The sequence below is a fragment of the Aquila chrysaetos genome, chromosome 17, assembly GCF_900496995.4.
Source record: "Aquila chrysaetos chrysaetos chromosome 17, bAquChr1.4, whole genome shotgun sequence".
Classification (NCBI taxonomy): domain Eukaryota; kingdom Metazoa; phylum Chordata; class Aves; order Accipitriformes; family Accipitridae; genus Aquila; species Aquila chrysaetos.
This window is the reverse complement of record NC_044020.1, coordinates 9,540,225-9,669,296: the sequence shown is the minus strand read 5'-3', so window position 1 is coordinate 9,669,296 and position 129,072 is coordinate 9,540,225. Positions and strand designations below refer to the sequence as shown.

Genomic DNA, 129,072 nt, shown 5'->3' with positions numbered 1-129,072 from the left:
GTAAGCAGCAATATCCCTCGAAGACTAAGTTTCAGGGGTTATGAGACCCCTGTTTATCTTTAGGACTATCTGAAATGGGATGCCAAAATAAATGGAGGTGGATTCTGAATCCTTTTTCTCTTCTGAAGTCACAGCATAGAAATTTTTTAAAATAATGAGATTAGGTGATTACTACAGTCTTGCAGCTGAAACATTTTTTAGATGGCACTATTTATTTTAGAAATAAAACAACAGTTCAGGCAGAGACTCAGATAATCCAAAGCATGTACTGAACCTTCTTTGAAACTTAATCCATTTGCAAGCTTCTCATTTTACACTAAATGAGGGAATGTTCAAAAGAAATGTATTTTTAACAGTGTGCTAGATTCACTAAACAGTAAGAAAGCATGAGGGATGCCATTCCAGAATGCCATCTTTGTGTTTTTAGGTACACCACCTCTCCATATTCCTGGGAGCTTTCCTCAGCTATGGCATGCTTAGTAGACAATGAAGAAGAGAACATATTGAAAACAAATCATCATATAATTATGATTCAAATCTTCTTATAACCTTTTTCTTTCATCTCTGGGGGAAGTTGCATGGGTACATCTTTGCTCACCCTTTGGCATGGTCCTATAAAATCTCAGTGAAAAGAGAGTGAAATTGGGCAGAATAATCTGTTTCCTGTGCCGAAATCATCACTGATACTGGTGAGATTCAGCATTAGTGTTCTCTTGCAGCCAGCTATAACCCTATTGAGCAGTGAGGAGGTCTGATACTAATTTGCCTCTGTCAGCTATTTATCTGCCTTTATCATGGCAATTTGCTACTCTTTATTAAGCATAACTAGTGCACATCCATATAAACAAGAATCTACACATTTTTTTCTATCTTCTCTCTAGAACTAAGACTGCTACTTAGCAAATCTTCAAGGGAGAAAGCTGGCACTGAAGCCCAGGGCCTGCGTGCCCTTCAGTATGGGGAAAAGAACCAGAGAGTGAGTTCAGATTCTTTTCTCAAAATCCTGTCATTTGAGCTCAGATAACAAGGTACAGACTCTTTCAGTGCTGGAATGAAAAAAACATATTTGAGTCAAGCAAAGCCATTTGTCTAAAGTTTCTTAAAAATTATATCTGGGGAAGAAGAAAGCCAAAGTTTTAGATTGAATAATTGAAATATTTTCATGAAAATGTCAAAAGAAAGCAATATTTTTGAAAAATCGCCTAAATTGTATTTTAGTAAGTGGAAAATTTAAGGAAAGGAATGCAAAAACAAGCTTTGTTTCATTTAAATAGATTTTGACAGGTTGTCTAGTGAGAAATAATTTTGTTTGATCTAATATTTTTTATTATTATCATTCACAGTAACTTATGAGACAGAAAAAGTTATTGCAAAACTTTACCTAGAAAGGATCAATATGACCACCTAGTCTGACCTTCTGCATAAGACAGACCATGGGATACCATCAAGTGATTCCTACAGCAAGTTCAGAAATTCCACTTGAATTAAAACTTATTTTATAGAAAAACTTTCTGCTGAATCTTGAGACAGTTTTAAAATAATCCTGGTTTAATGACAGCAGTTGCTGGCAGATATAATCCATTTCTCTAAAAGGTGCTTCAGTGATTGATTATCCTTATCTTAAACATTTGCCATTGATTTCTGTTCTGAATTTGAGTAGCTTCAGCTCCCAGCCACGAGAGCCTTTTTGCAGTTTTTTATGCCTTCAGAAGGTTAAAATGTTGTCTCCTAGTAAATCTGCTCTTCTTATAGGCACTTATCTACTGTGAACAGGCACCATTTACCTTTAAAGATAAACTAAAAAGACTGAATGTCATGAGTTTTTGTAGTAAAGAAGATTTTCCAGGACTCCAGTATTTCCTGTAGGTCTTTTCTAGACATTTCAGTTTGCCAATATGCTTTTTAAAATATGAAATAGAGCTGATTGCGAGTACTGTTTTATTTGAAACACCTTTTCTCAATGAAAGCCAAAGCTTTCCATGGAAACATATTGATTTACAGGAGATTTCTGAACTGCCTCAGAATTAGACCAACGATGAAAATATTTTCCAGGGATGTGGCTGACACATGTTCAAGTCATCCCAATTCAAAGCAGGGATCTTGAATCTTTAACTCCTGTAATCCAAGGGATTGACCTAATCACTAAGACAGCAGTGCTCTACGTTGATTGTCTCCAGTTGGAGTTATTGCAGTTTTTGTAACTCACTGAAGCTCACTGAACCCAAACTGAGAAAACAGTAGTTCATAATGTGTTGTGAAAGACGTCTCCTGGCACCACTCCTGGCATGAAAATCCTGGGTTCAAATCTCTGATCCAAACCCAGCAAAGCAGACACCCGCAAAGCTTGAGCCATGACCTGGTGGGAGGTACCACCATCCTGGGTGTCCTTCTGAGGGACTGTCCAAAAAGGCAAACGTGCCCGGGCCCTGGTGCAGCACTCCCGCGGGATGGGAGCTCTGCAGTGGCAGGGAAAGGAGGCGGCTCCGGCTTGGGACCATCAAGGAGGCTCAAATGCACCAGGTGCCAAGGTGTACCCAGGCTTCAAGGCACCCCATGGGGCACTCAGTCCAGCCACTTGAATTTAAGTTCACGGTGGCCCAGGGGAGCAGTACCGCTACTTGTCACAGGCTAGTTTGATTTCCTTTGGGTTCTCCAGCTTTCACACAACAAAAATTAAAAAAAATTCGGTTTGCAGGGATAGAAACAATGAATATGCCTTGAAACACCCTGCAGAACAGAATTCCTGCTTTGCAGAGAATCTTGGTTTAAATATAAAAGCTGTATACAGTCTCGCTACATATGGTGGTAACAGCACCTCTGCTTCTGATTGATCTTTGTTTACCCAATCAAGGACTGCAGAGACTCTTGTCTTGCTAGTACATCATCCGTAGAGCTCATGTTGCAATGATTATCTACTCTGATCCTTCAGTCCTTTATCTCAATCATGCTTTCTAAAATACAGCCTTCATCTTATATAAATATGGCCTACAATTTTCATTCCTAGATGAATAACCTTGCATTTAGCTGTATTAAAAAAAGATGTTTGTTGTTCAGCTGAGCCCCCTATGCTGTCATCAACATACAGTTTTGGAAAGCTTCCATCCATCTCATCCTTCCAGCTGGAGACAAGATCTCCACAGCAGATGTGACTGAGGGAACTGAGCAAAGGGAAAGGGATCAGGACAAAGAGGATGAAAACAGGAAAGCTAGGGATATTTGCGCTTACTTGCATATAGAAAGGCAACTCTGAAAATTGCAGTGAAAAGATTTCTAGTTCTTAATCACCTACCACCAATCTTTCCCATCCAGGAGAACCAGGCCTCTGGGAAAAGCAGAGCATCCCGCACCTTCTAGAGTCCTCTCTCACTCTGCAAATTGGCATTAATACCATTCATCCCTCCTGCGGCTTCAGTCCTTCATACAGGCAATCAGTTCTGAAAGCTAGTCATGCCCTTCTCCCTCTCTCTGTGACAAGAAACAAAAAGCAGCCCAGACGGGAGATTTTATATGTCTGTGTGTGGGTCTGTCTGTGTTTTCCCAAAATACAGATATAATTACTGGGCCTCAGGCAAAAAGAAAGAGAGACAGAGAAAGAATATGTGCCTAAAGGCACCCAGCTTCACAACTTAACGAGGTTCTGCACAACTCTTCCAGGTAAAGGTACTGTTCAGCTGAGTTGTTGCATACCCAAGAACACATGGGAGCCAGGCTCTTATTTGTCTGAAGGACATGGTGGCATTTAATGTTTGGTGTGGAAGGTTTTTTAATGACTATCCAACTTGTGCTGTGTATTTTAGTACTTGTTCCAGCCTCCTAATACAGAGCAACTTTCCCAGAAGAATGGTAGGAACTACTGAAGTGACTGTCTCTGTCCCAGGCAACATGGGTATACAAAGAAATCTTTTCTGTTTGGCCTGTAATTTATGAAACTCTATTCCCAACTCCCTATACATCAAGTGTAGCTTTTCAAAGATGTGCATGAGCACTCTTGCAGGACTACGCCTTATATATGCGAGTTTGCCTGTGGAATTTTTCTTTTCAATATACTCACATATAGTAGATTAATAGTAGTTCATCAGTTTGAATGGACTCTTCTCATCAGTACCTGTTTTTCCTATTTATCTCTGTATGAATACAAGGGATTTATTCACCCCAGCTTTTTTCCCAAGCACAACTAACTCCATCTTCTCAAAACAGCGATCCCTGAAGCCTTTAGTGTCTCCTTGAGGGTCCCAAATTATCCCTCCATTTCAGAAGACAATAACTTTCTGTCTTTTTGTGATTTGTAGACACCCAAAGAGTTTTTCTTGGAAATGTAGCCTCCTATAAAGCTCATTTTTGCCAACTAGCAATAAGCTTTCTTTTCTCCTCTACCTTTCATTCACCTCCCCAAAGCCAACGGACTTCCAGGGCCCACAGAGCACAGCCTGAAGGATCAGGGTACATATATCCCTGCGTAGAAAAGCATAGTGTGGCTAAACAAGACAATGTGTTCAATATATACAAGTGTTGTGACTACAGGTTAATCCAGGCTCTCCCAGTCTCTACTGGTAAAACAGTTCCACTTCTCTATGAAATACGTTCCTGGTTAGTTATGCAGTCCAAATTTCAAAGTTATGATCTTTGGGAAATTTTTTAAAAATCCCACACTTAAAAAATTTCTCTCCAAAACTGCCCAACATTCTTACCCTTTAACCATAATGAAAGCCCAATCTGTTGGGTTTTAAAGTTTCTAAATACAAACCAATAAAATTCCCAGGGGAAACAAACAGCTTTTATGAAAGCGATGTTTAAGGGAGAGAGCTAACATACATACCCATAAAATTATATTTCAACAGGAAGATTCTCATTAACTGTACTTGCACATTTTAAAAGTTGTAATACGTTCTTTGTCTCACAAACCACTGCGTGTGCAAAAAGAAAACACAGAGAGCTGTACCATCCCTGAGGCGGTGGTCAAAGGGAGGGCCTTTAACACGATGCCTGTGAAAGGCACTTTGACAGCCTATGTCAAAGAGTAGCTCTCTATCACCCATTTCCCAAACCCGCCCCTGAGCCTCCAGGCCCAGCAGTGAGGTGGCACGGGCTGCGGCTGCTGTTGCACAGCTACACAGGCACAACATCATTTCACACTAGGAAAACAATCAGTGTCAGAGCAGATTAACATAAACCCCTTTTCTTTTCCAGAGTAGGGAATTTCTTGATTACCATAAGCTGCAACCTCATTAAAATATCACAAGGAAAAGCATCTTTCTGACATTTCCAGTGCTTTTCGGTTTTTAATTCACTCATCCTCACCAGGAGCAGTTATCAAGAGTGTGGGAGGATAACTCCTGTTAACGAGAAGCAGCCTTCAAGGGCAAACAGCTCTGATCCAGACTCTTGAGGAAGGGGGAGTAACAATCCCCAAACGAAGTAAATCTTCAAAGGGTAGCATGAAGACTATTCTGGGTGAAAGCAAAGTGTGTCCCCCCCTCAAGTTTAACATCCGTTTCTTCCTCGATTTTCAGCTTCTAAACCAGATAAGAATATAAACTGAGATTTTTTTTCTTTTTTGCTGATGTACTGATTTTGCACTCCATTTGGCAACACTTTACAAACAAACCCCAAAACTGGTATTGATGATGCTGCAGAAAATGAACAGTATATGAGTTACAGTGCATACAAAATATAGGTAAAATACTGGCAACCCTGTAGAAGGTGAGACGGAAACAGAACAGTGGAAACAGTCACACAGAACTACTAGCTTACCGGTCTGCAGTTGTTATGATGTCTGCGGAGAAGGGCACTGGAAGAGCATTTGATTAATCTCCAACTGAGATGAACCAAAGAATTCCTGTTTACTTCAGACAGCTTGTTTCAAGCTTTCACAGAAAACAGGTGGTGGCTTAGGGAGAAATGTGATGGATTTTTAGGAGGAATATGAGTACAGGTCTCCCTCCATTTAAAGCAAATCTTGGCTGTTATTTCTAAGCATTATATAAATTATTGGGCAGACTGAGCTAAGGAGGGGGGTGGAATCCAGCCTGGCAGTAGTTCATTTCCTCCAGCAATGCTCTTCTGATCACTAGAATATGTGGGACTAGATTAATATCAAACAGGAATTGCATTTTGAGAAAATACCTGAAGCTTTACCGCTTGTTTTCCTTCTGCACTGGATTAAAGGCCAGACCTCTTTGAGATATTCGGTAAAATCAGACAGATTGTGCTCAAAGATCAGTGCAGGATGGAGACTGCCCAAGTTCAGATCCCTGCTGCTCTGGAATTTGCTTTGTCCCAAGCACAAGCCCCGCACAGCAAGTATAATGTCAGTCTCCATGGGGTTATCCATTTGGCAATGCTGCACATTCCCTGCACATGCAACAAATAAGTTTTGAGTAAAAGAGAACATGAACCAGACAGGTTCTGTTGCTCTCACATGTTGACATTAGCTGAGAATCAAGAGAGTTCAAGCAACTCACCCCAAGCAACAATAGGGATTAAAAGGATTTTTTGTTTGAAACTGCAATGCAATGACTAAATAAGTAAATAGTATTTCATACATATCCTGTCACACAGAGATGTAAAGGGTATGCAGCCAACAATTACACTTGCAAAGGAAAATGAAAAGTGCATATGATACGAAGGACTATAAAAATCAAATGTAAAGATTATTTCAAAAGAAATTAACTTAGTAAGGCAGGAAATCTTATCCAAGTACCTAAATTCATTAGCTAAACTCACAGTGGTATTTTTAAAGTATCAATAGATGAGAACCTCTACATGAGCACAGGATTAATAGAAGGAGACCACCTTCTCCATGATGGTCTTTCTTTCATTATAAATATTGACATAACATTAGCTCATTATATACCTTATATAAGGTGGTCAAATATTACCATACTGCTTTATCTTAACCTAAGTAAGTTATCAAATAAGTTTATCAGATGCTTTGTGATCAGACCAAGATCTTCTGACCTGTGTCTCTAAAGTTTCCCAGTTATCTAACTTTGTAATATACTAACTTCAGTTAAACTGGCATGAGCTGCCTCTATTGATACTCATTTATGCAAAATTACTATCCTCATTTTTATCTTGTTCCATCCCTAATGGTTTCCATATACTATTTCTTACACTGTCTTATGCAAAATCTTACACTTAGACCTACTGAAAGACTTAGGATTTAATGATTGCCCTACTAATGCACATGTGCCCTTTGACCAGAAGTCCATTCAGTCTGATGTGCCATCTTGGCAAATCTGCAGTATCCTAACACACACACACAAAAAAAAAAAAAAAAAAAAAGTTGTCTTTGTTATGGAAGGAATATCTTGAATAACATTTATTCCTAGAAATTTGCAAATGATTAAAATAATGTTCTCTATTCTGCTCTAATGAGGCTTTGAATTTTTAAGTAAAAGAAAAACACAGAAAGAAATAGCACAAACTTTTTAAAACAAATTACTAACTTAATGAATGCTTCTAATCCAGCAGCTAGGACATTTCACTTCAAATTAGTTAGCACAAAAGATCCAAGACATGTTGCCTCTAGGATCCCTCAGGGCTTTTATTGTCCTAAGTACACAACCAAAGAACAAGACTGGGTGCCTTCAAGTCATCTAAAAATCATTTCAGGGACAACCTGTGATTTTGCTCTTCATGCAGAGTGCACCGTTGCATTAATTGTGAATGGAAATTTATGCATATTCGAATCTCAAATAGCCGACAGGCGTTGGCTGGCTTTTCTTAGGTCCCTTCCATTAAGCAATGATGAAAATTTTAGAAGCTCAGTTTTGCATAAGAAGTCAGCTTTTTATTGATTAATGAAGTGATAGTGAATTGCCAAGGTACATATGTTACCCCTCTGAAGAGAACATGCCCTTACATCATCATGGGTAGATCCCCAGTTAATTCAGTGCAAGGCCAGAGAAGGGTCCAACTTCCAGTTTCCTCCAGCACACAGGACAAGGACTCATTTCCCTCAAAAAAGGAGATGCTCATCTCTGTTTTACGCTCAGCTTGCACTTAAGTCTATATTAGGTAGATGTACTTCTGCCATGTCTAAACAGGGTCCTTTTTGCATCCCTTTTGAACTGCTGTAAAAAATGATGCTTCAAGACAAAAACATTAAGCCCAAAGAGACAGATTTTACTGGCATGGGAGCACGGGACTATTAATCGCAGGGTCTTGGGCCGTGCCCCACATTGGGCACCAAAAAGGACTGTTGTGTGTTAATCCTGGTTGGCAGCTCAGCCCCACGCAGCCGCTCGCTCACTCCCCCACGGTGGGATGGAGGAGAAAATCAGAAGGGTAAAAGTGAGAAAACTCGTGGGTTGAGATAAAGAGAGTTTAATAGGTAAAGCAAAAGTTGCACGTGCAAGCAGAGCAAAATAAGGAATTCATTCACTACTTCCCATCGGCTCTCAGATGTTTAGTCACTTCCAGGAAAGCAGGGCTCCATCACACATACCAGTTATTGGGGAAAACAAACACCGTAACTCCGAATGTCCCTCTTCCTTCTTCTTCCGCCAGCTTTTATCACTGAGCACAACATCATATGGTATGGAATGTCCCTTTGGTCCATTGGGGTCAGCTGTCCCAGCTGTGTCCCCTCCCAACTTCTTGTGCCCCCCCCTTTGCTCACTGGCAGGGCAGCATGACAAGCAGAAAAGGCCTTGATGCTGTCCCTCTGTTCTCAGCACTGTTTTCATCACAAATCCAAAACTTAGTGTGGTACAAGCTACGGTGAAGAAAATTAACTACCTCTATATATTTTCAAGCCTACTAACTTAATTGGAACATAGAGGAATAGAAACTTGGATTCAAAGGTTCAATTTTATGTTCTGGGTCCCAGGCATGGTGCCTGATTCTGCCTTGCCGTGTGTTTTCCCTGTACACTTGTGAGAAGGAGATTGAGAAACTGAGATTATAAACATGAGCTATTTTCCATTGGAAACACACACATGACTTAGGAAAGCCTTCTGAGCTGATGGCTTTCTGAAGCCAAGCACCATGCAGGTATGAGCTGCCTAAACCACCCTCTGCAATTCCCCCCCAATCTCAGCCCTCTCCATTTTCAGCTTCCCCAGTACAAGCCAGAGACCTCTGGAGGGGCTGGGCTGGCTGCTTACGCTTCAACTCATCTACTCTGTCAACACGGAGGCTGATGTAATTGATAATTCCTTTGAAGGTTTTAACGAGGAAGATTGAAACCACCACCACCACCTCCTCCTCCCTACCTTTCTTTTTTCCCTTACCAGTGATATCAGGGAGAAATTGAATATTGTATTGAGAGTCACTAATTAAATGCAGTCACCTCCCTCTACGTAGGCCCACAGTTGTCTAATACTTTTACAAGGTGTCATGCAAAACAAATATTAGCCCTAGGCAACAGAAGAGAGCAAAATAAAGTTTAGCAAAATAAATGCACTTACACCTACGCGTCTCAAAGGATTGGTCATAGCTTATTACAGGATCCAGCAAAATCTAATGAAACTTCACGAGGATTTTAGAAAACAATCACCATTCTGTTACTCTGTGGATAGTCTCAAAAGTATGGGGCTAACAGAGAAGGCACTTGGAAAGAAAATAAAAGATCTCTTTTAAATTGAGTGCGCTACATGTCACAAAGCTAGTAGGAGTATTTTATTCCCATCGAATGCAGGAAAGATGGGAAAGAGGTTTTTCCTGATAAACAACCCTGGTCCTCAAGCAAGTGAGATAATTACAGCTACACTTGTCTTGTGAATGGCACGTGCCACAGGGGAAAAGAAAGGGATCCAAAAGTCCCAGCTCATTCCCACCTCTCTTTTACTTCCCTTAAGCCCTTCCTCACTTTCCCTCTCTTTTGAGGGAATTGCCAAGTCCATATCATGCAATAACCCCCTTTTTAATCCTCTGTCAAGGTTAATAAGTTGCCCCTAATACTGACATGATAAATGTGTGAGGCTAACGCTTGGCTAATTGTTCTTCCCTGTGTGGACATTAAGTTCTGAAGGTGAGAAAGGAATAAGCTTTTGTACATTTATGGTTACAGTGGAACAGAAAAATCTTTGCTTCATCTCACATGCACTTGGGGGTATGTGCATGTGTGCCAATATATATTGTATAAGTATGCATGTATGTGGACACAGGCTGATGTCTGTGTAAGTGTGTGCATGTGCATCTCTTTTTGTGGCTTACTTTTCCAGCGGAATATCTGGTGGCATTTGACAGTTTATGTATGTTTATTTGTTGTGCACTAAAACTTCCAGTCATACATAGTCCTTCAAAGGCTGCCATGGCCCTGCCTGGGGTTTTTTTGCAGGCAAACATTTGCTGCCCATAGGAATGCTGCAAGGGAAAGGGAGAGCTTGTTTCCAGTGTCAGTTTATCTGCAATAAAACCGCTTTCACTGCCTCACCAGAGAAATAAATCTGGAACTTGTAGCTATTCTACAGGTTATTCTGAAATAGGTCAGTGACACGTTGACAAATGAACTGTATTCATTCTTGCTTACTGCTAGAGCTGCAGGGAACTTCAACTTCCTTGAGAGACGCAGGAAATAATAAGGTGGAATTATTTGAATATTATCAGGTAAAAACATACAATGTGCCCAAAATTCACTTTCACGATCTCCTTGCATCACCTCTGAATCATGCCAACTCCCTGTCAATTTAGCGAAGAATTTTCTCAGTGCGGAAACTAGAGATCAGCAGGTACCACTGAATCAGGATACAATGAGGATGACATTTGAGAACCACCTTTGACTTGCTACGATCTTTCACAATCCAGGGTTGCAGTACAGCTGTTTCAGAAAGTAGACTTCGAAAGATAGAGACAGACAGATGTCTTTTTTGTGACACATCCCTCAGTAACTCTGTTAAGTGCACTTTCAGTGTAATGATATGCCACAATGCCTTGTAAAAGATCACAACTGGTGAGTACAATTGTGCCAAGACTAGAGTATTTATGAAATCAGAAATTTGAAGTCAATGCAGAGTTTAATTTAAACTAGGAGAGTCCTAAAAAAACCTAGACTGATATAGAAGACAGAGAGTTAGTTTTTGTTCTCTTTCTTACAGTTTCTTGCTCTTTCTTTCTCCTTCTGTGCCTTAGTTAAAGTCTAGTTCAAATCACTGAAAAAGAAGTTTGTTCAACAGAATCCTCAAAATATTCTCTTAAATTTCTTGGTAATTTGAATTCTTCACCTTTTGTGGGGAGGAAAAATTTGTAGGTGGGTGAGGAAAAGAAGTGAATATATGTGGCCACTAATTTACTGATGCAACGCATCAGAGATGGAAATATTCACAGTGAATTTTTGCTTTTCTCCACAATATTGAAAATTTTAAAAACAAACAAAACACAAACCCAGCAATAATTTCTAGCAAAAGCAAATTTTCCAGCTCCCTGAGAAAGGCCATCTGGGGAGGCAAAAATAATATAATGTGAATATGTGTCCTGGTTTCTTTTGACTAAAGGAGACATTACATAAAACAGCATCATCATTGGTTTAGTCATAGCATTTTTCACTTTGAGATTTCAGAACATTGCCAGTATTTATTTTTCCACTGGGCTCATCCTCAAGCTCTTTCTGAATATGTATAAATAAATTCCTGACATATATACTCACTTTTAACAGCAACAGTTTAATTGCTTTGGTCATAAGAACCTATAAATTAACATTAACAAAGAAGTTATGCTCTCATTGTGATCATTCCTTAAACAAAAATACTCCAAGCATTCAAGAGAACTGGCCTAGGCAAAACTTCGGGGTATAGGAAAGAACAGAAGGATTTCATGGATCCATCTGAGCTCTCAAATATGAAATCCCAAATTTTAGACCATCCTGGATGCACTTTGCAGTAATTTAAAAGCAAGAAACTTCTCTGCAGTCTACATAAGCATTCATGTATCAGCAAAAGGGCTGTGTGCCTCTTTGCTCACAGCCAGAGCAGGGAAAAGCTGGTTGCAGGGTAATGGCTCTTCTCCTCAAACTGCAGCAGGTGAGGGAGGAGGACCCATACTATGGATTTTGCACCATTTCAGTTTGTTGCTGATGTCAGGAAGAGAATTTGAAGCTACTTAACACTGCATTTTCCTTCCTAGCCCTTGGTCTGCTTGGAGCCTAGCCCTCACTTCCCTCAACAGTTGCTTTACTGGAGAACAGAGGAACAAAGCACTTCGCCAAAGCTGAAACAGCAGCAAAAGTATTCCTTCATCCTTTAAATAAGATGTGTGTGCTGCTGTTGTCTGTGCCTGTGATTTGCTCAGATGGGAGCTGCCAAGGCTTCCAGCACGGTGAGCGTCAAGAGGCATCCATCACCCAATACACCTAACAGGCTGGGATAGCCCTTGCCTACAGCTTTCTGGCTCTCTCATCCACTCTTCTGGCTTGCAGCTTAAACAGCTGCATGAAGAACTGAAGACAAATGTTTTCCCACTTTTTCCCCACAAATGGTAATTATCATTTCTTTTTAGTGCACGGTTACTGAGAAAAAAAATTTGAGTTAAAACAAAGCCAGTAATCAATGAAAAATTCTTGAACAAAAGTAAGTGATTGATTCTTCAGTAAGAAGTGCCTCACAGATACACTCATAAATGATCCCAGGGTACCACTGTGACAGTCTAGTCTGACCAACAGCACAACACAGGTCATGCGACTTTCAGGAGTGAATTATTTCTGTTTGGACAAGTGTGTCCTCTATGGAAGAATGACCATTTTTATTATCACAGTTTTCAAGAATGGAGAATCCATCACAATTCAGTAGAAATTCTTCTAGGCTTAACTACATCCATGGTTTAAAATGTGCTTGACATTTTAAGGAATTGTCTCTTGGGAATGTCATTTGAAATGTCCAGGTTACTCGATGGCTTCAAGTTCAGAAAAAATCCAAATCAGCTTTCTGCAGGACAGAACATATTGCTTTCCTAGAATACTTTTTAATTTTTACTTTGTTTTTTAAATGTTTGAAAAATATAACTCTCAAACTGTCACATCTGCCTGACCCTCAGTCTATCTATTTGAAGTGTGCTGTAGAAGCATATAGGGCCTTTGCTTTTCCTTTAGTCTTTGTACCACTTGGAACTGATAACAGCATATGTATGCTGGCTAACACTCCCCTGAAGGAACCTGGAGTGATGGGAATGTTTACTTCACTGGACAGGCTTCCTGTAAAAGCTTATTCTTCTTGCAATAAGGCACCTACCCTTGTTTGACCCTGCATTTGATGTCAAGATAATATGTTGCTAAGGATGTCACAAGCTCAGCATAATTTTCCTTCACTAGAAGCTCAAACGCAGTCAAAGGAGGAGATGGGTTCAGAGAAGGCAAGATCCAATTTAATTGCAAATATCTGTAACATTAGTGAGAGATAAATTGGTTTATGTCCTAAGATTTCAATTTCTAGTGTGGCCCTTGATCCTACTGTCTGGCACAGACATACACTTTTGCACTCCTTATGTATGTGATAAGTTAATGTAACAACACAACACCAGCCCTATCCATCTATTTTAGAAGGAACTAGCATATTTACATATCTTACGTTCACATACTCTCATACTAAATTTAATCAATGGCAATACTTCTATTGAATTTTCTATTCACTGAAAAATGTGAATCAACAACTACTACACTTATTATGTATTTCAGATATTTTTTTTTTTTAAAGTCTATTCTTTTCATATATTACTTTCCAAACCAAGGAGAAAATCCCCCATTTTTTTCCATTGCAAGTTGTTTTGCTTCCAGTTTAAAGCTTATGTCTTCAAAAGTCCCTTGAATGGGAAGTTTTGGCACATTTCTTCAACAACTACAAAAAATCTTTTTTTTTTTCAACATGAAAAAAATGTGGAAAATAAAGCTTTTGTAAATATTTTAAATATAAAAGAAATAGCTTCAGCTGTGGCAATGCTAAATAACTTTAGCTTTTGCAAGACAAGTGCACTAAATAGACTTATCTTTGCCAGCACCTTCTAATTCTAAAAGATTGACCTATGCCAGTGATCCAAAACCCAGGGTATTGACACCATATAATTTCAATGAGGTAAGAGAACTAACTGGTTGTTGCTGAGCTCTGGTTCAGCAGAGGATCCTGTGAGAAAGTGTCTCCAACTTAAGTGTAACTGAGTGCTGAGATTTTTGCCTGGGGAGGGCGGGAGGCCAGTGTCATGCAGGATGTACAGCAATTCATTTCCTTTGAGCAAAATGGCAACTGATGCTTCTCTAAAACTTTGCCCCTGTCAGCACAAGGCCAGCAGACAAGATGCAGTCACTGTGCTCTTCTTTACAGAAGAGGAAAAATGGTTATCTCCAATGAACAGTACTAGTAATTCCTGGAAACCCTTCAGACAGGAGATAGGACTTTTTTGCAAGTAGAGTGAAGTTAGTGTAAATCAAACTGATGCTTTTCCTCTGCCACCTCCCACCGTCATTGACAGTTGTTATTAATGACAGTGAAATCATCCATCACTGATGCTGTAGTGCTTTAAACCCTCAGAGCTAAAATGCTACACCATGTACTTACAACATTTTTACATCACTGCCATCATTTATATCACTCGTAATGGCACAGCGTAGGGCATTTCTCCACATGCCCACAAGTCAGACAGGAATTTCACAGGTGTATTTGCCCACTGTCAGCTTTTATGTAAAGTGAGTGTAAAATGTTAGCAAATAGTAGAGTGGTGACTACAAATGACTACGAATAGCCTTAGATCAGACCAAAACGTATGCACTAGAAGGCTTCACCACGGATCATGTTAAAGGCATGATTCTAAGAGAAAATACAGCATACTCTCAAGATAGTTTCCAAATGGACCTAATTAACATCTTAGGATGTTAACGGTGCTGAAGCCCGTTGTTGCCCAAATAATGCCTCATTTTCTGAACCATCCTCTTATACTCTTCCATAGTCTTTAGGTAACCTGTCAAAGCTCCTCGTACAGTTGAATGCCATCAGAAGATTACCCTTACATAAAGGAATCCTCCAAAGGATAAAGTAGTCACAGTGGAACTCAAGACTGGACTAAAGTTTTATTTCACCTCCTAAGAGACTGCTTCTTTCATTGTTTTTTCTCAGTAAATATAACTGGCTCTTTTTCTTCCCTAAATCAGATATTTTTCTTTGCATCATGTCTCTTGCTTATGTGAAAGTTAATGTCTGTCCTTCTTTCCTGCCTTCCTTCATTCATTTCTTCAAATCATAGGACAATACAGAACAAGGATATGACTTTGAAGGTATGAAAGGTTTATCACTATCCTCTGTGTGCCATAAAATGCTAAAAGGGCACAAATGCCTAAGACTGCAACAGTTTACACGGCATACAAGGCAATTCATAATAAATTACAGCCTGTTTCTAAGGATGAACTCATTTAGCTCAGCTGGCTGTGAGTTTAAAAACAATTATAAATAAAAAATAAACGGACATGCTGTACAGCCAAAACAGAAATTGAGTAGGGAACAAAATATGACCACATTGCCTGCAATTCCAGCAACTTTCTGAATTGCCTTAAGCTTACTCTTTTCAAACGGACACCAATTCACTTTTTTTTTTCCTTTTGGAAGTGAAATCAGTTCTCTTTGACTGAAGTTTCTTGTCTTCCCTCCTTGCTTTTCCCTAATCTTGCAACAGCATGGAAATGCATTGCTACTAGACAGCCATGCAAAAACTGTGCTGAAGAGCGTGTGCTGAGAGGCATGCCCTGTATTGGGAGTGCTGTGCCGGAGCCAGGTATGCAGACAGGAGGAGTGAGCACTGCTAACCGATGAGGTGAATGGGCATGAGCTGGGACACACAGACAGCACTTTTGGAAACATAGGAATGTGGCTGGAAGATCTCGGACTCTCTGGCAAGAAAAGTGGACCACCCTATGGGCCTGCACCAGCTCTGGCTCCAGCTCTGTTTCTCCCACGTCATATTCTTTTTCATTGCAAAGGATTTATCCTCCCTTCTAAATAGACTAAATCAAACCCGGAAAGAGAGGAATTATCTTAAAGATAGTGAACCCTGCTATGTTCCCTAAAAGCAAGACTTAGTAAAACCAACAAGAGTTATAAAACCAAACCAAGCCACTACACAAAATTCTGTAAGGTTGTATTAATAAATTATATTTATATTGATTTAGCCAAAGTCTACATTAGTAGCTATAAATTGTTAAAAGCAGCTTCATAAATTTTCTGTTGACTTGGGTTTGGCAAGCTTGCCAATCAGTTCTGATGTGTTTGCTCTTTGGAGGTATAAGCATAAAGCATCTGTTATCTATAGGTGAAAGGGACACGCACCTTTGCTGCACTAAAGCTCTAATCAGCCCATGGAAGCCGGGTAGAAGGGCATACAGTATTTATTTGATTAGTGTTGGAAAGCAAAGGACTTCTTAGAGTATTCCAGTATGCCAGAGGGTTTTTCAGGGTTGCCACACCTCTAGGAATGAAATGCCCAGTGACAAATCAAATTACTCAGAGTCTGTTTTATCACTTCACTTGAACAACAAGAAGGTATTTCTCTTAAAGCATGGCTGTAATAAAATGGAAACGTTAACAAATATGAAACAACAAAGCAATCTATTGCATTGCTACTTTGCAATATATATGCTCCTTCAGCATCTCAGTTAGCTTTCACCTCAGTTTCTCCCTTTCTCCTCTGCTAAACTAGAATATCTCCATCTGTTAAAATGAAGTCTCTCTTGGGTTTATGGTCTTTGCTGCCTCCTCTCTTGCCCTCAGAAGAAGAGGAGAGCACAGAGCTCCTTCTTCATTAATACCAAGTTCACAGTATTCCTGCTAGAGTCATCCCTCCTTTTTTTTTCTGTAACTATCACATAAAGGCTAACGTCAAAAAGGTAAAATTGGGAAAGAAGACTCCAATCCACATCTATACTGTTAACTTCTGAGTGGTTACTCTCCCAGGCATGACCATTTCCTAACAGACAGTTCTTATATTTTTCCTAAGCTTCAATTAATTGGACTTTCTTAATCTCATGCACATGTAAAAAGAGGTTCTGACATCTTTACTGTACAAGTAACTCCATCACTGACACTGGCTCCTCTCAGAGTAAGTTATCTGTTAGTGCGAGTAAGAGTATCACAGGTGTAATTTATTGCTGGTAGAAATGATAAAATATAGATCTTTGGATAAGAATTTTTTTGAATGAAGGGGGAGTGACAGAGAGACCAGTCTGGAAAGAGGGGAGACAGCATTTTGCGCATGCAAAGATTGGCTTAAGAAAGGTGTGCCATTGCAGGACTCCTGCAAGCAGCAGAGAGACACAAGGAGGGTGAGCCCCCAGGTTTCCCCTCTGGAGGAGTATCTCCTTCCCTACTGTTGTCTTCAGAGATGGCACTCCTCAGGCAAAAGTTGGTCTGGAATATTTCCTTGAACCTTCCAGTTTGACCCTTCAAAGTCATGTTCAGGTGGGGATTACTTTCCTGTTCCAGCTGGATAAGACACCACAGTCATCAGACCAGCAGTTCAGATTTCAGAGATTTCAAGTCACCATGAAGAAGAACATGCAACGAACCTCATTAAAGCCTTAGTGTCTCCTTCTGAAATGCTGATACCTCAGGGATCAAGGTCCTCACCAGGATATGGCCTCATGGTTGCAAAACAATAGGATTTCCAGTTTGGAAAGCCCCTATTTGTCCACACAGTACCTCAGCATGTATTTAGTCTGCCCCAGCAGTGATGCAAGCCTTTCTGTGTTTGCCAAGCCTCTAACATCAACGACGGCTTCCATTAGATATGGAAAGGTTGCTGTCACTAATCCTACTAATAACAGCAACTGGCCAGGCCTCAGTTGCTTAGTGGACTCACAAAATGCATACAGCTAGTGATTTCCTTCATTTGCTGTCAAAGCTGAAGTCAAAAATATTTTCAAGGGACCCCAAACTTGGCCTTTTCAAAATTTTATGCTTGTCAAATTTTGGTGCAGAAGTTGAATTATCAATGCAAGCACTGGGAGAGCAATAGTTTGATGTGTGCAGTGCCTCAGATTGATTCAGATATACGGGCGTTTGTGTGTCAGCAGACTCCGAAACAGGATGATCCGTCAGTGGTGCTCACAATGGACGCATCTAGCTCCCATCCAGAACAGACCCATTACTATTAGCATATCCCTGAATTCATTCTTCACTTTCTATGTGCAGGAGCAATGAGGCAAACAGTAAAGTAATGCCATCCACATTGCCTCCCACTCCTCCACAATTAGCTTTCCTTTTAAAAGCCTGCTACAGGCTATATTCACTGTGGGAAAGAATTGCGAATTGTGCAGGAAACCTATTTCCCCTCAGGGAAGGAGTGGGCCATGATTTTATTCCTTAACATTATAAATAATGCTTTTCTGTGCTTTAAAGTTTAGAAAATGCAGTGAAGATTAATAACAACACTGTTATTAATTATGACCCACCAAAATACAAGTTTCCACAATAAGGAGGGAGTATTCTCAGTGGGAGCCTATTCTGCTGGTGAAGAGAAATGACTTAGGAAATAGTTATGCCTGAGTCAACTGACAGAAAGTAATTAGAGCTTCTCTCCAGCACTTAGGAAACAGGCAATATTATAATTGACTTATTGTACTTTTTGAAATAAACCAGCCAGACAATGCACAGAAAACATAACCATGATACCTTGTGTCAAACTGGAGTCACAAATCCTACAGAACAAAATGGTAGCAAAGAAATGTAGCAAGACTGAGGGCAGTAAGAAGACCTTGACATCAGTAGCAGATTAGATAGCTAGACTGGCAGACCACTTGCAAATAATGATGCAACTGTACTTAACACGGCATATGAAAATATTTCACTTTATGAACTTACCCTCAGGTGTTACATATTCTTTTTACTCTGTGTATGTACATGCATGAGGGAAGGGACAAAGATAATTCATGAACAGGCTGCACACACAGTCCATGGGATACAAGCAACACACCTGCAGTGATAGAGACAGAATATCATTTCCAAAAAGAGTTAGATGCTGGATCGAAAAAGAAGCTTAGGTCCTAGAGCACTGAGCACTCAGCATCATAGATACCTACAGGGAGAGGCTGTCAGGAGCTGAGGATCTTTGTACAGTTCACAGACAGTTTGGAACCCACAAGGCATATTTTGAGTGTATATTCATAGATCTAGCCAAATAGGGAATGCAAATTAAGGGGTTATGCCATCAGTTTTTGTTGGCAAGCCAGTAGCATCTGCCCTGGAAAGTCAGAAGGTGAGTACAGGCTTTACTCTGGAAAATGTGGTGGTCAAACCAGAATCCCTTTCCTTACTACAACCACTTTCTGCCCATGCTCAACCAGAAAGAAAAAAAAAAATTAAAAAAAATTTATGACTCAGTTTACAGCCACTGCAGCATCATCTCAGTGTATTCTTTGTGGTTTGTGGCATTTAATTATATTCTAGGGCTTTGATGGTCATTTTTTTCAACAATAATACAATTACATCAAATTTTATAGTTCTAGTGACTGATCTGTGCTTCTTGTATTTTAGGTTTCCTGCAAAGTTTTCAGGTTAAAAGAAAAATGCATTTTTTGACACTAGTTGAAATAAGTGACATTAAATACTATCTGGAACTAGAGACCAGTGATTTTCAATTAACATTAAATACAAAACTATTTAATATCAATTGTTATTAAAGGGGCATGTTAACATTAAATTAATGCTAAATAGCATAGACAAATTTTCCATTAAGCAAGCCAATATTAAGTGTATTCAATCTTTTACAGTATGCACTATTCAGTCTCAGGCTTCCTCAGCTGAAAGATGCTTCTTGATAAATGGGCATATATGCCATTTGTGCCCCTTTAGCTACCAGCTCCATCTGATCTCCATTATAAATATTCCCTGGATAAGACATTCTTGTAAATTTTGCAGTGCATTAATGCTATGGCTCCTGCCAACTAATTGTCCTTTTCTTTGAACCTTTTCTTTCAGCTTCATCTCACACATACCGTTAACTATTTTTTGCTCTTCCACAGTATGAATTCATAGTGTTTGATGCTTCTCCAATTTAAATGAGGACCAACTGCTGATATCAATAAAACAGTACTGCATAGGGAAGAAAAAAATGCAGAAAAAGGCTTGATATTGTTAAAAAGACAACAAGTCCTATAACATACTCCTCAATTATAGGAGCTGGCAGCTTCTAAGATTCAGGAATCATTTTTAAAAATGAGCACTGTGTGAATCAAAAAATGGTCGTATCAGGATATTTGTTCACTGGAAAACCTTGCTACTGTCTGAATGATAAATACATGCTGAGTTGCATGGGGAGGAGGGTACATGCCATGAGTTTTACTCAAACAGAAAACCTAAGGGCACTGTATGTGTTGGACCATATCTGAAACCTACATGTCTTGATAGTCTTGATGAGAGATTACCAGACTACTCTGTACGTCTGAGATTCTGAAGCTCCTCTGAAACCTTGTTTGCTGGGTATGTTAGGATACAGCTTGAAATCTGAGTTATTCATAATCAAAGAAGCCTTGGGTATTTTAGTCACCAGATGGGCCTTAAGCCATAGAGTGGACAAGACCTCTTGGATCTGTGAGTCCCATCTCCTGTTCTCACAGACATCATGTTCTTAAACTCCTCGAACAAATTTATCAAACTAACTTATAAGTTAGCATGGGAGTCTCTCAAAAGAGGCAGCTATGTCTGGCATCTCTAGTTTGGAACTGAAATATCTTCCCAGAAGGGAACCAAAGACATAGGTAGTGTATTAATGAAATCACAGTATAAATATATTTTAAAAGGAACATTTCATTTTTTCTCATCTAAAGATGGGGAATTCAATAGCTTAAAATGTATTTTTCAGTGAGTTTGTGAGAGCCTCAGCCTGCATGTTCTCATATAGATGAGCTGTTTTAGTCAGAATAAGAAGCAATTCTTGAGATCTGCAAACTTTTAGTCTTACTGAATTGTCTTCAGAGAGAAAACAAAATAGCATTATACAGGAATTTTGTGCAAAACAGCTTGTCCTGTGTTTGTGAAGTGGCAGCATGTTAGAAAACCGGTGCGACAGTTTGATGGGTTTCCATGGAAACTGCTAGACTTGAATGCATGGGTGCACAAGCAAGCTTGCCAGGTGCCCGTTATTGCTTTGGAGGAAGGAAAAATTACATTTCCATGACAGCTATAGATTAGCTGAGCAAGTCTCTTCCCAAAGTGATGTACTTGCAAAAATAGATAAGCACCGACCAGACTAAAATTTGTTTGCACTTTCTGCAGCAAGCTGCGTAATTTGATCTCCCCTTGAAAATGTCCAGATTGCAGTTTCTGCCCATTGACTGTTTCACCCAAGATACTATGGTCTTCTGCTGCAAAGTAATTTTCTGGAAAAAACTCATAACACAGCAGGTAGGATGAAGGAACCAAAATTGAAATGGGAGAGTTATTCCCTCAAAGAGAACCACACAAGCATTTTGGACAGCAGTGAAATATGTAATAGAATGAACCACAAATAGGGCTTATTTGATAATCCTTTACATTCACTACACTTGTCTGCTGGGTTATTTTAAAAAATCCAAACATAACCAGGCCCTCAGCTAGTGTAAATCACGATTGCTTTGATGAAATCAGTATAATACTGAAAGCTTCTCTAAACTGGAGATTTAACACAGTATTCTTGAATGGCCACATATAGATTAGGAACAAGCTGAATTGTACCAGGTGCCTCATGTATGCTTTCTCATTGTGAGTCTGTTGTCTTCTTCATTAACTCTTTGAGCACTACTGACATTTGAATAAGCAATGCAAATGCCAGAATGTCATGGTCACACCAAGTGAAAAAGGGAGTGAACAGTTCAGGAGGTAATGATGAAGAATTTTAAACCTCTGACAAACTGCATAGGAATATGATTAGGGTAACTGCCCCTGACTGCAGATTGATTTACTTTGGGATCCAACAAAATAAGAAGTCTTTCCAGAGGCCACTTTAAAAATGCTAGGGCTATGTGAACAAAATCTCACAGAAGTAAATTCACCAGTTTCAGCTGACAAGGAATTTGGTTTTATACAGGGAGGAGAAAAATGGGCTGTACAGAAAACGTGCATAGAAGGAATTGTAGAGATCCTGAAGCATCTGGCCTAAGTCCAAAGAACATGGTGCAAGGGGAGAAACTCAGATGTTTCGTTGTTTTGTCTAGGTCCATGAGTCTCTCACACAGTTGGAAGTGAAAACTTTGGCAGTATATAAGAATCTTCTAATACTCAGAGTTTCTGGGAAAACCAACTTTTAAACAGACTGCCTACAGGTATTTTGCTCTGGGAAACAACAAACCACTTATGAACCTTATGTGTGCACATCCATGAGGGATGTAATGGCATCCCAGGAGCTGGCTCCTCTGAAGGGAGTCTACACCCAGGGCATTTACAAGAGATGTCAAAGAAGAGAACACTGTAATTTACCCAGACCAAAGAAACCTTATAAGTACTTAGGCTTATTCTTATACAAGTCAAAACAGCCTAAAGAGATCCATTAAGGAGTCACTGAACAAAAGCTGAGGACTTTCATGAATGGACCCTCTGAGCTCTGCCATTGCCCAAAAGGGCTACTCTTGCACAACTGTTAGCCCAGATGGTGAGCTCAGATTTTTGGATCACTATAACTATTAATTAAAGCCTCACCCATAACAAGTCCAACAATTCAGGAATTATCCTATGGTATCTATCCCCGCTTTCATTTACGTGCACAAGATTCTCTTGCATCCTGTGTCATATTTGCCAGTGCAAAGATGATACTTCAGGTACATTAAAGGAATTTCTGTTGGTTAGATATTTACATACAGACAGCTAAATAAAACACTGATTCTCCTTTGAGTAAAATGGGTACTTATGCGCGCAGCCTGCATGGAGATACTGGTTTCAGATTCCTAATGTAGGTGTCTACAGTCTGGAGCTGAATCTCATCATCACTTCCAGCCTCTCTTTCTAAAACATGGATACTTGCTTATGGGTCTTTATGCTTAGCCACACACCATCTCTTGCATCACGTATTCATGTCTATAATAAGTAATTGTTTAAAAAAAGCTGTATTTCACATAGCAGTCTCCTAATTATATATGCAAATGGCTTTATATTAATACAATGATTCCCTTTTAAAAGACCAGCAGCTCCACAGAGATTAACAGCAATACTCAATGGAAGCCTAGGCCCAAACATTTTTTTAAAATACTTACTTGCTGTTTCCTAAATGATTCCTTTTCAAAACACATGTTGTGTCTCTCTTAAAGAACTGGGTTACTGCATCTGCTTTAAATGTTGATCTAAACATTTCTGAAGGGTCCAGCCATGAGTCCTTCTGAGGGGTAACTACAGAGACACACAACTGTTGCAGATGTTATTTCTTTTCATACTACTTCTGTCGCAGATGGGCCACTTGCGTTAGAACAGCAGAGGAGGCGGGAATGAGCGTTATCACTGCACAGAGGGCAGCTGGCAGAGGTACAAAACTGTCTCTGAGCCCCATACATTGTCCAGTGGGCTGAAAACAGGACAATGTAATAGCTTCAGAAAAGGCACAAATGAGTGCTTTGTACACACGTCCATTATGGCATGTGGTACTTTTCCATTCTTTCGTTTGACTAAATCACAGCTTCAGGATAAAATGATGAGACAAAAAGAACCTTGTACAAATGTATTTAGTATAATGGCTGAATGAGCTGACTCTGGAGAATCTTGCATGTTCGAGCAATTTTTTCTTTCTGGTTTTTCTTGACACTAATTCTGTCTCTGGCTTCCTATAATACATAATTGATATGGAAATTAAAGCATGAGTGAAGATCAAACAAAAAGTCACAGTACTTGAACTTTGTTATTCTTCCTTTCCTGGATGAAGTAATTCGTATTACAGTAACACAAACTCAGTTACACTAAGCAAATATCAATTTCTGAAACCAAAGACACAATACTGGACAACAAGATGCTGGCTGAAGGCTTTGCAGATTTTGGGGTTAATAAAACATATAACTTCACATATTTCTGAAGCCAAAGTTCAAATCAGGAAGCTTTTTAACCTCAAAGTACTGTATTTTTGAAAGGAGACAAAAGACAAGAGCTGTCAGCAGGACCCCGTAACTTCCCTTTGTGTTCCATGCATATAATGTTTATTATAGTTCTTATCTCTCTACTGATAAAAAGCCTTTACCAAATGGAGATTCACTAACTTACCTGTTCTTAGCTGCAAATGACATCTTGCAACCTTTTCAAGCCTATCAGAAAGCATTGGTCACATAATGGGGCTTGAACATAACAAAGGGTTGTTCTACACTAGGTATAACCACTATGTCTATGGAATAAGAGTACCAGAAGGGTACGTGAAAAAAAATTATGAAAACAAGAAGAGAAACAATTCTGAAAAGGTACATTGAACTTCCCTGCAGGCATCTGAGTTTTAAGAGGTTTAAACTCACATAGCCATACACTCTTTACAGATATGTGTATCATCCAAATGCTGCAGTCAAATGAGAATGTCTCAACATATAATGCCCTCCTCCTGAGCTTTGTACAGGGTTACTCAAAAAAGAGCCTTAGCAAAAGTTTCCACAGGCCTGAAACACACTTTGAATTCAGGCTGTACAGTTTTCACTCATACTGACACGAGATACTGTGAAAAAATATCTTTGGCTGTGTGACAGCAAATTAATCAGTTCTATAAATAATGAGTCAACCAGGGTGATAACATTCTTGTCTTTAGTGCAACAAGGCAAGAATCTGATGAAGCACTATAGAATGTCATGGACTTTGTGCAAATTCTACTTTATTTTTAAAAATGCCCCTCAGCAGTTTTGCATGGATTTTGCAAGGGACGACAAACACTCTTGCTGAAATAGTTACTGCTTCTGCAGATGTTGAGGGGGTTTCCTTCTGGGAAGGACTGCACTCATGAGTACATGGGAGCAACTTGTGTTTTCATGGAAGTTTCACTTGGAAGACAGTTATGCTATTTTGTGAACCGGTAACCCGAATACGGGACACAGATGTGCACAATGTAAAATGTACATTCAGTTTCTCTGACTTAATTTTTCAGAGTTAGCCACAGCTGAGGTACCTGAGGAATAGAACAACCAAGAGGAGCCAGCTAAGGACTTGCAAATGCTTTGATTCATCAAAGAATTATGCACATACTTTTGGACTTTAACCAAACAACAGAGAGATGCAAAGGCTTAAAACAAAGTCCATACTTAAACATTGGCATGTACTACAAGTCTTCCAGAACTGGGGCATGAGCCAGTAAGAAAAGTTGCCCTATGTTAAACTCATCTGGGAGTCATGTACTCTTTTGCAGCTTTATAACACGTGAAGCACGATTTGGGAGAATATTTTCCCCATTGTACATGAAGGTACAGTTCACTTCTCAGTAACACTGCGTAACTATAGGCTGTTTGACTGCGACAGGATTCTTTTAGACTGGCTTACTGCATCCCTCAAATTCATACAATCATTGGAGTGCTGGCTGGAAGGGGTCTCCGGATGCCTCTGGTCCTGCCTCCCATGAGAAGCAGGGTTGTTGCCAACACTAGATCAGGTCAGCTGTTGCTTTGCCTAACTGAGTCCTGAGAATTTCTAAGGACAGAGAGTCCCTGACCTCTCTGGGTAACCTGTTCCAGTGCTGCACCACCCCCCCAGCGAAGAAGTTTTTCCTAATATCTAACCTGAACCTCCAAAGCTGCAACATGTGAACATTGTTCCTTGTTAAACTATCTGCCACTGTTGAGAAGATTTTGTCTCGGGCATCTCTGTAGTTCCCAATCAAGTAGCTGTATGCTGCTGTTAGTTTGACCGATAGTCTCTTCACCAGGCTAGGCTAGCCAAGCTCCCCAACATCCCCCTGTAGGTTTGTGCTCCAGGCCCCTGATCATCCTATTAGTCCTGTACTGGCCCCTCTCTCTTGTCTCTCCCCTTCCCTCTTGGGCTGCAGAGTCTGTGAACTTGAAACTATTTAAAATACAGCTTTATCAAATGACCACCTCCTGTTGGACCGCTGACCACACTGCCCCTAACATTGCCTGCTATGTAGTTTGTGGTGTTTGCCATGAGAGCGCATTGCTAGCTCACAGCTCGGCATCCACCGTAACTCCCAGGCCCTTTTCAGCCAGGCTGTTCCCAGCCTATGCTGATGCCTGGTGTTATTCCTCCCCAGGTGCAGAGCTTTGCACTCCCCTTCCTGCACTTCATGAAGTTCCTTTTGGCCCAATACTGAAGTTCCTTTGGATTGTAACTCTGCTGTTCAGCATGTTAAGCATTCCCGCAACTCAGCATCATCTGCAAATTTGCTAAGGGTATGTTCTGTCCCCAAAGTTGAGTAATTAATGTTAATACAAGCTACAGGAATTAGTACTGATTAGATGTTATTCTGTGGTGCTCCCAAAGCTCATGTGAGAAAAATGAAACATCCCAGTCAGGATTTCTAGTTGTCAAGAAACAACCAAGTATGGAATGCCAGAGTCCGCAAAGCAGAAACATCTGCTGAATAGTTCTTGCTTGTTGCAGCACAGTGTACTCAGGATGAGTGCAAAATGAAGAGAGAAAAAGACATGCTCAAAAAGAATTAATGAGAGCAGAACAGATAAATTGGCTAATAAAATGCGGATGAGAACTGGCAGGGTGGACAGTATTTGCCATTTTTGTCTATAGCATTTGTATTCTAGCTGAGTTCTTCACTGTGGATTTACCCTCCCCAAACAACACCATACCTTTGAGGTACCTCACAATTAGAAACTGAAAACAAAACTTTGCAGTCTCTACCGTTTTAGCCATAGGTTCCTCCATACATGTAAGGAATCAGTTTTTCTCTACCAGGAGGTTATTTCTCCAGGTGAGTGAGAGCTGATGTTATCATATGGGAGAAAGTGTAGTTTTCTAGGAACCAGGCTCAATCTGCACACAGAAGAAAAAGAAAGCAAACCACCTCTTGTGCAGCTCACTGACTAATGTTTTCTTAGAGCAGCTTTCCTGATTCACTCTTTTTCTCCAGAAAAGGTATCAAGCAGTCTATTTTCACTTAGCACAAGGTGTTGCATTTCAATAGATTAGAAGAGATCTCCATTTCGCTTGACCCTCCCTTTCACATCTCATCTTTCCTCAGGACAAGAAAGCCTCAGTGTTCAGTATCACATCATATCTTTGTTGCAGATTGGTCATGGCAAGGGAAAGGAATATTTGAGACCCACGGGAGGGCAGTTTCTTTTGATGAAATTGAGAACTTACATGTCTCCAAAAACAAACTCATGCATTTTAACTCCAGAAAGAGGGAAAAAAACATTACGAAACAGGACCCTCAAGCCTGAATGAAAACTAGGTGAGTGACCAGTTTTTTCAGGGAACATGTTGATCCTGACTCCATTTTAGACACAGCAAGCTTATTCTGTGCCAGAGTAACTCCATCAGAAGTTACACTTACACGGTTTTACCATCAAGAGGCTCCCATGCATCCCTTAACAACTCCTACGACTTGAAAATCAGTTTGCTTCACACTACATGTTAGCCCGCAACTCTGAAGGACAACTGAGGAAGAACTGTCTGTTCCTCTGGTGACACGACACTGCACATTTTCCTACGTTTTACTGTTTGCATGGGCCCACCAACATCCACACTGCACTTGCATGCTCAAAGCAGTGGCATAGTCAGCCCTCCTTGCTCTAATAAACAGTTAATCCACAAAAGTAGAACAGCTACAGCCAGTTTTCTTGAGACTGTTTCTCTATTCAAATGATCTGATGCATGCAGAAAAACAGTTCAATCCCTGCTCTCAATCAAGCTGATTTAGGCTCACACATACTAGTGTAACAAATTGCCTGGCAATGATTTCCAGGGAAAAGAACCTTTTTTCCTTAAAACTGTTTTTGGTTGATGACCAGAGACAAACCTGAGACACATTTTGTGAAGCAACTCTATTCAGACTATGCTAAAAGACCCAATGAGCACCTGGAGAGACAAGAAGCATGAAGTGATCAAGTTTGCTTTTCATTTGAAGCTAATGCAGACTGAGGCATGACAGTAACAGCCTTTTGTGGTAAAATTTGGCCTTCAATACAAAGCAGTGACTAGCCTAGAGCCTTACACATCCTCCATCAGAAACAGAACTGCAAAAGCACTTTAGTACAAAGAGCAACCCCAGCAAGAAGTAGCTCGTCTCAAGATGATGTTTTGCCCTGAAATGCTGAGTCAAGGAGAATCTGAGAAACTCTTCTTTGGCCCCAGGAATACACTGTCACTTGCTTTCCGCACATATGGTATCTTCCATCATTTTTCTTCATCTCCTCCCTCAACCTGGTGCTGAACTGTTCAATCCTTCCTCGCAGCAATGAACGTTTACTCAGATGGGAATCGTACATGCAAGGGAGAACTCACTACCAAAAGCAGGTGTTGCAAAGGGTTGGCTTATGTTTGTTTTGGATCTAGGCTCAGCTGGAAGAGCAGGGCACCTTGTGGACTCTGACTGAAGTGCATGGGGAAGTCACCTACCTCCTCTAGGCCTGTTCCTCACTAGCTGCTGTCATAGCAGGCTTCTTTCGTTTGATTTGGCTTTTAACATCAATTTGTACAAATTATTCCTGAGCTAAGTCTATACAATACATGAACTCACAGGTTCATTTCCTTGCAGGTGTGTACTCAGCAGAGGTTGGTTTATAAAAGCTGCCATCAGCTATTGTCAAATAAGAAATGAGAAATGTTATTAGTGAGAACTGTGACTCTTTTTTCCACTAGCTATGAATCAGTGCTCTACTGCTTGTTTATTGAGTTACAGAATATTGGCAAAATGATGCCATTATGCCCAAGGAATGTTCTTTCAAATTTTTTATAATGACACTGCACCCACTATAATTGTGTAACTGCACTTCCTCTGGTTCGAGACAACCTGCACTGTGGGACGTCTCACAATTTAAGAACTGAAGTGATGGGAGTGTCTCAATCGAAGACAATGGCCAGGCAGAAGGGAGCAAGAAGACATAAACTGCCTAGAGCTATTTGCTCTAGTTGCTCTTCCTTGGTGTTCCCATCCTCGCGGTATTATATGCCCGGCCCCAAATGCCTCCTCAAAGCACCAGCTGCTCTCCCTGCCCTTGCAGTTGCTCCTGGCAGGCTCCTTTTAGCCACAGCTCCCACCGAGCCCTGGCCCCTTCCCTGAAGAGCAGCAGCCCTGGTCAGCCAGGCTCAGCTCCCTCTGCCTCCGCTCAGTGCTCCCCCAGGCAGGTACCAGGAGCAGGGAGCCCCTTTGCTGCAGCTCAGCATGAGGCAGCGGTTAGGGCAGTATCTTCCCTGAGCGCAGGCTTACACTTCTCCAGACCTATGAGGTTAACACCGGAGGTTATGATTATGATCTTGAATAAAGATTAACGAGGACTATACGAAATGCAGGGCTAGCACTGAAGAATATACTATAGACGTAATATATTCAATCCCTTGAAAGACAAACCGGTGTCTAGACTAGAAGAGAGACTGACTTTCTCTCACCTAATTGCAACTGTCTACAACGTGGACATCTGGAGATGAGCTAGGTACGCCAGGCTCACTCTGCAGCCAATAGAGAACACATAGGCACTTCCAGAGTAGCAGTCCTCTGAACCTTTTCAGTGCCTCCTTTTGGATGAGGTACAGTGTACTCAAAGCCTCCCGCTGCTCCTCGCAGTCTGCAAAGGGGGCCCAGGGTGATGCTGCTGCAGATCACTATATGACAAGCTGTTCTTTCAGCTCAGAGCTCTGTTATTCAAAGGTGAAGAGTTCAAATGGAAAGAGAGGAAAGGCTTTCTGAAGAGCCTGAAACTGTGACCTTTCTGGCATATTCAGCTTGCAGGAGCTGGATGGCTGCCAGGAGATGTGTCCCTTCCTCTGGGAAGCTGATGGAAGAAGTGCTTCTTCCACAAGTCCTGCCCTGCCACCAGCAGCTCCAGAAGCTCTGAGCTTCTGGCAAATGAAAACCAGAGCTCAGGACCTGGGGACAAGCATACTGAATGTAAAAGAAAGCAAAGGTGGTGTCCGTCTGGGAAGCCAAACCTGGAGGAGAAGAAACTGTAGCTGACAAAGAGTCATAGCCAATGCCTCTGATGGCTGCTCATCCAGTGCCATAAAGGTTGGGTACATGTTTGTCAGAAAAACTGCAAAGGACCTCTGCACCAAGAGGTTCCTGAGTGAATTCCTGCCTCCTGAAAGACAGTGAATCTGGTATAACTTAGGAGAAAGAGGACCTCCTACAGCAGCTTCTGATTAAGAAATAGGGCTTGACGACTACTGAAGAGAAACTTGGCTCCTATCTGCCATCTGGAAAGGTAACAACGGAGAAAAAAGACAAGGAGAGAGATATTTTCCCAGCTGCAAACTCAATTGCTGTTCCAGATGGTGGCAGAAGAAAGTCACAATATAATCACAGAGTATTTGCATCCCTGTGTATTCTGATGATCAAATGCTACTTACAACTTGCTTCCTTCTGCAAAAACAAAAGGTGTCACAATCAGAGGCAAATAAGCTGAAACTTGCTGTTACAAAAGCAGATTGCTTTCTGCAGATCTCACTTTTCATCATGTCTCTGCTCCCCACCCTGCTCGTGTAACCCATAAAATACTCTTTCTTCCTAAATATGCCAACAGTTAGAATTGCACCTGGGAGGGAACTAGAGACCTGCACAAGAAAGTAACAGATCAGGAATGCCTCTCCAAATCTCTCCACCGAGAACTGTCTAAATGATATGAAAGGGTAAAGTAAGAAGGCAGCACCGTTCTGGTCTAGTGCCGTCATCATACAGTGAAAGTCAGAATGACACCACAGGTGTGATGAGGTCCAGATCTGCAGCTGAACACTGACTGACCTACCAAACTTTCCAGCTACCAGGGTTTTGCATATTGCATGGCAGAAGAGAGAAGCTCCTTTCACTTCACTAACTCTGCAATGCAAGTTTTTAGACTAAAACCAATATTTTTGTCTTAGGGTTATAGCAGTCTCTTCCACTGCCTGTTTACCAGGCAGATCCAGGCAGACGATGCAGAGAAGCAGGCCAACTGGAGCCATGGTATTAATAGCTGTGAAGAAAAGAACATTATCATGTCTAATACAGTTATGGACAGATGGCCTGCTTGTAGCACAGTAATCCTTCAATCCAGTTTCAGTCTGTAAAATAAGTCCTCTGCCTCAAAATAAAACATACCAAATAATGACTCAGTACCCTCTGCTTCCTTTCCAGGGGCAAGTCTCATTACAGAAATAAGTTTCCGCTTTTCCTGGCTAATTCAGCAGCTTTTCCTACATTGAAACAGAAGATTTATCATCATATTTTTCTATTCCTACATCCGTTGCTTTCCTGTTGAATGTGACTCCCTCTGCTCCATTTAACTGCCTGCCCTCCTTCAATTGCAAGGTGTCTGTGAGAGCCCCTGCAGAATGCAGTAGCTTGCAGCAGAGCCCTTACAGGAGCAATTCCCCTGTTCCCTCCCACCACCATTCCCCCAGCGTCTGTGAAATCTCAGCAGCTAGGACTTGTCAGGCTGCACTAGAGCTTTTCATAGCTCAGTTTGAAAGAAGCCAGACAAGGTGAAAAGGAGAGGAATTTTTTCCAGCTCCTCTCTTTTTTGACAAGTTGACGGTTTTATATGGGAAAAGATGAGAACACGATGATTGGGAAAAAAAAGAAGTAATAATTAGAGAGAATGAATGAGAGGGGGGGTAATCACGTGGTAGCTGAGAGGCATGTGTCATGACAGAATCTTTGGGCTGCGCTAAAACATCTTGCATTAAAACACCCTGCGTACCCCCCCACCCCGAGTTGCCTGGTGATGTACTGGGCACACTGGCCATTCCGAGGCAGGGCTGAGGGCAGCTTGAATGTTTTTAGACTGCCTTAGATCTCATTGGCTTCCCAGCAAGTGCGTGCATCCACTAGAGTTTTAAATATGACCTTGGAAGGGCAAAGCGTAAGGCACACTGTGACAGGGTGCCCTCCCAGACTGTCACAGCTCCAAGTTCCTCCACGCACTCAAACCTAACAAGCCAGATCCCAAATTCCCTGTCTTCCCTGCTCCGTCTCTACGATGATTAATAATAGCAGAAGATTCTGTGCTGTGTTCTCTTTTTTCACTCCTACAGTCTTGTATTTAGATTGTTGCTAATAGCTGTGACTTCTATTTCGCCATCATCTTAGAAATCTTTGCAGTATCCAAAACTCACATTGTCCTTTCTATTCCTACTGCCAAATCCCTTTATTGCTGCTTTCGTTGGCTGATACTGCACTGTGATTTAGTCATCTACCATTTAGTGCGTGCCTACACTGGTATGGACTATAACATATCTCAGATGACCTCTAAACCACCTAGCCCAGGTACTGGCAGCAGTCTAGCTATTATAAACTGAGACACACAGTAAATTAATCCATGCAGCAGTGTAGCTGAAGAACTGTGTGATTCTGTGGCCAGTCCATGAGATACCATGATTAAAATTGCCTCAGGTATCCATATGATAGTGCAAAGGGAATATAACCATAGTTTACTGAGGACCACCACACACACACACACATATTCACGCCTTTCTACGCACCTTACTTTGAAATAAAACAAAAATTCAGTACAATGTCAGAGCTGAGGAGCTAAAAGCATTAAATCAGAAATAGAAGATACTCATCCCTCAGCAAGTTGTGTTCATCTATAAAGCAAAATACAGATTTCGTGTCATGAAAAATATACGGGACTAAACTCTGTGCTGAAGTGACTCTCACTTTCCTCTTCGCACCATTTCCTGCCATGTTTTGAATTTGTGGTTGACTTCACACTGGTGTGGGGATCGTAATATCACTCTCTTAATTTTGTGACTTCCACTCATTTAAATCCTCATCTGTGAAGCTGCATGCAACTTCACCACGAGAAGGTCCTCAAGTCGAAAACGCAGCCCTTGCACATTGCCATTCAAAGGAGCCAAACAGCAGAATGACGGCAGCTTGAATGAAAAGCAATAGCAAAACAATAAGGATCAGCCTAGCCCTGTCAAACTGCCATGCTCAGCCCGGCCGCTATTAACAGGGCTCTGAAAGGGCTAGCTGGAGCTGTGACTAGAAGGCAGTTCTGTCTTCTGATAAAGCAAGCGGACATGCTGCATTTCCTTGTAATCTGTGATGCTGGATTTCCCATCTTTCACGATTCAATCAATTTTTTGTTGTAGAGAATAGGGGGTGGAGAACAGGAGGGAAGAGCCTGGATAAAAAACTCTTTCATTCTTCCCTTCTTTGGACAGTTTGGTTTGGTTTATTTTATCTTGACTGTAGGAAAGGATAAAAGAGCCTGCCTTAGGACTTGTGTAAACATTATTAGCAGAAAAGGTTTTGTTTACTCTTCCCTTCATGATTGAAAGCTACAAGCTATTAACATCAGCTGCCATTTTTAAAAAGGCAGAGTATCAACTAATCTCTTGACTGTGTATTTTAGATACAGCTGTACCTAACAGTTGTCACTGTTCAAAAAGCCAGGCACCAACATCAGCCTGGCAAAAGAAGTGTATAAGAGTAACACTAAGCAGCAAATAAAATACTGCTGAAGTAACAGCACCCACACCACCCTCTTTCTTCCGTGGAATTCATAGCATTGCTGTCAAAATGCAAACTTCCTAGTTTTGTTACTTTTAAAGTATTTTCAAAATTCACTTCTTAATGACACCCAGTTTTATCACAGAAAAGTCCTACAGTACTTGCTGACCCAAATACACTCAGCTCCTGCAAGCCTGCTCACTTCTCTTGACTGTCATGAAGCGATGCCAGCATAAACCACCACAAAACTGGCCCACGCTGCAGCTTTCCACAGCTCTGCTATCCTCGCCCTTAACACGGCTCAGCGAGTGAGCTCTGACAGCATCGGAGCTGCACGCTCTGCTGGTCGGGCACGCGGAGCTCCTCTTCAACCAAGTTCATTCCCGTACCTGAGGCACCGTGTAGCTTTCAGAGCTCATCGGCTGTGTCTGTCCCAGCTGGACCCAGGCTCATTCCTGTTCTCCCCCTGGTAGCACTGAGTATCGTTTCTTCCCTAACAGATTCCCAATTCCTCTCCCTGCTGGGACCTCTGAGCTTCACTTTTAATTGCTGCTGTGTGCTCTTTTCCAGCAAGTGGGACACAGATCTGCTTGATGCTGCTCATGATTGCTTGTCTATGAATGCTGCAAGCTCTGTTTCTGCTCCCATGTAAAAATTACATGAACAGACCTGGAAACAGAGATGCAGCATTAGAATTATTCCAGAATAATTCCACTGATAGAGTATTTCTGGAGCATCACTTTGATCCCAGAATATTTACTGTTTGACCAAAGCGGATTTTTCTGCCGTTGGTTTGTGCAGATGTAAAGCTCTCCCCTATTCTGGAATAGTTATTGCACAAATGCTTTTTGCTCAATAGCTATTCTTTCAATCATCCCACACTACCATGAGATAGAAGAAAGAGAAGAAAATTCACAGCATGAGGGAGCTGTGGTCAGACCATTCCTAAGGGAAGCTGTATTAATGAAGATAGCCTGCTCCAGTTTATTTTTTCTTTGCTACCCTTCAGAGAAAACTTCCAAATCAGAAAGTGCTTGCTGGATGGCTTTCATTGCCTTGCTGCCAGGCTAGTAACTGATTCTACCACCTCATTAGCTAATCCACTCCCAAATTAAATATGGACTGGATTCAACAGACACATACGCAGGAAGGGGTAAAGTAGTCGAGTGTAATGGAAGTGTAATTGGTTTTAATGTGATGTAATGTCAGTAAATGCTCTGCATTAATTAGTGTTCTAGGGCAATCTGTCTGGTCTCCTACCTAACTGCCCATAGAGGATGTTAGCTTATGGAGAAAGCTTTTTGGTTATTCCCCTGGTATAAATGTCAGAATCAAATGACATTGGGATGGGAAAGGGACGTTGAATAAAACAAAATGCCTAGGATGGTAATGTGCTTTTTTTATTTAGACCATAAGGTAGATTTGCCCTCACTTACCTAAGGTTTTATAAGCACAATACAATGACTTGCAGTCATGTTTTTCCCCCAATACTGTCTCAATCCTCACTTGATTTTCCAGTAAAGATGGCAAGGGATAAGACTGTGCCAGATGCAAAAATGGGATGGGAGGGACCACATTACCTAATGGCAAGTGCAACAGGGAATTCCCGGAGGCAGCCAAGCAGCAAGAGCTCGGCCACAAGTGTTGCCGGATCGGGGAGGACCAGAAGGGACAAAAGCAAGCATGAAGGTGTCCCAGCCAGAGATCGCCCTGAGCAGTGACCCTGCAAAGCACTGCACCATGTGCCAGAGCCCCTTTAGAAAATAAAAATAAAGGTCTTGTGCCTGCATAACAGGCACAGCCCGGCTGGCACCAAAACATCTCTAGTCCGCCTAGCAAATGATGTTTTTCTAGTCTGTTCGTTGTGGGGAGGAGATGATAGTTTTGCTGGGAGAGCCCATCAGCCCTTGGGCTCCCTGCTGGAAGCCTGGGAAATCACAGCAGACTGACTTGGCGTCAGTGTGTTTGCAAAAGAAGGCCATCTCAAACAGCAGAGATGGCTAAATGCTGAAAATGTGTTTTTGCAGCTATGATAATGAGAGGGGATAAATTCATGGAGTGCACTCTGTCTTGAAAATTACATGACAATGTAAAGAATGGGAGTAATGAAAAAAAAATCAGTAATGATGTATTCAAGGCAGAAATAGGTGGAGACCAAATCATTTCACTATAAACTAACGATGTGTCTTTTGATCAAATTCACTTGCACGATAGGCGAGCTATATTTTTTTAGCTATGACTGAAGAGAGATGCTTCAAGTTATTACTAGTCCCACTGAATCACCTGGATTTTTCCACTTTCCCGGAAAGCTCATGTTCTCTTCAGCAATATATGGACACCGTAGTAAAATTTTATTGTTTGCTCATGGGGTCACAGTACATGCCAGCCCCTGTCAGCAATGGCTGCTTTGCATTCAGAGTACACACCACCACTTTATAAAATCAGCACAAGTTCAAATTGTAACTATGCTACAGGAAAAAAAAAAAAAAAAGATAAGCACATTCCCTAGGCAGAATGACAACCTTCCAGTTTCTATTTCAAAGTAGGCAAAATAATTAACTATACAGGGGTGTTCACCTGTTACTGAAACTTCCCAGCTTACTAGAACTCAAATAAAGCATTTCATAATTGATGAAAATGAGGGCATGATGGTTCAATTCTTCCGATTGTCAGGCTCCCATGTAGCTCAGTGGAAATTTAGCCAAAAGCAAAAAGTCAGGGAGCCTCAGATAAAACCCAAACCTCTCAGTAAATCAAGTGTAAAATGTCTTCCACTAATAACTAATTCTGATTATAAATGGGTTCACTCTGAATGCACAGATGCCCTTTTTCTGTTTGCTTTCTGGAAAGAATCCAGCAGTGTGGTTTGCTGACAAAAATGTCAGAATAAATAGCTCATTTATGTCAATTTTTGAATCTGAAAATGTTATAATTCCTGCCAGTGAGGCAATTCTAATGGTTTCACAGACTCACTTAGGGACAGAGACACAGCCCATGCAATACTGCATATGTCCAGCTAAAAAACAACCAACGCAGCACAAGATTTCACATAGTAAATCCCTACTGGAAGATGCTTGCAATTAACGTCGAATAATGAATCCTTCCCATGTAGGACAGCATGTAGGAGCTGTTCAGAAACAACAGAGGTATAGAAGAGTGGAACCAAAAGAAAAAATTAAGTGAGAATTATTTGCTCATTTAAAAAATATTAGTGAATGTGGGATAAGTATGACAGCTTAAAAACACTAACATAGGGCTGATACATGACATCTCAGGCTTTACCCAAGCCTGCGTCAAGTCTCTCCCTCAAGCCCAGAGGAGAGGAGGGCAGAAGATGTGAAAGGGTGGCATCCGCCCTCACCTTCGTGCTCCGCAGCAGCAGGACGCACTGCCAGGCTCCCTGGGCACGTCTTTGGGCACTGGGCCCTCCAGGCTGTCTGCTCTCTTTGCTCTCCTTGAGCTGTTTCACCGTGCTCGCTGACACCACATTGCTGTTGCAGAGAAACGGAAGGAAAGCTTGTTTAATAAAGGTTGCAGTAAGGGACTCAATGGCTTGAAGTTAAACTTTGCAAACATTACAGAAAACATGAGGACAGACAACCAGGTAAGAGCTGAAGTCCAGCGAGCTCTGTGTCCTGCCTCCACATGGCCAAAATGTTTTGTGGTCTCTTCCCTTTCTCTTTTCTTGTTTATTGCCCCTCAACACTTTGGTTTATCTGCTATTTTTTGCCTTTTTTTGCCTGGTAGGGATGGTACTGTGAAGTAGTTTTAGAGGTGTCATGGTTTAACCCCAGCCAGCAATTAAGCCCCACGCAGCTGCTCACTCACTTCCCCTCCTTCCCAGTGCGATGGGGGAGAGAATTGGAAGGAAAAAGGTAAAACCCGCAGGTTGAGATAAGAACAGTTTAATAGAACAGAAAGGAAGAAAATAATAATGATAATAACAATAATAGAATAACAATAATAATAAAAAGGTTGGAATATACAAAACAATTGATGCACAATGCAATTGCTCAGCACTCGCTGACCGATGCCCAGTTAGTTCCCCAGCAGCGATCAACCCCCCCTGGCCAACTCCCCCCAGCTTAATATACTGGGCATGACATCCCATGGTATGGAACATTACTTTGGCCAGTTTGGGTCAGCTGTCCTGGCTGTGTCCCCTCCCAACTTCTTGTGCCCCTCCAGCCTTCTTGCTGGCTGGGCATGAGAAGCTGAAATGTCCTTGACTTAGGGTAAACACTACTTAGCAACAACTGAAAACATCAGTGTGTTATCAACATTCTTCTTATACTGAATCCAAGACATAACACTATACCAGCTACTAGAAAGAAAATTAACTCTGTCCCAGCCAAAACCAGGACAAGAGGTCAAGCATCAGCCCAGCCCTAAGAGTTGTCAATACAGACAGTGACCAGTGGCACCAGGGGAAAGAATAACATCAGGGCAAGTAAGACAATCTCTCAGCTCCTAATTAATATCTACTGCCAACTCAACAGAGGCATCTTGGAGACTTCCTAAATTACAGGTGGTAACTTTGCATTTAGCAGTCTTGAATGGATTTTTTTTTCCTATGAATTTGTCCAGTCACTCTTCGAACCTGTTAAAATTTTTAGCTGTCATAATGACCCGCCAGAAACAGTTCCACAACTGAAGCACACACTTAGTTTTCAAAAGAGAACCCACAAAATGCACATACAGGCTATGTAAAAATGTATTTAGATATAGGTTGGCTCCAGTGCATTTTCCACCTGTGCGAGACAGCAAACGGACTCTGAAGGACATTATTAACATAAACAGCTGATAAAGAAATAAAGCGGGCTGAAAACATCAGCTGTATTTTTCTTCACAATGCCACTTCATTTCTTTACAGCCCGCTTTTGGAGAGAAATGGAGAGAAAAGCTGTGCCAAATGGTGCTTGTAAACACGATGCCTCTTGCAGAGTGTCCTGCCTCTGGGGTGCTGCAGTTGGGTAAAGGAATATCTGGGATTAGGTCAAACCCAGGCATTCCCCAGAGGGCCAGGGGTCATTATGGGGGAAGCTACCTGAAGCAGGGCTCAGGGCTCTTCCAGACTAGTTTTTTGAAAAGCATCTAGTGTTAGCTCTTCATTCAGGAGCTATGTTTTCTTTCAGTTGCGTGGAAAAAATCCAGATTGCCTTCTAAAATTTTCAACATGCAAGGAGTTAAAAGGGAGTATGGAAGGTTTTAATTTGAAGAAGTCACACAGAGAAAGCCAATGAGTAGAAAAGAGCCTTTAGCTCCATCCCATGACTGTTGAATATGTTTCATGGAGCAGCCTCTTCTGGTGAGGTGAAGACTAGAAAGCAAGTACCTTGAAGAGGTATAATGTGTTATGACAAAGAGCAGAGTATCTGAGCAGAGATCTTTCACCAAAGAACAGTGAGTTAAACTCCCTAAACTCTTGGTATGGTATAAGCCTGGCATGCTCAAGTCCTGCTGGATGTTTACAGGGACAAACGATGCTAAGGAAGCATTCGGCTTTTAGTTCCAAGCCAAAAGGTATCTGTAATCCATTTTCTTCCCCATTAAAGTCTCATGATGCAGATCTGTTAATTGTTTTGAGCAGTAGTCTGTCTAATTTTATGAGTGCTGTTTTGCAAGCCTACCTGGCAGACTAAGAAAACAAACTTCTCAGGAAAAGATGCTTTCTCTGGCAGGAGGCCAGGGTGTGCACTGCAAGCACTAGATAAACATAGGAAGAAAATGTATCCTGTCATCTCTACAACTTGCCAGGTGAAACCTCCTCAAAACTGCAGACCAAGCTTGCAGGTTTAGTTTTCTTTTGGCTCATTTTCATTGTGCACTTCACTGTGAATCTGTCACCTTTCTCATCCAGTGTTTATTCAGAATTTTTCATTCTGTCCTTTCCTCATGTAAGTCAACCTGGCTTTCTGGTATAGATAGCAGTTATCCCTGTCACTGGGTTGGAATGTCCGCAACCAACCAACCACATCTATAAATTGCCCAACTCTGTTACCACAACACGGCTGAGGTTCAATGCCTTTTTTTGCAAAGAGAAAGCTGTGACTTCTACGTATGTCAGTTTAGTACTTCCAAAATTACATGTGTCAGTTTAATACTTCCAAATTTACATGCTGGTTGGCAACATAAAAATTCAGATTCTTAAACACACAATTGTTTCTTTTTCCTTGGATATGTATAAGGCGTCTCTTCATGTCTAAAGGCGGCTTTATCTTCTGCTGTACCCATTTCTGGTGGGAATTTGTGTGTGTGTTGGCTTTTTCCTATCCCTTTTCCCATCTCCCATCTCCCTGAAAATGTGGACAGTCTAGTCCTGTCAAGAGATCCACAGGACCTGTTGATTTCACAAGTCAGAGAGCAGGCCAGTTTTGCACAGCTGAGAAGAGGCAGGCTCAAATTCAGGTATCTGACAGGAATGTAAGCCAAAGCCAAAATGGATGACACTTTTCTTGCACCACGTGCAAAAATATTAGCACCTATACTAGTGTGGCAGGAATACAAGAGATTGCAGGAATGTTATATAGGGTATAAAATATAGGAAGCTTAACTGCCATGATTTGTTGTTGTTGTTGCTTTCCAGATGGAAGTCCCTCACTGAGGGAATAGTTACCTTATAGGGGTGCCTTTATTTAGTGTGCTAGTCATCAGGCACGTAACCTCTGTGGAAAGCAACTCTGAAAGCCAGTGACCATGTTACTATGGTGTTCCAGGTGCATTCTCTACACTTCGGATTGCGATGACAGAATTGCTTGAGTAAATCTGTGTACATAAGTTGGTTTCCACTTTCCTGCTCACATGTGCACAAAGTAATCTCTATGCCTACTGCTCTTGCTACTGCCTTTAAGGATGCAGCATGTTCCTCTTGTTTTCCTCGGTTCTCTCCCATCACAGTTTGAAGGCTTCAGCTATGCTCACTAACAAACTTCTTCCATCACCGATTGAGCGAGACCAACTTATATATGCTGAAAATTGTGTGCTTTTTTCCAAAATACATTACTGTGATGGAAGGCGTGTTTGCTTTATGATTTCCCATTTCCTTTTGGCTTAACCTCTCCATCTCACCTCTCATGTTTTATATTTCGATGAGACATTTGCTTGCAGAATCTCCATTTCAGAGTTTCCGGAAGGTCTCATCTGATTTGACTCAGAAAATCTCTCCACAGGTCAAAGTGCTGTATCAGAACAGGAAAAGCTGCACCAGCCAGAGATTATAGGAGTGCATGAGAATTAGTGATAGCAGGACTAGTAAATCACATCAGAGAACTGAAATCTTTTTTACTGTAGCCCACTCTGAAGTGAGCTGCCTTTAAAGGCATGAGGGAAGAAAAATGAAGGACATGCTATCAGAAGGTTTGCCAAATGCACAGACCTCCCCACTTCTCCCAACAGGTCACATCCTTTGGAAACTACTGTTTGAGGTGGTCTGCTCTTGTCCCAGTCGGCCCTGATCTCCACATCAAATACCATATCATGCTCAATCAACTGACTACAGAGCTTTAAATTCATACTATCAGAAAGGTTGTCACTGTTCAGCTTCTTGACCACCACATCTTAGAAGTTTCAAGCACTTTTGGCACTAGTTGCCAATGATCCTGGCAGCCAAAATGCCTGATTCTCTCTAGCTCGGTTCTCAGATACCTGCAAAGTAAAAGGTTGGAGAAGTTTGCTGGAAGGGGGAGCTTGGTATCTTCAGTTGCATCTAATCCATAAAAAACACAAGTCTGTTCTGATTTCCAGGGTTTGGCTTAGATCCTCAAAGGTATTTTTAGGCACCTAATTAAGTCTTGCAATGTTTCAGCAGGTGATTCAGAAAAAAATAAATACAGTGACTACAAGCCTTACATCATCAGCAGCAGAAGTTAGATCTAGGAAACAGTAAAGCCAGAAGTTTATCTGAGCTCCTTCCCACTCTGAAGCTGCTGGCTGCTCAGCACTTTGTATTAAGGGTCCAACTCACCTGGACTAGTTCCTTCTGATGGTCCCAGACTGTATATTTCTTGCCGGTTTGCTCTACACCTCCAGAAGAGCCCAGCTAGCAGGCAATACAGGGACACAGGGAGAGTTAAGGCTATCTGCTCATAGTCCTGAGTGCTTCACACACCTGGGGGCTGGCTCCCTTAATTCAGCACATGCTTTAGCTCCAACAGCTGGAGGTTCAGTCCCTGGAGGGAGGGATTTTCACAGCCCAGCCTACTGTATCTGCTACAGAAAAGAATAGAAGATTGGTTTTTTTATTTGCCTAGATTGCTAAAACCATACTCAAAAACTTACCTAAATTGAAAAGCAAGTTCAGCCTTTATTTTCAAAGATGACATGATTTGGCTTTAAGGCAAAACCAGCACCGTGTCAGGAAGTATGTGGCAAATTCAGCGCCCGAACCCATCAGTTCTAACTCATATGCTTAATTCTGGTTTTCTGAAGCTCCCTGACAGTGGCTGGCCTCCTGGATCAACAGCACAGCCTGCCAGCCACAGCCTCAGGCCTCCTTTCTTTGACGTTCACACCTCCCACCTGGCACTGAAAGCACAGATCTAAATATGTGGTTTTGTCCTGGCAGAGGCTCCCACATACCAGGCATTTGGCTTCGATCCCTTGTCCTTGCAGCCACTGATACGGATGCAGGGGGAAGAGCGTCGGGCTGGCGAGAGCTCGCCTGTGCCAAACAGAGCAAGAGAGGAACTGGGGGGTGAATAAGAGGGGCCTGTGGGTACTATGATAATTTTTTTTAAGTTTCTGTAGCCCCTTTCAAGTGAAGAATTTAGAGAGATTTTTTGGCCAGGTCAGCTTTTCACAGAGAAAAGTAGTTAAGATACCAGTTTTAGGTCTCTCAGGAGATGCTGAACGCCTCGCGAGACGAAGCCCTAAATCTGTCAACGGGCAGTGCTAGATAAGGAGCGGTCCTGCCGAGCTATTCCCAAACCATCCCCATTCTTACTCCGTGGCCCCTTCCTGCGCTCGCTTGTTTCCAGGAATTACTGGCCCGCTGTTGAGAAATGCGGCTTCGCTCTGGTTCCCAGCACGGCCGTGAAAGAAGCGGAGGCATCCGCATCCACACGCGCATTCATCCGGGGCGAGGAGCTTCCCCTCACACCTGCTGTGTGCCACAAAGGGCCCGGAGCCCGGCGGGGGACACGGCCCCTCACCCGGCCTCCCTCAGCGGAGGCGAACAGGCGAACAAAAGCGCAGACTTTCTCTCCCCTCTGCCTCAATACCGATGTCGGGGCCAAGGAGAAGGCAGCGAGCTCTCCTCTTTCGCCGATCTCCTGCTCTCCGGTCCCGCTCGGGGCCGTGCTACGTGGGCAGTCCTCCCTCCCCTCTGACAGGAAAGATTTGAGCTGGGAGTTCAGATCCGATCACTCGCTGCCACGGCCTTTTACTTTTTTTGGTCCCTGTCATCAGAGCTGTTAAGACCACTTTTAAAATTCTGAAATACCTTTGAAGTGCTGGCCTTCGGTGTTGCAGCTTGCTATCTTAATGGGAGGGCCAACTACCAGGCGAAACTCAGGTCAGCCTAATACACTTCATTTCCCTAAGCTCTCTCCACAGCTAGTGAGGAGAAAGGCCCTTCGTGACATCTTTCAGATTTGCTAAATTAGCCCTCTACTCTGAATCACCTTCTGAATAGACTTGTCATGCTCCATTGACTACAGAGGGAGCCTAAGGACAACCTCTGAGATTAACCTTCCACCTCACACACTGGGATGGTGGGTACTTAGCATTGACAAACTCCATAAAACTTCTTGAATCAAAAGTGTTAACCGAGAGTGTATTACTAAACCACAGTACAAAGCACAATAATGGCTGTTAAACTGTTGGTGTCATTACTGCTAATAAGAACAGCAAATAAAGTATCTTTCTGGGTTTAAGATTAGAGTGTTTTTCATTTCCCTGCTCCAGGTACCCACAGCAGCATAAATGCTGCAAAGTAGGAAGGTGGCTGCCTTTTCCATTGCTTTTTCTGCCTCTAAGAGCTTGTCGTTCTGCTTTACTGTACCACTTTATTGTGACCCTTACGTTAAGGTTGCAGAGCACTTACTCTTTTGGGTACACACTGCACCGAAGGAAAATTTACTTGTCTTTTTCTTCCCATGCTGGTAGATAGAGCAGTGGCTTATTTAGCTTTCCTGATAAGACAGCAAGTAGCAGTGATGATACACAGGCCCAGTTCAAATTCAACTACTTACAAAACAGTCTTTATCACAGGGAGCGTATGTTTTGTCTTTGTGACACTCAGCTGTGCAGGTGGCCTGATGGGCCCCCATCATCAAAGGAGGACAACAGCAAGGAGAACAAATGTTGTACTGCACTCCCAGCTAAGGATAAATGGGGACCTGGTCCTGCCACTCCTTGGGTTTTTGCACTGGGAAGTGTCCTGTTGAATCAGTAGGACTATCTGCAGCACATAAAGCACAGCACTCATGTAAATTGTTACAGGACTGAGATACTATATATTTTAGGATCTTTATACGTCATATCGTGAGTCTCAAGACATTTCTCCAGGCTGAAAATGGGCCACTTCACATTCAGAATATATCCAAAATCAGGTCCTTAATTCAACATAATTATTTTTTAGTGTATATTGTCAGAAGACAAGAGGAGAAATCTCTGGCTTTCCTTGCAGCCTGTTCCATCAACTGCCCAGGTAATCCTATTTTGGGGAAGGGACTCTTCAGCACCTCGGTCTGGGCCCTTTTTTGTGTCTTTCTCTGACACGTGTACCTAGTTTTTTGTTTTGTTGATCTTTACATCAGGGATTCTATTCCCACCTTCCAAAATCACCTTTCCTCAACATTTCTTCCCAAAACTCCCAGCCCCGCAGAAGTTTGGAGACTATTTACAACAGTGACTCCATGCAATTGCACACATCACGGCCATGTCCCTTCCCAGGTAATCACCTACTCCCCAAGTTCTGGGTCAGCAGTATGGGGCCTAAGCCCAAGCAGAAAGTGGAAGAAAGGAAGAAATCAAGCAAGCAAGGAAATAAAAAAAGAGAGAGGGAGAAAGGCCAATAGGGATAACATTGCCCTGTGTTCCATCTCTCTGGCCGCTACCTCCACCATAAATGCTTTTGAGGAGAAAGTGGAAGTCAGTCCATTCTTGCAGCTGGAGATTCCCTTTGCATCAAGCACATCCCCAGGCAGCCACTTTGTCAGACTGAGGCCCCTGTGTACCCTGGAGCAACACCAACAGCACTTGACCAAGGCTGAGTATCTAGGTCCCATGAGCATCTGTAGTGCTATGTAATGAATAATAGAAGTACAAGAATTAATGCAGTAAAAAAGTGAAAGATCTTCAGACAGAAAAAAAAAAAACCCTAATTACTTGGGTGCAGAACTCTTTTATTATGAACAGTAGGTTTTTGAAGTTGTATATCAGGGTAAAAAACAAAACAAAATGAAGTAACAGCCTGTATTTCAAAATGCAATAGTATGCAAGTTAATTATCGTTATGGAAAGCTCTTTTCCTTTCCTCCATACCCAGCATACTACATTTCTCTTCTACTCTGCCTCCAGAACCTCCAGTAACAAACACTTAGCAACTACTAAATAGGTATCAATTAACTGAAAACATTTATCATTATATACTTTTTTTTTTTTTTTTTAAAGAAGGATTCTTTCTTCTGTTCTGGTCTTGAGAGGCTTTATCTACTGAACAGGACAAAAACCAGTTACTGACCTTTTCAGATCCAAGCTCTCATCTTTTGCTCCTGGGGCAGAAATAGAAGGAAGCAGAAAATTAAAAGGACTACAGTGTAACTATGAAAGCAGAGACTGAATAAATAATAATAAAAAATATTCTTTGCCAATGGAGACAATAGCTTCAACGGTGATTGTGTAGGAATGGAGCCTTCTATAACTCAGGGTACCTGGAAGGGATGGAGATATTTTTCTGTAAAAGACACTCTATGTGCATATTTATATTTAATGTCAAATCTCATTTGACCACAAGTCAAGTGTAATGGTCTTTCTTAAGAAATGCTCTCAATAAACAGTGAAGACTTTATAACAGACTTGTATTTTACTATAAGATTACAGGGTTTTTTCTTCCATTTGGGTTTCTCTAGAGACAATTAGTACAGGCTAAGTAAGATAAACGAAGACAGGCTCTCTGTGTAGGTGCACATCACCATATTTACGGTCCCACATCACCGTAAAAGATGACAACGGATGAAGAGTTGTACAATTACTTTGTGGGAATACTTCATCCTGAACATGAGCAGTGGACTGTGCAAATACTCTGTTCAGTGAAAATCAGGTGTTGCTCTGTCATCTACAAGGCAAGGGGTGAAGGGGTGTGTGCATCTGTGAATATCATGCATTTCAGTATTAATTACAATTCTACCCTGTGCAAGGCCAAAGGGATGGTGAAGTACAGAGAGGTTTTTAACTTCAACTGTAGCAGTGCATTGGTTGAGCTCTGGGGTCTTACAGTTCTCAAAGCAGCCTTCGCACTGCTAGTGGTTACTTTTGCGTGGACATCTCATCCCACTCACCACTGGCGGTCCTTCTTGCATCCATAGACCCACCTAATGAACCACCACTCCCAGAAGTTTGGAGCACAGAGTGGTAGCAGAACTTGGGTCTCTTCGGCACAAAGCTCTCTCCATTCACATACTCCACAGATAACAAAAAGAGGCTACGTAAAGACAGAGATGGCCTTCTAAGACCCTATTCCATGAAGGCAACCCACCAGAAAAGAGCTGATCTAAAATCTCTTTGCCAGGCCTGTCTACAGCTTAGTCAGCATTTGGTGACAGAGGTGGGAAGGACAGGAAAAATCAGAGACCTGTGATGCATGATGGAGCTTTGGGAAGCTAAGCATGACTTGAGACAACCCTCAAGCAGCTCAGGCTTACTGACGAGATCAGATATCTCCCATGGAAGAAAAAGAGCATCTTAAAACTCTCTCATTACTCAGTAACTTAAAAATGTAACTAACTGCTAAGCAGCATATTAAAAAGGAATTAAATTTTTTTCTTTTGTAATTAAACAATAGAGAGTACTTGGGTGTCCTTTCCAAGCATAGGACTTAGATTGCTGAGTCCATTAGTGGTTTGAAGAATGCACTGTCAGTTTTCGCATCTTAAAATACTTCACTTTCTTCCAAACAATTTCAGAAGCCTGTATAAATCTCCCAGTCTTGTAAACAGTGTGAAGCATCTCCCTCTTTTGGTAGTGAGTGATGGAATGTCTTGTATGGAGTAATTAATTATTCTAACATTTGAAATAATAGTTGGACACAGAAACAAAACCAGAAAAGTATTTGGAAAAGAAAGTAGATTTAGGAAAGAAAGGATAATGAAAGAACAAAAAGAAAGGAGAAGAAATTAACATACTATGAGCATTACCTGAATTTCTGCATAGTTCTGTTTTGTCTATTAATGTAATTTAACTTCTTTGCTCCACTCTTGAGGCTTAATCATCTCTCACCAAACACACACGCTCATTAAAGTCACTGTTAAAGTAAAACAGCTGAGCATGACAGAGCTGGGAATAAGGTTTTCCCACTGCTTAGCTGAGAGAGTAATTTAAAAAAAAAAAAAAAAAAAATCAAACTCCTCATCTGTAACCCATCATTGTGTCAATATTATACGGGTTGAGATAACTGTATACTGAGACAAGCTGCTTTACAGAACTGGTAAGTGTCAGGCATTTGGGGCAGACAGACTTCAGTATGCACAAACCAAAGAGCTGTTTTCTGCTAGAATCATTTTCTGGCAGACTTCTTTCTACAGGTTAAAATTTTTTCTGAAATTACAAAGAAAAGTGTTTCTGTAACAAGCAATGCCTATAGCTGATGGAAAATTAGTATAATAAAGAAAGACCACTAAGAATACTTGGAATTAATTTAAAAAACTTCAGAAGTCTCCTACAGTTTCCACAACCAAATGAGAACACCACACTTCTGTGTATTAGTTTATTTAATTCTTTATCGCCACTAAGAGCAAGTAAATTATGTTGATACAATTGGTAAACATATACATTCGCTAGAGCCTCCCACAATCCCACAGAGCTAAGGGAAACATTAAGGGATGTTACAGGATTAATGCTTTCATTCTACAATATGGATATATGGCTTTCATACAAGTTTAAAAAAATCGAAAAGGTAACACACTGCTAGCTTACAAAATCAATATACAAACTGAAAAAAAAAGGAACAGGAAAAAGAGAGTAACCCATGAGAAGATATCATATAGCACTGGTTTAATAGATATATACAGAATTAGAAATCCATTGAACATGATATTCAGGCTTTAATTTGTTATTTTGACTTTCATTCCTTCTTTCTGTTTAACACCCAAACTGCAATTAAGATTTCTGTTTTACTTTGTTTTTTCAATCTTTTTTTCCCATTTTCCTCACTTTTTATTGGCAAAGAAAAAGCCTTTTTCTGCCTGGGCTTCTATGTTCACACCTAACTGAAGCAGTTCATCCACTTCGAAGCTTTGAACAAAGCCCTTCTGTGTACTTGGTGTGACAGAAGAGAACACCACTCTGATACTAAGTCTTATTGGCCATTTCATTGGCATGTGTTTTGCATTTTCCTTGGACACAGCTACCCTTCAACTGATAGGCTGGTAAGTGGGAAAAAAACCTAGCTCTTCATCCTATATACCACTTTTGTATCCTTGTGTAAATAACAACACAGGACAAAAAGCTCTTTCTCTTCTACTTTAGCTTGAAAACATGGCAGCGCTAGTTATGAGACACATTTTAAGTTACGGATACACTTTTATACACGTCTTTGCTTGGAGATATATATATATATATATACGCATGTATATTTAGAGAGCTGCTGTGTCTGATGCCGACACCCTCATTCGGTGGTTTCTAGCTCCAAGCTGCAGCAGCAGTAGCCTGCCTCTGCTTCAGGTCCCCTCAGCAACCACAACACACACACTCTGGATTATCACAGCCATTTCCTTCAACTGTAAAAATCTAGATGAACTACGTAATTATAATATGGGAAGTGTAATGAATGACCTAATGAGAAAAGTTAAATAATGTCTTGTTGCCAGGTAGATTAGGGTGAGGGAATTCAAACAGTGTAATTAATTGAATGAAATTGGCTATGGTAAGACAGCCCTGCAGAGGCTATCCATTTTCCTAGCATTACGTCACAGAATTCAGGGCTAAAGCTTTTGTACAGTCTTTAACTTTGAACGACCTTCTGAAACGGGAATACTTGGGAGCCTCTGTTTTATCTCATCAGTAAATTCATACATTGGACACATGCTTTCAGTTTTGTTGTGGGTTTTGTTTGTTATTGTGTTTTTTGTAAGAAAGGAATAAGTACTGCAAGTACGGTTTTTTCATAGGCAACTCATTCAAAGCGCAGGGATTTAAAGACTAGGAGATACCTACTGAGTTTTTAGCTGTCTGGGATGGCAAGACACTCCACATTTAAATGGCAAACTGCAGAAAGAGCAAAAGGATTGCACAGCCCCACCGATGAGATAATGATAGTTGAATATACTTGAATTCCCATGTTTTCCTTGAAATATCTCATTTCTGCTCAGGGCAGAGTGATGAGGCCTCAGGGCAGACTGCCATTTTTGAAGAGTAGCAGAATGGGAACAGGTCTAGGTAGGCTTGTTCATAGCAGTAGAAAACTTTGTGTGCTTTTGGATCAAAACTAAACAATGCTGAAGTCTACCCCCACTGACATATTGCTTCACCTTCCTATAAGAATTTGGGAGATCTGAAAGACTACTGTGTCATGTCAAAATGGTGTACCTCACCAATATTTTGCTTTAGAAAAGTGGCATGTTTATATTGTTAATGTTGTTGTAGTTCCTAGACTGAGGGAAAGTCAGGTTGGCTTTTGTCCCACCCTCATCACTGCCATTAGACTAAGGAAACTCAGTTCATCATATATATAAGGGGTTTCATTAAACAAATGGGAATGCTACACAGTGTTTAACTTCAGATGCTCCCTGCTAGCAGCACGGTTAGTTTCAGGGGTTTTATAGGCCTGTTTCCATAAACAGTTTCCATAAGTATTCACTTCCCCTTAGTTCATCCTAATGCTCCGTTGTTTTACTTGAATTGTCCGTTGCCACATGCCAACTGGTGAAGGATATACACCAAAGTTAAAAAAACATGTTATGTCTTCTCCTATCTACATCATCATAACTTGCACTCCTAAACCAGAAAAGACAGACATACTGTTGTCTCCTTTTGACACTGCCTCCTGTTGGACATGTTCTTTTGAGGTTGGAGTGGGACTTTACTTCTCTGTAACGTTCCACATTTGATTAGTTTTCATTAAGGCACAAATCTAGCAAAGCATAAAAACAAATGTGCCAGCCAGTAACCCTGTCTTCCCTACTCAAGGAGCACGCAAAAGAAGTTTGTATAAAATCCTCCTGACTTCATACCTGTCTCTTCTTTACAAAGTCTCCAACACTGTCTGTTGATATGTTTTATAATTATTACTCTTTAATTTTTTCTGATTTTTGTCCTTTGAAAAACAGTACAGTCCAGAATGTCATTATGGAATTAGAAGATGAGAATCAGTAAGTTACAACTCAGTATCTACCTGCATGTACAACAAATGTTTTCCCTTCCCAAAGCCTTGCCCTATAGTTTTGCTGCACTTAATGGTCTGTTAAATATGCCAGGCTGACAAGCAATGATTCTCCTTCAATACGGGCACTTCTGTCAGAGACATGACAAAGTCAGAAAATGCCACAAACCTCAAATATTGTTTTGAATGAAGATATAGACAGGCCTAACTGCTTAGAAGCATGGGTCAGCCTACTTAGAGGAAGGGAAGGGAGCTATATCCAAATTCCCCTACGTTTAAACTTGCTAGAATCCAGAGTCTGGATGCCAATTCACCCTTAGCTGATGTTCAGCAACTCACCCCTCTCTTTTCTAAGGGATTTGAGTGCTCAGAAAAAGGCTGTCATTTGGGGGATTTCGATCATCTCCCCATACCATATCATAGCTGTAGCAAATGAAGATGGAAACCACTTCTCGAGAGGGACATTCATGAAACAAGCTTCAGTTGGTTAAGCTAGCTAAGCAACACATCTATGCTAAGTCATTTTCCATTGTAACAGGATAGCACCAAGAGGGCAAAACACATATTTCATCTGAAGCAGCCGCCCCCACAGCACTGTCAGACAAGCTTGCCCTCCCAAAGGAGGGAGGGTAGCAGATTAGAAAGCAAATAAGGAGAAAATCCAGAATGACTCAAGTGGAAACTGAGCAAGATAGGGTGGGAAGAGGTTTTGTTCAGATACTTGCCTCTTGCTTTCTTGATAATGTCACTAGTGAAGAAACTGCTCTTATTAGGTACCAGGTATCTCCTTTCAGAGCTGACTTGACTGACCAATTCTATTCAGTCTTCCTCTGTTCTGCCATGAATTACTTTTATCATCTCCTTCACAGCCAGAGTTTCCACAGAATGTTTTCTGCTGGTTTCTTGGAAATTTTCTTCATTGTTTATAAACTATGACAGATACAACTCCAATTACTGTCAACAATAAGATGCCAATATAGATCCAAACATATGTGGCTGAGTAGTACAGAGGAAGTGTTCTCCTATTTCACGCCCTTTGCTACCAGGACTGCTGAGCTTTCTTCTGGTCCTAACATGGTATTTGTTTGTTTGTTTGTTTTCTGTAAACTCTCTCCATGGAGGCCCTACACCACCACAGGAACTTGACTGGCCTCCTTCAAAAACTATTAGGAATGTTCCTTTAACAAGCCAGATGGGAAGTTAATTATAAGGGCCATAAGGTGTCAGAGGAAACACAGGGGAATTTATTTTCTTCTTACTCACAGAGGTGGAAATCAGAAGTCACATCTAAGGTTTGCTAAAGAATAGTCAAACTGTTGGTCTCAGCATCACTCCCAACTCCTGCCAGCTCCCTACTATACATGGACTAGATTAACCAGTGTAAGACAATGGTGCAACAGTGTTTGCACTCAAAGCTGAACCACTTTAAGTGAACTGATGCAGCATTTAGACAGATAAACCTTTGGTGAGTGAAAAAGCTTTCTCCCTTTGCTTTCAATCAGACCTACCAATCTGTTAGCTTAGTCTGAGGCACAAGCACAGGTAGAACTGATTAGACCATGAACACCCCAAATAGCACCCAGAACCACCCGAATATGAGCTTTTATTATTTTGGATTTGGTCATTGCACATCCACCACATGTTGGGGACATTTTTAACTATACCACTGGCTCAGGTATGTCTAACAGCGTAGTCAAAGTAACAAGGACATCAACACAGACTGCAAAACACACCCAAGGAGTCTGGGAAATAATTGTGTGGCTAGTCTACCTTGAGCTATGTGCAGCCTTGGCTAGCTGGCTTCAAAGGGTTTGGGAACATCTACAGAAGGACTTGCCTCGCTGTGAGTTCAGATCAGCCATACCCTCCATATGAGAAAAAAGAGGGCAAGCTCTGCAATTGTTATAAATTTTTTGTATAGAATACAGGAGTGATGTTAGTCTGGAAGAAGACTCTCTGCTTGTCTACAAGCTAATCCCAAGAGAGCAATGTGATTTACTCAGATGAACACACCCTGCTGCAGCTTCGCTGAAGTCAGTGGGTACCCGCAGCAGTACAAGGGAGACTATTCCTCTCAAACAGCAGGCAAGCCTGCAGCCTACACAAATGACAAACCTTGCCTCTTGCTGTTGAATTTTAAGATTTAGAATTTAAAAGCAATGATTTTGAAATTAATTTGGGCACTGAAATCCCTTATGTTTCCTCTAGAAAGTCTGGTCTGCTGGTTGTTTAGTTTGTTAAAGAACCCTTCACCTAGGGACAGACCAGCCCTTTGTCAGATCTTTTTGCTACTTTGTGACTTTTGTCAGGACTTACTATCATTTAAAATAGGGAAAACTGAACAAACTTAAAACCAGCTGTTTAAAATTTTTCTTTTTTTTTTTCCCTGCAGACCATTTAAAAAAAAAAAAAGTTACAGAACTGTTTTGACAGTTTTTGCAAGGTCTTTTTGCTTATAAAAAATGGAAGAAAGCAAAAGGTACTGGTTTTATATTTCCCTTCTGCTCTACTAACACAGAAACAAAAATTAATTTAATTCCTATTGGTTTCAAGTCCCACAAATTGTCCCTTTTTTGTCAGAAATATGAACTATCTCAGGCAGCTTCCAAACAGATTTCTTTTGTTACTTCCCACTAGACATACTATTTTTCAATCAGCTATAATTAAAATCAACAGGAAGATTCCCACTGATACAAAAGGGAGTTGGGTCAGGCAGAATCACAACAATTTCAACTAGATTTCTGTGAAAAGGATATTCTCCCTTCTGGCAAAACAAACAAATAAAAGAAAGCATTTTTCAGCTTTTTATAGGTAAAACAGAGGACACTACCATCCACAGCGCTGATATGCTAAAAAATGGAAAGTTTTGCTATCATTCCACTTGGAAAAATCATTGCTAGAAAATCACGAAAAATTAGGACTCTTCTATGTTCAGCAGTTGAAAGATTTCAGAATTTTTACTGCCAACATCCAAAATATGGCCAAGGATAGGAGTGCTACTGGTTTTTACCTGGAGATGGTGGCATTTTGGAATGAACATTCACCACACATCCAAAAAAATTCTACGCCTGTAAATACTCAACAAAATGCCCCCATCCTTTCCTTAAACAAATAATTTCATACAGTTATCCAGATGTAATAAGAACTTCAGAAACAACTGCGTTTTTTTCCAGATATAAGGTCCCAATCTTAAATATAATTGCATCCAGCCAGACTCCTGTGTTCACACAGGGCACCACTGGCTTCAGCAGAGCTCCACACAGGTTCAGGTTCTGCTTGCATGGAGTAATTACCAGATTGAGACCTATGGCAAGACTTCAGAAAAAAATATTTTTAAAACCTCTACATTGTTCAATATACAATAGGCGTAATTTTCTAAATGAGTTTGGAGTCCTTATTACAGGCCTCTAAAAATTGTTGTTAGGGTTATACGTTAAAAATACTAAAGTAATAAAAAAAGTTTTTTTTTTCTGTTTGTTTGTTTGTTTCCTTCTATGGTACCATTAAGCTATAAATAATTTTAGGATAAAATGCCTAGGTATAAATGAAACTGTTAACTGATCGTGTTTGCTGATGTCCTTTTCTCACATTGCCCAAGTTGGCTCCATTAATCCAGCATCTTCTCTTGTTTCTTGCCTTCCTTTTTCTTCTTCTTGGATTCTGTCAAGATAACAATAACCATAAAAAATTAGCATCTAGCAGTCACTGCAAAAAACTTCACCCCATACGCCTGAAAGTTCCCCTTGTTTTCTCTGTGCCCGCAAGAACTAATTTTGTTTCCTCATTCTGGACAAGGAACGGGGAAAACAGAAGGAAAAGCAGCAAAAAAAGAAGCGGTCGAGGCGCTAGAGAAGATGGAAAGGAGGGGGTGCATGTCCAGTTCAGAACCCTTCCTATCTGAGCAGCTGACCCTGTTTGGCATGCAAAGCATTGTCTCAGGAACTTGCTTTGAAAATAAGAAAACAGCAGGCAGCTCCTGGAGAAACCGGGTCATGGCTCAGCGGAGAGCTGGAAGAAAGCTTTGCACACACTACCCACACACATACCCCTCCCTTGCTTCCTTTCTGTTTCATTGTTAGTCTTTGGCTTTCTCTGAATATGAGAGCAACTCCAGAGCGTGGTGAGAAAGCTCACTTGTTTCTTCAGCTTCTCCACTGCCAACCCTTCCCCTTTTGTATGGGACAAACACCTATGTACAGTTGAGAGGCAATTGAAGTTTGGCCTGGAGTCATTAGAGCACGGCCTGTCCAGCCAGCTGGTACTGATACGACAGGGAAGGGACTAGGGAGCATCTGCTTCTCTGATTAATTTGCAGTAAATAAGAGAACGGTGTGAAGGTACAAGTTTATACATTATATTACCATCTGTGGTAACTTTCACTGTGCTATAGGGTAGTGTGGTGTTCTACAGCCAAAGGAAATTCACAGAGGAGGCTAGAAAATGAATATGAATTAAGGGGATTAGGTACTCTTGCATCACACGTCACCTTGTAATGGGGGAAATAACAATTCTCACTGGGAACGTGAATAAATCCTCGTGGATACCACCACAAAAGACAGTACTAGAGAGAGACGGAAACTGAGTTTCTGTGAAGCATCTTTCCTGAAACCAAAACAGCAAGCAAGTAGAACCATGTTTGCCTTAACCCAGATTTCACTTTCTTCCTTTGAATCCTACCTTTGTTTCTTCCTTCTCAAAAAATACCACCCCCACAAAAACCCAAACAAAACCCACGAAAACCAAACAAACCAACAAAACCCATCTCAGGTTAAAGAACAAATATCACCGTGAATGAGAAGACAAGCACTTGGCCCTTAAGGTGGTACTCTTCTTTGTGAATATGATTCTTTTCTCTCTGACCAGTTTGCATAACATCAACAGTCAAGCAATCATCTGCTCTGGTAAAACCAGCTTACTTGCATTAAAGCCAAGGGAACTACACTGACATCTTTCAGCTATGGATAGGGCCAGGGTACCTTTAGCAGAAGGGAGACTTAGGTTATCACATTCCTCTGACAGTTGTTTTTCCTGTTTGTTAGTGTTTCAAAACAACATCTTTTTTCTTCATCTTTTTCAACAAGACAAAAATTGTTTCAAATAATCCTTTAGTCAAAGCAAGATAAAATGCCTATTTCATGTTTAGTCACATAATCTGCTGTAAAATCTCTTTCCCTTAAAAACATTGCTTAACATTTAAAGGGATAATAATTTAAAACAAGAAATAATTTGTTTTCATTTGAAAATGTACTATTATTTTTTTCCCCTGCCTTTCTATGTGTGTCTGTTTGTGTGTGCGCGTGTGTATGCAAGCCCGCAGTCTGGAGCCATTCACAGAATCTGGCACTATCTTACAGCCTGTTGTTCCAAAATGTCATTTTTCATTAAGTTAATATCTAATTTGCTTTCAGCTAAAGCTTTTTTCCCCCTACAAATTTTCTGTCTCCCCTCCTATCCTCTTTCACCCACATTCTCCACTTCCTCTAATTTTCCCTCTGTATCACTGACCCTCCTGGACTCTGTATTGATTGCACTTTCTCTCACTCTCTCTCTTCCTCCCCAGTACTGCTTTCTCTGAAAGAAACAGCAGCATTTTATCAATCAGACCAGCACTTGAATCTGTAAAATCTATTTAGACCCAGCACAAGCAGAAAGGCACTCTGCAGACTTCAACTAAATTTACTAAAAGCAAAGGAGACATATGAATGTGGGCAGACTACTAAAAGGACTCTACTGAAGAGTACGTGCAGATCACGGTAAGGGTGAAGTCACCACCAAGAGAACGTTTTGGTCTGGAGTCGTGTGATCACATCAGGTCCCCATCCTCACTTGACTTGAGGTACCAGAAAACCCACTGTTTATTCATTTGCACTTGGCCCCTGTGGGTCTCTATCTGCTCCTGTTAGCAAAAGCTCAATTCCTCCCTGTTGTCTACCTTGTGATAATCTGCGTATCACCCAAACTCCCAAACCCGTCTACCTACAAAGACAAATGATTCTGCTTTGTGTCTCAGCACAGTAAAACCCTCATGTGTGGGATGTAATTCCTCTCATATTAGAGGTACTCACACCACCACAGCTTGATCTTTCGGACAGGTAAGCTGTATTGATGCAAAGCACATTTGCTCCATGAAATAACATGCACCCCCAGAGCTGTGTTAATATAAAAAAAAAGAGAAAAAGAAAACTGCTCAAATATTTCCCATATTTGCTGTTCATACTTTCATGCACAAGTCTTCACAGCTATCCTCCACCTGCTTTGACTATGGTCAGGCTACAGACTAGGGTATGTCCATGGGTAACAAAGTATAAAGCTGCTTTAATATGTACTTTGTTCGTGTTTTCTTATTGCTCGACCTACTCTTTGCATCTGTGTCATTCAGGCTTTTGTTGCCCTCATCTCTGTTCACCCTGCACTACTATTTCAACTTTTATGACATACTATCAGGTCAGGTCACACAACCACACTGGGATACATGTCACCCTGATCACTTGGTCTGCCAATGCTTCCCTTCCCCGAGTAACCAGGCTTGACTGAAAGGGTCACCATGCCAGCAGTGCCAGCACTGACACCATGCTCAAAAGCCCTGACCAGTTGAGAGTACAATGCCAGCTACCTGAAAGTTCGACAGTCCCATACCCCAGCACCAGCTGTAGCCATCTACCAGTTAGGTGAGGGAAAGATCCCCCAGATACACCGTCTCCAATAATCCCATTCAGATCCCTATTCCACGCATGAAAATTATCAAAATTCAATTCAGCTTAGCACAGGTTGGATGTGACCGTCGGTTCAGACATTTCCTACCAGGCCTCTTAATGTAGTCCCAGCCTGCCATCAGAAATTACAGTAACCCATCAAGCAGTGCCCACCGAAACAGCCCTTACGATGGGGAAGCCACTACGCTGCTCTCCGCATCCCACTGGCGCTGCAAAGCAGCTGGATCTTGGCAGCGCTCACCGCTGAGCCAGAAGGAAGTAAGAAAAACTGCACAATGAACAGAGACTACCCTGAACAGAACGCTGCCGTTTGCAAGCACTTTGGGTCAACAGCAGCCTCCTTCACGTCACCTACCTGATTAATGCAATATTTGCAAAGACAGAGAGCCATGGATCTGTGCATCAACTGTGTGTTTGCTACACAGAATGTGTTTGCTGCAGACAAGCGCTACCAATAATATTGAGAGCCACTATGGCTAAACGACTTGACCAGATGAAATTCAGGTTCACACCAGCACATGCAGAATTTTAATCTGAATCTACTCACCACACCATTTGCTTTAAAGCTAGGTGGTCCAGTCTTTTCAGTGTTGAGCCAGACACTAGTCAGAGGTATCTTTATGAGCTACCTATACTCAAGTTCAGGATCCGGAAAGAAAGGAGCAAAGCAAAGAGCAGGATGATAACCCTAGATTTCAGAAGAGCAGACTTCAGCCAGTTCAGGGACCTGCTCACCTGGACTAAGTGCCTAACTGTGACAGAATTACCCTACAGACCACATCTGGCTCACAGGCCACAAACTGGAACATCTCAATATAAAACTTTATGAAAGTATGTAAACACATTTGATATTTACAGTTAAACACATTAATTTAAATACATTAAATGCCTCATCAAAGGCATTTCTCCTACAGATACTAATACCAGGGTCAGCACTGAAGTGGGAGCAGGTGCTATCTCTCCACACTTGAGGTGAGCAAACCGTGCAGTGGAGGGAATGGATGAGGGTAGTTGTTTGCCCACTTCTCTGAGTGCACTGTGTGTTTGTGCCCCAGCCAAACTGCCCTTCCACCTCCAGCGTGGCTCAGCACACAGCCACACTGAGGAAAGCAGTAGCAGGAACTATGTCTTCTCTCTGGCTTTCTTCATATCAAGGAAATAATTACCATAACCATCCCTGGGCATCCTTAGAGCAGAACAAAAATAATGGAAGAGTGAGCTATGTATGGTCCAGAATATTAATGAGGATGACAAAACAGTCCTCAATTTTTGTGTCTGGTTTACAGCACATACTTTCCTCCTTCCCTCTTATCCCACAGTGAGAGGCTGCCTAGCAGTGCTCTGGATCAGATGGAGGCCAGGATCTTGGACCAGGGCACACACAAAGAGCAAATTCAGAATACCTGGCAGTCCCTGCAGAGTGCAGCAACCAAGCACTACACAGCCATCCATCCTGCTCTCCCCTGGAACCCAGAGCACTTCCAGCAAGATAAAAACACCCATGTAATGTTGTACCAATACCCCTGCAAGAGTGAAGTGTGTCAATGCACACACACTGGATTACCTAATCATACATCACCTGAATAACCCTATCAATAGTTGTATGCCTAAGAATTATTCACAGGATTAAAAGGTGTAGTGGTCATGGATTAGCACTGGACCCTCTTCTGTGGGTCCATGATGACTGGTAACAAAAATTCCAGTGAGAATCTTACCGAGTAAACAAATCGCTTTGATAAGCAGAACTTTCTTTATGCAATTTGGAATGGCAGCAGCCCTCTTTAAATAGTCATCTTTATACTGGAGCCTCATTCTTACTATGCAAGCAGCGAAGGAAAGTAATTATGTTGAACAGGAGCCACACACCATTTGAAGCCACTCTTAATGTGTAAGGCACAAAAGGGAGGTAATTACATTTTAATGGAAGCCAAGCTTTGTAAGCCGAGATTTGCAGGCATTTATTTTCATTTGTTGAAAAGAAGGTAACGATTCACTCTTATATGCAGGAGTTCAGCAGTGCCACGAGTCAAGCAGTGTCCCCAAAAGCAATATAAATCATTTGAAATAGCAAAAGCTGTGCTGATGGAAGGTTAGAGTGAAGAATTTCAATACCAGGTCTTCAGGACACAGTTTTCCCAGGAACCAGCACTCAGTCCCACTGAGTATAGAGGAAGGCAGGTTTTCTAAAGGGCTCTCTACCTCTTATTGTGGCAAATTTTCCAAAGCACCTGGTTGCTGTGGTGGGGCAGGGCAATAGTGCCATTGGGTGAAAGGAATTTCTGAATTTGGGGGATGAAATGCTAAGCCAGGTGGAAGGGAGCTCTCTTGACTTTGATGAAGCCAAGGATTTTATCCCTTGGTGAAAAAAAATCTTACCCTAAAGAGGTTCACCCTGCTCTCTAGGAAGAGAAACTGTACTATCTTGTGATTTCCATGATTGCAGAAACAAATCCCTTGATTTCTGACATACTCTTTAAATATAGTATTTCTTCTGCTTCTAGAAAAAGAGAACCTTTCATGGCCATCTAATTCCTTTTCCTGCTATTTTCCTGCACTACATACAGCATTCATGTATTCCAAATGGTTTAGAAGGAAAAACTGTATTACAATAGCAATTGTGTTCCAAAATTAAGTCTTCTGAAAAGCCTCTTCGAGCAACACAGTTCTACTGGATGGAAAAAAAAAAAAAAAAAGCAATAATCCACTAGCTAAAGAGCAGTAGAAGGCAAGACTCCAATGAATCTATGACCTTGATGTGACTTTTACTTCATTAATGTATTACAATTGATTATATTCCCTATACTTCAGCTCTTTGCTGTTTAATGACTTTCTCTAGTTGTCTGTAAGTGTTTCTCAATTTCTCCATTCTTCCAGTCACTCCTCTCCAGCAGGTTTTGTTGTGCTTCTCACTTTGCTAAATTTCCATTTTGGATAGACCTGGATTTGCTCCCAGTTGAACACAAGATGGACCCAATTCAAACCTAAAGGGTGGAGCTACCCCGTATAAGCCAGGAAGGCATGCCGCAATGTGTGTTATGAATGGGGAACAGCTAGATTTATGCCTGTAACAAACACTAACATATCGGACAAAGAAATGGACCAAAGAGCCACTCATGGAAAAAGTTTCACTCATTTTCTTTCTCATTGGAATTGCAAGAAGAAATAAATGCAGGGAAAAATTAATCCTATTTATTCTAAAACTAGCTGCAAAGCTCTGAATCTTAAACAGTCAGAAGCCGTTGCTTGAACCTGACATACAGATGTAAGATGTTAGAAATGTTTCCTTTAACATCCTTACTTAAACTAGTCAGGAATTACAGGGAGTTTTTTTTAAAGAGGTCATTTTTTGAAACCGAGAATTTTCATCAGAAAGGTTTTGTTTTGGTGATTTTCTTCATTCAAATATTCGGGAGAAAAAGTTTCAAAATCGCCTAGGCACAGGCACACAAAAGACCACAAAGACACACACGTTTTCTGATTTTGCTAGATGGCCTAATGGCCCAAAGACAAAGATGAGGAAAGTTTCATCTCATTTGCTTTACGTCTGGGTCACATGTATCTAAGATGTTAGTCTTAAGAGTAAGTATTCAGAAGATTGCGATGGATAAACTTTTCAAGCAAAGCCTGTTTTGCAACTGGAGATTGCTGAAGGGGTCCAGCTAACTGGAAAGTGATTTCCCAAAGTAGCTCACTTTGCTCTTCTGTTTGCTTCTTCGCATCTCCCTCTGGTACATTTGTACTGCTGCTTCTGTAGGGTGTGGACTTTCTTACTGTTCTTTGTCATGTTCTGTGCTCAGCACAAGAGGGACCCAGTCCCAGCTGGCTCTTCAGCCCTCTGTCTATGCTGTACAGAAGATCCCTCTTAATGCCAGCGAGACAGGTGCAGGCACAGACTGATACATTCAGAGTTCACTCTCTGCATTCACATGTCTGCAGGAGACTGCTGAAAACAAAAAGTATTAATAACCCATTTGGAGTTTGGCATGTACCTCTACAGCAAAAAGATCACACATAGAGGCAGTTTATATGTCAAACTAAGATCTGTATTATATATAAATATATATATTATATATAAATAGTTTTTTAGCAGAAAGTTATTTGTGATAAACTGTGAATAGAGACCCCATTTTATTTAGTTAGTTTTTGAAAACCAGGCACACACATTTCTCAGTTGTGCTCTCTGCATCCGCCCCAGAAGAGATCTACCCTCAGGGCACAGGACACAGGCTTGGCTTTGGTCAGTACTCCACACTCTTAAAAGTTGCCTGCAAAACTTTCACAGTAACCACAGATAGAAGAAAAGATAGAGAGATAGTGACATGGAAAATGAGATGGAGGGATAAAGAAGGGGGAAGAAAGCTTGAAAGGAAAGGAAGTGAAGAAGTAGAAAAGGAAGGGAAAGGACAGAAAGGAAGGAACAGAGCTTTCTCTCTGTTTCACTGCTGGGAACAGTAATGAGTGTAAACATTTGCTGATGGCGTATCTTTTATCACAGCAAGTCCCACAGCTTCAGGCATTTTCATGGCTCAAGGGCACTGACTAATGCCAAGGAGGCTGGACTGCTCTTGCAAGCCAGGAAAGTGAGACAATGAGCATGTAACAGAATTGGCATACACGAGGCTATTTAAACTTTCACCCACAAAGGTCTGTATTAAACCCTAGAAGAAACTCCTGCAGGCACAAGAGGGTTAAACAAGAACATTTGTCACATCCAGTTTTTCATCTTTTGGGCCAGCACAGAAAAAAAAATAATCTGAAATACAAACCAGGGGGTGAGAAAACATGGAGGTCTAGATTTCCCATGAAAATTCCCAACCTTTTCTTTTGAAAAATACCTGTAAAAGCTGCAGGACAACTAAAAACTGAAAAATACTTCTTTTTTTAAAAGACAAAATTCTTTCTCCCTCTCCTACAAGCACTTCGTGCTCCCTGGAATTAGGACTGTGTAAGTCAGATTGATATTATGTTATGATCTGATGATACATTCAAATTATTTATCCAAACAGTATAATTTTTCAAATGTACAAAAGCAGTCTCAAGGAAGAATACAGTGCAAAGCCTCCAAGAAATATAAGGAAATGGAAGCAGAAAAAACACCATTAAAGACATGCAAACTTTATTAGTTATGAACTGCACTGGCACCTTACTAGCAGCTTGGGGCTGGCCCACACTGTAACCATCACTGTGCTTATTTTTCTTATATGGCTTACTCTTGTTCCCACTTAAATGGAGAAAAACCTTATTTCCTCATGTTATGGCAGCAGAAGCCAAATCACAGAGATGTGTCTCAGAACCTAAAGTTTCCAGTGAGTTTTACTTCATCTTGGAATAACAAGCCTTGTCCTCAGACTAGCAAGGGGCACAGGGAAACACAACCAAGCTTTAGTACCCAGTCTCACCCCTCTGGACCACTGTTTCTTCTCTTGGTTTTCACATTTCTCAGCTCCATAAGGCATAAATTATTCATGGCAAAACTGTCTCTCACAATGTTTATGCAGTGCTTAGTACAATGGCACTCTTTTTCAGCTGGGGCCTCTGGGCACTCATGCAATACAAATAATCATGACGATAGCAACAATAATAACAGCCAGCTATGCTGTTCCCACCGGGCATCCACTGCCAGCGTCTGCCCCGCAGAGCTCAGATCACTGTATTTCACTGCAGGCTCCTGGTCAGTGCCAGAGGCCATTCTTCAATAAACCTGCCTCATCCTTTAGAGCAAGAGAAAAACCTGCCCATTTTGCCTTTCAGGTTTTTGTTTAACTATCACAGCTGTTTCCTAATATGAGAAAATCCCTCATTTTTATATCTAATTAGTTTGAGCAGATCCTATTATTATGCCTCCTGTAATACTAATTATTACGCTAGCTGCATGCCTGCACGACTAATGAGTTACATTAAAGATGGGGAATTCTGAAACCTGAAGAGGGAGATACAGCACAAGTGTGATGCCAAAACAGGAGACACCGGCATCTTTCAAACAAAAGAAAATCGTAGTCGTAACAAGTCATTTCTTCTCCCCGCGTCCCCTCCAGCTACTCTTTAGAAGCAGACATTTTATTGCTGCACAAAGGCAAAGTTGAGGGAGGGCACCCCAGAAAGAGCAGATTGTCCAACACGCAAAGTGGAGTGGGCTGCAGGTGGTCCTTTTCGTCAGTGCAGCACCTAGTTTGTCTGAGCAATGAATAGGTGCATTATCAGGAGAGCAATTCGTTCAGACATCACTGTCAGCTCCTTGCAACAGCCAGCAGCGAAGTCATCCTGCCAAAGTGCAGTCAGTCTGTCCTGGCAGTGCACTGTGAGTAAGATGTCTTCTCTGCACGTAGAAATCAAGGCTGCCACTGTAGTGCTGTTGTTTTCTGCTCCTGGCACCAAAGTAAGGACAGGGATATACCTGCTCATTAACAGAAGTCCAGCTCTTTGTTTTGACACTAAGCTCCCTAAGAAGACACAAGGTAAGTCAGTGTCAAACACTGTCTTAAGTCCACTGAGACTACTAACGTCAAAACCAAAGACCCTAATTAAAGACTGCAGTGCAGGCACTCTCCTTGAAGTAAATCGTCACATTCTGATAATTGTAATTGCAGACTAGGGTAAAAGGGAGCAATAGCTACTAGTCAGAGCATGAAGCCAAGAGTTAACAGCACCTAGCTGAGTGCTTGGACCTGCCACTGACACTGTGTCAAAAAAAATCATTTTCCGACTTTCAATTATTACTTTTCTTTAAATTGTACTTCCTCAGCTCCAAGGAGTGATAGTAGGATTAGCTAATTGCTGCCTGTAAAGATTGCTAGATGAAAGAAACAATGTAGTGCAGATGATTTATATGTCACTAAACTTTTAAGTAAAGCTGTTCAAATAATATGAAATTATTAAAAACACAAAGACCGCAGTCTTTCCTCCACTGCAGTAGCACGCACACTGTGCCAAACACAGGGAACTGCACTGACACCTTGCTAGACCTTCAAATGCTACACCTGATCCGCATTACAGGAAAGAGATTACAGCCATTAACAACTCGGGTAGGTCTTGCCTCCATGTGAGAAACCTTTCCAAACACTGCGTATGGGAGGATGTGATCTGTGGACGCCACCTCAATTAAAGACAACAGTGGTGTAAGCAGTGTTAATGTTTGCCAACCTTTGTTGGAATTGTTTTCCTATGTGGCAAGGACTGAGCTGAGCCAGGATAAAGTAACTCATAGATCAGATATACTGTAAATTGATAAAACGTTGGAAAGGGAGATTTATTAAAAAGAACTAAAGCAAGCCAGGTGAAAAAGTTACCAGAAAGGAGCATAATTCAAAAAATGAAGGGTACATTGCAGAAAGAACAGGCAGACTGCTTATTCTATTTAATTTTATCTTAATCAGAAGAACAAATAGCTAAAAGTACAAGAGTTATGGGGCGAGAGAGGAAGAATGAGAGTGACGGAAAGAGTGAAAAAAGAAATAAAGCCTATCAGGCGACCCAGCTCAATAAAAATAAATTCCTCCTCTCTCAGCAGTTAAAGCAAAATGTTTCCTGAATCCTGACAATACCCCATTCTTTTACTTTCTGGCTGGCTGGAACCCGAACAACCATCAATCAAGTTTGGGTGGCCGTGAAGTAGGCCAGATGGACTATGTCGGAAGCGTTTTCTGCTCTTCAGTGCAAGTTGGCCATTAGAGCAGCCACTCGACAGAAGTGCCTGAGTCTTTCACATCTGTCAAGATAGTTTAGGGAGACCTTGAACATATCCTAGCCTTGCAGACACTGATTAGAATATGCAATTGTGTGTGCTAGAGGAGAGGTGGCTGCCTCCACTGGGATTTTTTGATAAAAACTATCCTTTCATCCTTTCCAGCCTTTGTGACAGGCTTTCTCATGACCTCATTTGTGTACTAAATACACAAACCATGGTGTCTGGGATATCACTGTCACGTTGCTGACAATCTCTCTGTCCAAATACACAATATTCAAGAACGAAAGACAGTTTTCATCCTGTGTTAACTACGCTTTAGCACAGCAGCCCAGAACCAACCTATTGTCTTCCAGTCTGAGAACACCTCAGCAAAGCTACGGAGAAAAGAGCTCATTAGAAATTCAGATAAAATTCAAATTCTTGATTCATCATCTGCTCTCCCCCTTAAATTCATTACACAAGCAGAGTTTCTCTAATAATTCTGCTCTTGCAAGCAGTGAGATCCAAAATGACCAAATGTCACAGACTACAATCCATACTTAGAGTCAGCTGCTCAGAAGAAAAAATACTGAGACAGAGCAGTTGCTAATAAGGAAAAAATACAATTTTTTTTTGTTAGTTTCCAAAATAATGAGAGTGCTTCAAAGAGATTTTAATGCTTTTCCATGAATGCTGACTAATGATAAAACAAATCCATAAGAACACTTAGATCACCAGTTTATGAGACAGGCATTGATTCCCAAAGTTAATTAGTATCTCCTGGTTTAATTTAGCAGAAGTTTTGCCACAGCTCATGGAAGTTCCTGGAAAACCAAAATATACTTTTATCAGCAAATCTGCAAAATGATAACCCTTGGGATTTTTCTGCCAGTATAATTTTCCTTTCTGTTAAGCATAGATCAAACGCCTATGAAACAGTAGTCATCTTTGAAAAAGTTAGGTGAGAGGAGGGGACAGACACAGAATTCATCCTATCAGCAAAGTTGCTGCATGTTCATGAGCCGGAAAGGTGGATAAGCAACAGGAGAGCAGCAGTTACAGATAACATCAATTTATTTGCATTTTTCTCAAAGAACAGAGAAGGTAAGGAGGAACTTCAGACACCAAGTCACACTAAGCAAATGTGTCACGTGAAACCCGACACACAATACTTCATTGGGCAAGCTTAAATGAAATAATCTGCCTTACCCACACACCTTCTTGGGTTCTTAACTAACCGGATTACTTAACTTTTTCAAAAAATTTAACAGTTAGGGAGAATTGTGAAGGTCTCGGATAAAGATATCTACTCCACATGCAAACAGTGATCAAAAGAAAAACATATTTAGGTTATTTAGTGGCTGTAATGAACAATAAAGGAAGTATTACAACGATCTTTTCAACACAAATCTGTAGAGGACATGCTTGGAATACTGTGTACAGTCCAGTCTCTTAATCTCAAAAATGATTTTGTAATAATAGAAGGAATCTAGGTAAGTCCAGCAGAGAGCATTCTTGTCGTGGATAAATTGTTATACAACAAAATACTTAAGTCAGAGGTTTTAGCCTTAAAAGATGGCAAGTGACAAAAAGTAACAGAAGATATATAAAACTACAATTGATAGGAGAAGCTAAGTAGGGGCCTTTACTCACCCCATTTACAATATGAAATCAAAAGGAAAAGTGATGGAATGGAGAGGTTACAAACACCACCTAACAGAAGGAAAATTTCAGCGCACAGGAAGGGGGTTAATCAGGAAAATCATGAAAACAGCCCTTTTTCTGAATATACTAGTATTTTTCAGTGCAATATTCTCAGTCAGTTCACATCTGCTTTTTGGTACTCCCAACCTATCGCTGTCAGAGATGTATTCAGTGATGCAGCTCTTGAAGCACACACCAGACAGAAAGGTAACCATTTAGCGGTAGGACGGACTCCTGTAGTCAATAAGCTCCTCACTTACTATTCTGCTGCCAGAGCTCCCAAATGCCAGAGAGCCACTGCCCTGCTACTCCAGGCAATCACAGTAGGAACCGTCGGCACTTGATCAGCATTTACAGGTCTAGCTGCATATCAATACAGACCTTATGCAACACTGTGCCTCAGAAAAAATTGCTGCTTCCAAATAATGTATCATATGCTTTTTCTCTTGTAGTCTTGAGCTACTGATGCAAAGCTATATGTGAAAAGAGAGCCTGCAGTCTGTTCCAAGTGCTCAGACAATAATCGAGATCTTACTTCTCATCTCCAAAGAATTAAATTGAGTCCTATTCTAACTACAGATTGCATACAGCTTTATTTTTCCTTTATCTAGATGTGGGTGGGGACTTACCTCCAACCTGTAATTTCCTTCACCTCAGGAAGAAAACAAATATTCTTATTCCAGCTAACATGTCAGCACTCAGATATTTAATTCAGAAATAAAGTTCAGTAGGGCACAACATTTCACACAGGACTAATCTTCTTGACCTGATTTCTTACTCTAGTTCCTCCTACTGCTGCCAACACACTGTCCGGTGTAGCTCCCATGTAGTTATACCCACAGATCTGCAATATGGACTTCTTATCTTTAGCTCAGGGCCCAGGCAGGCGGCAAGCATGACTTCCATGTGTGTTGCTTCTACTAATGCCAACAGCAGATGAATGAGCAGGTGGCATGCAGGAAGATGCCGTGAGACTTCTAACATAAATCAGGAGAGCAGAATTTCTGCCCACAGTTATTATGATCACAAACCTAAGTTTGTACCTATTTCTCCTTTTGCATTCCTTCAAATCAAATGAAGTCAGGTTTCCTAATTAAGTCAAACCACATAACTATGTTTGCTGCAGTCAGTCCCAATCCGAGTTTCAGTTTCAGTTATAACTCACTCATATCTACAATCAGTTAACTCCAGTCCAGCAATTTTACAAGCTCTGCCTTTAAAACTATAGCTTGAAAATGACCCTGTACCACCCAACAGCATTGCTCTTGCAAAACGATGCTGCATCAACGCTCTGCTTTGTCTCCCTCTCCCCTCTTCTGACAGCCATTGATAGAATATATTGACTCAGGGGGAGCAGAACAAGGCAGAGGAGTACTAGTGGCTCGAGCGGCAGAGACCTTCTGGCAGCACAATAGGAAGCTTCATTCAATAAAGTCCCAAATGCCAGTTAGGCATGGAAACTTAAAAAAAACAAAAAAACAAAAAAACCACAAAAAAGTCCTTCTCCCAAAACTAATAAGCAATAAAATCACACAGCTCAGAGCCCTTCCTGCATTCCCACCCAGTCACTTCCATCCCCAAATGAAGGTGTTTCTTGCTGCCAACTCAACCAAGTCAGCTGGTCGCTGAAAATCTAGTTGTATCCTTTCCGTTTCACAGCTTGTCATTATCTACACAGGTTCTAGACTCAGCACTTATCAGATAACTCCACGCATGATGTGCAAGTAAGACCAGTTACAGCTGTACTGACTGCAAAGCAGATGGATGCATGCACACACAGAGAAAGCGTCTGTAACTTCGTCAGACATGTCTGTGGTTGCACAAGCAGAGCAGGCCACCTGCAGGTACTCCTCAGATCAATGGTGCACCACCACCCACAATTGGAAAATTGCTCATCCCCGTTGCACCTGTCACTCCTAATCACATTTATTTTTATAATTATCCAAGTATTCAGAGCCTGGAATGTGTTAAACCTAGCTGGTTTTAAGCAAACAAATGCCAGGGTAGCATAGCTTGTATAATCCACTTAAACACATTACTTCTGTATCTCAAACAAGATCTCACAGTTTTAGCTCCCACTATAAATCATCCTACACAGATAACACCTGCTACTCCAACAAAAGAGTACATTAAAAGGCTTTAATGATTAGAAATAAAATAAGTTTGTCTAAGGGACACCTGGAAACACAAATGCAGGGCATATGCCTTTCTGTGTACTAGGAATTACACTGTCACTTGCATTTAACTAAGACGTATATATTCTGTACTCTCCTTCCTGCTATCTTTGAATAAAGAATATACAACCCCAAGAGTGCAGAATATCTACATATTTCAGCATGCAGTGAGCAGAACATCCCTTCAATACTACCTGTCCAGAAGGAAAGCAGTCCTTTTTTCAACTAGTCATTATTTGATACCAAACAAAAGGTGTCTTTATCAGGAGACATTTTTGCATGTTATTATTGGTCTGTTCCTGTCAACAGGTGAGTTATGAAAAGCATCTGTACTCTGGAAGTCACATCAGCAAACTGGTAGCAGTACAGGTCATCTAAGGTTAAAATTGGAGCTCTAATCTTCAGCTTACCTCTTGTGTGTGAGACTGCCCTGATTATACAACTCAGGAATATTGTCTGCCTGACCGCTGAGAGATAGGAGCAGTGCAAAACTGAGGAAAGGCCACGAAAGTACAATCTCCTGTACTACTGAGTTCCCACTGAAGCACATGTGACATCGCAAATCCAGTGATTTAAATGAACTGGTGTGCAGCTTTCAGTAAATGGAATTTACCTTGAGGTTTGGGTTTGGTAAGTTTCCCACAGGGCTTTGAGATTGTGACAGTCTTCTGGCAGTCAGCATTATGAAGGGCTCTCTTTAGGTTCCCGGTTCGAGTCTTCAAGGCAGTATTCAAGTCACATTCTCCCCAGGCCTGGAACTGGTATTTGCACTCTGCTGCAATGAGTAAATAAATGCCAATAGTTAAACCAGAATGACTGAGTGTGAAAACAAAAATGTTATGAGTCTAATAGGATGTCATGGACAGCCAGTGCTTGTAGACAAAAGGATCATGCAACTGAAGAAAGGAATCCCAAGAAAAATTTAAAGATAATTTGGAGTGATAATTGCAGTCTCCTCCCCCCCCCCAAAACCCCTTTAAAATAGAATCCTCTTGCTTTTGCATGAATATTATATTATTGTCACATAAAAGAAAATGCATACAACTATGAAGATAGACAGTAAATTAAAAAAAAAAAAAAGAAACAACAGCAGTGGGAAACGTCATTCACATTCTATATGGTCGTTCTTCCATTTGTGCAATGACAAAGGTTACCAAATAAGGAGTGAATAGTTTCAAGAATGCAGGCACAACTATGAACTTGTCAAGTCTGAAACTGCTGCACTGATTGCCTTGGTAAGGTCACAATGATGTCAAACCCATACAAGCAGTTTACTAGAAAAAAAGCCAAGTTTGCAAGACTAATCAGATCTGGGTCCTTGACAGACATCTCGTCCAGGACAGATCTGACATATCTTTCTGAACTGATATAGATGAACCTTCTGAACTGAATAATATAGATGAAATACACTGGTATTCATTCACTCCTTTCAATGCACACATTGGTAGCCACCTATGCTCCACACTGCAAATCGCACATTGCAAGGTCACGTAAAGCCTATAGTAACCATCACAGAGATTCTCAGCTGTGAGAGAACACACAACACTTACATGCTGCCTTAAACAGGGTTGTACACCACAGGAAAGAAGATTTAAACACGCTGCTGGAACACTGAGTTAACAGTAAGTAGGTTACATGGACTCTCTGCAGAGGAGCTGCTTTGTTCTGAAGAAGCTGCCTTTTGCTGCCTTACATGTTCTAGCTGCAATGAACTTGAAAGGGACAACCAGGTGATCAGGCCCAGTCAGCATGAGTTCATGAAAGGCAGGTCCTGCTTGACCAACCTGATCTCCTTCTGTGACCAGGTGACCCGCCTAGTGGATGAGGGGAAGGCTGTGGATGTTGTCTACCTGGACTTCAGTAAGGCCTTTGACACTGTCTCTCATGGCATACTCCTTGAGAAGCCGGTGTCTCATGGCTTAGACAAGTGTACTCTTCGCTGGGTGAAAAACTGGCTGGATGGCCGAGCCCAGAGGGTTGTGGTGAACGGAGTTAAATCCAGTTGGCGGCAGGTCACAAGCAGTGTTCCCCAGGGCTCGGTGTTGGGGCCGGTTCTGTTTAATATCTTTATCAATGATCTGGATGAAGGGATTGAGTGCACCCTCAGCGAGTTTGCCGATGACACCAAGTTGGGAGGGAGTGCTGATCTGCTTGAGGGTAGAAAGTCTCTACAGAGACAGGCGGGATCAATGGGCCGAGGACAACTGTATGAGGTTCAACAAGGCCAAGTGCCGGGTCCTGCGCTTGGGTCACAGCAACCCCACGCAGCGCTACAGGCTTGGGGAGGAGCGGCTGGAAAGCTGCCCGGCGGAAAAGGACCTGGGGGTGTTGGTCGACATCTGGCTGGATATGAGCCAGCAGCGTGCCCAGGTGGCCAAGGCGGCCAACGGCATCCTGGCCTGTATCAGAACTAGTGTGGCCAGCAGGAGCAGGGAAGTGATCGTCCCCTGTACTGGGCACTGGTGAGGCCACAGCTCGAGTGCTGTGTTCAGCTTTGGGCCCCTCACCACAAGAAAGACATTGAGGTGCTGGAGAGTTTCCAAAGAAGTGCAACGAAGCTGGTGAAGGGCCTGGAGCACAGGTCTTATGCGGAGTGGCTGAGGGAACTGGGGTTGTTCAGCCTGGAGAAAAGGAGGCTGAGAGGAGACCTTATCGCTCTCTACAGCTGCCTGAAAGGAGGTTGGAGCGAGGTGGGTGTCAGTCTCTTCTCTCAAGTAACAAGTGATAGGACGAGAGGAAATGAGCTCAAGTTGTGCCAGGGGAGGTTTAGATTGGATATTAGGAAAAATTTATTTACTGAAAGCTTTGTCAGGCATTGGAACAGGCTGCCCAGGGAAGTGGTTGAGCCACCATCCCTGGAGGTATTCAAAAAGTGCATACACAAGGCATTTCAGAACATGGTTTAGTGGGCATGGCTGATGGTTGGACTCCATGATCTTGAAGGTCTTTTCCAACCTAAATGATTCTATGACATACAGAAGTAGCCCCTTCACCAGGACATTTGCAGACCTAAGCAGAAAATACAGGCTTCCTTCTCCACAGCTAAGTAAAAACCAAAGCAAATCCCTTGAGAGAGCGATGCTTACCTCCAAATTGCTTCTTCCAGTTGCAGGGAATCTTACACTTCTGAGTCTTGGTGGTTTGTTTGCACTCAGCTCCAGTGCGAGTGCCCTCACGCGTCCCCAGGCCACAGTCACCGCTGGTGGGCACGCAGACGCTCCACTGCCATTCCCCACAGTCAGACTTCTTCGCCTTTTTCTCTGGATGAAGACAAGGAACCAAACCCAAGCAAGAGAAGTGGTCAGTACCCAGAGCCTATGGAGGAGTTCCCTAAACTTAACTATGCAGTGACAGGGTGAATAAGGAAGACATTCATAAAACAATTGCTTCAAAAGCAAAAGGTTTGGCATCATCTTTGCAGTTCTGCAGAGACAGGTCAGCCTCTTTGACTCCAAAGCAGGGTGCATTATTCAAATTCAGTCCCACTACCGTGTCTACTAGTCCATTTAGCTATTCTCAAGTGGATTCTCATCTTCAAAATGAGGAATCATCTAGAAACCCCCAGGGATCACTGACCAAAATATGCAGGAGGGCTCACTGAGAAAGGAGACTCCTCTGCCTGAGCTGATGGCATGCAAATATTTTCAGTTCCAACTGAAGCACTACACACTATACAGATCAGAAATGTACATGTTGACGTTGTGTATCAGAGGATTTGAGCACCTCCAGGGAACAGCTGTGGGATACAAACTTCTCACTTGGTATACCATGCCACATTTTATGTCAGAATATGACCAAAACTCCAAAGGGGAAGAAAAAAACTACACAGAGAACTGTACTCAAAATGCTGTTAATACAGGTGGGTTTGCTGGTCAGGGGTGTAAGTAATGATCATGATTTCATTTAGATCCTTATACCCAAGTCTGATGAGAAAAGACAGCAACGTTATCAAACCCAAAGGTTCACAAAAATAATTTGTTAGGCCCCCAAAACATCACAAGTAACTTTAAATAACCTTATATAAAATTATTTTCCTTCTAGCTCTTGTATATTTATGTTCACATTTTCTCATATTTCCACACAGCCACAATGGTTAGAAACACCTTTGTTTTTTTAATGGGAACACTAATTCTGATAGACTCATAGGTCATATTAACTGGTGTGTAAGTAGCCTGCAAATAATAAGACCTTAAGAAAAACACCAAAAGACGTGTTCCCTAAAAAACGTCAAAACTGGGTTTGATAGATATGAATTTTCCACCCCAGGCCTGTCTCTCCTGTAATGAGGTCTGAGTTCATCACTGACAGAAAGCAATTACCACTGGATGTCTGGCTGTCTATCTGCAGCAGCGAGTTAGTTCAATTCTTTGTCGGAGGACTTCCACATCACACAGCATTGGCGTAGCATTGTCATATACAACACTGGACGAGCGACATGATAACTACTCTTTCACCACTCCTGTTTAGTTCTCCTTAAGTCAAGCATGAACCTATTCCCAGAGCAAATTTTAAGCTGCCTTGCAATACCCACTCTGTGATAAGCTAAGGACTCCGGTCTCTGGGGCTGTTAAGCTGCCAGCTTTCATGGAAACTACTTTCTGTTTTCCTATTTAACACAGAACAACATGTCACAGCCACAAATCCCTACCCTGTATGTCAAAAGGTTAACGAATGACCTGAATTTTATAACAAAACCAGAGGCATTTGACATTCTCCCACACATGCAACCTATCTTGGGGATTAACTCTGAATTACACTGGACCTTACCTGGTTTCTCTTTTTTGCCAGCCTCGGTGGTACTCACAGCTGCCAGAATGAAAACAAGTGCCAGGAGGGCAGCTGTGAACATTCGACGTTGCTGTTGTTGCATTCTGGGGATTAACGAGAGAGAGAGAAAAAAAAGGCCGGTTAGACTGTAAAAAGTGGAACCCCATCTAAAGTGTAGCTACAGTATTTTTGGGAAGCTGTGCTTCAGGGTCACAAGACACAAGCAGGTCAAACATAATTAGCCAGTGGCAGAATGGGCAATTATCTTCATTCCAGGGAGAATACAAAGATTTTTAACAATTATTTTCCAGCCTGTGTACCAAGTCCCTGATCTACATCGCTGATGTTACGGGTGAGTTTTGCCACAGAAAATTCAGAAATTATTGCTCATCTTCTAGAAACCTGTCAGAGAATCGAGGCTCCTGATGGGCCTGGAACTTCTCTCTTCTTTCCTGACCTCTGGCAGTGATTTATTGTGTAAAACTAAACATAACATGTACTTTGTATTTCAGCTTACCCATTCATATGAAGTAAGGAAAGCTACGCTGTCCACCTTGCAAGGGTTCAAATTCTTATTAGGCTTACCTGACATCCGAAAAGACCTTCTTCCATGAAAACTTATATAGGTAATATGTGATTTATTATCTTAATTGTCATTGGCATGTTGCTACCTACCTTTTCCTTCCCCTCCAATTAGTGTCTCTTCCTAATATAAATTAAGCTAATTGCCTGAAATGCAAAATGGGCAGAGAGATAGGACTTGCACACACAGCTAGAGGCTATCCATAGCATGCTAATGAACCCAAAATCTGGATTTGAGAAGCAAATATTCAAATATAAAAAGGAATTAAAAACATTTGCTTGGTGGTGAAGCATCAGTTATTAGCCAATTGCCAAAAGCCATTCAGAGCTGCCCGATTTCAATGGCTTACACACATATTTCCTTTTCACTTTGCTATAATTTGCATTGTCTCATTTTGGCATTGTTTATTGCAAAGCAGGGCCATAAGAAATATATATGTTAAAAATAAGCAATCTCTCCATTTGCCAGACACACCTTTCTAGTACATGGCTGGGTACCAAGACAGTGGACTAGAGATTGCTTGGATAGAAGGTTTCTCCAGCATTTTTTTTTTTTTTTTTCCCCTCCAACCAGGGCCCATGACATTCATGCTACACCAGCCTCCGAGGAGGTGTCAACAGTTCTAGCCACTAAGAAGGCCTTAAAAACTCAACTACACTGATGTTACAGAGAGTTTAGAGGCAACCTGATCTCATTTTGCTGAGCACAGCAATCTTAAGGGAGAACTAATTCTCACCATGAACAAAGAACAAAATGTATTTGAAATTTAATTTGGCACTCCTCAGTATTCCCTGCTGGCAACCTCTTGCTCAAAAGCAACATAATTGTAATTGACATGGAAAACAGGAGAGGAATCCCAAACACAGAGACTTTTAAGTATCCAGCTTTAATGTCATGCTAGAAGCCAGATGAGAAAACTTAATAGTTTTGTTGAAATAAAGTTCATGTGAAGACTGCAAGAGACCTGACATTGAAATCTCTGAAAGAGCTGTGTCATTAGCACCAGTTTGGTTTACTCCAAAAGAAAGTACCATTTCCCGTCATGAAGAAAGGACCACCAGTATTTCCAGTGAACTCAGAGCCCAGAGCTAGAGCACACAAGTGCTGCGTGAGCTTGGGTTTGTTTTTTCCTTTCTTCTGCTACATGTTTCCACTTAAAGCCTCTCATGTTTTACAGGAAATGAAATAAACAAAATAAAATAAGCAATAAAAAAAATAAATATGCAACCTGACTTTTTATTCAGCTTACTTCAAACTGGTTCTCCATAATCAAACACAGCTGCAATACTGTTAAAACACAAAACTTTCCCCCTCAGCCCCTTTCCCTTGGAGAAACTTCACCACCAGTAGCACCGCACCTCACCTCACATCCCATTTTCACCACATTTTATCTTCTCGCTTCCTCTCGTCCAAATGACTCACCAGAATCTAATCCCTCGTTGAAGGAGGGAGTTGAGAGCTTGTGTGGAAACACATACGGAAAGAGAGATAAATACTTCCATAATCTCAAGACACCGTCCCAGCGTGCTGTCAGAAGCTGAAGCAAGGCAGCACCAGTGGCTTTGTTGCACAGGCTGTCACCGCAAGCAAGGGACGCCCGCAGTGGGCTTGGGGCTCCCTCCTCCATCCCTGCTGCCCAGCCCAGGGACCTGCGATGTGGTCACACATACTCCACGGGCTGCTGGCGCTCACCGGGAGCCATGGATAACTGTCTGTAGGGAAGCTGCCTTATATTAAGTTGACAGAGACTCAAATTCAAATCTGATCAACATTATTTTCAGCAAAACAGGCAGGGAAAATAGTTGGGTTTTGGAGTCTGAAATGTTCCAGAAGCCCTACAAACAAAACCCCACGGAGCCTTAATATAGCATGTTTTCCTAAGACTCCAGGTCTTCCTACAGCCAAAACGCTTGCCAAGTTGTCTAAGGCAAACACTCAACCTGCAGAGAGAGATACATATATCCCTCTGGCAGAGAGAGCCAGGCTGCTTCCTGAAGTGCCTTTCCTATTAATTACCATCAAGTGAAAAGCCATGCTGTACAGATGGAGGCCTTGCCTCACACCACACCGACACCTTGAGTTTGATGTCATCAGTATGACTACAGAAAACTGCCTAATTGTTTTGCACATGATAGACCAGCAAGGGCCGGTGCTCCCACAAAATTACAAACAGCCGATAAACAGTACCAATTAAATATTACATTTTTTTTTCCAGAAGGCCAACAAATCTGACCTATCAGTTATCATTTGAGTTCAATCTTCAGTTTTCCTTGCAAATATTTCACCTGGCCATTAAAAAGATGGATGAAGAGAAGAACTTGTCAGACTGGACTTGGTTTTGAAAACAATGTATTCCACTGAAAATAACTTTGTCTTTTTTGGTTTCTTTTTTTGAAATTCAAAGGTGACAATTTTTCCTTTTCATTAGATTCTGTGATAACATATCCAGTTCAACCTTTGATTTAAAGAACTGCCAAAACTACTAATAGCAATGAAAACTCAAGTGTTTCACGATATGCAAAATGGACTCCTCCTCGACATTTTGATTTTTGTAACAAGCCTTCTATCTACATCAATGGTAATAAGTAAATTGTGTCATAAAGCGAAAGTATTTCTAAAATCCTGTATGACAGCTCCTAAACAGAGCAAGACAGCAGCATTTAAACAAATGGAAGTTGCATTTACAACCAACAGAAAGAGACAAAAACAAAAGTGAAGGAAGAAAAAGAGACATTTGGGGTAGGGGGAGCTCCAGGAAACTTCAGAAGACATAAAAGGTGAAGAGAGAGAGTTTAGAACAGTTTAATGGTAAGGTGGAACAAGATCAAAAAAAGAGAGTGAGTAATCATGAAAGAGCACCGAAACAGGAATGAGAGAAGACAGAAGTAGTTAACGATGGTGGAACACTAAAACAGAGAGTGTTAGGAAAACATGAAGTGTGTAACGAGGTGAGAAGTGAAGCCCAGCTGAAAAGCACCATAGCAAGTAGCTTCTCCCCACAAAAATGAGACACAGGAATTACTTCAGTCTTACAGTTGATTTCACAGTCAATCTCTGCTTGGGAGTAAAAAAAATGAAAGGAAAATTAAAAAATGGCAGGCAATCAGAAAATTAATGAGTTCATCAACCATCCGCCCATGGGTTCAATTGCATGTTGAGCACCTGAAAGAGAGTCAGGCAGAAGTCACACTACGGCTGCAGTTTGAAGGACCTTCTGAGTGGATCTTGAGCCTCCCACTCCAAATCCCTCACTGCCCCCAACCTGATTTTACAATCACACTCATCTCTCCTGACCGTGATTCATTAAGTCATTCGCTTGCTGTGATGAGTACAGTCCACATGCCTAAGTGTACCAACCGCTTTGGGAAATACCTAACCTATGGACTGCAGCACACAAATCCCAGCTCTACCAGAGACCCAAACCAGTATCTACATAGCATCGCACAGTGGCATGCAGACATTTCCATAGGGGTCCAGAAACACTACAGAAACTTTCATGCAGTGCCAGGCTTTGTCTAACAGCCCAAGAGAAAGTTTACTCCTTCCAACCCAAGACCCTGCAAATGCAGCTTGCTTCCTTCGTACCAAAGCTGGCAGCCCCAGGCAGCCCAGGTGTTTTCGTGCGGTGCTTACATCTTTGGATCTCAGTTCGTGCAAGTCAAGCTCGCTGGAGTGACTCTGCACTCATGCAATTAACTCCTAGACAGGTTCTCCATTTCTCACACCTGAACAAGTCTTTCCTGAACACAAGCATCCAGAATAAACCAGACAATTTCTGATGAAGCTCTATCGGTGAGCAAGTGTTTATTTTTCCTAGCCTTACTGAAGCTAGCATATGCAGTACATCCTAGGATCACATATGCCTTTTGCAGGTGGCTTTTTTGCTGTTAATAACTATTACTCACAAGCCCTTCCCTTCATCTGTTCTTTCCAAAGCAACTGGCAAGGTCCCAGATTATAAAAGCAAGTATTTTATTATTACTCCATATGAGAGTAATCTCCCACTCTGAACTATCAGGTTTTCTCACAATTTAACCCGTCTATATCCTCCAGCTCTTCCAGTATAATATGCCAAGCATCAGCTGTGTTGATAATGCTGCTACCCTGTATTTATTGCAATACTGTATGTATTGCCATCACTAATGACAGGCCATGGGCTTTGTAGCGAGTTTGCAAGGCCTCAGGACTGAGGCTTGTCGAGGCTCGCTCTGCCTGAGCTTTCTTTGGCCTGTCCGCAGTTTCATCACATTTGGGTTAGCTGCAACAGCAATTTTTCTAATTGATCAGCTAGCCATGGCCAATTTGATTTACTTTTCTTTGCCATTGTATGGAGCTACCCAGGTTTTACAAGTCTATTATAATAATGTACTATAGAGAAATACAGGACTGGTATCTTAGCAAAGCTCTTGAGATGTGTAGAGACAGGATGCAGTGTAGAGGAGTACAGGTATAGGAGATAGAAGATGGGGCACAGGCTTGACAATACAGACCCCCCCAGCTATAAACAACTCACCCATGGTCAGATAAAGAAATGCAGACCTGGAGCTGGACAAAACTGGATGTAGGAGTAAGAAAGAGAACACAGAAAGTTTCCAACATACCTAAAAGTCACCATATATAGTAGGTTTGGCTATAACATAGAGCTGCAGACGAATGAAGAAAGAGAAAGGCATAAAAGCATGTTAGCAAACATAAAAGAACCAACCCCAAGTCGATCCTGAGGTGAGGAAGAAGAAACCATGAACATGAACATTCTCCTGGCCAAGGACCCCAGGTGATGACAAGTCACCATAACCATCCCCACCACCAACACCATAACGAAACCACCAACCTGAGGGCCGAGAGGAGCTAGGGAAGGGTCAGCACAACATCAGGAAAAGCAGTTGAATCTAAGTGTATGTATAACCATTTTAACTGTGGTGGTGGTATTGTTGTTATTTTTATAATAATAACATCTGCATAGACATATTCTTTTCTGTCATAATTACATCTATACTAATAATGATTCTTGGATTAGACTGTTAAGATTTCAATTACACTAACAATATTTTTTTTTTACTTTATATAAATATATATATAAAAGGTATGGTTCCTCTTTGCCCATAAACAGTATTTTGAGCATAACTATGACTCCCAGCTTTGTCTTTTAGTACACTATCATTTTCATCCCATGATCATGAATAAATAAAATGCATCCCAAAAGCAGACTTAAGAAATTCCTACAGCCCATTATTTCTCTTCACAACACTGCTCATTTTGGGTCCTCTTTAAGCTCCTTACACATGTTAGAACTACCTTTTGCATTAATCCTTCTGGTTTTCCTGCTTGAATGAATAATTTTTCATCAAGTCCCACAACAAATACTTTAATAAATTACAGTTTGATTAGTCCCAGATTAGTCACATCTACAAAATCAGTTTTTAAATGAGCTAGTTTGGGAGATCAGTCTCCTTACAGTAAACACATGCTGTGTTTAATGAAACTTAACATTTACCTCCACTTCCTAAATTATTCTCTTATTTGAAATGCATTCTATTTTGCAGTCCATCGAGGGCAGATGGACATGTCTGCGGTTACCGGGATCTGTTTCTTTCCCCCTTCTTAAATATAAATATTATATTTGCTATGCTCCAGTTGTACAACAGCAGGAAGCATTTGATGCATGTTTTAACGGTCTTAATGAATCTGAAATACTAAGTGCCATTTTTACAGTACCCTGAGATGGAAACACGCAGTTTTCTCTGTAAAAGAGAAGTTAAGAGCATTCAGCTCTTAGGAGCTTGACCTCTGTAACACTTGCAGAAACTTCTGCTTCTCCAGGTCTCTTTCTCATTCATCACCTCGTGCATGCCCTTATGTCCTACCTGATCTCCCATATTGAAAACCAAGTGCTCAAGCACTTTTGGAGCCAGACCTTCATGAACTGTAATCTTCCAAGTGTAAAATGTTCCCCCTTCCCTCGCACACATACACATTTCCTTTGTTGTCTTTATTTGCAGGACTAGGGAAAAAAAAATTTAAAAAAAAAAAAAATATCTAGATTTGCTTTTCATTTCCTTTGCAAGATTTAAGTCAGCTTAGTTTTTGGTGAGTCACAGCAATCTGCCACTTCTGGACTTCCAATACACCACTTTCTTGGATCATCGATACCATTTTCTTAAATTCCTGCAAGCTCCTGATAGCACTTTAGTGGGTTGATCCTCAGTTAGATTTGGAATTCCTCTCTACAGACTTTTTTCCCCCTCTTTTTTTCTCAAGAAAACAAATTTCAATTTTTTTTTTTTTTTTTACTTTGATACAAAGAGAGTAAAACAATTATTTGTTAAAAGTCTTGCATTGGTCTAACACACATCACCAGTTTACTTAATTTCTTAAAAATCAACTTTTAAAATTGAAAATCTTAATTAGATTTATGTTCATGATCCTATGTAATACAAACTGAATCAGCTTGTTAACGCTTGATGCAAGTGGCTATTTTTAAGGATGAGCTTTAAGGTCATACTGAATTAAATTTTAAAATAGCATCAACTTTTTATAGTCCTATGGTAGGTAGTGAAGAAATCACATCCACAAATTATTAGCCCCTATTATTATTAGCACCATTTACCTTCCAATATAAATTTGGAAAGATAAACCCTTCTATAATGAGAGATCTACTTCTAACTAAATTCACATCCAACTTTGGGTTGACACAAAACCAGTAGATATTTTTCCATACTCCTCCAAAGTAGTTTTGAGTTATATGAATCCTATCTTATGCATACCAGTAGCTCTTATTCATTTGCAGTGTATCATTAATTTCCATTACAGCTATGTGGCAGGGGAGGCTGGAACTAGATGATCTTTAAGGTCCCTTCCAACCTAACCCGTTCTATGATTCTATGATTCCATAGGACTTTTACTGTGGTTTCTATCTTTTCTGGACCTTTTCTGGACCTTCAAGTCCTGTCTACCAGTCATGATTACCGCTACAGAGTGTGTGAGGGCTAACCCAATAATATCCACTTGCAGGTACTACACCTCTTTCCAGCTTCTCCAATTCATTGCCCAGGCCACCTGCACCTGATATTTCTCTCTGATCTCACCCAAATGTCATCCAGGTACCAACTTTTCCTTAACTGCTTTCACCCCGACTACTGCAGTTTTCAACAGCAGTAATTTATTTCTTTGTCTTGGCTACCCTGCCACCATAGTGTGTTTCTTTATCTAATGCTAAATCTTTATTCACCTTATTTTTCCTTCCTGAGTACTAAAAGTAGACATAGACATCACATACATTTCTCTGTATGCTTCCTTATGGGTAAAGATGCCCAAACTCTCCTCACAGCACAAAGCCTTCAGCCAATTTGCTGATCTTCATTTAGTTGCACCTTCATGGACCAAAGAAATGCTGTGTTCATTTCAAACAGAACTACCACTATAGCCTTAGTGGTCTAAGCCTAAAAGTAAGCCAAGGTTTAAGGAAAGAAAGAACCTTTAATTGTAACAACTGATTGCTCAACCAAATGATACTATCCCTAGCTGAAAAAACACGCCTTCATCTCATTTCTAACAATGGTTATGTTTCAGAATGATTTTATTAAAGAAAACCTACTAGAATAATGATGAAACAGCAAGTTTTCTTCTTTGGTCAAATTAAGTAATGAAATGATATTTTACTCTTGGGGAGGGGAAGGTTTGGCTGGGTTGGTCAGTGTACAAAAAAAACCAAAACAAAAAACCCAAACCTTATTAATTCAGAGACCTTCAGCTTCCACAATCCTGCCCAAAGCAAAATCCACACTCCTTTGACTTTCCTGTGAGGGTTCGTTATTCTCTTGTGATATAGTCATGAAATTTTGGGAGCTGCGTCAGCAACACCAAACAGCGGACGCCAGTGGTCTGAGTCCGTGTGCTAACAAGTTAGTTCAAAGCGATGTAGGAAACCCCAAACCCTAATGAAAAAAGCTCCCTGCATTGCAGCCGCAGGACGACGGCTGGGTAACGGGCCCGACGTCTCTGCACCCAGCACCCCACTCCCCATTCCAACATGCATGACAGTGTGGCTGGCGGGTTGCTCTGTCTGGCAAAACGATAGAGAATCAGGGAGTTTCAACTACCAGGTACTTCTCAGCTTTTCTTTTTTCTATTCCCTCCTTTGCTTCTATGTGTGGGGGGAGAGAAGGGCCACCCCACACAGGGGCAGCTCCAGCGATGCTCTGCCCTCCAGGCAGGAGAGGGGAAGCTGGCAAGCAGCAGCTCGTAGGGAAGAGGCAATTGCTTCCAAGGTGAGCCCGTACTGGAAGGAGTTGCGTAAGCACCAATTTATTCAGCAGTATAGTGGCAAATTTAAAAAAAAAAAATAAAATTGACTATAACTATCTGTTTGTTGCTGCAGATCAGCCAGGGAGAAGTGAGAAAACCCTAGAAGGCTGAAATTATATTTGGCAAACTTACTTTTTTTTTTTTTTTAAACCAGCATTTATGCTCAGCTACAGCACAGGGTACCCATAATAACAAGCTGGAATCAAACAGTTAGCTAAAAAGGAAAAAAAAAAATCACAGCATGACCCTTCTGATGAGCCGAAGTCAAACACTTCACTTCAAAAATTGCAGCGTGCAGCTCGAGGACTACATTTTTCAATATGTAATCAACTGCATGTTCTCTTTTCAACATGGACATCATTTAAGGGCCAGAAAAATGAGCAGAGGGCAGCGAGTTATGCCAATGCCCTAAAAATAAACAGGGAACCAAGAGTTACATGACTGAAGAAAATCACTAAAATGTAAACAACAAAAAGTCAAAACCAATGATCAATTAACATGCGCCATCTAGCTTTGTTCAAGTAAATAAGCTACAGTAATTAGTTAAGTTGTGGATAACAGTTCCCCTAGACTTCGATATTTGTATAGTTGATTGCACGTTTGCCTCTCACATCAGGCTAAGGGAAACACACAAGCTGTGGATATTTTATATTTCTAGCTCCCCAGACATAAATTAATAGTTCAAGCTGATAACAGATACCCCTGGGTACATGAATTCTGCCTCTTAGTGCTGAGCATAATTTAGACTGACTTGAGACTCAAGAAAAGGGTCGGTCTGAACAAATATGGACAGAACATTTCTTCTATTTTTCCAAAATGTTCTGCCAAAATTAAAATCTTTTATGGGAGAATATAAATTTCAACAAGATGGCAAGTTTTTCAAAGTGTTTTTATGCATTCAAATAATTTTCTTTTTATTCTTTTTCACTAATATTAAACTGTATTCCTTTCCATTAAAAATGTAATTTTACACAAGCTATACAAAGGATCCTACCATTTCTCATAGGCAGAATCTCCAGATACTTCTGCAACATCACTTCAGACCTAGAAATCTGAACCTCCATTTGGACTCCTTATTAACCAGCTCTGTCTCTCAGGGGGAGCACCAAGAGCTGTGTAATTCCTTCATTTCAAGTTTTAAGCAAAATTTTGCCAACCCAGGACACTGTAAGCCTTTATCTGATCTCAGAAGAAGGAACCAATTATAAAAGGTGTCATCTTGGGGGGAGAAAGTTTAGCATTCACACAGTAGTGTTGTGAACAAAAATGTAACAGTAAAAAATAGTTTCTTCCTGAGAAGAAAAGCGTAGTAAATGAAACGCAGTGCTAAACAAACACAACGGGCAGTACGGATGGTTAAAAGGCCAGGGAACTAAAAATCTACTAGAGATGGCCAAAACCCTCCAAAGGGGATTAAAATTTTTATGCTTCTCTCTTTCCAAACTTCCAAGACAAACACTTTTACAAAAGTGATTTTATTTTCAGAAAGCCTGGGGAACACACCTAATTTTTTTGAAAAAGTCATAATTGCAAAAAACCCCCACATTTTCAGAATCATAAGCTGATGTTAAGAAATTAACCATGTCAATAAAAGGGTGAAAAAACACGCTGTCCTTTCCAGAGAAACATTACATTTATCAAATGTAAAAGTGGCAGTTGATATTTTCTCTGTTGGTCCCTAGCCAGTGTATAGAGATCATTTTCTTAGCCCCGGCCTTCAAAATTTCTCTAAGAAATGAACATCACTGTTGAAATCAGTTTTCTCTCCTTCTTCCCCAAGCTCTTATTTCACTCTCATCCACAATGCACACATTTTCTTCGTCTCTTTTGCTCATGGTGGTCTGAGCAAGTCAGGGCTCTCAAGCGATAACTAATACTGACTTCTGCAACTGCCTCTTCTATTAACCTTCCCCTCCCACTACTCTAGCCGAGAGGCTGAAGAAAACAAAACAAAAAACCCAAACCAAGGCTAATAGTTCATTCTGCTGTACTTCCAGACGCCAACTGAAAAAGACGTTTTAAGCCACTTCTGTTACTATGATTTTTTTTTTTCCCTTCCTGCGCTTCCCGCAATGATCACAGCTGCTGTGTCACTATCTACGAAGTCACACTGGGGTTCTTTACACTTTCATTTCTCCAAGGCTGAGGATGAGATTCAACAGTCCTGGATGTGACCAGCCAACAACCCATCTAGAAGACCACAGGAAACCCACCTCCATTCTCTCCAATTACTTTCCTTTCAGTGAAAGTGAGGCCAAGCCGCTGACTGAACTTTCCTGTGCATCATCTGCATCAATGTGTCTCTCTCGGAGAATCCACGCGTTGTGGCCATGTGTTTCCCCAGCCACAACTACTGGTATTTAAATCCTCTCTCTCTATTCTCTTTTGATTCCATCTTCACCGCTCCCTCAATGCACAAAAGATATAATTACTTGATAATAGCAGAGGGACAAAGCATGCCTAACTGGGGGAAAACAAGCTCTTATTAAAGTTATTCTTTCTGCCTCCTTTCCCACCCCAAACTGGCTAGTGTTTTTGCTTTACCTAATGTTCTTCTGGTTGCCTGAGATTATTAAGACACAAAGTATTTTTTCATGGTGTTGCAATGCCTCTGACAACTGTCCAGATCCCTACTGCTCAGGTGCCATGACACCGCAGGACCAGAAAAGGGCAAATAAACACTGTAATACGAAGTCTTTTGGTATCAGGAGGACATCTGACATCTATTTGGCTAGCTAATGTGTTTTCATCTACCAGAGATGAATTCGGGCACCTTCTGAAAGTGTCAGAGTAAGAAGTGGCATATTCCCATCCACTTGCTGAACAGACGGCAGAACAGAGTCTCTCATTGTTCCTGTCTGGCCAAGAGAAAGTTTTCTTCACTATTCTACATTCATTTATTGAAATAGAATAAATTTATGAAGCCTCATTTTCTTGACTGCAGCAGTTGTAACAAAGTCGTATGGGTATCACAGTCAGAAAAAACAGGAGCTATCAATGAATATAACTATTTTTGTAATTAGATCCACAGCCAAAGATTATTATTACTACTATTAGGAAAAAACCTGGGTGCAGATACACACTGATGTCACCACAGCCCCAGTGGTCATACCATTATTGTGAATGCACCATGATTTGAGAGCTGTTTAAGCTGTGACATGTTTTTCATAATGAACAGCTGTACTGTACAAGGCAGGCAGATGCCTCCACTGTATTCTTGGGTTTTTTCTCTCTCTGCCCCAGTGAGGACATTTTCAGCTCAATAGCAATAGGCAAATCACAGCATCTGTCACTGTCCTCCCTTCTCCATCTATGCAATAGGGATAATAGCACACGCCTCCTTTAAAAAACACTGAGAAACCCATAATAAAAATTATTACGTGAAGGGGGGATAATTTTATTATCCAGCATCTGCTGCAGCTTGCTTTACTTTCCTGGATCTTATGCCTCCACGGTTCCAGGCTTTGAGCCGGGTGGCCAGACTCCCCCAAGCAGAGAGCAGCAGCAACACTGTGCAGCTCCCAATGGCTCAGCACGTTGTTGAGGGAAAGCTGCAAGCCACAGCAGAACCCCTTTATCCTTGATAACTACCTTTCCTCAAAAGTAATCAGATTTTGTCAAATACTTGAGTTTTGATTTGCCTGAGCTGACTGTCATGTTGGAGACTTTTTTTTTTTTTTTTTTAACCTCCAATCAGACTCTGGGACATACTCTATACTCCTAAAAAAACCAGCCCATTTTATTTCCTTTACTCATTATGACTCCCCATTTCCTTTGCTGGCTGTCCAAAATATGCAGTGCAGTCAGAAAGCTATTTAAGCTGAAAGCACATGGCCTCTCACCTATGCCCTCTATTAATCTTTTCAAGGGACTGCATTTATATTTTTTTTTTTTTCAGAGAAATCATCTCCTTGCTTCAAGTGACAAATCTCAGGGCATTGGGATAGCTATGCAAGAACGAATGAGGAAAAAATTAATTCAACTGAAACAACTGCGACGTGCAAATGAAATTTGTGTTTTGGCCACATTGTAACACAGGGCTAGAATGCATTTTTAAATCATTCTCCTCCAAAAGCAGCTAGTGAGCAGAGGGCAGCATTTGTGTAGCATGTTATCTCCTCGTTGCCAGTGAGAAAGCAAATAGCATCTCCAAGGCATATATGCCCTCCAGTATGATACCAGTTAGCAAAGAAAGGGAAGAGCTCAGACCTCATCTTCTGCAATTGATATTCATAGAATCATAGAATCATTTAGGTTGGAAAAGACCTTTAAGATCACCAAGTCCAACCGAAAACTTAATATTGCTAAGTCCACCACTAAACCATGTCCCTAAGTGCCATGTCTACCCATCTTTTAAACAGCTCCAGGAATGGTGACTCCATCACTTCCCTGGGCAGCCTGTTCCAGTGCCTGATAACCCTTTCAGTGAAAAAAATTTTCTTAATATGCAATCTAAACCTCCCCTGGTGCAACTTGAGGCTATTTCCTCTCATCCTATCATGTGTTACTTGGGAAAAGAGACCAACACCCACCTCGCTACAACCTCCTTTCAGGTATTTCACAGCCCTTCCTACTTAGCTAGGGCTTTAAGAACTGCGTCTCTTATTCCAGTGGAATTTAACAACCACTCAGGATGGACCCTACCTTGAATTCACAAAAGGACATTCACCATGGTATTTAATGATAGCAAAAAATGAGTTGGCATGCAGTACCACTCCCTTTTCAGGTATAGGAGCCTGGCCAATGTTCACCATGACCATATTGGTGCAAGCAACAAGCAACACCTTTTGACTGCTGCAGTGAAGCACCATCAGGCACCGATGGTGAACAGCTGCATTCTGTAACAGCACCTCAAAACGGTGCCTCCATCCATGGGAGACTGTCCTAGAAACAAGCAAGCCAGGGGAGGAGGGGCAAGTGCAATCACCTTCACTTGGCAGAACAGAAACTGAGGTTGAGAGACATAAATCAACTTGCTTGTAATTATCAGAAAAAGCATGTGACAGAGAGAACTTTCTTCAGAGAAAACAGTCTTGCACCTTAACCAGAAACACATCCTAGACAGAAAATCCCACTTTCAAATATGGCCAGGTAGACAGAGTTGCCCCTACTCCAGTTACTTACCTCATCTGCAATAAGTTTCATATTTCTATCCAAGGTAAAAAATGTCAAAACATATTGTAGCTACATCTTTTGATGCAGGTGGCCGAGGATTAAGTTGTACAGTGTGCAGTACATAAGAGGTGGAACTTCAGAGAAGCCTTTTTGGATTTTAGACTGTTGAACTCTATTGCTACATTCCATAAAATCTTTCCATTTTGGAAGTCAATACAGAGCTGCATACTTGCAGCAAAATTTTGGTAGCTACAGAATAAGCCTGCATGCTGCTTTAGTACTATTCAAAGGGCGCTGTCCCACAGCTACCTTCCAGCCATGCAACAGGTCAAAATACATTCAATTTTTTAAATGCCTGTTTTCATCTACCCAGGGAGGTGGGAATGCGTTTTCATGACTGATTAGCCTTCTCTGTTATCACCCTCATCTGCTGGAAGGTATTGGAAAAAATGAAGAAACTCCATTCAAATTAAACATTCTTGTTATCTGACATCCCAGCTGTAATTTGATGGTCACCATTTCACCCTGTTCTTTCAATTACCCTTTCAAGTCTCATCTTCTCTAATTCCAGATGATGTCTCCCCCCCTCTTTGTTCCTCTATCCTTGTACACACGTTTTTAAAGAGAATCTCCTTATGAGTCATTCTGCACCTCGTGGCTGCTTCAGGTCACAAAGTTCTCTTAAGACCACTAAAACAACTCTTTTTAAACAAAAAATAAACGAAGTCCTCTCTCCAAACTGGAAGATAGCATTCACCAAACCATCGGAAGGTGAGAGTCCCTAAGGGAAGCCACGTCCTTCCAAAACCAGACACATATCCTATTCCATCTATGTTTCTGTAACAAAGAATAACTTCTAGCATTGGAAGAACATTAAGCAAAAACACAAGGAAAAAATAAAAAGGAATTATTCATACTACTAAATATTTAACAGAGTCATTGGATGGGAAGATCATACACACCAATAATCAGAGAACTGAAAATTCATTAGCAGTATTGCAAAATTTGCAATGCAAAACTGAAACTCTTCCTAGAACGTGGGCAGGCAAACACGTATTTCACACTGTTCCCATAGTCTTCATTTTGCACCTGCCACAGATCTCTGCATTTACTGTGCAAGTAGGATACAGAAATTCTCAGGGAGACAACTGGAGATTCTGGCAGCTAACTGAGGGAGAACCGGACCCATTGTTATCCCGGGGGTCCAAGCAGGAGAACTGGATACTCAAAGAGGTAAAAAAAAAAAGGTATTAAACATGTTGGAATTTAAGACCATCATCTTTGGTGTAGAGAGTTAATAGCCAGCTGAGAATAACAAAACGATCCCAGGACTATTTTTCAGTTTACTAAAGATTCAGATAAATAAAAATGCAACAGGTCACACATGAAAAGCTTTCCTCAGAGTTGACTTTCCAAACCACAATGGCTAAAGAGCTGCTTTTTTTTTTTACTTTTTTTTTTTAAATAAAGTCCAGATTCTGCACAGACTTGTGTGACAAGAGTCATACTAATGACATACTGTAGCATCACGGTATCACAGAATAAAGCAGTAGATGCCAGAAAGATAAGACTGCATTTAGGAAAAAAGAAGTTGGCATTTTTAACCTCCAAAAGGAGGCTACAGCCCTGGAGGAGGTTGAACTACTGCTGGAAGGCAGGTTTTATTCAAATTGAGATCTTATTAACATATAAATAAGGTAATTTTTAAAAGCTGTATCTACGCCACATATCCAAATGTAACAATAACTAGAACTAAAAAGAAAAAAATGCAGGCTGAGAACAGCTCAGATTTGTTGTTGATCTACGGGCTGATTGTTTCCAGATAATATCCTTTCCCACTTCTCTCCAAACCAGACTATTTTTCAGCTTTGGACCTTATATCACAGCAACGAGGCTCCTGCTGAAGCTTTTCGAGAGCCCCCCCTTTGGGACTTTGAACAATCAGGTAGTCACACAAACTTAGTACTAATTCATGAACAGAAATTAAATGAAAGAGAAAAATCATTTATGATTATGCTTTTTTTGTTGAATTTTATATTGATTTCAGAACAAAAATTTAAAGCTTGGAAGATCTGTCTTCAGATCCTGTCTGTCATTGATAGCTGAGGTTTTGATTACTGTTTCCTACTCCTCAAGAGAGCCCTAGCTACAGCTCAGAGATTTCTCAGGTGGGCATCTCAATCGCCCATATAGAGAATTTGTCCCACACTAGTTATTTCTAATGGCCTCAAAGGCATTTTCCTGGAAGGTGGGATTATTATGCCCTAGTGAAAATTTAAGTATTTTATACCACATGATTAACTTCCACAGGAGATGTGGAGAAACTACCACTATAAAGTGCCTTGTAGGACCGTATTTACAGCATTCAGATATGCGAGGTTTTGGCTGAAAAGAAAAACTTTTCCAATCCAACAGAGGGGGGATGTGAATCAGGACTCCCTCACTAAATACCCTATCCAAAAGACTACCAGATAAGGGCAAGGCAGCAGGATATAGAGTAGCCTCACTGCTCTCTTCTCCCTTGCATGAGCAGCAGTTACTCCATAAACTTTTTAATTTAACCTGCAGTTATGTATAGCTACATCTCATAACTGCATTTCTCAGCGAATAAAATATTTGCCAAGTGTGATTCAACAGAATTTTCTTGAGAACATGTCTCTCAGAAGAGTTGCAAGACAGTCCTCTTTTTTCATGTGTGAAAGAAACTGCTCATAAGCACTTCAACCATCGTAAAGGCAGGATTTTTAGACAAGTTTGAAATTTTTCTATTCCCTGCATGCTGCACTCAGGGATACTGAGAGATTCAGGAGAGAGAGAACTCCATAGCCAAAACCATGTTTTTCAGACCATATTCCTAAAGTAGAAACCCAGGTGGTCTCTTCAGAGCCTGCTGATGAGCAGAGCTCTAGGGATCACATTGTTTACACCATTTCGGTATGTATACTTTTTTCCCTTCCGCATGCAAACTGCCACTTCTCCTCCTCCCATTCTACTGCAGTGCTATTACGTGCAGAAATTCAGTACTGTATTTCCCCATATGAAGAAATTGGCAAGGAAAGACCGTGTGCTCTTGGCAGAAGTTTATGCTGGGATTATGCCAATAAACAATCATTTTCTGGTTGCCACAAGCATTCCATTATTTCAGATTGGCCATTCAGTCCACTCCAGTTCAGCTCCGTTAGTGCTTCCTTAATAAACCCTTATTATCAGGGGCTTAGGCCTCAGTCATTTGAATTCACGCTCAGCTGGGACTTGGTATTCAAGGACCCAGTCCGAATGGCCTTAAAAAAAAAATATATAATTAAAACACTTACTTTGCCACAGAGCAGAGACAATGGAATTTCGTTGGCTGCAAGTTATATTTGCCCTCTTAAAGACTTAAGAAAAGCTGGATTTTGAGGCTTGTTTTATAAACAACACTTGGAGGCTTTGGTTCTCACTAGAAGAGAAATGGGACAGCAGTCTTTTGCCTTCATCCTTCTTTCAATGCATACGCCTGTTGTTTACAGCACAAATAGACTTCATTTTCTCATCCATTTTGAATCACCTACTTTTGGGGCTAGATTTTTTTGGGGGGGAACCCACTCCCCACTGGGGTCTGTACCGAGCGGTGACAGCACCTGAGACAGCTCCTCATCCCGTGGCACAACTCACGGCTGCTCCGCTGACTTGGTGCCTACTGAGGAGGCAGCTCAAGCCACTGATCTGTACAGCATGGGCTTCACAGCTTTGATCCAGGCACCTCAGTTCTCCTAGAAAGCAGCAGGTAGTCTGTATCACTAAGGGCACCACACACACACTGAATTAGCAAGGTGGCCGGCTCCAGACTTTGAATTTTAAGCAACCAAAGTCAACTTCATTGCTGCACACGTCGATTCAGAAAAACAGTTTGCCCAGAGATTAGCTGTAAATCCCAGACTGTTGGGTTTGCCACTGAAAAAGCTCACAACCACCTCCCTCATATACCCCACTGTCATAAATCCCTTAATATTTAACTTGCTCCTGATAATCTATTCTTTACAATAAAGGTGTAAAAGCCATTAATCATAGCAATTTATTGGCCACAGGCTGGATGCCTTTATGCAGTGCCTGTGCAGGGTAGGAATAGTGGCATGTACACCTCAGACACAGCAAGGATGGCATCTGTCTGCTCTTCTCCAACAAGTTCTCTTTGTACAAGTTAGATTCTACTGTAGTTAAAGTGGCAGCCTTTAGAAACCAACATTTAAATGCAGAAAGATATATCACCCATGGATCAAATTAGTAAGTACCCTATATTTATGTTCCTTCCCTTCCAATATATCATCCATCAATATCATACCATCCTTACTGTCCTAGAGACAAGCACCAGTGAAACACATTCTCATCCACTCCACCCTCTCCTCTCCTTTGCTCTGCAATTATAATCAGATAGGCAAACCACAGAAAATGGAACCTCTGCCCTGCATCCTAATAAGGGTGGCTGGTCCCCTAGAACAAACTGGCTTGCAAGATGTGGAAGTCACTGCTGACATTGTGGAAGTAGGAACAGGAAAAAAAACTAAAAAGTGTGAACATATGTATTTTAGACTTCTAAAGTGAAATCCTGCTCCCTTCGCTACTGCCAGTCACTCTACAGGTTGCTATAGAGAGTAGTCCAACCTGGGAGGACAGGGAAAGTACAGAAGGTTTCTCAAAGAGGTGCTTCTACTCCAGCCAGAATCCCTTGGAAACACTTTTATCTCTGTTCTCATAAACCCAGCTGAAACCCTTTACTGCTATTGCCAGTTGAGGAATTTGGAGAACAGCATGGAAAAGCAGCTTTCCAGGGATTGCACTGCTACTGTGAGCTGCCATAGTGGTAACAAAGGGGAGCTGGTGTGTGGCCGAAAGACCAGTTTCATGGGCTCCTCTCTGGGCCCAGGGGCCCTTGTCAAGAGCGAAGAGCTCCTGAAGGCTCTGGATTCTTCAGTTACGCCAGAATTACACAGAGATGAGTCCTGAAACAAGAGTGCAACTGACCTCAAATGAAATCAGTGTCATATAAACCTGTGAAATTGCAGCTGTCTAAAATTCAAACTAGAGCACCAGACCTTGTAAGATCTCCACTGCTTTTTATACTCTTCATGAGGGGGTAGAGAGCTGAAGATATTTGTAACTCTAAATGGTACTTCCCGTTGGTCCTTTGTTTCTAATTTCTTCCCAGATGTTTAAAAGGACAGAAGAGTATCATGGTATGCATGGTTGTTACAATTACTGTAAAACGGGAATTCAGTTTCATTGGGTCTCCCAAGAACATGGTCAATTTTAACTACTGAGTTTTGTAATTTCTCATTTTTGTGAATTTGCAAGAAACAATGATGGGGAAAAAAAGCCTTAATAAAATTTCCAGTGCCCAAAGAAGTTAATAGGCAAGTACTGGGGAGGGGTGGGAGAAGGAAAGAAGGAAAGGTGGGGGATGTTGGGATGTTAACTCTTGATAGTTTTGTGGAAAGTTATGACAAGTCATGATTGTTTTATTCCTGCACAGCTCAAACACGTAATGCAATCAGTCCATTCTTGTATCGGCAACACACCTACCACCAATGGGAGTGATTTCCCCAGAAACACTCCAGGACATTATTGCAAAACCCCAACCACAAGGTTAGTATAATCTATCATGAATTAAATGCATGATTTGCCATTAGGGAAGATAATTTAAAGGTCCTCGAGGTAGACTCACTTGTGATATCTGTATAGGTGCAATACAGCATTGCCCTCTGCTGGATTTTAAGCTGCCTGCTCATGCAAAAGTTGCCGCTGGCTGAGCTAGAAAGGATGATTTTTAAACAAGCACTGTACTAATTACCATAAAGGACTATCTTGCCACCAAATAAGGGATGAAATAGTGAATTAATGCTTATTCCTAAGCCTTTCTTTTTTCACAGGACTAGCACTGCTTCAGACAGGGCCAGCATTGACTCACTCAGCCCTTGCCCAGTCTAGCAACAGTCACAGACTATTATGCGTTCCCCAGAGTCCAAACACTGAACAGAATCAGCGCACAATCAGATCCACAACATCTAAATAGGCAGAGACTGAATTTTAGGTGAACTCTCGCTAAACCCATGTCACGGTTCTGGTACCTACAAGACTGGTCCATCTTACATGACTGTCACATCCAACTGGGTTGGGTGTTTCCCAGTGCACAGCATTCCTGCTGGACAAAGGCCTGCTGCCACCAACTCCCTTCTGGGCATCTCCTGATAAAAAGTCAAGTGCTATTTCCAATCTCTTCATAGGTATGAATACGGAGACTACCTCAGTGTGGACTGATGTATGATGAGTATGACAAGAACGAGGAAGGGCAAACTGGATGCAGCACTACAACATAAGCCAAATCTTTTTGTCTGTTCTTGCTGTTCAGCATCTATCGTTTGCTGACTCTTCCCTAGCTTACTGACATTTCGCATAACTAACCAAATGCACACGCATATACAGGTATATAGCTATACCTGTATGTGTAAACATATTTGAACACAGCTGCCTGTGATGGGTTAATTATAAACACATGACCTAGATAAAGACAACAAATCCCATTTCTGTACTTCTTCAGCTATTATTCTTGCTGATCATGTAAAAGACACAGCAGGGCATTTTGCATCCTGTAGCTTGATGCTGTGCAAAATGGGACCACATCCAGAGAATCAGGACATCTGCTAACTCAGACTAATATATGGGAAACCGAGAGTTAGCAAAATACTCTTTCAGAAAAGAAGAAAGTGCAAATAGAAAGCTCTTTTCCATTTATACTAATTTCCAGCCCATAGTCCACCCTTGTGCTTCTTAAATAGTCCCTCATTGGATTTCTTTTAACTTTGTTTTTCCCAGCATTCCTTCTCTCTTTCAATCCCTACCTTATTTTCCCATTCCAGTCTCATTTTAACATTTTACTCATTTTCCCTTTTCCACCGAATATACATGCTGTATATTGTCTTCAGAATAGCTAGTCTGCAAAAGCAGCTGCTTATAGCCCCAGTTTTCTTAGGATTCCAACTCTTGTTATGTATCTGTTCTGCACTAGATGCTGTGGGAGCAACTCACTCTTCTCCATGGGTGGTGGTGTTAATGATAATAACAACAACAATAATAATAAACAACTCGGTTTCTAAAGATACTTTCCTGCTTTGCTGCTTGATGAGAATATCTGTACTCTCAAAAACTCTCTCTAGTGTAGCTCTCCCTGCAAGGTATTCTGCAGTTCTCTGTGGGAGGCTTCTTCCTAAAAATAAATGTCATGATTTGTTTTCTCTTATGTTACAGCTAATTAAATTTTGCCACCATAACATCTCACCATTTCATTATGCTGCATTTCCACTTTGCCCTTTTCCTGCTTCTTTTTTCTCCCTGTACTGTCAAGCTGAGAGCAATGGCTGGGTTTAAATATGAAAATTATCAACCCCAGCCACGTGCAATGAACATAAGAAACAAGCCCCACATTGTTTGATCTCTTGAAAGAAGTTAGCACCAGGAGTCAAGAAGATTTGATAATCTTGCAACTTCAGCTTACAAACTGTGGAAAGTAGGAAACTTAACTGTAATAAAAGGTATGTGTCACTACATACGAAAGCGCTCAGACATGAAAATGTGAAGAATGTACTAAGCTTACGGATAGAAGATAAGAATTATATATGTAGTTAAAAAAAAAAAAAAAAAAAAGGTGATAAGCTTCATATTATCCAGAACTCAAATCTTAAATACAAAGTTTACTTAGATGCCAAAATAGAGTTTTATGGACCAGGCAGGCATTAAAGAACACAATTTACAGCTTCAGCCCAATTTTGCACTGCCTTCTGCTTTATTTTATTATGTATACTTGTGCAAATGAGTGGGCAAAATGTTCCATAACATTTTATACTCACCTTGAACAAGTGACTGAACAACATGCAAAGCCATAAAATGGATGTTGTAATGATAGCAGAAACCTAAACATGCAGTAATTCCAAAATAGTACCAATTAACAATTGTTTTGGAATTATCAGTAGTCACTATGGCCAGTGATGCAGATGATCTCTCCAGTTTAAGACGGAGGTAATAAGTCATAATGCAAATGGCTCAGCAAAGCAGTCAGAGAGGCAAGGTAATATATAAAATTCTCAACCTGTCACACTCAAGTGCACTCCCTACTTTACATTTTAAAGCACAACCATTGAAATGAAAAAGAAAAAAAAAAAAAACTAACATTGCTATTTAAAATGTAGGTCACAAAGACAAACTTTACTTAAGACTATGTTCCTGAACTTCGGACACACTGTATGTCGTGACTGATTATAGTATTTTCTACAACGTTAGCTCTCTGTGTTTTAAATTGGAAAATGCTTGGTGGTGACGATATATCAGAATGTGAAAAAGCTCCATGTGACCACTGTCCTGTCTTGAACCTATCTGCAGGTAGACATCCACAGGGAAAAAAGAAAAAAAAAAAAAAATACTTTGCAAGGCTATAGATGGCCACAAATAGAACAGTGACAATATATCCCTGGTACTTCTTAATAGCAATGTCAGAAAGCCAATGCAAGAACGCTATCAAACTTCTTTTCTCTCCCAGGGTGTGGGTGTCCTAAAGGTCTTGGCACATTCCAAAGCGGTTTGCAGAGTCCCCGGAGGACAGGACTGGAGTGGGAGGACTCTGGCAACACGCAGCCTCCTTTTGAGTTAAATTTTGCCAGTAGGGAAGGGGGAAAAAAATATTTTGTTCTCTTTATAGCTGTACCATATAACTGAATTTGGAAATTACTGCCAACTAGCAGGTAGAAAATGTCTAATGTGGATTTCAAAATATCTTGCCTGAAAGAAACAGTGATATTTAAGCTTTCCTGAGACTATCTTTTAGTCCCTATCAAAGAAAATACCTGAGGATTGAGTTCAAGTTTCAACTGCAATAAGGCATGAGTATGGTAGTAGAGTCCAAGCTCAAACAGAAAAACCCTTTGACTGACTTGCATCCAATCAGATCCCTTGGCACCATGATTCTTAAGGAAATTTGAAAAATGGAGGAGTGATATTGAGAAAAGGGCAAGGAAGAATCTTCCACTGTTGAAACTTTCTGAAAATTATGGTATTTGTTACTGGTTATTAAACACCAAAAGAAATCAGAGCTGAAAGGTGCTTTGTTTACAAACAAAGCCTAAAGTACTGGACAATTTCATGCACACATATTCCCTTCCCATCTCAACTTCTGCACAAATAAAAATAAACCACAAAAAACTCAACACAAAACAAAACAAAAAAAACCCCAAACACTCAATGGACCCAGTGTCGGATCTTCTCTCCATATGCAACGTGTTCGTTCTGTAAGGCTGCATGCTTTAGAAAGTAAAAACCCACGTTAAGTGCTGCCTTTAATGAATGAAAGTGGAGATCCCACAAACTCCGTTATTTTTTCTGGTAACCTGTTGTGCTGATAGAGTTAACTAGGCAAGTGCTCAGATATGAAGTCCCGAAGGACTTAGGACCTTACTGGCATGTGAGATACCTAGATTTATAAAATGTGGATCTTTTGTACCTCTGCTCAGTGCCCAGCTAGTTCTGGCAATGTCTCAGATGGCAATGCCGTTCAAATATAGCTAAATATAAACGTAGCTCAGCTTTATCCTGAATGCCCAGAATATTGTAAATTGCTGGCTTCACAGGGTTCATTATAAGCTAACTTACCTCATTACCTTTGCCACACAATCTTCAGCATCCAAGCTACCACTCAGTCAGCAGGTCTGTATGGATTTCAGTCATATACTCTTAATTCTCTCTGTACACCGATCTTAATGATTCTTGATTCCGCTCCTAAACAATTAGCTCAACAAGGCTGAATGCACCTTCCGCAATGTGTGCTGGCATGGGAGACAAGGGATCAAACCCCAAACCCAGGCTAGCCATGTTAGTTTTTTTCCTTCTGGGTAGTTTGTGATCCACAGGGTATACTGAAACCTGTTGGCTCTTTTCTATTTTTACTTTTTGCTAAAAAAAGAGAAATTCAGTTTTTGGGTAAGACTGCCTCCCTGTCCGATGAAGAGCAGCTGGCACGCATGCATGCAGGAAGGCAGGGTTAAATTCAGACTTGCTTGAAGTTCCAGACCATTTCAACTAACGTTCTACCACACCCCCCTTAGGTCACTGCATCACGTTTACTTACATGGAAATAAACACATTATATATCTGTCTGCCAGTTACTTTCCCTCTTTTCTTCACCAACTGTAAAAAGTGCTGGCACAGAGCACACCTATTTCTGTTCGCATAATGACTGTATGTGTATGGGATTGCTTCTGAGAATATTTCTGCCATTCTTTGTTCTAGCAATAGGAGAAACAAAACCACTCAAAGCAGAACACAGAGAGAAGAAAAGTTGAGGAAAGAGGATAGTTGATCCTGAAGCATTCCCCTGTCTTCATTTCATTAATATTCGCATCTTCTTCTATGATGGAAAGGAGTAACAGCTTATATTGCCAAGGATCATAACACTAGCTTTCTCATGTGTGGATTCAGGGAGACAAGAGGGAGCATTCCTGCAGGTAATTAGCCTTGACTGCTAATCACATCAGCCAAAAGTGATGAGCAAATTAGAGCTTCAGTAGAGCAGCTAGTCTGATGCTCTTCCTAGATCCCTAGAGCAGCATTGCTGGTTACTGTGATGCTCTGATGCACAGAGACCTGCAATACATCCTCACTACCATACCAGGACTCGCCTTCACAGCAGTCTGCCCTTGGATCGGATGAGAATACAGACAGCGTGTCTTCTATCAGCCTCGCGCTCCACCCCAAGGACCATGTTTTCTTACGGGTCAGGGCAGATATTCAACTTCTGATTTACTCCATTGATCTGCCCTCGTGCTGCAACAGTGCAAACCAAAGAAGAGCAGAAATTATTTGCTTGATCTTCTCAGAGTCAACATTTGTCTGGTTTGCAGTTTTCCAGAAAAAGAGAAAAGTCATGATCCAGTCACAATGAACACAGTGAAAGGTGGACAGGGACTTGGATTCAAATTTGTCTGTATCCCTTGTCTACTAATCCTTTTAATTTTTTTTTTTAAAAAAGCAAACATACTATAGCACTGTGTTTCTACATGACCTGTCACTTGAGATCTTATTCATTCCTGAAGATACAAGGTAAAGTCTCAGCACACACACCTCACCTGCAAAAATGGCTCTTCTATTCAAAAGTTATAAATAGGAAAAAAAGCAAGCATGTAAACAGTACAGCACAGTTTATACCTACACCATCTTTACCTGGAACCTGAAAGAAGTGAGCACGCAAGCAGCCCCAGCAGCCTGTTTTTACAGACCTCTCAAAAGTGTCATACACAAAGCATAAGACTCGAGTTGATTCCCTCCAAAAGCCTTCCCAGAGCCAGGGCTGGACCTCACACAGGTCGGCTGTGATGCTTTGTAACCTTCCTCCCACTCCTTGAGCCCCCAGACCTGGACCCATTTCCCAGTGAATGCTGCCTTGCTGACTGACTGCACCTGCGCGCAAAGAAAGGCTCAGTTCAGCTGGGCATTGGACCGATCCTTCTCTTCCAGGGATACAATTCCAAGATGCCGCCTAGCGCCACGTCCCTTTCTTCTTGTTATGCCCCATATTTGCATTATTGCAGACATTTGCAGTGGAGGAAGAGCAATAGGGCCCTTGCTTCAGTGACATGCAGGGTCTATGCTACAGCCACCCCAAAGGAGTAAGCCAGCCCAAACTGTGCAGAGAAGGCAGAACGGTGACTCTACTACAGCTAAGAGGTTCCCAAGGGGGGAAAAAAAATAATACTCTGCTTTAACAGATGTTGCATATACATGTTATATAGACTTGTTATGAGAAACAGTCTCCAAAAGCTGACAGGGATGGGACAAAAGCTGTGTTAGATACACAGAACAGAGAAACAATCAGCCCCAACTCTGTCACTCAAGGAAAAGACTCTGAAACCTTTCAGGGTAGAGGACTGTCACAGTTGGCAAAGGCCTAAAACACATGGGATGAAAAAGGACTTGGAAAAAGAGGATGATCAGGAATGGAACGGGCCAGGAGACACAGCAACAAGCGGGCTGTGCACTGAAGAGGAAGGCTGATAGAGAAAGTATCTGAATATGAAGCTCAGCCCAGCCAACTGTTGCTCAGACGTGCTGAGAGCAGCGACTAGTTTGTGTGTCCTGACATTTTTAGAAACTCAGTGAAGGAAATGGAGAAAAATAAATCCTTGCAAAGATCCTCTCCTCAATCCTAGATGATGATAGCTTAATTATGCTGGAACCTATTAAGGACTAGACTTTAAAGAAAAGCACCCTGTAAGATTTCAAAGGATGAAAACACAGAATTTCATAGATATTACTACTAAAGCCTACAGAATTTAAGTGAAAACAGTTACAGGTAGATGTCAGATTTCCAAACGCTAGAAGATCAGAGTAATTTGATTCCACCTTGTATAAGCATTTACATAAATCAGAGGCTGCCGAGGGATTTAACGATGGGAGTTCTACGTCAAAAGAGTGGGATTTCCAGCCTCTATTTCCAGATCCAGATTGTGATCCAGGCTACGCCACCCAATTTCCGCACCGCCACTCCCCCTCCCTGCCACAGGATAGGCTTGTCGTAAGCAGCTTTCTGCCAGAAGAAGGTTGGATAATTAAGGTAACTACCTCACAAGGCTCAAGGATTAGATCTTCCTCTTTACTGACCCCGAAATAACCCTAGAAAGAAAAAGCAGAGCTCTTAGTGATAAAGGCTGGAGTTTGGGGACAGGAAGAAGCGAAACCATCCGAGGAGTTCAAGCCATTCCAGTGCCCAGCTGACAGCAGCCCATTCCCAGGACACTCCTACCAGTTTTTCTAGCAGCAATTCATCCTCACGGGTTTCAGGAAAGCCATATTTAAACACTTCATGTGATCAGGACCCCTGCACACCACCCAGACTGCACAAAACATCCAAACGTGCCTCTGAATATATTGGAGGTTTGGCCTTTCCTCCAAAGCAAACACAATTCTGATTTAGACAGCTTCTCACCAAAGCTAGCCCCTGGCTACTTTGGCTTCTCTGCTCCACGGCCAAAGATAACAAGCAGGATGCCTAGAAAGCATTCCAGTCTTAAGTGCTACATCGGCATAAACCACAACACAGGACTAATTTCCCTGCAGCTCCAGGCTGTCTTACACTGCAGTAAAGTCTCTTTGAAGGAGTAAGAACATTGTCCCTTCAGACACGACTCTTTGTCAGGATGTCACTCTGTGCACGTGGCTGGAACAGTAGCTGAAGTGGCAATGTTTCTACTAGCAGTACCTCCAAGTAAAAAGCTAGTTTAGTATCATTTCTCCCCTTCCTCTTTTAACACAACACACAGGACAGACCCTTCTCCTCACCTCTACTAGCATACACGGCTATTCCGCAGCGTACAAATTGACCAACAGAAGGACAGAGATGGGGTACAAGCCTGAACGAGACAATTGCTCAGGAGTCACAGAATTTGTCAGTATAGGAATCACACAACAGTTGAGGTCAGAAGGGACCTCTGGAGGTCACCTTGCCCAATGCCCCTGCTCAAGCAGGGCCACTTAGAGCCAGTTGCCAAGGACCATGTCCAGATGGCTTTTGAATATCTCCAAGGATGGAGACTCTACAACCTCTCTGGGCAACCTGTGCCAGTGCTCGGTCAGGGAGAGACCCACAGTCTCACTTATGCCTGACACCAAAAGCAGCCCTGGTTTTGTACAAGGCTGGACACTCACAGACCTGATCAAATTCTCTTGGTGTGGGGTGGGGTTTTGCTTCTCCCAACCCTTGAACATCCGCATCCCTGTGCGGTATTGACACTAACGTGTGCAAATTTTATAGTCAAGACCCTACCAGCTAGGGTGGCAAAAGTCCTGTGATTAAAGTTTTGTCACATCTGTTCTTTAGCAACAAACGCCTTTAAATGGAAGGCATCATGGTTACAGCTTATGCAGTGCTGTATTTCTGCATTTTAATTCTCAAAATGGCTTGACAGAAGAAGGGGAACTGCTAGTACTTTACCCAATCAATCCTATTACAGTCTCTGCAAGGCAGAGTACTCCCACTCCTCAGACAACACACATTAACAACGAGGTCAGCTTTGTGATTACTCCTGGTACTGGCTTTTTTAAGCAGAGTCAACATTAACAGGTGGGTTTGCTACAGAGAGGGGAAGAATATATTACAAGCAGGTACGAAAATACAAAGAAATGCAGGAAGAGTAAGCAAGACAACACCCCTGAGGGTGAAACTACCAGACTGTCTCATGAAGGAAAGTCTTTGTGGAAAAGTACAATCAAGCACAGCAGAACAGGTAAATCAAGTCTCTGCATTAAATCAAATCTCTATGCTTCTTCCCCATTGCCTTCATTTCTTGTTTATTCTGTTTCAGGTGAAAGGAATAGAGCACTAACAGAACTGAAAGTCCTGCTGGAGCGGATTTGTTTCAAACAAGCATCTCACCAGCAAAAGCAGATTAAAAAAAGGAGCCAAATCTCTTAAGGGGGGGAAAGAGAATGGTCCTAGTTCACCAGCCAGTACACTTGGTACAAGTGCTGCTCTTGGGGCAGTTCACAGCACCCTTGCATCGAGAATACGCTGCAATGAACGTCGCCATCCTGCAGATACAGAGAGATCACAGATCAAATGCCATAATTACAGATATGAGAGTGGCCCCCCTCCTATTCACGTGCCGGCAGACTGAGCGCCTGAGTCTGCTAAAGTAGGCCAATATCTTCCTTATTAACAAAGAAACTCTCCACCCTCAGTTCCTGCACCGCTTTCTTCCACCTCTCATGTAAAAAGACCTATGAAGCTTTTATTCTCCATTCACTTTGTCTCTGCCCTATTTCTGAGGTCCCTTCGGCCCGAGTTTGCATACCTCTGAACCAGTGGTTGCTGTTACAGTTTTGATCCTTTCCCTGGCTGGTTTAGTTGCCTTTATTAGCTGCAGCACGCCCTCAAAGTTGGAGCTGTTTCTCTCAGTAGTCTCTCCTTTAGCATGGAATAATACATATTGCAGCTGATTGTCTCCCTAATTAGAGGACTTTTAACATCTCTAGAGTTACATGTGACTGATAGAGTTCTCATTCATTCAGTAATGTAAGCATCTATTCCTCTTTTGCTTCTCAGTTTAGACTATTTCTGGCACCTCAAACTACTCCTTCCCTCTCTTCTCTATCCCCAAAAAACAAAATAAACAAACAAACAAAGAAAACATGCACATGAATGTCAAACTTTTCTAATAACTTCCCTAATTCCTCACTTTTATCTCCTGTGGTCACTATATACAGCCCCAGTTCTTACTTTTACTGCATCACAAAGATGCAGGATCTGTGCAAACTAGTCTGAAAAATCCAGTGTTCTCTTTGAGTCCCTCCTTGTTGCTTTTTAAACAGGTGAAGAAATGTGAAAGAGAAAAATAATACATTATCTTACTAAACCAATTACTGGCTACTACTCTCTTATATACCACACATAGGGGGAAAAATGCCATGAAAATAAGGACTTGGAAAATAAAAAAGAATCATTAAGGTTGTTATTTTACAAGATTCTGGAAATATTTTTTTATATGAAGGAATAAATAATAAGAAAAACACAACAGCAAAACACAGGCAAGAGTCTGTCACATTTTACTTTCAGCAAAGAACCCTAACATCCTCCAGCAATAAAAGCCACAATTTTCTAGCCAAAGAAAAAAAACCAGAATCCTCCTCCACCTCGAACATGTTAAGCCATTTGTTACACTGCCACAAGGAAGCTCAGGGATGCTAGTGAATGGTAAAATACGCAGAAGAACCATAATGATGAGAAAGACCTTGCGAAGAACTGTCAAGTACCCTCAGAGAGGAGGAATTGAGTCTTTCCAGACATCCCAACTTGACCTGGATGCTGAAGGCTTCCTAGCAAGTGAGATTTAGGGTACAGAGAGACTTTTATAAATCCTGGTTGCTGAGCACACAGCACAGTTTTTGATAGCGGCATACTCAAGACTGGCAGGAACAGTATTGTCCAGTTTGGGATCTAGACAGATTTAGCAAGCTGAGAAATATAATGGTGGGGGGAGGTTTCAAAGCAAGTTCCACAGGGAGTTTAGCACCAAACTTCTGCGTTTTCATCTAATACAGAAAGCATATGAGACAAAGGACGAAAAATTTTATATGCTATAAAAATTAGCAGGCTTTCCTGCTAGTACACATTAGGACCAAGTCATCATAAAACAAGAACTGGATAGCCTTGGGGATGGAGGGATAACAAGTTCTGAAACTCAATAGTACCAGAAGCAAGATCACACGCTTGGGAACTAACAGAAAATTCTGCTTTGAACCACCGGCTCGTAAGGTCGCACAAGTGAGAAAGGGGACTTTTAACACAGACCCTGATTACCACCATGATGAGACCATTCAAAGAGGGGATGTGAATTCAGAATATATCATACACACAGAACATGAGGTCCTGGTGACTTCCTTCTGATTCCTTCCCCCTGTAACCAACCTTCAGAGAAGAAACATCTGCAAATGACAAAATTCAGCAGGTTTTCTTTTGGTTTTGTTTTTTTAATATAGGGATTGGCAAGTTTCCAAGTGTAATGTCTTTAAAACACCTAAACTTTGGATGTTTGGAAACAGCTTGATACACTTTGCTCTACTTCACATGCTGTCTTCTAGGACACAGACTTTCTCTCAGTGACTATTTGTATGATGCCAAGAAAACATCCCTCATCTTTGTTGGCTGAGTCTTCCTGGCACCTCTGTGAAAGAAATGAACAAATAACCTAATGAAATTTCAAAGTGGCCGGGATACTTATCTATACTGAATTCCCCCTTCCCATTTCTCGGAGAGGAAGGGTTGTTTACATAATCAGAAGATTACATTTGTTGATCAAAGGATGAGGGGAATCCTCTTTACCTCGCATGCCCCATCCGCATGCAGATTTCGGAGCACGGCCTCACTGAAGCACAGTGTATGGCAACACAAATGAACTACCCCTATATTAAGTCACCAGATGTAATCCTGACAACAACTCCAAGCTCTTGGGTTCCTCCTCCTCTGATCTCTCTCTTTCTCCTGCCTCCCTCTCCCTTTGCTTTGATGACTTTGACAGCCAAGTTCTTGGAGAGTCACTCCAGGTTACAACGTGTCACCTTTAATGGAATTCAAAGCTTTAATTCAGAAAGTGGCCACTCTTGACCTCTGGCCCCGCTGCCACCCACTCTGCCACCCCCCTCCTTTCTCCATCGCCATGGAAATGAATAGCCAAGCGAAAAAATGGGAGCAGGCAAAGTCTAAAGCTTTTCACAGAGCCCCCAAAAGAAAGATGAATGAAACTCATTCATCACTGAGCAAGGGACCCAGAGAGCAACACTGACTGAAAAGCAAGCCAGAGGGAGAGCAAGCAAGGGAGAGAGACAGACCGAGATAGAAAAGGTTACCTCATGCAGGAAGTTATGTGATTTGAAAAAGAAAAGCACAGGAGGTGTGAGGGAACATAGTTCACTTGCAAAAACTGCAGATTCCTCCAAGAAAGATGCTGTTATTTGGGGAGGAGGGGCTATTTCCTCAGCCCCTTCCCCAGATAGAATTTCTTGTCCGATTACCAGGAAAGGATAGAAATTTGAGGGGGAGAAGGGAGAAATGACTGGTAAGAAATTGCAGTGAAAGCCTAAAGGATGGACAGCTCGTTGCAAGGAAAAAAATATAATTAGAAACAAAGCTGTGTTTGTAGTGTTTAAGTTCCCTTCATCAAATCTCCTACTTCAGCGGTATTTTGCCCCCAATGCATACACCTGCCTTTCTTTCCCATCACCTCTGCATCACATAGCTTGATTTGTCTTGATATGCAGTATCAATCAAATATCAAGGCAATTTTTAGCACTAGGGAGAAAATGCACTTAAGAGGCAATAGCTCATTCACTCAGACATAGCACCGGTTTTCCGGTGTGTTCCTCCAGTTTCCCCATTTCTCACAACCTCACTACAGCTGCATTGGCAAAGAGCTCCTTCTTTCAGAGCACCTGAAACAGATGCACAGTAAAAGGAAAAAGAGTTAAACGACACCATGTATGCCAGCATCAGATGAAGGAAAATGTGCTACTGCATGCTGTCCTACAGAGCTGACGGAGCTTGCTGATGCCAGTGACAGAAAGAAAGGGAGAGGGAGAGAAAGGAAAGTCTGAGATGCAGCAGCTCCAAAGAGCTTATTTGCCTGCACCACTTGAAAAAAAGAGATAAGCAGGACAGAAGGAAGGCAAGAAGCAGTGGAAAGTGATTCTCTAAACCCAGAATCTTTTGCGAAGGTATTAGATAAGAGTGTCATAGATTACACTAGCATACTTATATCATTAATGACTTCCCAGAATAACCAGTCAAAATTCATCTCAAGCATACCAAAAATTAGGCAAAAGCCAGCAGGGCGCTTTTGGATGGTTATGGGAGAAAAGCTGTAAAGGGCAGGTCTCAGTAAGAGGCAAATTCTTACCTAAGACTGCCTTCTTGCCTTATCCTGACAGAAAAATGATAATGCAGTTCTCCTTTTCACTGAAGGCCAGTCCAAAGCTTACCTGTTAAGTACAACTCAGAATAACGCCTACCTAGAGATTAAGTGATAACTCCAGGAGATAGTTGTCCCTTGCAGAGCGATTACCATTCTGAACCATGAGATTCTTTTTCCTCCTTCTGAAAGCTAATCAGGCATGATTCTCTTTCATTCCCCCAATCCCTCTGCCACAATTTAATTCCTTTTTTAGTGTTCTAGTAAAAAGGTATCACAAGAGAGGCAAGAATCATTAAACTTTATTCATTGTTAATTCAGTGAACAAGATGTGAAGCCAAGCTTCCTGGGGGTGGCATTAGCACCTCTGCTGGCCAGTGAGCTCAGACCCAGAGCTCATACTTAAGCTTCATTTTTTTGATAATCTGTATTACCCTCCATGGTGGCTCATACTCCAGCTCTAGCCTGAGCTACCCTGCAGATTCCCCAGGGAGGGGAGTTCAGGCGCACAAGGAGAAACGCTCACTTCGATATATACAGTATATATAGTATGTAAGGCCTTTGAGTCACAGTAAGAGGGATGCAGTATATTCACAAAGCCTTTTGAAAAAAGAAAAATAGAAGTGACAACTTGTATACAAGTGAACTGAAACTAAAGCTGGCACTCTCCATTGCTCCCAAGTCTCTCTCCCACAGCTATCAGAACATGTCTATCCAAAATGGAAGCAGGCACAGATAATGCTCCTTTTCACCTGCTGAATGCCCACTACTGAGGTGGGGGTTTTAGCTTGTTGCTTGTTTCCCATTATTGGGGAATCATTACCTCCAAATACCCAAAGGCTCGCTGAGACCACAGGTATCACCTGTTAAAGCTAATGAAGCATATTTCACTACAGAAGGATGCCAGCACTGAAGGCACAATACAGACTCGCTACTACCTCTCTACAACTCGTCTTTCATGAGAAGCAGCTTTGCAGACGTAGAAATGCCAGAAGTAATGCCACAGGCTCATAGACCGAGGACAGAAGGAAGAGCACTGCAACAGGCAGAGGGGGAAAAGAAAGCCTGAAACCTTACAGTGCTGCTCCTCACACCTTGCCTCATCCTCCCCACTCTTCTGGCCAGCAAACATCTTCCTCTCTCCCAACCCTGTGGTCCTGTAGCTTTGCCTCTTCAAAAGCTGGCTTGCAAATAGAAAAAGAGATCACTTAGGAAAAGTTTTGATAGTTATAAAAAAAAATGACTATTTATTCAAGGCATGGCAGAAGTTAATAGGATGATGCTATTCCACACAGGCAGAGCAATCACACAGCTCTGGTATAAAACAACTTGTGTTAGTGTTAAGAACAGGTAACAGTAATATCTTAGTAAGGAATTACCCTCTAAATGGTTCTTCTCTCTGGTGGCCTCAGCCTAAGGCTTTGAATTGTCTTGAATGAAGATGTCTCTGGTTGTTCCATGCTTAATTCCCACTGTAGGGAAGTTCAGGTCAGCTCTATGCTGCACATCTGTTTATGTTAGACAGATTTTGGTAGCAGCAAATTGTGCCACAAATGGCTCCACAGAGGTGGGAAGCCTCATTTGGTCTTCAAAGTAACCAACTTCCTACAGTAAATTGAAAAACTTCAGTGCTCCAAACCATGAAGGACACCTGCATGTCATTAAGTACTTAATGCTGAGCATACAGCTTTCTGGGTCACCATCTGTTCAGCAAAAGCACCGGCTCCTGGCTGCTGTTCCCCAATTCAGTGCAATCCAGGGTTTGAACTCTCAGCCTTGGCAGCTCACAGTTACCCAAAAGGTAGCATGGATGGATCTTCTGTGTCAGCAATACAAATCGAAAAACAGTGTCCCAAGAGAGAACAATTCAACCAGGCAGAGGTCAGTAAAGTCTGTTTAAGGATTAGGAGCTAATCAGAATATCTCATAACGTATATGCCTCTGTTTGTTGTATCTACTGCTGCCCTTCTAATCTCATCAAGATGCCTGCTTATCTGCAGTTATCTGGCTCTGGTAATACTTATTGTCTGTGTTATTTAAGCAAAGTTCTCTCCTGTGCTACAAAGTTTGCTATCTAGGCAACTACTCACCAAAGAAAGTTCAAAATTAACATGCCCTCACCTAAACAACAAAACTTGTTGAAAACACTTTTTGTAGCAGTAGGAGGAGCTACCTGCATAAAGCTAGAGAAGAAATATCTCATGAGCTCTAGAAATCCAGAATGACTTTCCCTCTGGCTCCACAGGAGCCAGGCTGGCCCAATACTGGCACTTCTATCCAAAGTTTTCAGCCTAGAGCTTCAACCTTTTGAAGTTCAATCGCCAGATGGTTCCACTACATCAACATCATCATTAAATTAGGCAACATTAATCACAGAGATAAAACAAGAGGTAATGGGTCCTAATGGTCACTGGGGAAGCATGACCTTTGCATAAAACAAAGCAGGAGAAAGAGAGAACAGAGGCTGCTCTAAGGTCTGAGGAACTAATGTAGGCTATAACCACTTTCCACATCACAGGCTTACAACTTCTGCTTTTTGCCCCCAGTCCTCCCCACCCAAGTTGTATTACACATGAAAACTCAATTTAAGGAAATGTACTTTGTGGAACAGTTCCATATTCTCAGAGAGAGGAACAAACAAGTTTTTCCCATTTGGTAAAATCCTATTTGGGATCTGATCTTTCAGAATCTTCTTAAATAAAGCCAGCAATTTATTATAACTATAGCCGGTGCTCAAATTGAACTAAAGTTCAAAGCTGCTAAGCTCCTTCATTCTTCTCATTGAGAGGAAAATCAGCATTTCTCTTGATTCTGGAAACAGAACTGGCTTATCGACATGACTAGAAAAGCATAAATAAAGGCACACCAATCCCATGAGCAAAGGAAGCCAATAAAGCTGATATCCTCCTCTTCTCTAATGCCTCTGTTTCCTCAGTCTTGCAAAATCCAGAACTCCTCTTTATCCCTGCATACCTTGCACATTCCCCAACTAAAAGTGGGCCAGAAATAGCACACAATGGTGCGGATACTCTTCTTCTTTGAACTGGCAACACCTTAGCTTGATTTAGTTTATTTCACTCTAAAGAGATTTGTTTACATTTAAAAATTGACACAGTCTACCTATGTCACAAATGCATGCTTTTCTTCATTTAGATTCACTTGTCTAAGAGGCTTTATACAGGCAAGACCTAAAGACAGTAAGACAATGCTTGGATGGAGACCTTTTGTGCTAAAGGACTAGGGTTTCAGGAATAAGCATTGTGGCCTGCCTGTCTGCTATCAAGAAAACCGTACTTGATGGGAAAGGAAAGCACACACTTAGCTACCATTCCACTAAGGCAAGGTAAACAGGGGGAGGAGGAAAAAAAAACCAAACCAAAAACCAAAAAAACAAAAACCACACAAACCCTACACTTAGAAAGGAAGGAGTAAGCGACTCTATAATTTGATGTTTGGCTCTACTCTACTAGGTTTACAGCAGCTGAGTTGCAATTTGATATGATAAAGGGCAATACCAGTGTGACTTGCAACATGTTACAGCCTTTGTAGGAAGCAAATTGAGGCACCTCAATTACAGTATTTGTGTATTACACTTAAAAAGAGAACTCCATTACTTGTTAAAGCAGGACACATTTGCTATCTTTTAAAACACAGACTCCTGCTTTGCTGGCCTGCCCACATTTCACCTCTGAGCAGCTGAGAAAAACTCTTCTGTCAAGACAAAATGTATGTCCTTATGCAAAAGCCCCAAGTTAGCTCCTTGTACCAATCTTCTGGAATCCACAATTCCACATTTGCCATTCACGCTTCGTAAGATGAGGGATCCACTACCTTCTACGAAAGCTTTTGTGAAATTATCATCCTGCCTCCTACCATCGACACTGTAAAATAGTAAATTAATTTGTAATTGAATTTTTCTTATCATGGCTTTCTCCAGTAAGTTAGAGAGGCCTTCAGTACTTGTTATTTTTCCTCCCTAAAAGATATTTATAATGTGGTTATCTGTTCTTGAGTCTGTCAGGCAGACTAAGCTCTTTAAGCCACAGAGCAAACTTTCTCCAGCCATTAGTTTGTTGGAGACACCAAGACAGAACGCCTTATCCTGGTATCTCTGTCATTACCACCATCACCCTAGGCTGGGCCTCTCATGTATACGCCTAAGAATTGATTTTAGACATTTCTCCACTGCACTACATTCAGAGCTCATCTGCCAATGGCTACCTCCTATGACCCCCTAAAATCTTTTTTAGTCACTGCTTTCCAGACATTTCCCACTATGTAAGTTTCATTCACACATACAGAGCTAGAAAGGACTAAAACACGCTGTGCTAAGCCACCTGCAACTTTATTTTCAGCCCTGAAAACACAACAGGGAAAATGTCACCCATCCCCAAGACACAGACAGACACGGGAAGGAACAGGTGGAAAGAGGCTCCCTGCCTTTTCCTGGCACCTTTCCCCATTTCCAAAAAGGTAGAGAGAGGTCCTCAGCAGCCTCAGGCTGTTAATAATGATGCCAATGCTCAGTTAGCAATGAGTTTTGCAATATTCAGCATTTTCCTTAAAGACTAAAGTCTAATTCTTAATTTTTAAAAGAAAAAAATAAAAATGTATTTTCAGTCTTCAGCTTTAAAGAAAATACTTGAAAGTGTGACCAATGGGTTACATTAAAATAATAAAAACCTATGTAGAAGCCAGAACAAAGAATCGCATCGCTGTTTTGGATTTTCTTCATTTAGTGATTTTTAGGCCAATATCCTGACAGGAAAGGGGGAGGAGTGGGGCTGTCAGTACTGTATTCAATGAGTATAATTACACTGAATTAGCGCTAAGGGGTTTAGAGAGAGGGAAAAAAAATACTATTCCACAGAGTTAATATAAAGTGGGCTTTCATGTACATACAAACCCACAAGGAGCAAGCTACTGCCTGCTGAGACCCGTTTGAGAGCCAAGGGATTGATCGGACTCAGCCAGCCCTTGCTTAAGAAAAAAGCTGCAGTTGTGAATTACTGTAAAGCAGTATTCACATGATTGATGGGTTTACCCCCACCACCACATTTGCTTCAAAGATCCATTTTGTCTTCTGCGGTGACGGTGTGAATTAACCCCTCTCACAATGGCTGGCTGCATTTTGCAAGACCAGTCCAAGGTCTGGGAGCTCGATGAAGCTTTTATCTTATGCAGCCATGTGACCGGGAAAATGGGAAAGAGATGCTATTTAACACCCAGGCTTCTGAGGAGCACCGTAACACCAACCTCCTCAAATAGTCTGCAAACTTTCTGCTGTCAGACCAGCCAGCTCCTCACCTGCCTGAAGAATTGCCTTTGAAGGAGCTCTGCTTCTGATCTCCCTTGCAGTCTGATGCTCCACCCACTTGTCCTTACATCCAAGGGAGCATAAGGTATATTTATTTCATCTCTTGCCTTTTTAACCCGGTTTGCTGTCAGTGATAGTTTTTTTTTTTTTTCTTCTTCTTTTTTCCCCATGGAGAGCAAGGGAAAGCCTGAACTCTGTGTGCAGTAAAGAATCCAGAGACTCCAGGTAGATTTGTGATAGGATTTCTCCTCAAGCCTCATGCACTGTAAATTGAAAGAAGTAGTTAGAATAACCAAGGGAATGGGGGAGAACAACCAGAAATGGGCCCAGATCATGACCAGCTTTTAAAAAGCTCCTGAAATCTTTTGAATTGACAGTATGACACAGAAAGCCAGATTTCCATGGAAGCCCGATCAGCCGTCTGCTTAGGAACAGGCCCACAGCATCTCAGGAACAGCTTATTCAGCCAGGAAATCTGTTCATGTCAACTGCAAACTGCCCTCTGCTCTTCCCAGTTCCCAGGAAGGTATTACATACATGAATAAGATTTCTTTTTCCTTTATGAGGTAAACACATTGCTTAAAAGAGGGGAAAAAAAAACCCCAAACAAACAAACAACAGAGCATTAAACACTATTAGCTACACCAAGCTGGCTGCAGTCAAGCGAAATTTAACCTTCCCATACACAACTCTGCAAATGCTTTTCATACTGTGCCTGCACCGCTTCATTTCTCTTGCCCTGGACTTCCATAAAGCCATGTGTCTTATCTTAGAGCATCTTCTCTGTATTCACAGTCCTGTTCTAGCCACAAGGAGGGAAAAAAAAAAAAAAAAAATGATGCATCGCCACCGCAGTCATCTGTGTCACTGTACTCCCCACCACCACACTGCCAGCATTTCTTAATCGCTACCTGCGGCATCCGCTGCTCCGCACGGCGCGAGAGCCCTTTATCCCAGCCCCACCTGCCGTCCCAGGCCTGGCCCTGGGAAAAGGGCGTCAGAGCACGACAGCGCAGCTGGTTTTACAAGGAACGTTAGGCGGGGGAGCTTCTCGGCACGTCCTGCCTTGGTTTGTCACGGCACATCGTAGAAGTCCTCTGTGCTCAGGTTTAGAGCACCTTGTAATCAGTCCTCCTCGGTCCTTTCTTGGACGCCGCCTCGATAGCTACAGCAGATGTTGCAGGAATCACAAATGCCGAACCCAAGCGCTGGGAGAGGTCTCTGCCTAAAAAACGCAGTCTCCAAAGGGGCAGATGCTGAAGTAGCACCAAATGGAGTCAAACACATTCCAGCCACTACACTCGATTCTCACTTGGAGATACAAATTCTGAGGCCAAAATGCGTCTCAAAGCATCCAGTAGCTCCATTGGTCCCTGTGCATCAAAGTTATTAGCGACCCACACAATCCACAACTACAGCTCAGCTGTCCTGGAGTGACTGGGTTAACAGATGAACACTCAGCATCCTCAGGAGCCTACAGAAACTGCTGTCAGACCTTCTCCTGCTATCTTACAACCATGTTTCCAAATTTTATGTGTGCGCATTTTATTAACCCCAAAGGGCAGCATGTTTCATTTCTCTGTGAAAAACCTCTCTCAATTGCAGAGAAACCGTCCAATTTGTCAGGATCATTTCGACTTTTACTGTGCTTGTGACCCCTGTTGCTGTGCTTTGCAAGTTCTACACACGTGCTTTCTGCTCCACCACTGAAGCAGAGGAGGAGGACAATGGGATCAACGGCAGGCTGTGCCGGGACCTCGCCGAGCTGCCGGCAGCCTGCAAACCAAACGTATGGAAAAGCACACTGCAAGGCAATGTCATGAATCCTGCGTGAGGTGGGGGGAAGACCAGAGAAGCAGAGTACACTAGCGTTATCGCTGTGCTAATATGACACTGCTGTGTTAACAGAGCCGTCAAATCCCATAGACCCACCGTACCAAGCTGAAGGCTCACCCCAGTCCCAGGAGGCCGGCGGGCTTTGTTTCCACCTGTCATATGACAAAAACATTTCCACTGAGCGCTGATCAGCACTCTAAGTTATTCTCTTCCCTCCCCCCGCAAATCCCCTAACTGCGGTTCAGTCCGGTGGCAATAGCAGCTGGATGTAAAACATTATTAAGAAAAGTCAAGTTATTTCACTTCCAAAGCCTATGGGCAGTGGAGTACCATTAAAACTAGGCATATTTTTCTTTTCGTTCCACCTAAACAATGATTTACTCTAAACAAAAGCTACTTGTTGTCAACCCTTCATTTGCCACGCTCAGAGGTGTCATAGGCAAAATCTAAAAGCACCATCGTTAGAAGCAGGAGGTTAAATGCAACCTCAGTTGGCTTCTGCTACTCCTAATGCTGCGTGTGTCGCAGCAAAAGCTGTAGCGCACTTAGTGACTCACATGATGACAAGGAGCACTAAGCCCTTGTGCCCATTCACAGCACCCTACATAAAAGCCACTTGAGCTCATCAACAATAGGAATGAACTCCTTCTTAAGTCCAGCCCAATCCAGTTAACAGGCTTATATGGAAACGCTGAGAGACAAGTCTTACAAGTGGCAACACACCTAACTTGTACGCAACAGTTTGCTAAAAATTAAGGAAGAACATGTATGCACCGCCTAGCTGAGGTTTGTAACTGCCTCTTTCATCTCCGTTTATTCCTTTATGGATGCTTTTGTCTAAAGACAGAATTTAAGAAAGGGCTTGAGTGACCTTTGTCATTAGTAACCATATATAACCATTGTCATTATAACCATTATATAAAAAAACAAAACAAAACAAAACAAAACACCAACCCTGTTAAATACAGAAGCCCATCTCAGTCTTCCTGATCAATTAGCCTTCCTTTCCTGCTCTTGGCATATGTTTGCATAAGTTCATTTGTTTCTGCTAAAGAAATGCCAGCATGCATCAAAGGAGGAAAAAAAAAAAAAAAAAAAAAAAACAAAAACATACAGAGAGGCTTTGAGATTTTTTTGTTGTGACATCAGTTGGTGATAACACACTACTGTCCCCTGTCTCCCTCACTCCATCTGTGCACAGAGATGCAACCTGGGGAAGGGGCTGCTCCTGACTTTCTGCTGAGGAGCAAGCACCTAAGTGGATACCCAAACCCAGTTCTTCCCACCGCCCCCGAGCATGCGGGATAGCTCCGAAATTAAGGACACAACAGAAGATTTCTTCCATTCAAAAAACAATTATTTGCTTTGGGATTCATTAACTCAAAGGTAATAACCTTAAAGTACCTGTAACCTCAACTTGCCAAGTCTTGATTTTCCATAATAGAAACTGGGGGGGGGGGGGAGGAGGGGAAGCATCAATGTTGCCCAGAATATGAATAATTCTAGGTGTTAAATGAAAGACATTTTAGAAGTATAAGTGTTACTATGAGAAGCTAATATTAAAAACATTCTCTGTGAGATGCAGGGAGACTAAGTCAGCATCAGATTAATTGAACACAGCCAGACTTAAGGGGAAATGGGTAGTTTCCACAGGATATTCCGACTCTGACAACATACTTGTTTTCAAATAGTTGTCCATTTACCACAGCTGGAAAGCATCAGGGCATCAAATTAGATGTACATGAGTGGAATCAGCTTGCATTTCTGATATCACAAACAGCTTCCTGGAGTACAGTTTGCTCAAGTGTTAATCAAAAAGAAGGCAGTAACACAAAAAGCGTTAATGTCAAATTATACAGCCAATCGAAATCACAATGAGCCTACACACATACATACATTTATTTTTACATAAGTATTTAGTTACTTTGGTGGACTTTAGATCAGGCCTTTAGCTAAAATGCTTAGAGGGTATTCTTCTAAAGGAGAAAACGTACAACCTTGAGCTATACTTGCACACATAGCAAGTAAGAAAGAGGAAGAAGTCAGAAGTACAAATTTGACTTTTGAGGTTCTCTTCAATGAGCATTTCCTCACAGGGAGGTACATTAGGGGAGTGTTTCCAACTACAAATTCTGAGCTACAGTCTTGAGGATGATAGAATACAAGCCTCCAATTCAGACCAGAGATGACTGATGTAAAATACTTGGTGATCAAATGATGACGACATGACCATTTTCTAGAAATGGGAAAGTGAGATAATTTTTATAAATTATTTCTTGTCAGTGTAACCAATTCATATGATGGCAGCTGGTTTGAAGCTTGCAGAAGGAAAATCTATAATGAGTTAGTCCCAAACAATGGAAAATAATTGATTCAGGAATTAGACAGGGCTACTTTTCTAGACTAAGTTCCAAAGGGAGAATTGCCACAGTTCAGATACATTTCCACAGTATGTAAACATAGAATTCTCTCAAAATCCTTTGAAATCATCACTGCAAAGTTACTACATGATGTTGGTGGATGCTGTAATTGGGAGGTTGTTACCAGTCCTAAGAGAACCAGGCTTCAAGGAGCACAATATTTGGGAGTCACTTCTTTCTGTTCCCTGCAAGCCTTCCTTTAATAAAGCATGCAAGGAATGAGCACAGATATTCTGAAAGGATGCCAAAGTGCAATCACTGATGATATTCCTGGCCACTCAGAAAAAAGAAAAAAAACACCCCGACTTCTCAAATGTAGTTTAAGAATTTATTCACTCAGATAATATCCTTAAGAGAAAGAAAATGGAAATCCAGCCCAAGTGAAACTAATAGGAGAGAACAACTTTGGCAGGTGAGATGCAAAATGGAGATTAAGAGGTCCAGGAGCACGGTTGAGAAACAGGGAGGCAAATACATAGTGACAAGTAATAAGGCATTCCTTAAGCACAGGGGAAACTGGAACTCCAGAAGAGCTGGTGGGTCCTGCAGACTATACTGCAGACTACCCTGATGTGAAGAAGTCAATGAGGGCAGAAAAAAAGATTGCACAGAAGTTAAATGGCTCCTCTGCTTCAGTTTTCACTTCAAAGTAGGGAAGAGAGATGCGTGCCCTAGGGTTATACAAGTAAAGAACTTGAGGCAGAACTGCCAGAGTTAGGGCAAATAAAATAAAGTAAATTTAAAAAAAAAAAAACAAACAAAACCACAAAAAACAACTGGAGCAATTTTATTGCACTAAACTGCATTTCCAGAGCTGAGAAAAATCAGTTAAAGGCAAGTGTAAACCAGCTAGCCTAAAATAGAAGCCCCACAAACTAGAAAAGTCTGAAAAAAGCACATTTTTCACAATGATAAATCATGCCTCACTAATATACGAGAAGCCTTTAAAACCTTATCCTAGCTATTCCTAGCTATTTTTCACTAGATGTAAATTGTTTGGATTTTCAAAGACATCGGAAAAAGCTATTAGGAGAGCTTGGTAATCTTGGGATAAGAGGTAAGGTCCTGTCACTCTTTAAATATTAGTCAAGGAACTGAGAATCCCAGGGTAAGAACAATAATCAGGTTTTTGTACAGAAGGGGGGGTTGTAGCACCCAAAGTTCAGCCTAGGATCAGTGTTGTCAAGAGCGTTTACGAAGCACCTGAAAGAAAGAATGAAAAACAAGGCGACAAAACATGCTCCCCATATAAAAAGGTATTAGTCAACAGTATGGAGGTCCTTGTCCTTCCAACTACCCAGGCAACTGGACAACACAAATATCAGAAAATTCACCACAGACACACTGAAGTCTAATGGAACATATATATATATATATATATACATATATATATGTTTACATACCACTATATACCAACGATTACTGAATTAACTTAGACATCAAAAAAGTTCTGGAGACAAAAGATGTCATATCCCTGTGCTTAACAAAGAGTCCTTTCAGACTAGACAAAACTTTAGAATTGCGCTTCTAAAATTTTAAACTGTAATATGAGAAAAAGGTTGACTATGGAAACTATAATGCAGTTATAGAATGCCAGGTTAAATTTCAGTTAAATGTGCTCGCTAAAACAAGGGCATAAATTGTGAGCACACTTAGAAATAAACAAGCCGAAACATTTTGCTGATTTAGAACCAGGCGTGGGGCTGTAAAAGGCCACTGAAAACAAGAAACATGAGAGAACGTGTAATATTTATTAAGGGTGACCTACTACACTATTTAAATAGAAAAGAGATTAAAGCAAAGAGAAGTTTGGGTTATGAAAATAAGGACATTAGAGACACAGGGATTCAGCAGTAAAGATTAAGGAAACCTCAGCTATTCAGAGTTATGGAAATACATCTTCAAAACCAAAACAGCTTGGGTGTGGTTTATCTGTTCGGAGAAAAATCCATTTCAGACCTACATACATTTAAAGCTAAGGAAAATGAATGCTACTTGCAAAGAGTTTTAAGCAGTCCACATAACCCTAGTTTTACAGAACTCGACCCATGCTCTTCCATCCACTTTCCTATCTTGTAAAATTGGACTGCTACTCGCAGGGCACGATCCACGTCTTAGAAAAATCCAGACCTATTTCACAGTCTGATACAGCTTCTGCTATACAAGCTGTAGCAGCCTTCAATGGTTTAGCTTTGCACAGCAGCAAAACTGGGACTGGACATGAAACTGAGCAAAGAAACTAGAGAAATAGGCGAGGCTGCGCAATGTGGGCAGCTCACCTGGAATCAGCTGCCATAGCTTGGAAGTTCTGCTACTCCAAAAAGTTTTTAGGCCTAGAATACTTTTTTTAAACCTGGGGGAATAGAAGACAGATATAAATGAGATTTAAAAAATATCCTTTTAATTTCACACAAATCACACACTCCATTAGGCAGTGAAAACTACGCTTATTCTAGGCTAAGGGTCTACTGAACAAAGGCTAAAACATCTCTCACAACAGAAGCTATGATTATATAGGAAGAAAAAAAAAAAATCCCAAACATCATGTCCTGTGGAGCAATTGAAAAGAAAATGCACAAGTCTTTGAGAAAAAATTTAATCAAACTTCCATATTTATTCAATTCTATAATTATAGTAGTAATAATAGTAAATAACAATTATAAATTATTAAAATTTTTTACAATTATTAATTATTACAATTTTTACAATTATTTTGTAAAAAATAATTTTGACATAATTTAAAATTATTAAAATTTATTAACATTTACAAATGTTTACAATTGTTACAATTATATGTACAATTAAAATTGTACGTATAAATTATATTCTAATTTTCAAAAGTATACTTTGGAAAAAAAAATTAAACTGACCAGGAGAGGATAGATTTGAGAAAATCCTCCTTATTCCCCATTGCTGTACCACTCTTTCTGTGAGTTATCATGATCATAAAAATGCCATAATGAACAGCATCAGCTGGACATCACAGGGCATCACGAAGAGCTTCCTGTAGTCAACACATCTATCTCACATGTAGGCTCAAGTTCTTGTTTCCATTCCCTCAATACCCATTAAGTGCTGCAAGTGTTCAGATACACACTAGAATTTCACTGACCTGGAATAGAAATCTTGGATTCAGTAACTCAAGGCTTACCGAACCGGAAATTTTTATGTGAAATATTTCAACCTCAACTTTTCTTGACTTAGATAATTTACACTTCACAGACGTCTCCTGCTTTGGGGTTTTGTTTGTTTCAGAACTTCCTATTTAAATAAGACAAGAAATTCCCACCTACAATTACTTGAGAAATCTCAGTTGGTAAAATCCCAACTAGAATTAGAGCCTTACTGCACATGCTGAAAGTGTTAATACAGAAAGAGGTGAACTTGTCATTTATGGTACGTGTTGCGCAATTGGAAAGTCTAAAGTTAGATAACACATTTTTGCTACACATCCCTACAATTTGGAAATTTTGGAGATCAAAAGTGAGTCTCTGTTTCTATGTGTGTAAAGCATCATGTTGGGGCACAGTGTCTACACATCTCGTATTTTTTCCTCTATAAAAACACAGTCTCCATATCCACTCAACCTACAGTTGTGGTTAGCACAAGAAAGAGGGGTTCTTTTTTACAGGACTACTTCCTTGTAGATATAGTCATAAATAATCCAAACTAAACTATAGTACATAGCAATTAAATGAACAAAGTACATGCTGTAACATACCACCTTTGCTTTTTAGTCCTTTCATTGTACAGCAGTATTCAATCCCCAGCCATTCTCAAGAGCTCTTACCCTTTGCGAAAATTAGCAGAGAGATGCTGTATTTGGGCACAGGGAAGCAGCCAAAGAAAGGCCAGGACCACACAGCACATTATGCTACCGAATAAGATGATGTGTTTGTAAATATTATCTGAGTTGCAAAATACTAAAAGGGATCTATTAATGTTTTTTGAAAGCAGCCTCAAAATAACTTTTCTAGATCAAAGTTATGCTTATGAGCAAGGAGTTCACCCACTCTTCCTCCCATTCCCATCCCTTTTTGAACTTCAGATCTTTTCATCATGAAAACATGACCAATTTTGCAGGTAGTTAGGGACAAGGCAAGAAAATGCTCCCCACTCTCCTACGTTTCTGATTCCAGACAGCTTTGCAAAGCCATTTCAGATGTTAAGCCCAGAAGTTTTCTCCCTTCAGAGGTAAAACTGAGGGCTGATCCCACCAGGAAGACGGCAGCCTCCACCCCTCATCAGGATAAAGTCAGAACTTTCACAGCACCAGGCGGTCGTACAGGGACAGGTTTTGCCAAGGGGGTTATGCCCAGCCCACACCATGCCTTGGAAAGGTACAGTTATTAAGATGGATGGACAGAAGAAGTTTACATCAGAAAGTGGAGGAGAAACCCAGCTCTCCAATAGTTTGAATTTTACCAAAAAATACAGGAGCAGCTCATGCTTAAACAGATGTCCAGAAAAATATCAAGTGAAGCTGCCAAAGGCCCTGCAGTAAATCTATTACTATAAAACTTACAAGAGATTTCATCCCCACCCACTCATAAAGGGCACGCACCTGAATGCCTATTGTATCATCAGAGATTTTTATTTCAGCTGTGTTTAATCTTATAAATTAAGGCACTGATCAAGCAAAGATTCCGTATCTACTTTCACATTTACATTGTCTAAATCCCACTGTTCTCGGTGAGGTAACTCATAGCCCATAAAGCTGTTCCAATGCACGAGATATGCAAAACTATAGCTCAAATTACAAGCAATTAAGAGAAGAGACTGACAACTCTTAAAACACACCTATAATCCCAACGGCCACTCAATGAGTCCAAAACACAAACTAAACTCCATGTCCCATTTAAAGACGGGTTCTTGAGCTAACAAACACAAAGGGAGTTGTGCTTGCCTTTTCTTCTTTACCACCCCATAAACACAGTTCCCACACTATCTTGCAAGCACAGGGAAATTCCTGGAAATTAGATTCAGTGTTGATACCCCTATTTAGGCAGTCCATAATCCCTGCAGCTCTTTATAAATCCTCTGCTGGTGGATAATCTATTTATGATTAGTAATTGAAGGAAAACAAGAGCAGCCTTTAGGCTCCTCTGAACTCTGTATGTCTTTGGTCAAACTGGCCAGAGGACCACCATACAGTAACTGGTTCCTCCATGACTTTCTGTTGTTTGGTTTGTTTTTTTTTCCCCACTGCATAAGTATGCCTAGAAAAGGAGGAGGCCTGCAGCACAGAGCAAGTATGCTAATGCCATATCATACTGCCATGCCAACGGCAATCACACACACACCCGCTCACACACTTCTGCCAAATAATCACTTAAGCAAACATCAACTACAGAGATTAGCAAAAGCATCTGACAACGTGCAAATCAGACAAGAAACATGGACTGAAGGGACATCTTAGGAAAGTGAGGATTTAATAAGCGAAATGACATGAAGTTCCTGAATCAAAGCTTGCAGTATTTTTGGAAGATTGCTAAAAATCCTATCTGTTGGCTTTAGATTTTTTTTCCACCCCTTGGTCCCTACTGCATATCAGCTGCACCCAGGCAGGCTTCTAATAAAAGCAAGTGACTCTTGTGCAAACAAAAACATCTTTGTGACCTCTGGGAAGGCAGCAATCCAAACAAACAACCAGGCAGTCAGGTGGCACGAGCTATGGGGAAGCAATCATTGCATCTCAGGGGCCTTTTGGCAGCACCAGAAGAAAAGCTAAGCCACTGCCATACAAGATTGGGTTTCCAGGAGAAACCACCCTAGGTAGAACAAGAAGTTCAAACTATTTCTATTTAATATGGTGGGGAGGCTACTTCTGAACACGTAATTTTTGTTGTTCAAGCTAAAGGAACAAAGTGTTTTCCTACCAGAATTAAGGCAGAGTATCAGAACAATCTCTTGATTTATTTTTAATTTACTAAAAGGTGCTTCACTCCAAAGGCAATTTCAATGAAAGTAATGAGATTCTGCTGCAATAAGTGCAAGGAGAGTCACAACCATTTACCAGCATTATAACTCACTTGTGTCTTATTTTGAAGAATTTGTCACCAAAACAAAGGGGTGGGCACCCTTTCTAAATCTTAGGCTGAATTCTATAGTCCTTATTCTGATGAAGCTCTTGCTGAAGCATCAACTTTGCCTGAATAATGGTTGGAGGATGTGTGCCTGGTATACTATTAATCTCTGCTTGACAGGAAGAATATGACTCTTAGTGAGCTGAAAAAGATCTCAATATAGAAATGGAAGAAGTTCAGTTGTCCAAAAGCAAACTGTGACCCTGTAGCGCCGTAACACTGCAGAGACAACACCACATTAGAGGTGTCATCTTTCTACCAAGGCTGTTTCCAAGTCCCTTCCTGTATCGCTTTCAAAGACAGTAGACCTTTCTTAAGAGATCCATCCATTACTGTCTAACAAAGTGCCTAGCAGAGCATTACAGAAATGTTAAAATGGGCATTTTGAGCCAATGTCACTGTTGACTGCATGCTGTAAACCTGCAAAAAAAAAAGACAAAACACCTGTAAAATAGTTATTTTTAAATACAAAGTTTTTGATGAGAACTACCTACACACAGTACTAAGCCCATTTTTGATGCTCCTGTCATGGAGGCAAAGATGGTCCAGACTGTGAGCCTTCTGTTGCTGGCTACAGATGGGCGCATACATTTGCATTGCACTACTAAGGCTCTTTTGCACTTTGAGATACATGATGTGTGAGAAGTATGTCTAAAAAAAATAAATAAATACATAAATAAATCTGTTGTACTAGTGATCCAGTCGAAACAAGGAAGCCTTAAATGTAACAGTCAGATCATCTTTAGTTGGTTATGAAACTAATGCCATTGTTTGCATGGCTCTAAGAAACAAAACTCAAGAACAAAACAGGTTTTGTGCCTGATATCCAATGGAACTGAATTTGAGAAGCCAGTTCAGTCATTTTCATTGCTTGGAATCAGACAGGGACACTCTGACTTCCACAGATGATATATAGATATTTACTGCTTGTGTCAAAACACAGGGAATTCCTCCTTTCTTATATACCCATAGAGCACAATTATCTGGGTTTTACCTTTCTAATCCTTAGGGACAGCCTAAGGCAACAGGCAGATGCAGGTAGCAAAGTCAGACGGTGAAGACAACAGCAGAGTGGTCTGTCTTCCTTAATGAGCTCAGAAGATCAAGACCAACTTTGCACTCAAGCCTGAGAAACAGGCTACCTCCACCTTGCTGCTGGCACCCCTAGTGCTGTACCTGTCTTCATTGCCAGCTGGACCAGCTCCACGAAGACAACAGAGCATCGGGCCAGGCGCATCGAGAGAGTATTGCTGAAGGAAAAAAGAGCCCATCCAGCCTCCTCTTCCCTCCCAGTTGTTCTGTCTGGTTTTACTCCTGGGAGGAGAACTTGTACTGATCGTGAGTCGCTCCAAAAATATTGTTTGAGATGGCAAAAATTCTATTTCATTTACAGTGTTAGCTAGCTGCGGACCACTGTCAAAACACGCATTTGGACTGCGGAATTTCTCCTCTTTCTCTTCCCTCCCCACAGGCACTTGCAAAGGTATCATCTACAACTAAACAGGGGATGTTTACAGGGTCCAAGCTACACTGGAACTCTGTAGAAACTAATGAGGAAGGAAGAGTTTTATAACACTCTCGTGAAACATTTAATGAGCTCTGAAATAGTGCTGGCAGGCCTCAGAGGAGAAAGGTCCAGTTTAAAATTGAACTTTGCAGTTTACTAAATGGCAGTGGCCTGGAGCCGCAAGCACTATTTATTTTCAGAGAGTGTCTTTATCAGAAAATCCCCAACTCCTATAATGCTCTTCTGCTCTAAAAGTCTTTACCCCTCTGTTGCAGCTGCCATGCAATTAACAGCACTTGCTAAGCAACATGCTCCTAGGGCCCAAATTAACATATTAATACATTTTTCTTAACGTAACAAAACTGGATTTTGCCTCAGACATAGTCAGCTCTACTCCTCACCTCCAGAGGTTATCCACATTGAAACCAGAATCTGCTATTCTGGGAAGGCAAGGGAGGGCAGAGGCTTTTTGGAGTGGAGGGACAGAAGGGGTGGAAATCACCTGGCTGCATCAGTAATATATCTAGCTCTTTATTATATTCACATTCCCCCTTCTCGTCTCCCATGAAACTGCCTACAGCTGTGTTCTCTCAATCTTCAGTCTGAAAGACATTAAAAACGAGTCTGCAAGATGACTACAATTTTTAAAAAGTCACTCCCACATATGTAAGCAAGGAAGGAAATGAGAAAAAGTTTTTTAAAAAAAATCATGGTGCCACTGCAGGAGGTAGAGCCAGATATTTTAAATGATTCAGTGATTCTGTTCCTTGGAATAAAATAAGGTGAGACATATTGGCCAGGAGAGTGTCTAGTTTGGTAAGGTCCCACTGACCCTTTCTACCATTATAAGGTAAGCCATTGCTGAAAACTTAACAAACTGAACTACTTTAATACCACTACGTCAACCACCACCTGCAACAGAGCCTTTTAAGTCTTAAAGGTCCTTACTCTTCACTAGTGAAAAGACTGTGGGAGCCAAAAGAGTGTATGAAAAGTATTAATGAACTTGGCATCACAAAATCAGTTCTGGCAACTCAGAGCAAAAAAAATTTTAAGCAGCAAATTCCATACTGACTGCCAACTCTTATTTCATGGGCTGGATCAAGATCATGTTAAACACAGTGGGATTAAAGAGTTTCTCCAGCTGATGACCACCTCTGATTCAAGATCAGTGGTTTGCAAAGCATATTTAAATAGAATAAATAAATCTACTGGGCTTTATTTAGTGTGTATTACTGTTGGCGGCACAAATAACAGGTATCAGTCCCTTGGAAGTTAATGACACAAAGATACACCTTTTCTCATCTTGTTTAGCTGCTGCTGTGTCAATCCACAGAGACACAGCCATACCATTTCGTACGCAACTACAATGCTCTGTGGGTTATTGTAGTAAAATACAGACATCCACATTACAGAAGACACGGCTCCATCCTTTAATTTCATTTTTCCACAGTGCTTCTGCTGAAGAAAGTTGATGTGAGCCAACTGACTCAAATTTCCCCCAACTCTCCTCAAATGCACACTGAACACTTGACAATGCCCACTTTTCTATTTTCCTCTCTGCAGCTCCATCGGAGAGGACCCTCTATGCATTCAGAGCAGCACAATGGAGAATGATTTCCAAAGCATTAACTTGGAGCCATTGAGACTTGGATGTTTTCAAAATGATTCTATTGTGCTCAAAGGATTCTAGACTACCCCAGCTACTCTAGAAGAGAGTCTTTTTCCCCTTTCTCAAAACATCCATCCCTCGAGCCATCCCTGGAGTGCATTGTTGGGGCTGATTCCTTAGTGCAGCGAGCTCCATCAGTCAAAGCTCAACAGATACAAATAATATCAGGATATGGATATAAATTAGTGCGACAGACCCTAAATAGTTTTGACAGGTTTAGTAAGTATATATAGCAACACAGAATGCTATTCCTGCTGTCAGACATCAATATGTAGACAGAAGATTGGGGGCACCATGGAAACTCAGCGACATAAGAGTGGTATTGATTGGATAGAAAATGAGGCTGCAATTTAAGCTTAAGGCTGCCAGAGATGCCAAGAATGGAGAATGACCTCCAGCAGTGAATTTTCAGCATAAGCTCCCTGTGAACAAGCCAGTCCAAGAAGGATAAATCAGGCACAAGCTCACCAGGGATATGGCTCAACCAAATGCAGGCTACCCTAAGCAGATGAGAATCACTCTGTGTGTGTGCACGCGTTACAGTGACCTAGTTCGTTCAAAGACAGCATTTTGAATGGTTTATTATAGAGGCTTGAAACAAAGAGATTTCCTCAATTAAAGTCCTGAAATGAATCCTCTAAATGAAAATGCTTTTGATACACTGATCAGCAAGCGGTTGTAAATATCGAAGCAAAGCGTACATTGTTAAAGACCAGTTCCCACAGAAAACACCACAGTTGGGAGTGTAGGTAATGAGGGGGCCTGAACAGAGCGGGAGGTTTCGCGAGCAATGCCAGCTCCGTCCCTAATGCCCTACTGTTACACCAAAACACTTGTTACACTATACCACTTGATAAATCCTACCTTCCTCACTGCAAAAACACACTAAAATAAAGTAGAGTATGACTTAAATGAGTGTATTTTCAGAGCTCCTGTAAAGGATTATTTTTAATTATCTGAGGACTCAAGAACAACCTTTCCCAGAACAATTGAGAAGAAACGTTGGACATGTCGGGGAAGCACCTTGCTGGAGCCGAGACTGCTAGAAGTCAGCTAAGTAGTAATATTCACATCAGCGACAGAAAGATGAATCTACACAAAACATCCATCAATACAGCTGTGTCAGGAATAAGATAAGCCTCCAAAGTGTCCTTCGTGTCAGTACGGGTGTAGAGGAATACAGGCATACGGCACTGGGAGAGCAGCACTACGTTTTGTAATACTATAGTAAGACCAACCTTCTGCTGGCAAGGATGTATCAGCCACAGACTGCATCTCAAATAATTGGTGATAGACATCTGGATAATTGCAAAAAGTCTGTTTTTCTTAGGCCACTTCTACACTATAAACAAAGACTTACCATTTGTAAAAGCAAGATTTGTTGCTGGCTTCTCTTTTTTCCACCCAAGAGCTTGCTCTGAAGCACGCTAAAGTCAGTAAGTTTCTGTCCTTCAATTTCATCCAAAGCTTAGTAAGTAATAAGTCACCAAAGAGTTTAGCTTAGCCTGGAGACAGGAGTATATTAAACCCCTGCTTTCCTTCTCTTTAGGAAGAGTCACTAAGTTATGCAGCCAGGTTTTCTGTTGCTGGTTTTTTGTTTTTTTTTTTTGTTCGTCCTCTCCAATGAAGTACCCTCTCCATTCACTTCCAAGTTTTCATTACTACAGAAAATTAACAAATTTTGTCACAAATATGCACATTCCTTTTTCCCTTCAGACCATTTCTCTCAATCAAAAGTTCAGACTTTTTTTTCTTTTTTTTTTAATTCTCATTTCCTTGCAGGGAGGAAACAGAAATACACAAAAAAAATCCCATAAACTTTGCTTTGTAAATCAGCTCAAACACACTGTCCAGAAAATGTAAAAGACAAGTATTTCTTCATAACAACTTTTCCCATACCCTTCCCTTCTCTCCCTTTCTCTCCATCCCTTCCCTCCTTCTCCCTAATAAAAGCAGTTACACACTCATTCTATTTCTTGTCCAAAAAGTTGAGCTTTGCTAAAAGCCAAAAAAAAAAAAAAAAAAAAAAAAAAAAATCAAGGCCCAAATGGAAAACAAGGACAGGGCATAGAGTTCAAGAGCTGATGAGCCACAGGTAAAACAATCTTCCACTGTAATGCAAGTCATTTAGAGCAAGCTGGACATAGTTAAAACACCTACCACTACCCATAGCTACAGGGTTATCTCACAGAGAAAGATTTAACGCATGTCGCAAACACTTCCACAATGCTCCCGAGGACCAACTAGTCACTAGGGTTTACATCCTAGAATCCAGCTTCAGAGTGCTAATGCACAGTAGACATTCACCGCTAAGGCAAACTATTTGCAGTGTGGACCACAGAGGTGTGCAACAGCCAACTGGAACATGTAAAGGGAGTAGGTGAGCACCTGAAAAAGGAAGACTACCTTTCCCCTACAAAAAGTTCTACTTTTAAAAAGGATGAAGGAGGGTAAGGAGTTAGAAGCATCAGTGTCAGAGACCGTAACACATTTGCAGAATAACGTGTATGCTCAAGAGGAGGAAACTGTGTTTTTACCGTTAACTCAGATTTTCTCCCAACCTACCCCTCCACCGAGGAAACAGAAGATACAAACTAGCGACAGCAATTTTAAACAGATCTATCGGCACTTGCTGGATTCAGTTGTTCCACCAGAAGTAAACTAGGGATAAGAAGGCAAAGTCCCAAGAAAAACATCCAAGCGCTCGGTCTGAGCGAACAATTTAACCTCGTTATCCCGAGTCTCAGCCGGGACGTTCCTGGCACAGGGCAACTGGGACCTGCAGGGGGTTTGCCGCTCCGGGGTCACTCCGCTGCCCTTTTGTCCTCTCGAGACGGACCGGCCCGGGGTCTCCTGCCTCCCTTCCCCGCTGGGTCACGTCCCCCACCGCCACCTCTCTCCTCCTCGCCCTGCCCTGCCTTTTTAACGCTCCCACTTGCCGATTACCCACCGCCGCCCCGCCGAGCGGGGCCGGCCGGCCGGCGCGGCTGCGCTCCCGCCGTCCCGGTCCCGCTCCCGGGCACCCCCAGACCTCGCCCCCCCCCGGCCCGTCCCCCGGGCAGGTGCCTGCGGGGCCGCAGGTGGCACCCCACCGCCCCGCTGGGTCCGGGCTCCCCCCCCAACCCCGCGGCCCCTCTCCCGGGCACCCGCCGGGCGGCGAGAAGAGGCGAGGTGGGGCCGGGGCTGCGGAGCCCCCACTGGGGCAAAGTCCCCCGGAGGCGGGGAGCGAGCGCGGGGGGCACCTTCCCTCGGGCGGACCCCAGAAGCCCCCGCCGCCCCCTCGGACTTACTTCGGGCGGCAACAAGCTCTTCTCCCGCAGCTGAGAGGGGCGAGCCGCGGGCGTCCCCGGTGAGGAGGAGCAGCGGCTGCTGCTGCTACTGCCGCCGCAGCGCGTCCCTTCGCTTCCCCACGGACGGGCTCGCCGGCCGCCGCCTCACGCCCCGCTCCTCCCGCGCCCCCTCTCTCCTCTCTCTCCCGCCGGAGATTCCTCGCCGAGATTTTTATACGGGAGGCAGGGAACCTGATCCGCGCTCTGCCTCAGCAGAGCCCGGGCTGCAGCGAGGCGGCGAGAGGACGGAGGCAGGCGGGCGGGCGGGCGCCGGGGCAGAGCGAGCGGCCGCGCTGCCCCCTCATGTGATGCGGCGGGGGCGCGCCCGCCGGGCGGGTCACCCGCGGGGCAGCCTCGCCCCCGCCGCCGGGGGCGGGCGGGAGCGGAGGGGGCGGGACGCGCCGGGCCGGGCCGGGCCGGGGGCGCTCCGCCGGCGGACGGGGGCTCGGCGGCGGCTCCCCGGGGCGGTGCGGGCCCCGCCAGCCGGGAACGGGCTTTTAAGCCCCAGCAGCTTCCCCTCCTCTTCCTCGCGGCACCCCCGGCTTGCTGAGGCGGGGGAACCGAGGGCGGGGGGCACCTCACGGTACCCCCCGGCCGGTGCGGGGGCTCGGCGGGGCTTCGGCTACCTTTCCAGACACAGACATCCACAGTTTTTGCCCGGATAGCCTTTGGCTGTCGGACTTTGGGGGAGGTTTAACTTTATAGCCGCACTGACTTCCAGCTTGCCACTGAGACCGCGGCAGTGTTGGACTGGAAATACTGCTGGGAGGGGGGGAATAAAAAAGGAAATTAAAAAAATAAAATAAAAAAAAAAACCAACCAGCTTTTAATCGCAACTTGGGCTGAAAGTGCCATGAGAACAACTTTTGTCGTGGCGTTTCAACACTTCTGGTTGTAGTGGTTGCTGGAGTTCTACCAAGGCTTTCATTTAGGAGCAGGCTTTTCCAACTTCTAGGTTCATTACATCCCTTGAATAAGAGTGTTCCCCAATCCACAGCTTAATTTAAAACTAAGTGGACTTGTTCCAGACTCCAGGCAATTGCTGTGTGATTCCCGATCCCCAGAGCAAGTCTCTGCCTTGGTTTGAAAGAGTGGGCCCATTGACTGCTTGGGTCTCAGCTGGGGTTGCAGCCTGCAGCTCCTGCTCCAGGTTTGCACGGAAATCCAGTTCAGATTCCTCTCCTGTTTCCAGAGGAATGAGCTAAAAAAGTAATTCGTCTGGCACCGTACACATTGCATCATCTAACACCTACCATCTGTGACAATGAAAAGCACTGTGCAGCTAGTCCCAGCGTGGGCAATTGCACCCACCTGGAGTCTTTCTTAGTAAAGTAAACTACTCCCTTCCATCCACACCTTGGCATCTTCTTTTCATCACATAGTTATGTGTTTAGTCCTGGCATGGCTGTTCAGGATTTGC

General features: G+C 41.7%; 1 protein-coding gene across 4 annotated transcripts; it reads right to left on the bottom strand.

The window, feature by feature from the left end:
• Positions 1-47,362: 47,362 nt before the first annotated feature.
• On the bottom strand, positions 47,363-127,959 carry PTN (pleiotrophin). 4 transcript variants are annotated; one of them, XM_030040828.1, is made up of 6 exons: positions 127,614-127,959; positions 110,793-111,065; positions 73,011-73,114; positions 71,330-71,503; positions 68,857-69,018; positions 47,363-53,649 (listed from the first exon to the last, which is right to left on the bottom strand). In XM_030040828.1, exons 3-6 carry the CDS (start codon positions 73,111-73,113, stop codon positions 53,597-53,599), a joined length of 492 nt encoding a protein of 163 aa, XP_029896688.1. In that variant the 5' UTR covers position 73,114; positions 110,793-111,065; positions 127,614-127,959; the 3' UTR covers positions 47,363-53,596. The 4 variants fall into 4 exon arrangements, with proteins under 4 accessions (XP_029896688.1, XP_029896687.1, XP_029896685.1 ...); XM_030040827.1 differs by lacking the exon at positions 110,793-111,065 and having other exon boundaries at positions 127,614-127,958; XM_030040825.1 differs by lacking the exons at positions 110,793-111,065; positions 127,614-127,959 and adding an exon at positions 90,633-90,664.
• Between the last annotated feature and the right edge of the window lie 1,113 nt (positions 127,960-129,072).

What these genes read in the sequence shown, in the direction of transcription:
- PTN (XM_030040825.1), bottom strand. An exon ending in TGGCAAAAAAGAGAAACCAG is followed by an intron (nt 71,504 to 73,010) that starts GTAAGGTCCAGT and finishes GTCTTCATCCAG; the next exon opens with AGAAAAAGGCGAAGAAGTCT. An exon ending in TACCAAACCCAAACCTCAAG is followed by an intron (nt 53,650 to 68,856) that starts GTAAATTCCATT and finishes TTATCTTGACAG; the next exon opens with AATCCAAGAAGAAGAAAAAG.